The following is a 144179-nucleotide window of genomic DNA, read 5'->3' on the forward strand; positions in this document are numbered from 1 at the left end:
CAGTTTCGTGCAAGGACTAACAGTAAGCATGGCCCTGGGCCCTGGGAGATGCACAGCTCCTTGGAGTTAACTGCTCTCCTGTACTTATCTAGCACAAGAGGGTACCACCTAGAACATTTCTTAAATGTAAATGAGAAAATCACCCCCTTGGTGCTCTGAAGCATTAATTCCTCTTCCTGGGAAAACCATTTGACCCACAAAACTGCATTTAGGTTTCTTTTCTGTGGATATAGAAAACCAAGATCTGTGAAGTATAGGTTTTTCTTACCTAGTCCCTGTATTTTCCAAACTGCTTCACGTTTCTGGTTATGTATGAAAATTTGAGGTTGACCATCGTAACTGCTGAGCTTAAGAGGCAAAATCCTTATAAGAGACTTCACTAGACACTTAAGTGAATTATCTAATAGGACTTCAAACATATTTCTTGAGTTTTTGGAACTACGTCATATAAAGATTTGGAACTAGTCATATAAAGATCATTTCTAAGTATGAGGTATGAGTAGAAGAGTAAGGGGAAACATGTTAATTATAAAGATTTTTTTAAGATTATTTTATTCAAACAAGATTTGCTGAAAACAGCTTTTCTATTAGGAAATTTATTTAATATGACTGAAATTTCCAGGAGTTAATTTTCATCCCAGGTTTTTGCTATAATAACACTGCAGATTTTCTTTATGCCACAAAGAAGCATCTTTACGTTATAAAAAAATAACATGTTTTTCATGCAATGTATAAACTTTATTATGCATTTTTTTAATTCCCTTTGCCAGATTCTAATATAATTTCAGAAGAAAATTCCTATTGAAGTTGACTGAATTCCAATGTAATTTGAAAGCAGTTAAAGTTTATCAAAGGAATTTTGCAGTAGAGTCATTCTGGAAATGAATCCAGCCCAAAAGGGAATAACACAAGCTTATATAGGTCTTTGGAGCAGTGCTAAGAAATTCCTTAATTTCCTAAAACTACAGTGTTGCATTGGATGGTGGCCATGTAAAAGCCTTACAAGGTCAGTCATTCATGCAGATTCATTGAAGTTTTAGAAATTGAAAAGTTTCTTAAAACTCAACAGCATCATCCCCAAATGAGTATTCCTGTATAACCAGAAGTAGAAAATTTCTAGTGTACTTTATTAAAGTGTAATCTAAGTCAAACACAACATAAAGTTTCCAATAAAACTTTTTCTTCTATGTTGTTATCATTTAAAAAAAGAAAAACCCACGTGAAGGGTCATGTGTCAGTTGCCAGGGTCACACAGACGTGGCACAGGAGCAACGTCCTGCTGGTCCAGTGGCTAGGACTTCACCTTCCAAGGCAGGGGATGTGCTTCCATTCCTGCTCAGGGAACCAACATCCCACATCTAACCCTAACTAACTGGAGAATAACGCTGCAGGGCAACTAGAACCGTGTGCCCCAACTAGAGAAGACTCTGAGCACTGTAATGAAGACCCAGCACAGCCAAAAGTTAAAAAAAAGAGTAGCAGAAGAAAACACCTCTAAACAAAGGAAGGGAACATAGCAAGAGAAACAAATGTTTCTGTGAGCCTCTCTTTAGGGATTGTGTTACGTCATTGATGTACAATGCCTCATCTTTTACATAATACTCTATACTATGATGCAAATAATATTCTGTATGAAAGTAAATAGAGGTTGCTTTTTATCATATCAATATCTGCTCTATTAATATACTCTAACAGAAGTGCATGGATTCTAAGGAAAATGAGATTTCTGGGGTGCCTCTTCATGCACATGCTATCTTGAGGCACAGTCTTGTAGAGGTCTGACTTGAAAGTCATTAATCAGCACATACTAATTAATTGCTCTTAAATAGAAAAATAAAATGGAGAAAATTTCAGAGTAAGTAATAAACACAGTAGGTTAATGACTATTATTGTTATGTCAGCTTCACTTTCAGGAAACGTTAAGGTATCCAAAAGCATGAGTCTACCCTCAATCACAATGATGGTATTTGACACACAGTTTTGCTTACTCAAGTGAAAATTCCAAAAGGAACTTGACAGCCTAACCTTTTGAGTAACGTACCATCTTAGATGACAGAGCATTACAGCCAGAATGGCCACATGAGAAGCTCCACAGACTTGCTTCCTAGTGATATAACCATACCTGACAGAATTTCTTTTAAAAGTGAGGGGAGAACTTCCCTGGTGGTCCAGTGACCAAGATTTTGCCTTCCAATGCAGGAGGTGCAGGTTCAATCCCTGGTCAGGAAGCTAAGATCCCACATGCCTCATGTGCAAAAAATGAAAACATTAAAAAAAAAAAAGAAACAATATTGTAACAAATCCAGTAGAAACTTCAAAAATGGTCCAGAAGAAAAACTTTAATTAAAAAAAAAGATGAAGAAATGCAAAGTGTCCATAAATTTTCTTAAGGACATGTAACAAATGGAGAAAAATGTATTCAAGAAAACTCTCCTGAATCTCAGTAAAAATATTTGGAATCTGAGCCATAAACACACTCATTCCAGTTTAGTAGGATTAAATATCCATTTTAGGTGGGTATGGCCAGGAAGATGAGGTTCCTTCTTCCCTCAAACCTCAATCAAGGGATCCTTAAAAGGTTTACAGAGGCTAAATTTCAAGAGCCCCTAAGCCCCCTTCCTCCACCCAACCCCCACTCACAGAGCAGAGGTTTTCCACCCAGAGGCAGACTGAGAATACCAAGACCTTGCTCACCTTAACCTCAGCTTATTCATAGGGTGGAAGTTTCATGCTGGGCAAGACAAGCCACAAAACCAAAAAACCAGAGGCTTCGCCCCGACCCAGGACACTGCTTGCAAAGCAGGAGAGTCAATTCACAAGAAGCAAACCACTGTCCCCACCCACAGCCCCAGAGATATGACTCCGACTGCCCAAGTGTCTACCACGAGCCATCTTGGCTTCCATTTTCAGGGATAGTTGGTGTGATTTTTTTTTAATTTGCATTTAATGCTTTTCATTATTACAACCTCCACCCAACACATCTAAAATTTCTCAACACATACTACCTAACTGCATCTGTATTATTTCTAACTTTGATATTTCGTATCATGAAATCCCTCAAAATTGGGTCTATGTTACTGAAGTCATTAGTTTTACAAGAATAATTATAACGACGACTAATAACATGTACTAAGTACTAGCTTTGTGCCAGCCACTCTACTGCTTTACATAAATTATCTCGTTCTGCCACATCTAATTGCATCTAAGCATATGCTTAAATTAGCCAGTAGCACTTAATATTAATTAAAATAAATATATTGATCATCTTCAAAAGAAATATCTCAATATACTGATGTGAAGCCTATAGAACAAAATATTTTAAAGACTTACACAATGTACACCACTTAATTATTATGCCATACTATTAAATTTATGTTTCTATTATGGAAAATAAAGCTATAAAACAAAAATAAAGTATCTGCTTTTTATCCTATTTATTTCTTACACCTTTCTCAAATTTCTAGAAACCACAGCTTCTCATATGTCAAATAAATATGATTAGATTCGTATATTCAATTAAATTGTCTAACTAAGAAAATAATATATAAAGTAAGTATTATGTTCTTGCATTAACTCCCAAATTATGTTTTATAACAAATCACCCTGACATTAATCATGGTATGACGATTGAAAAGTAACACAGGATAAGATTTTTACTAATCCTTCACATTCCATTTTGAAGCTGTATGCTGCTCTTGATCAGAACTCTCAATTTATTATCAAGAATTACATTATTCTCCGAATGAGTGAATTTTCTGTTGGAGACAGGAAATGAAGGACTGCAAATGCTGGAAATGTATTTTTCCTGTCTCAGTGTTAATACATGATATATATGCATTCATATTAACAATAACTCTGAAAACTAGTTTCATTTCCTCTACACATAAGCAATAAACAGTAAGTGCAAAAATGTGAATACTAGCAGCAGTGATGTGGATACAGAATATGGGGCTCCATTTGAATGTACAGCCATTTCTAATATTTCATTAGAGCTCGTGTACAGGCAACTGTCGCAGATGTCCATCACAGTTGGATTAGACAAAGAAAACAATGCAGGCTTTGAGGATAAACCGAAGCTGCAGCTCAAAGTTTCCGTTTCTTATCCAAGGACACCATAGGACCATTGTCTTCCTCCTTCAAGGCAAAAAAGGAGTCAATTATGTTACTGGTATTCTTCCACAGCAAACAGAAAAGTCTTTTCTACAACCCAACAAGAGACAGCAACAATGAGAAATTTTGTAAGAAAACGTGGAAATTTCAAAAGTATCTTCATGCTTATGTTTGGCATCTCTGAAATTTTTCTACAAAGTCTACCATAACTTTATTTCTTTGACAGAATCTATTAAAGCAAAATTTCATAGAAACATATATTTTCAAGCCAAATAAATGAATGCTTGAACTGTTTTCTAAACAAAGAATTTGTATGTCATGCAAAATAATAAAGCTTTTAGTAGCTGTCATTAATTTCCTGTGTAATAATTGCAGGTGGTAACTAAGCACAAAGACCACTTCTTCCTAGTCCCCAAATTCTATTAAATAAATGAAGAAATAATAAATACAGAATAATATAGGAAACAAGCATACATTTTGAGATAACTAAGAGTCTTCTCATTTAGAAAACAATATCAGCTAAGATTTTCATTCAATACATCTACTCATGTTACAACAGATGGGCTGGGGAAACTCACAACTGGTTCATACAGTTGCTAAACATAAACTAGTCCAGTTTTTTGGGCAACAAGTATCTATCAAAATTATGCATGTACTTTTCCCCCAAAATTACACTTCTTGGAACTTATGATAGAGATACAATCACCTAATTATATAAAAATTTTATGTGTAAGAATATTCACTGCAGAAAAAAAAAACTAGAGAAAAACCAAGCAATTTCCTTCTTTAATAAACTATGATACAATAGAATACTTTTTAAGTTGTTCATACATGATACATGTATGGATTTCCTTGTACATATGTACACACACATGACCACACATGTATGTATATATTCACATCAGTTCAGTTCACTTCAGTCACTCAGTCATGTCCGACTCTTTGTGACCCCATGAACCTCAGCAAGCCAGGCCTCCCTGTCCATCACCAACTCCCGAAGTTCACTCAAACCCATGTCCATTGAGTTGGTGATGCCATCCAACCACCTCATCCTCTGTTGTCCCCTTCTCCTCCTGCCCTTAATCCCTCCCAGCACCAGGGTCTTTTCAAATCAATCAGCTCTTCACATCAGGTGGCCCAAGTATTGGAGTTTCCAGCTTCAATATCAGTCCTACCAATGAACACCCAGGACTGATCTCTTTTAAGATGGACTGGTTGGATCTCCTTGCAGTCCAAGGGACTCTCAAGAGTCTTCTCCCACATCATAGTTCAAAAGCATCAATTCTTCAGCACTCAGCTTTCTTTATATTCCAACTCTCACATCCATACATGACCACTGTAAAAACCAGTCTTGACTAGATGGACCTTTGTTGACAAAGTAATATCTCTGCTTTTTAATATGCTGTCTAGGTTGGTCATAACTTTCCTTCCAAGGAGTAAGCGTCTTTTAATTTCATGGCTGCAATCACCATCTGCATCAATCTTGGAGCCCAGAAAAATAAAGTCAGCCACTGTTTCCACTGTTTCCCCACCTATTTGCCATGAAGTGATGGGACCGGACGCCATGATCTTTGTTTTCTGAATGTTGAGCTTTAAGCCAACTTTTTCACTCTCTTTCACTTTCATCAAGAGGCTTTTTAGCGCCTCTTCACTTTCTACCATAAGGGTGGTGTCATCTGCATATCTGAGGTTATTGATATTTCTCCCGGCAATCTTGATTCCAGCTTGTGCTTCTTTCAGCCCAGCGTTTCTCATGATGTACTCTGCATAGAAGTTAAATAAGCAGGGTGACAATATACAGCCTTGACGTACTCGTTTTCCTATTTGGAACCAGTCTGTTGTTCCATGTCCAGCTCTAACTGTTGCTTGCATATAGGTTTCTCAAGAGGCAGGTCAGGTGGGCTGGTATTCCCTATATGGAACAACTTATTAGAAAACATTAATAATGCTAGGGTATATATTTCCAAACTAAATTTCAAATAAGATAATGAGCCATAATCAAATATTTTAAGATTATGCCTCAAAGATATGATTTTGAAGGTAAAATAGGATGCTGTTTATATATGCATTTGACAACTATAACCCAACAAATTATAAATCAAAGTGACTGACATAAAACTAACTGATGATCCACATTGTCAAGCCTCAGAATTTTAGAGCTTTTTAAAGGAAGCCTAAAGGTCAGCCTGCATGAATTTTTTGAAAAAGGAAAATAAACTGGAGGCCCCCCTGCCACTTGCTCAAATATGTTCCACATAACTCTGGAGGTTAGGTGGAAAAAATGGATCTATAGTCAAAAAAACAGTGAAAACTCTGATCAAATTGAGTAAAACATGATTCTTTCACACTAAATCATTTGTCTCCAATACGCTAATGTGCATTGTTAATCTCCAAAAGGAAAATATTATATTCAGGATTTCCCAATGTATGGGAACAGTCACCTCTTAATCAAGCAAACATCTCGAGGGAACACTGCTCTGCAGAACACAGTTGGGAAAGGGTGTTCTAGAGACAGAGATTCCAAGTTTATGAAAGTAATTCAATTTCATTTTAAGAATATATCCAATTATTCTAAAAATTAAGCTGTGTGCACTGTGCTTAATCACTCAGTCATGTCCAGCTCTTTGCAATTCCATGGACCATAGTTCACCAGGCTCCTTTGTCCATGGGGATTCTCCAGGCAAGAATAATGGGCTGGATTGCCGTTCCTTCCCCCAAGGGATCTTCCCAACTCAGAGATCGAACCTGGGTTTGCTGCATTGCAGGCAGATTCTTTACCACCTGAGCCATGAGGGAAGCAAAAAATTAAGCTACCATGGCCAAAACATCAATTAGACAAAAGACAGATAGATAGATCCTGTTTTCCTTCTCTCAGCCACCACCACTCTACACACACACACAGACACACACACATCACACACTGTAAACCCTTCCCTTCCATGTCCCAATACAGTATAGAGTAATTTTGGTGGGATCAATATTCAATTTCTTTTATTGTGATGATGTAAATATTATCTGGCTTCCCAGGTGGTGTTATGCTAAATAACCTACCTGAGAATGCAGGAGACATAAAAGATGCAGGTTTGATCCCTGGGTTGGGAAAATCCTCCGGAGGAGGGAATTCAAACCCACTCCAGTTTACAGAGGAGTCTGGTGGGCTACAGTCCATAGGGTTGCAAAGAGTCGGATACCACTGAAGTAACTTAGCAAAAATAGAAATATTATTCAGAGCTGAACTACCTATATTAATATATCATTCATTTTCCTTTCTTGCACAACTTTCTGTTTTCTCTGGAATGAACTGTTATCTCAAGCTTTCCCCACCTAGGTACTCAATCCCAAATTGCCTACAATTGTCCGACTCTCCTCTCAAGAAGTTAAGACATATCACGCAGTCTATCAACTTTGTATTTCTGGAGGAAGCTGTTCTAGAACCTTCTCGCCTGCTAATATCCAGACTCACACCCTCCACGCTGGCCACCTCACTTCACCATCACTCTGGGGATCTCCTTTGCCTTTCCCCTTTGTCAGATCTCCTGTTTCCTGGATCCCACACCTGTTTCCTTGGATTACTTTGGTCAAGCACATCTGCCATTTGAGTAGAGGTCTTCCTGCCAGGGTATTGACGGATGAGTGGGGGAGGAGGTGCACCGTAAAGATGTTATTTAATCGCCCTGTCTTCAGAAAGGTTTCCCAACCCTCAATCGAGCCTATGTGCTCTAAGAGGAACTCTGCCTTCATCACAGCATAAGGACTTCCAGGGCTCCACCACAGATTAGGAGGGCTCTTGAAGATGTAACTGCTTCTCCAACAGCTATTAACAAGTCCAGATGATTTGAGCCTCCTTCAACTTCTAGACACATCCATTGCCACCAATTCCTGGGACTTTGAGAGATACCGTCATTAAACAACCTTGTTCCTCGTGTGTGATAAATCTATTCCCGCACAACCACCTGCTTCCAAAATACTGTTCCTGCCTTCTCTTCGTTTTCTCTAATCTTTTAAGTTTTCATACTTAAAAAAAAAAAAAAAACTCTTTCCTGTTATTTTAACACACTTCATGGTGGAAACAAAACTAAAAGCCTTTCTGTTTAATGGATTAGCATGATTTGATACACAAGCTCCTTTTTACGCATTTGTATATTTTCTAAACTTTCTCTAATAAGTCTATCATTTGGTAATCAGAACATAAATTTACTTGCAGGGAAGGAAAGGTGACACAGATATACAGAATGGACTTGTGGACACAGTGGGGAAGGGAGAGAGTGGGACAAATGGAGAAAATAGCATCAATATATATATGCTATTGTGTGTAAAGTGGATAGCTGGTGAGAAGTTGCTGTAAAACACAGGGAGCTTAGCTCTGTGCTCTGTGATCACCTAGAGAGCTGGGATCTGGGGAGAAGAGGGAGGCTGAACTGGGAAGGGGATATATATATATATATATAATTATGGCTGATTCACGTTGTTGTATGGCAGAAACCAACACAATACTGTAAAAACTTTTTTTTAAATTTACCTGCTATAATAATCTGAAGAAATAACATTTGAAATATACAAAGGTAATCAGGCTGACTTTCTCCCTTGTTAGGACTTCCTCCAAATACTCATTTATCTATATATAAATAATAAGAAAGTTTAACTATAAAAGGAAATTTTCTATTACCCAATGATCATTGTTCATAATGAGACCTTGAAGTAAGGCCATAATCTTAACAAGTCTTCTAAATCATCAGCTATTTCAATATAATTATAACAGATGCTATCTTTCATGTGACTATTTCTGAACCTTAAATTATCTTCTATGAAGACACCCTAGGGAATGAGCGCAAATCAAATTACCACTGAAGAACTTCCTGAAAAGCTCTCAAAAATAAAAAAGCACATGTGCACACGAGTCCTTCTTAGAAGTTGCAGAGTTGCTTGGCTGACCTTTGTTTCAGGGAGTTTGGTTCAGCTAATTGATAACCCACTGCTGTGTCCCTCTTTAAGTAAGATAATTCGGTAAAAAAATCTCCAAAAGCAGAGTCTTCATACTACAATAAAAAATATTAAAGAATTTTTTAAAATAGAAAGAAAGAGACTCAGAGATATTAGTAACTTTGTCAAGGCCACACAGATAACTGGTGGTGGAGTCAGAATGGAGCCCAAGCCATCCATCTGCCGCTGAGCCACAGGGGCCTCCACATTCAACCCAGTGCTCATCACTGACAGGAGGGTTTGAGAGACACTTGTTGCTTCATTCTATCATGTATTATTTGAATTTTCTGCTGCGAGCATGTGTTCTATTTAGAGACACAGGGAAAAAGAACAGAAAGAAAATCAAAGAGTGACTCTTGCCACAGAAATTTCAATAGGTAAATGGAGATGAACACATTTCAAGACAGCGAGGAGTAAAAAAGGAGATGAGAAAGAGGTGAAAAGCATAAAGTGACCGATTTTTAAAAGGGCAAAAACACCTTGAACCCATGATGCAAGCATAAATTAGCCTAACACTTAGAGGATATTGGGCCTTCCCAGGTGGCGCTATTGGTAAAGAATCAGCTTGCCAATTCAGGAGACACAAGAGACATGGGTTCAGTCCTTGGGTTGGGAAGATTCCCTAGAGAAGAGAACGGCAATCCACTCTAATATTCTTGCCTGGGAAATCCCATGGACAGAGGAGCCTGGCTGCCTACAGTCCATGGGGTCACAAAGAGTCAGACACGACTGAGTGACTGAGCAGCAACTGGGGATATTAGCAATGTGATACCAAAAGTGAAAACTTGGATGTCCTTTTTCCCTAGAAATCTCAATCCTAAGAACCTATCTAAAGAGATAAGGAAGGACTTCCCTGGTGGTCCAGTGCTTAAGACTCTACTTTCTAATGCATAGAGAGCACAGGTTCAATCCCTGGTTGACAAGCTAAGATCCCACATGCTTTGTGGTGCAGCCAATAAATAAATAAATATTTTTTTAAAAAAAAGAGAGATAAGGAGGCAAAGATATGCAAGGACTTCATAATTATATGCCCTTTGTTATTTGAAATGTGCAGTGAAAAGAGCTCAGGGTTTGCAATGAAACCTGCCTGGGTGTGAACCTTGGGTTTGCAGTGTACTGTCTGTGACCTGAGCAAGTTATTCAACCCCTCTCAGACTTAGGGTCTTTATTTCTAAAATGAAAATAAAAGAACATGCCTCACGAGATCAAGGTGAGGATTAAATGAGATAAAATTTAGCCCAGGGTCTGAAACACAAAACAGCGTTCGTTCTTTCCTGTCATCGCTCACTAGAATGTGCCACTTAGAATGAAGGTGTAGGGTTTCTCTGGTGATTCATGGTAAAGAATCTGCCTGCCAGTGCAGGGGACATGGGTTCCATCCCCAGTCCAGGAAGATCCCACGTGCTGCAGAGCGACTCCGCCTGTGTGCCACAACTGCTAAGCCTGTGCTCCAGCGACTGGGAGCCACAATTACTGATGCCCACACACCTATAGACCATGCTCCGCAACATGAGAAGCTGGCACAAGGGGAAGCCTGTAAACTGCAACAAAGACCCAGCACAGTCAAAATAAAATAATAAAGTAAACACATTTTCAAACTGTAACCAAAACTCAAGAACACATCAGGTTGCTTTGTATATTGCATACATGTTGTTATTGTTTAACTGCTAAGTCATATCCAATGCTTCTGCACCAAAGTATCATAAACCGCTAAATTTAGCTTTTAAAGTTCTTCCCAAGCAAATCTACCTTATGCTATTTTGACACTTTCTCAATCTCAATTAGCACTAAACTCATTAACAGAACTGTTTTATACACAACAGTGAGTCACATTTTTCTTCCTTCTTCCCTAATCCCAAGTGTGTTGTAAGGGTGATTGAGTATCTAATTACTTCTTAATTGAATGCACATATTACACATTTTTCACTAGGTTCAAGTTTAATGCTTTCAGTCCAGGAATCAAAGTCAATGAAATTAAGTTGAATTGGGATTTGAGCAACTATTTTAAGGAGCAGATCTGTATTATGTCTAATTATAAGTAAATGTGGATTTTAGCATTATTTCCTATGGAAATATTTCAGGTCAAGAAATGTGCCATAAATGACTAATTTAGATGATTAATAACACTGTTATTCTTATTTACAATCTTTTATTCCTCATTACAGTGATTTTATTGCTGGGACCCACTAAACATAATCATTCTTGAAATAAAAGATACCATTAGAGAACCATTGGTTGTACCTCGACTAAAATTAAAATCAACATTCATTCATGTTTGTGAAAAATTACATGAGCTTCTCTGTACCATAAAGGTTACTGGAAATCTCACATGCTGCTAACACAAGAAAAACATAAATCTTGGAATACATTCATCAAAAATATTCATTTATGGTAAACCATAAAAAATATTACTATCAAAATGGTGCTCCAATTCAGTTCATACTTTACCAGGAGACTATTTCTTGAGGTTTTTTTGTTTTTATTTTTCCTTTTGCATTATGCAAGAGTTAAAATAAAAAACCTCTGAAGTAGGTATCTCATACAATGAAGGTTTGTTTGCTATTCCTAGATATGGAAATCAACCATCTGTAATAATTTAGTTGAAGGCCTCTTCAGGCAGAAGACTAGATTAAATAACTTTCTGAGATCCAATTCAACTCCACGCTTCTAAGATGTCTTTGAAAATATATTCTACAGACAAGCCATCAAAACTTGTGAGTTTCTAACCACTAAAAGTATAAGAATTTAGAAATTGCGCAGGCATTTAAAGAAGCAATGTGATAGAAAATTTGTTGTTTTTCAGTCGATAAGTCGTGTCTAACTGTTTGCAACCCCATGGACTGCAGCACACCAGGTTTCCCTGTCTGTCACCATCTCCCAGAGTTTATTCAAACTCATGCCCATTGAGTCTGTGATGCCATCCAAGCATCTCATCCTCCGTCATTCCCTTCTCCTCCTGTTTTCAATCTTTCCCAGCATCAGAGTCTTTTCCAAAGAGTTGGCTCTTTGCATTAGGTGACCAAAGTATTGGAGCTTCAGCTTCAGCATCAGTTCTTCCAATAAATATTCAGGGTTGATTTCCTTTAGGATTGACTGGTTTGATCTCCTTGCAGTCCAAGGGACTTTCAAGAGTCTTCTCCAGAGCCACAGTTCAAAAGCATCAATTGTTCAGCACTCACCTTGCTTTATGGTCCAACTCTCACATCTGTAAATGACTACTGGAAAATCACAGCTTTGACTATACAGACATGATAGAAAACAGACTCATCCAAAACCAACATGGTTTTACTGTTTTAACAATTAATTTATTCTGAGAATGGTATTGCTGTGCTTTATCGCTCAGTCGTGTCCAACTCTTTGGACCTGATGGACTGTAGCCTGTCAGGATTCTCTGTCCATGGGGATTCCTGGGCAAGAATACTAGAATAAGTTGCCATGCCGTCCTCCAGATCTTCCCAACCCAGGGATCAAACCCAGGTCTCCCGCATTGCAGGCAGATTCTTAACCATCTGAGCCACCAGGGAAGCCCATTAATATTGAAGTAGGTAGCCTATCCCTTCTCCAGGGGATCTTACCAACACAGGGATTGAACCAGGGTCCCCTGCAATGCAGACAGTTTCTTTATCAGCTGAGCTACCAGGGAAGCCTGAAAATGATATTACATAGTGTCAAATCTCTTGATAGGAGAAACCTCCATATTCAGTTCAGTTCAGCTGCTCAGCTGTGTCCAACTCTGTGACCCCACGAATCGCAGCACACCAGGCCTCCCTGTCCATCACCAACTCCCGGAGTTCACTCAGACTCACATCCATCGAGTCCGTGATGCCATCCAGCCATCTCATCCTCTGTTGTCCCCTTCTCCTCCTGCCCGCAATCCCTCCCAGCATCAGAGTCTTTTCCAAGGAGTCAACTCTTCACATGAGGTGGCCAAAGTACTGGAGTTTCAGCTTCAGCAACATTCCCTGCAAAGAAATCCCAGGGCTGATCTCCTTCAGAATGGACTGGTTGGATCTCCTTGCAGTCCAAGGGACTCTCAAGAGCCTTCTCCAACACCACAGTTCAAAAGCATCAATTCTTCGGCACTCAGCTTTCTTCACAGTCCAACTCTCACATCCATACATGACCACTGGAAAAACCATAGCCTTGACTAGACGGACCTTTGTTGCCAAAGTAATGTCTCTGCTTTTAAATATGCTATCTAGGTTATTATCCAACAAATATTTCAGATTCTGTATAAGATATTGGACATTGTCTAGACTATTTTAGCATTGTATGCTACCAAAACCAGTTTTAACTGGCCTGTTTGTTTAATTAAAACTGAAGGATCAGAATGATCAGAATGGCCATCATAAAAGGACTACAAGCAGGAAATAAGGAAGGAGTGTGAAGAAAAAGGTACCCTCCTGCACTGTTGGTGGGAATGTAGATTGGTACAGCCACTACGGAGAATATACGAAGGTTCCTTAAAAGACTAAAAATAGAGTTACCATCAGTTCAGTTTAGTTCAGCTCGGTCACTCAGTCATGTCTGATTCTTTGTGACCCCATGAACCTCAGCAAGCCAGGCCTCCCTGTCCATCACCAACTCCCGGAGCCTGCCCAAACCCATGTCCATCAAGTTAGAGATGCCATCCAGCCATCTCATCCTCTATCGTTCCCTTCTCCTCCTGCCTTCGATCTTTCCCAGCATCACAGTCTTTTCAAATGAGTCAGCTCTTCACATCAGGTGACCAAAGTATTGGAGTTTCAGCTTCAAAATCAGTCTTTCCAATGAACACGCAGGACTGATCTCCTTTAGGATGGACTGGTTGGATCTCCTTGCAGTCCAAGGGACTCTCAAGAGTCTTCTCCAATATCACAGTTCAAAAGCATCAATTCTTCAGTGCTCAGCTTTCTTTATAGTTCAACTCTCATATCCATACATGACCAATGGAAAAACCATAGCCTTGACTAGACGGACCTTTGTTGGCAAAGTAATGTCTCTGCTTTTGAATATGCTATCTAGGTTGGTCATAACTTTTCTTCCAAGGAGTAAGCGTCTTTTAATTTCATGGCTGCAGTCACCATCTGCAGTGATTTTGGAGCCCCAAAAAATAAAGTCTGACACTGTTTACACTGTTTCCCCATCTATTTCCCATGAAGTGATGGGACCAGATGCCATGATCTTCATTTTCTGAATGTTGAGCTTTAAGCCAACTTTTTCACTCTCCTCTTTCACCTTCATCAAGAGGCTCTTTAGTTCCTCTTCACTTTCTGCCATAAGGGTGGTGTCATCTGCATATCTGAGGTTATTGATATTTATCCCGGCAATCTTGATTCCAGCTTGTGCTTCCTCCAGCCCAGCGTTTCTCATGATGTACTCTGCATGTAAGTTAAATAAGCAGAGTAACAACATACAGCCTTGACGTACTCCTTTTCCTATTTGGAACCAGTCTGTTATTCCATGTCCAGTTCTAACTGTTGCTTCTTGACCTGCATACAGGTTTCTCCAGAGGCAAGTCAGGTGATCTGGTATTCCCATCTCTTGAAGAATTTTCCAGTTTCTTGTGATCCACACAGTCAAAGGCTTTGGCATAGTCAATAAAGCAGAAATAGATGTTTTTCTGGAACTCTCTTGCTTTTTCCATGATCCAGCAGATGTTGGCAATTTGATCTCTGGTTCCTCTGCCTTTTCTAAATCCAGCTTGAACATCTGGAAGTTCACAGTTCATGTATTGCTGAAGCCTGGCCTGGAGAATTTTAAGCATTACTTTACTAGCCTGTGAGATGAGTACAATTGTGCGGTAGTTTGAGCATTCTTTGGCATTGCCTTTTCTTTGGGACTGGAATGAAAACTGACCTTTTCCAGTCCTGTGGCCACTGCTGAGTTTTCCATATGAGTTACCATATGACCCAGCAATCCCACTCTTGGGCATATACTGAGAGATAGTTCAAAAAGATACATACATATATAATTTAAAAAGATGCATGCACCCCAGTTTTCACTGCCACACTATTTATAATAGCCAGGATGTGGAAGCATTCTAAATGTCCATCAACAGAGGAATGGAAAAGGAAGATGTATTACATATACACAATGGAATATTATTCGGCCATAAAAAGAATGAGATAATGTCATTTGCAGCACTATGGATGGACCATGAGAAAACTGGAAGGCTAGTCTGCAAAGGATGATCGTGGCACTTCCCTGGTGGCCCAGTGACTAGACTCCATCCTCCCAATGCAGGGGGCCTGGGCTGCATCCCTGGGCGGGAGACTAGATCCCACCTGCTGCAACTAAAAAGAGATCCCATGTGTTGCAACTAATCCCTGGTGCAGTCAAATAAATAAATAAAAATCAATATTTTTTGAAAAAACACACAAAAGTAACCAAGTGGATCTGAACAGAAACAAAAGAATTTTTTTCAAAAAAAACTAAGATCATAAATTCAATCTTTTATATACTGAGTCTGAAACTCAGTATATAGGTCTTTGGCACATGCAGAAGACAAGTCATGCAAACAGTTGGGCATCCAATTCCAGAGCTTAACAGGGAGGCCTGGTGCAGGCATATGAATGAGGGTTATCTGCATTTGGTGGTAACAGAGGCTGTGGGTGTAGGTGATTCACCTACAAAGAGAGGAGGCCCGCTAGGCTGAACCATGAGGACTCCAACAGCAAGCGTCCTCTGGCAAGGCCCTTTTATGTGCTGGGTTTTCACAGTTCCCTGGGTCTATGACAAACATGCTTTCCTAAGTTTTGATGACAGAGGGGACGACAGAAGATGAGATGGTTGGATGGCATCACCAATTCAATGGACATGAATTCGAGCAAGTTCCAGGAGATCGTGAAGGACAGGGAAGCCTGGTGTGCTGCAGTCCATGGGGTTGCAAAGAGTCAGACATGACTGAGCAAGTGAAGTTCTATGAACTTCATCATGGAAAGGAAGAGCTGGAAAGAACTGACAGTGAATGAGGTGGAAAATGAAATGAATGCTTCTTTGTGAACAATCTTTTCTTAATAAGCCCCAAACTGGAAAAATTAAAATTGAGTTGAGGAAATACTAATAATGAGCATCCATGAGGAAAGAGACACAATACAACATGTTTAGGTGAGATGACCCTGGTCTCAGTGTCTTTCTTATAGAAAATATATGAAGTTTAAAATGATGAAATCTACTATACTTAAGGTGTCCTAATATATTAATGTTCAACATAAAAGCTGACCCATGACTGCAAAATGTTTTCTTTTCTTCCTCCCAAATACAATTTTGTTTAAATTCAAGTGAAGGGGGAAGGATAAATCATTCAGCAATCTTATCCTCAATAAATTATTAACATTTCAACACACACAAAAAAAGAGACAGATATGGAAGGAAGGTTTATTTTCCTTCTTCGGTCATCTTGAAGAAATGTCTATACAATTTTGATATTTTTCATTCTTGGGTTAATAACAACTTTTATATCATACAATAAACACATAATAGATGGGTTGAGCACCCTTGGTATTTTTGGCCTTTTCTTGAAATCATTTTGAAGTCCTTTAGGAAATTCATTCATTTTTGGACAATTCTATATGATATAGTAAATAGAAAACAGCTATATCCATTGAGCTCTCATTTCTCACCCTAATGCTGTATATCATATTAAATTATTAGAGTGAGTCAAGTCCAAGTTCTACTGACTAAAAATATGGCTCTGAGCTTTCCATTTATCCTGGAAGGATAATAGCTTTTGCCTCCTTGGTCATTCAGAGTTGACATTATCCCTTCCCCACAAAGCCCCTCCTTTTCCATAATGGCTTGTCCTTTTCTAACCTCCAACTTTGTCAGGTTATAAAAGAAAACTGATAAGATATTGATGCTAGCTATAGCATTTACTAAACTTAAGAAGACAACATGATTAACTGCAAAAGTATACACAGGGAAGAATTCAGTACAGTCTGAATGTAACTTCAAAGACCCAGAAAGGGTCTCTGCCCAAATATGAGGGTAAGTTTGACACAAGAATCATTCAGAGATACTTACTTATCTTTTATCATCTTCCTTTTTTCTGTTTTTTGTTTTTTCTAATCTATTTGGAGCACACTTATAGTTTCCCCTTAATTAGAGTTCTGCAGCATTGGTTTTTATAGAAAATAGTTATAACTATAGTTACTGTAAACATGTGTGCTGCTTAACAATTAAACTGAGTCACAGGGGAAACAGGCACATTTTTAAACAGAATAGCTTTCTAATAATTGGCTAATATTTAATGAAAAAAAAGCAGGCAAGTAATTATTTCATTCCAAGGCTAGTATCAATATTATGATAGAGCCTGAAGTCATATTCAGACTGTACTGAACTCTTCCCCATGTGTACTTTTGCAACTTATAACATCATCTTCTTAGATGTAATAAATGTCACAGGTAGCGTCAAATACAATAATACTAACCTTCCAATGAAATAATTACTTGCCTGTTTGTTTCATTAAATATGAGTCAATTTTTAGAAAGCTATTCTGACTGTTCATATATTAGCCTGAATCCCCTGTGACTCAAATATTGTTAAAGTACACACATGTTTGCAGTAACTATAGCTAATCATAATTGTTTTCTGTAAAAACCAATGTCAAAAAATTCTAGATAATCTCCTTTCCCTCCCTTAAAAGGGGAAATGATCAGTGTGCTCCCAATAGATTAGGAAACAAAAAAAAAAATGGAATAAAAAGAAAGTAAGTATTTCTGAAAGATCCCTGTGTCAAATTTACCCTCATATTTGGGTAGAGACCCTTTCTGGGTCTTTGAAGTCACATTATTATGCCAAGGGCAGTAAAGAAACTGGCTAGAAAGCTTGGTCTTATTTCTGGTTTGTTGCTACTAAGGTTTGGTTCTCCTACATCCATAAAGTTCGATGGGTAAATTGGCTCCCAGAAATCTGAACTAGCCTTGTATCTGGATGAGTTATATGTGAACTCTTTAAATAAGTACAAAACCATAGTTCATACTTCTTAAATGGTAATATAAAAAGTCCCAGGTGATTCATGGGAATAATAAGTCTTGGTTATCAAAACCCTCCAGATGTCTAGACATGTCATGTAAAAATGAATGTCATTTTAAATCCCCAAACTAAAGTTATTTTAGTAAAGCACAGCTAAAATAAATCTGAATTATTTTGAACATTTTTTTAGAAAGCCATCAGAAAAAAACTTTTTTTCCTTCTCAGTTCTAAGAGCTTAAATGAAACATTCATGCATTAAATTCAAAGTCTGACTGTCAAATCATTTCACTTTAATAAAAATTTGAATTACCTGCCTTAGGGCATTATTAAATATCAAATAAAAAGCACACATCCATAAGTCTGATTTCCCAATATAATTTTTATGTAGAAGTATGACTAGATTTGTATTACACATTTCAAGATAAAAGGATCAAAAATGTATTCATGAAAGGATACAGTCAGAAGTGAACACCTCTTTGAGAGAATTTCTACACCATTCTTAGGAATCTGGGGAAAAATGACCCCCTTTCAAGAATCTCAGCCACCAAGACAAGGATAGCAATCCATCCTCTCTCTTAAAATATCAATACTGTAATTAACTGAAAACTTTGAGAATTACACATTGTCTTCCTATCATACAATGAATATGAAACATATGTATCTGAAATATATGCAATCTCCTCATAAACATGTAAGGGTATGTGTGTGTATGTGTGTGTAAGACAGAGATAACATGGGGATAATTATTTAGATATTTAGAGAGGCAATTTGCATGGAGGGCAAGATATGGATCAAAAACTCAAGCCAAGTGTCATTTATAGTTACTGATATTCACAGAAGAGTATACCAAACCTACACTGGATAAATTCATAAACTCAAGTTCACCAGCCTCACTGTGCCTCTCTGCCTGCCCTCCGATGAGTCCTGCCTGCACCCCTCTCCCCACCCTCTGCTCCCAACTTCTTCCAGCTTCCCTCCCTGACTCCCAGCTCTTCCCCAATCCCCCTTAAACGGTAAAGCAAGTCACAAAACGCTGTCTATAAACCACCACCTCCTTCCTTCCTCTGACTGCATGGAAAAGTGTCCATTCCCATAACAAAAGTCAGCCTACGCTTGTGCTTAGAATTCCATCCCTTGGCAACTTTTCACAGACTTCACTGCTAGGATTAGCCCCTCAAGAAACAGCATCTTCATCCTTGTCCACCTATTGGCTCATTCCCCACCCCTCATATAGAAAGTTCCAGAATTTCTTTTGTTTAAAAAAAAAAAGGCTTCATTTGGAACGAAATTGGGTCATCTGTAGAGAAATGGACAGACCAAGAGAAGGTCATACAGAGTGAAGTCAGAAGGAGAAAAATATATTAACGCATATATGGAATCTAGAAAAATGGTACAGCTTAATCTATTTCCAGGTCAGGAATAGAGACGCAGACTTAGAGGATGAAGGTGTGGACACAGCAAGGGGAAAGGAGGGAGCAGGATGAAGTGAGAGAGCAGTGCTGCTACATACACGCCGCTGCTGCTGCCGCCACCGCTGCTGCTGAGTCACTCTGTCGTGTCCGACTCTGTGTGACCCCATGCGCTGGAGCCCACGAGGCTTCTCTGTCCATGGCGTTCTCCAGGAAAGAATACTGGAGTGGGTACACTCCACTCCATACTGAATACTGTACGTATGAGAACACTGGAGGTGTGCCTTGCTCCAGAGGATCTTCCCGACCCAGGGACTGAAGGCGGGTCTCTTGCTACAGGTAGGTTCTTTCATGCTGAGCAGCCAGGGAGGCCCCATATATACACTACCATGAGCAAAAAAGATAGCTGGGGGAACCTGCCGCCATCACAAGGTGCCTCCACCTCCTCCCTTCAAACGCCACTTCTGCCCACTGCAACCTACATCCCTCACACTCCTGCTATCCCGAGGGCCCGAGTGTGGAGATGCTCCTGACCTCCGACCCTTAGTGCTTATGACAGAGGGCTCTGTCAGTCAGGCTGCCCGAGTCCAACTTCCACTTCCACTGCTCAGCAACTCTGGGTAAATGACCTAACTTCCCGGTGCTTTGGTTAACTTGTCATCAAGCAACCCATAAGGTTTTATGAACACATGAGGTCATCCCCATGTATTATTGGAACATAATATGTATGCACACGTGCAGACACACATAATCTATGCCCACAACTCCCACGTTCTGTTCAGACCTCTTTTCTGATCTCTACTCTTGAAATTCCAGCTTCCTTCATGAGGGGTCCACCCACTGTTGTGATTGACAAGCCACTCTCAGTCCTATCTCTGCATCTCAGACAGAATCCCCTCCAGCTTCCCCTGTTGTCACTCTGCCTACATAGTTCCTAAAGCGCCAAACCCCAGCTGTTATCACTGATAATTCCGTCTCCTCTTCCTCACATCCAACTTACCCCTAGATTTCACTTTCAAGGACTCTCTCCATCTGCACTGTTCCTAGTCTGGTACCCAAGCCTCCAGGCCTTGCACCTTGGTTACCCAATGGACTTCTAAAATACCTTTCTACTCCCCCAGGCTGGCCCACAGTCCATTCATTCTCCAGCCACTGTGATCTCCTAAGAATATACAGGGGTCAGGCCACTCCCCTGAGAACCCTTAGATGTCAACACATTGACAATGAGATAAAGACGTCTAACGCAGCTGACAGGGCCCCGCCTGGCCCTCCCTTTCATTTCCACACCCCAGACTCAGGGGGCTTCTTTCAGGCATCTCAGCGCATCAAAGTCTTACCATCTCCACAGGGAGGGGACCCTCGAGGGTCTTTGCAAAGATATTCCCTCTAGCCAAAATCTTCTCCACTCTACATTTTTGTTCTTCTCATTCATGGAATTTATTATAATTTGTAACTGTACTTTTGAAATGTTTTTACATTGTCCTGCTCACCACCTCAGGCTTAAGCTTTGTTTTTTAAAATAACTTTTGATGTGGACAATTTTTGAAGTCTTTATTGAATTTGTTACAATGTTGCCTCTGTTTTACACTTTGTTATTTTGGCCATGAGGAATATGGGATTTTAGCTCCCTGACCAGGATCAAATCCACACACTCTTCCAGGAAGGTAAGTCTTAACCACTGGACCACCAAGGAAGTCCCAGACTGTGAGCTCTTGGAGGCTAGAGATTTCAGTTCCTCTGTGACTCCCCCATCCACTGGACCACTGACATACAGTGAGAAGACATACTCCCAACGGACCACTAAACAGTCAGAGCTCTGTCCTGATTCCTAGGAAACTGTTCCAACAGGCACTTTCTTCTCACAGGAAGCAGCGGTTTCATAGCAACACACTGACCTAGGTATGTGACCCTGGTCAATCTACAAAGTGAAGAAGTAACCCAGTATGCAGGCATTTATATATATTTTATATTTTCCTTGTTTGTGATGTTTATTTTGTTAGCTCCTTAAGGGTAAGTAACACATACATTGAATCCAATACATTAAAATATATAGAGTATTAGATATCCCATCAGTAAAGAAACATGCTGCTTTTATATAATCACCAAGTGCTTCTTGATCTATTGAATAAAATCACTTCCATAGGGTTAAGTATTATCACTCTGGCCTGATCTACCCTCACTACCTACCCCAATAAGCAAGATGACCAAATCCGCACTGGACAAGTGGCCAGCTTTGAGGCTTCACAACTCCCCATCCGTTTCTTCATGCTCCCCATTCATCAGGAGATAACAGCTGCAGTTTCAAGCTACGACAACACAGCAAAGTACCAAAGAAGAAGGACTTGCGTGTCACCATTACCCTGCCTCAAGTGCCTTCCCTTATGAAAGCTGATATTAAAGCAAAACCTATCAATAGAATGAAAGGCTGCACTGCTGGAAAAACATAAGGAATGTAGATTTTTCCCTAATAGGGCATGAAATTTTTACAAACCACCTGACCTGTAATGAATGGGGCTTGAGAATGTGTCCTAAATTTCAATGAAGTGCATTCACACTGTTAAATTAACAGGTTCATCATGAGAGCTGCTTTCACATGCAGGTCCAACTGTGTGCCTGTTTCCTCACTTAATCCACACGTACCCAGATGCAGACACGTCAGCTCCTGTTTTCTTTGGCTACTGAAACGCAGCTCTAATGACTCTGTCACTGAGCGGCTGAGTGGGCCTAAAATTGTCTCCCAAAATCCCATCACAGCCCTCCACGAGCTCTGCCCCCTTCACGTGTGTCCTCAGCCTTCGAAATTCTTCAATCTGAAAATAAAAGCAGAACAAAACAGATTAATTGTCAACCGGCCATGAGCAAGATGGGAATCTCATCGATGACTTAAAATATGCATAAATTACAAGCATTTAAAAAGAGAAAATTAAACTTCAAAAAAGAGAAAAACTGAGTTCATTCTTCCACAGCTAAGACATTAGACGCAACCTCTACAAGAGGAAAGAAGACAACAGAAGCAGAGGTAGGAAGGCCTCCAGATAAACCCAAATAACCGTCAAAACCTGCTGGATCTGTTCATGCAGAAATGATATACACCTCTTTCAAATAGCTCTTATGGGGACATTTCTAGCAGTCCAGTGGTTAAAATTCAATACTTCCAATGCAGGGTTCACTGGTTCTATCTATGGTTGGTAGGGGAACTAAGATCCCCACATGCTGCTTGTTGCAGCCAAAATTTAAAAAGATAAAAATAAGAAGGAGATAATCTGTAATACCTAAAAAAAAAAAAACCTTCTATGTCTGCCGTAACATAATAAGAAAAAGTGAACAAATGAAGAAATGTTCTGAAATGCTTCCCAAGTATATCTCTATAATGAATCACAGTGTTACTGTATGCTAACACTGATTATATGTTAAATATATTAGATGGAGGCTTTTTCATCAAAAAACTCCCTTTGCTGCTTGTTGAGCCCTCCAAAGAGCAAAGAATGCCTCTGATTTTTCAAAAGTTTAAGCCCATCTTCCTGTGGCAACAGTGATTTTCAAGTTTATCTCCCTTCTCAGGAAGCCTCCCCAGATCCCGGGGTTTCCAGTTATGCACTATTGGTTGCCACAGTCCCAAGAGACCATTCCCATCAGCTCACTGCAGTCTCCCTAATTGGCCAAGTTGTACCTCCTGAGAACTCATAGTCTGCCAGACACCACCCACCGGAAGTGTCTGAGCAACAAGCAAACACATGATGAGCTTTTGCCAAGCTCACTGCCATCTAGCAGTTGATTTATCTTTGTCAAATTATCTGTTATTTCCTTTAAATGCCACATAACATCACACGAGACATTCTTCATTCTTTACACAAAAGGAGAAACTGAGGCCAGACAGGTTAAGGAAGATTCCAGATAATCTGGGTCTGACAATTCCAAGGCCATGTGTCCCCTTCCCAGTCCCACAGCCACCTCTTCAGAAATTCTAGTCATCAGTAGACCCTATAGCCAGCATATTACCCAGGACATTGAGCAAATGTGACCTGAATAGCATCAATCGACCAAAGCATCACTGTCTGTGAATCAGAGGCTTCTACCCACAAAGGTTCACACAACACCGACACAGACTTAACCCAATCATGAGGGGGAAACCCACAAGATAGTAACTAATTCAGGGTTCTAACAAAAATCTAGAAACCCCTAGACTTTAGAGGACTGATGGGACTCCTATAAAATTTCACTGGTGCATTCTCCTAAGATGAGGTTCCCTGACTGCAGAAGAGTCAAACCTCTAATTCAATCCATTCACATATGAATTGGAAATCAGAGCTGGGAAAAATTAAATGGCTTGCTAGATCAGAACCCAAGTTAAAAATTTGACTTCTAGGGTTTCCCTGGCGGCTCAGCAGTAAAGAATCTGCCTCCCGATGCAGGAGACACAGGTTCTATCCCTGGTCCAGGAAGATCCCACATGCCACAGAGCAACTAATCCCATGTGCCACAACTCTCGAGCCTGTGCGCTAGAGCTCGGAAACCGCAACTACTGATGCCAGCGCACCCGAGAGCCTGTGCTAGGCAGCAAGAGAAGCCACCACAATGAGAAGCCCTTGCACCTCAATGAAGAGCAGCCCTGCTTGCTCCAACTAGAGAAAAGCCTGCACAACAATGAAGACCCAACACAGCCATGAGTAAATAAATAGAATTATAAAAAGGAAAGAAATGTGACTTCTAAAGTTCTATCTTCCTATGTCTTCAAATGCTGTTTGATTTCCCTAAATGGGTTAACCCTGATCCTATTAGGATTGTCCTGTTTTTTTAAAATAACATCTACATGCTGTTTTTATATAGAAGTACCAGTCAGATAAGCCATGAGATTTTTTAATCTACATAATGGTTTCTCACTAGACCTTCTCACGGGTTTATAGGAGGGAATATGGCAGTACTCATATTGCTTGTTGCACCTGAAAAATGTCTAGAGCCAAGTCTTCATGAGAATCCCTTATAATTATTTGTGAGGTGCACTTTTCTTAGTTTTCCCTGAGATGGAGTAAAAGGGAACCTTCTTAGTCAGAGGAGCCTATGATTTTTCAAAAAGAAGATGAAGGTCAAGGACACAGACTGCATCCAAAGGCTGGTTCTTGTCCAGTCTCTGCTATCCAAGACCCAAACAACCCAACTGCTCTTCCTTTTCAAGCTCTGTTTCCATCTATGAATAACAGAGATGAAGGTGATAACAGTATTCCAGGGGTGATATGAGGTAAATAAGATCATTCATGAAAACACTCAGCACAGTTCCAAGCACACAGAGAATGTTCACAAATAACCACATGACTTCTGAAGTCCAAGCTTCAGCATTTGGAAATGATTATTTAGCTACAATTTTGTATGCAAACAAGGAGACAGAAATAATTATCCAGTTGACTGAGAAACAGAAGATTCTCTTTCCTCCCATTCCCTGTGTGTGATCACATTTAAGAGCTGCAATCAGAACCTATAAACCCAGGACAGGGTCACCAATGAGCACTGCGGACTCAAAACTTGACTGTCTCAAGGTATTTCAAAAAATACTCCATTTCTTATTGACTATGAAGCTTATTGCAAAGCTGAGTTAACTTTATATTTATGTATTCTGAACTGAAGCTAAATCTTTCAAGCCCCAGGCCTCAGCCTGAAATACCCTCTGTGAAAACGACTTCTTCTAAAAGAGATCTGAGTCAACAGCCGGCCAGTCTCCAATCACTGCCTTCTCAGAGAGAACTGCTTCACAAGAAATGTTTTTCTCTGATCAGAGTGATGCTTTGAAGACTTCAAACATCAACAAAGATGGGGGGAAAACACATCTCTCTGAAATGCCAATTTTTCTGAAGTAACCACCCCTCAGAACCCTTTAGTCACTTCAAATGGTTTCGAGTGCGCACTCTGTTATTGCACACCAAAATGAGACAGAGTGAGAAAGGAGCAGAATAATATTCAGAGATAAAAGTCTTCAACTAAATTCAAATGTCAGGGCCATACAGGGGCCATCATTATCAATCAGTACCTACGAGTTCATCGATTTTTAATGCTCCTCTACTTGAACATGGTATTTGTGTTCAGCCAATTTAAAAGAGAGAGATGGAGAGGAGAGAGATTTAACACTTGGGAGACATGTCCTCACCCGTGAAGGTAGAAAGCTGAGCAGCCACTGTTCCCTGAACCGAGTGGCACGCCCATTGGTCTAAGACGTTCATTCCAACCTTCACTGATGTCTGACTTTGATGACTCACTCAAAGTTCAGCTTTAAAACTGCTTTCTTCATGACAGCAGTTAACAGGCTAATTTCTAGGGTCTGAAGTTTGGCACACATTGCTTTTAGTAGTTCCAGGCATCCTACACACATTTTGTAATAGCCTTGTTTTGATTTACATCTCATATGTCATCACATTAAAAGAAAACTAACACATAAAAGTCTGTGTTCTCATCTTATTTTCCTTTATCACCAGGCAGTTCATAATAATACCTGAATTGCTGTCGTTGTTTACTCGCTAAGTCATGTCCGACTCTTGGCAACCCCGTGGACTATAGCCCACCAGGCTCCTCTGTCCATGGGATTCTCCAGGTAAGAGTACTGGAGTGGGTTGCCATTTCTTTCTCCAGAGGATCTTCCCAACCCAGGGATCGAACCCACGTCTCCTGCATTGTCATTGGCAGGCCAATGACAATAGTTACAGATCACTTTTTAAAATGTTTTAAATTACACTTATCCAAATCCATCCAATTGTGTGGGTTTCTCCCCATAGCATAGAGTCTGCTAACCAGAACAACATGAAAAAGTCAACCAACCAACCAGGGGCTCCCAGTCCCAGACACCAGGATTCTAGTGCTCAGGAAGATGTAAATGGTTCACAATGGGCTCAGCTGTCAATACCATACTATAGGTACCAACTCCGACTCCTGGACTAGCAGGCAGAGGATGGAACTCGCATCTCCTGCATTGGCAGGTAGATTCTAAGGTTGAGCCACCAGGGAAGCCCATAACACCCAGCTATTTAGTTACATATGTTACCCCTATAAGAGGACACATTATTTCTCCAATACAAAGCTTTGTTTCTCAAAAAAATCAACACAGTAGCCATCCACCTGTCATTTGCTATTCTCTTTGTTATTTTCTATATCAATCCTCTCTCCCTGCCTCTGACTGTTTATGCTTCTCTGCTCCTCTTCAAGTGCAACAAGGTGAGGCTCTTCAATTCTTGGTTTTGATTCTAGAATCACACCTTTGCCCTTTAGTTCCTCTCATTTTTACTGCCCTCTCTGGACCTTCTCTATTTTGGACTCTGCTTTCTCTGGAACTATATGAGCAGCAACAGTGGAACATTCAAATCAAGGACAGACTGATTCATTTTCTCCTAAGATTACAATTTTTTCCCCCTAAATCACTCTAAATTGCAATTTAATGTACATGTGAGTGTGTGTGTGTGTCCATTTCCACACTCCTGCTCTCTGAACAGATGCTGCAATGGAGCTCTGCACTAAGAGCACCTATATCTTCTTTTCTTGAAAAGAAACTGGAAAGTTATCCATTTCCAAGAGCAGTTGAAATTATTCCTTCAAATACGTGTTTCTTTGGCTTTGGCTCCCTTTGAGGAAGACACAGCTTAATTTCCAATAATTGCAGAGCACAACTTAAGTGATGTTAGGGTTAGACTTTGTCACTGGCCTCACTCAGGGGGATGGTACAAAGCAAGGCTCCCTTTGAAGCCTGCCAGACCAAAAGGCATGATGAGTTGTCTCTATGTTGTTGCATAATTTACTGGATGGCATGGAAGTAAATCATCACATTATAGACTATTGGTTAACATCCCCAGTACTCTGCTAGTGAGAGAATCCTTTGTGGAATTCTAAGTGGAATTGAGAATTTTCTGTGGCTCAGCCAGGTTCATTCAAACTGACTTTCAATAAATAGACATTTACTGTGGTTACAGAGGAAAACTTCATTTTTCGTTAAAGATTTGACCTATTTTTAGAAAATTGCCCCTAAACTGCTGAACAAATGTAACTGCAGACCCTGAGCTGCTTCTGCTTCCTCTGCCAATCTGACCCCTCCCCTGTGACTAACGCAGTTGAAACTCTTATCCTGGGTCCCTTTCAGCTCAATGATCCACAGAAACATCTCATTTCAGTTAATGATTCAGTTAACTGGCAATGACAGTCCTTGTTCATGAATCTTTTCTTGCATGACAGCAACTCTGAAAAGAGATGAAGGCTTTCTCCATGGCAAACTGGCTGGATGGGCTGGGGTGTGGACCTAGAGCAGCCAGACAGCATAAAGAAAGGGATGGTGGAGGAATGATACTGGAGAACATAAGCCAAAGCTCAGCAACAGAGAAGCACCAAGATCCAGCAGTGAACACACCGGGGCACAAAACAAGAGTCAAGGGTGAAGACTTCCCTGGCTGTGGATAAGAATCCGCCTGCCGATGCAGGGGACGTGGGTTTTATCCCTGGTCCAGGAAAATCCCACACGCTGAGAGGCAACTAAGTCCATGAGCCACAACTACGGTGCCTCAACTCTAGAGCCCAAGATCCAGAACTACTGGCTTCTTCTCCACACGCAGTAACTCCTGAGACCCGTGCGCCCTAGAGCCTGTGCTCAGCAACTAAAGGTGCCAGTGCAATGCAACCCTTGCTCGGCAACTAGAGAAAGCCCATCACAGACAGAAATAATGAAATGCATAAATGGAATTAACTTTAAAAACAGAGTGAAGAGTGAGAATCAAGCCGTGGCCCCCTGGGCATGTGTTTATAAGGCATAGTTACAGTAAGTTCCCTACATAGGAAAGAGCTCTGTTCCAAGAGCATGTTGGTAAGTCCAGTTTGTTTTTAAGTCCTACAAAGTTAGCCCAGATACCCAACTTATACAACTGGCTATATGGTACTGCTCTATAACAGGTTTATACTTTTCACAGAAATAATACATAAACAAACACAAAAAGAAAACATTTCTAACCTTACAGTACAGTACCTTGAAAAGTACAGTAGCACACTGCAACTGCTGGCATACAGGGGCACGTTCGCATCCTGAAAGTTTACAACTTGAAGCTTTGTATGTAGGGGACTTCCTGTATTTTCTACCTGGATGAGCTGCACGCATCTTATTTAGATTCTCTGTAGTATTTGTCACTGTTTACCTCCCTTCTCCACAACTTGGAAATCCTCTCTCCTGTCCCAGATCCCAGGACATCACTCCCTCCTGGCTGACCCCAAGGCCCGTGGGCAAGCCCTTGACTCCCTGTCCCCTCCACCTGCACTGTTTTGCATTCAGCTGGGCTCTCTTGTCTTTCTCAACTTGACCTGAACAGATCGTCAAATCCGTTTCTTTTTCCTGGACATGAAGCTAGAATTCACTTCTCAGCTTCCCCTACAACCAGGTGTGGCCATGTGCTAAGTTCCCAATAGAATGGAAGCATAAATGGCGTTCTCCATTTCTCAATCTAGTCTTTAGAAAGCAGTCTCCCTTCAGATCCTCCACCCACTTTCCCCTCCTGCTCACTATATGCCCACACCTAAGAGAAGAGAGGTATTAAAGATGGCAGAGTGTCTTGCAACCCCGTTTCCTGAGTGGCTACACAGAGAAAAGCCTTGACTGTGAAGGAAAAATACATCTGTTGGATTTTATGAATGTTAAAAAAAAAATAAATTCTTACTGTGATAAGTCATTGAAAAATTTTTAAGATTTTTGTGATGTGGACCATTTTTTAAATCTTCATTGAATTTATTACAATATTGCTTCTGCTTTATGCTTTGGTTTTTTGGGCCCTGAAACATGTGGGATCTTAGCTCTCCAACCAGGGAGAGAATCGACATCCCCTGCACTGGAAGGTGACGTCCTGACCACTGGACCACCAGGGAAGCCCCCAGCCACTGAAGTTTTGGGGTACATCTGTTACAGCAGCTACCATCTTTGCTGTTAAATTTCATCTATATCTCATTAGTCCAAACCTCTATTCTTAACATTCAACTCAAATTTCTAATTGCTACCCTCTCCTTTAATAGACCAACTCCTATTATTTTTCAGGAGTTATCCCCTGGACCTTCCAGTCTGAACTGGGCTTTGGTCCTATGTGTTCCCAGAGCTCCTTACTTATGACACGACATAGTTGCCTGTATGAACATCTGCCTCCTCAACTCCACAGTGAACTTTTTAAGAATAAACACTGTGTTTTAACCTCCGAATCCTCTGTGTCTGGTTGGTACTCAGGAATAGTTTCTTATAAGAAAAAAAAAAAAATGACTGAATAGATAAAGGAATCGAGATTTGTCATATTAAAAACAAGAAGGCCCAAAGGTGGTGTGATCAAAGTTTCTAAAATAATGAAACAATGAAGATGCTGAATGGGTATCTTTTTAAATGAATCCTCAGAAAAAGAGAAATAAGAAACTGTTCAGAGCTGAAAGAGGTGTTTTAAAGATTTAAGGACAAACAAAAGAAAGCTTTTCTGAATAGTGAATAAACTTGAACTTGTTATAAAATATAAGGGGTATAATAGTTTGTAAAGAATTTCTAAAGGAAACTTGGCTTATTTATTTAGCATATTGCCTAAGTCTTTCGAGACTGATCATTAATAATGCTGTCTTCTTAGCGTTAACAAATGTTACAGTTAGTATCAAATATTATGATACTAATAACATCAAAATCAATGTTTAAATGCATTGTAGTGACCTTGCATCCTGCCCCACCAGTAACATCCCAGGGACAATTCACCTTGGTGCCTCACACGCTGCATTAGCATCTAGAGCACCTATGCTGCACCCAAGGTGGGAGACAGCAGACCAAAAGTGGGCTAGAGAACAATCCAGAACTTTACAGGGCATTCTTTCTAGGTCCCCCACCCTCTCCATACAGATTTTCCTGTACAAGCCAAGGAAGAGCTATTACAAAGACCGAATGTGAGTTACAGAAATAACTTTCTCCTCGCCAATACCTGAGAAATCCCACATGAAGCAGTAACTAGACTAAGGAACAGTTTGGGTACTTCACTGGCTTCTATTTACTCTATAAAAACTGACTTTTAAAGTACAGATGGTAAATGGGAGCTGGATTTTGTTCATCCTTGACCTTTCAACTGCTTTCACTGGCTCAAGACATTTAACTTTATCTGAAGAGATGTGACTGATCTAATTGAGCAGAAAGGAGCAAGAACATGAAACAGACATTTCCCTTTTACAGAGAGAAAATTTACCCTTTAATGCAAAACTTCGTCCTGGGAGGTTAAAGCCCTCCTCTCACCTGTAGCTGGGATATCGTCAGAGGGTATCGGAATAATATCCAGGTCACACCTTCGCTGCAGGGTGGGATGGTGAGAGAGCCTTCATAGACCCAGTAATCACGCAGCAAGGGGTCTGTGCCACCGCATGGACCAATCATGGAAAGGTGAGTTAATGAAAAAGAATTTGGAAAAGTCCAACAAACATTTTCAAACTTACAAACTGTCCAGATAACATGTCTCAGACAGATGTCATTTTTAAACTGGAGCTCCACATATATATTTTTAAACTAATCATATGAAGAAAACAATCAATATAGAACATGATGTATCCTCTATTATTTATAGTGATTTTGTATCAATGAATTCCTATATATATTTAAATATGGTTATATAAACTAGATATAGAAACACTTGATATACTATACCAGATGTGTGTGTGTGTGTGAGTGTGCTCAATTGTGTCCAGCTCTTTACGACCTCATGGACTGTAGCCCACCAGGCTCCTCTGTCCATGGAATTCTCCAGGCAAGAATACTGGAGTGGGTGGCCATCCCCTTCTCCAGGGGCTCTTTCTGACTCAAGGATCAAACCTTCATCTTCTGCACTGCAGGTGGACTCTTTACTGTCTGAGCCACGAAGGAAGCTCAGTGGTAAAATGTTTATTATCTCAAAAAGTTTACTCCCAAGTTTAGAACAATCTGAAACTGGTAACAATTACAAAGACTATTAATTATAAAGAAAGCTTACTAATTCATAAGATACAGTTGTGTATATTCTGAGAAAAAACAATGCAGTCACAGCCACAGTTAAAATTCACCCTGTGCAACGAAATAAATGCTTACCTGGTAATAAAGTGTTAGGATTAAAGCAGGGTATTGTTTTGGACTTCCCCTGAAAAAAAGAAAACAATGTACCCCACATTAACACAAAATCTTAGAATAAGAACATTATAAGCACTAAAAATCAAGGTTGATGTCTTTTCTTTTTGCCCACACTGCACATTTGGGATATTACTTCCCTGACCAGAGATCAAACCCATGCCCCTTGCAGTGGAAACATGGATCCTTAACCGTTGAACCCCCCCAGGGAAAGCCCTGAAGTCTTTTCTGAATGCCAGACCCCACAGGTTTGTGGGTGTGTCGATCTGTCTTCTCACTGGAGTGACAGGGCTTGGTTCCAGCAAGACGTTCCTGCTCTGAGTCTGTAACTATTTTTGCTTTGGCCACAGCTCAGGAATTTCCCTATAATTCCTGGTGTGCAACTTAAAACTGCCTGCCCAATGTCTGTCGGCCCCTCGTCACTGCCTTTCCTGCTCCTGGCGGAGAGATGTGGGCTTTGACCCAGGGAGTCTTTAGAAATGACTTTCCTCCTGGAACTCTGCTCTCAGTCTCTACCTTCTCGGCGGCACAGTATGCAAATGCTCAGTTGCTTAGTCGTGTTCGACTCTGCAGCCCCATGGACTCCAGGATACTGGAGTGGGTCGCCGTTTCCTTCTCCAGATTCTCCTGACCCAGGATCGAACCTGGGTCTCCTGGGTCTCCTGTACTGTGGACTCCTTACCTGCTGAGCCACTGGGGCAACTTAACCTAAGTCACCTTCTCAGGGAGGTATCATCTTATGACCTATGTGAGTCATGTTGCTTTTCTTTTCATATAAATACTCTGAAGTGTGGTTGCCACAATTTTTATTTCTTTCATTTATACTACCTTCCTATATCCAGAGGGCAGAAAGAGGTACTCAGGAGGCCTGGGTTGCTCAAAGCCTAAACAACCCCCTCAAAAAGTCCTATCTTCAAGCCTAGCCCTTTGCTGCCTCCTGGGAGATCGTCTCTGAGTCCTTGGAATAAGCCGCCTGATAAGAGTGGCTCTGTGTGCCTGAGGCCTTGGGCAGGCTGTACCAGTTGGACCAGATAAGTTTATCCCAACAAAGTAATTTATGGTGGAAGCCTGGTTTTGCTCAGGGTGGGGGTGGGAGGGCTGGCGTCAGCATAGCTGAAGTCAGTCCCTGAGGCACTGCCCAGGCATAACTGACCCCCAATAAAACCCCTGGACATCAAGGCTCCGGTAAAGTTCCCTGGCTAGCAGCGCTTCACAAGTGCTGTGACACCACTGCTGGGAGAGTCAGCTGTGCCCCAGGCAACTCCACTGGGAGGGGACGTCTGAGAGCTTTACCTGGCTTCTCCAGGACTGTGCCCCATCCACCTTTTCACTGTGCTGACTTTTGATCTGTATCCCTCCACTGGAATAAACCACAACCAGGGGACTAACAGCTTGTCTGAGTCCTTTTAGGGAATCTCCAAGCCTAAGGATAGACATGGAAGGCTCTTACCTAACCAGTATTTTTATTTTCTTTTAGAGAATGACTTACCTTATACTGAATATCCTGGAGGATTTCAGTCACAGCCTTCAGGCCCACGTGCTCTTTTCCGATCTGCAATGTATAAAGTATAAACCATAGCTACTAAGCATTTAAATACGTAAGTAAAATAACCAACTGAAGTGAAGTTCAAGTTCACCTGAAAGTCCTTCTTGGGAATACAAGACTTACTTCTTAATAAATAGGTCAACATCTACTAAAGGCAATTAAAGTACAAGAAAGTATTAGATATGTTCCTGGGCATTTCCAAGAATCTATTCTCAATTTACCTTGCTAGGTATAGATTTTACCCACTGTGCTACATATTTATATTTATATATTTATAAACATATTTATGTTTATATATATATATATATATAAATCTAATCACATAACACTGTAATATAAAAGTTTCAAGGATATTTCTAAATTAGAATTATTCACACATGCCCAAAGCCTGGCACCCCACTCCAGTACTCTTGCCTAGAAAATTCCATGGATGGAGGAGCCTGGTAGGCTGTAGTCCATGGGGTCACTAAGAATTGGACACGACTGAATGACTTTACTTTCACTTTTCCCTTTCCTGCATTGGAGAAGGAAACGGCAACCCACTCCAGTGTTCTTGCCTGGAGAATCCTAGGGACGGGAGAGCCTGGTGGGCTTACGTCTATGGGGTCGCACGGAGTCGGACACGACTGAAGCGACTTAGCAGCAGCAGCAGCAGCAGCCCAAAGCCTTCTATTTTTGCTTTTAGCATTTCTAGATCATTACTATAAAGACTGTATTCATGTTGAAAAATTTTTATTAACTCCAAAAGATAAGTATGTGATTTCATATGCTAAAGTCAGTGAAATCAAGACCCTTACTGATTATCATTGGACATAACTCTATAATCACCTATTTATTCTTAAATAAATAAGAATATGCTGTTTGTAGCTTTCTATTTTAAAGCATTGTATATCATTACATATTTTCAGTGCATAAAATGTCCCAAGGAACTTGAGATTTAAAAAAAAATATGATGTGAGGTATTCTTGACTCTAACTTTAAAAATTATAAGTATAATCTCATTTCTACTTTTCAGTCAAGTTTCAACAGTTTCCGTCCACGCTAATGGAAGGCAGTCACAACAGAGACCATTTATAAGGTCAGATAAACAATCCTTGTTATGGTTTGCTTTTTCTTCCGCACATAAATTTTTGGAGAATGATCCACAAGGACCTGCAACAGCTGTCACCATGCTCACATGCCCTGTTTCTCTCCATTGTGAACCAACTTGGAAAAACACTAGGTCAAAGGGGATCAAAGGAAAGAGGTGCCACAGGAAACTCATACAACCTAAGACAGGCCAGTCAGTTCCAAATAATCAAGATTATATTTTCCAAGTGTTTGCAATTCCTGAGATAGGCTCTAGAAATGGAAAATGAATTCTCTTAAGTTACTCTCTGTGTCTGTGTGTGTGTTTGTATCTTAGGCAAAATGTACTCCTTGGTGTCAAAGTGTGGACCTGTAGGCAGATGCCTGCACCACACCTTCAGGGAAAAACAGACTCCTTTGTTGTATTGGTGGCTCAGACAGTAAAGAATCTGCCTGCATTGCGAGAGACCCAGGTTCAATCCCTAGATCAGGAAGATCACCTAGAGAAGGAAATGCCTACCCACTCCAGTACTCTTGCCTGGAAAATTCCATGGACAGAGGAGCCTGGCAGGCTACAGTCCATGAGGTCACAAGGAGTCAGACATGACTGAGCAACTAACACTTCCACTTTCTGTTGTACTGGTTTAAGCAGAATGTAGTATTTGGATGCTTACACCCACAGGTGGGCTCTGTCGTCACTTCATGCATCTCTGGTCAGAGCATAATTCTTTGAACAGCCCACATCTGAACACCGTGAGGCCACACAGTTCAGTGGCCCAGGAACAAGGTCACTTGCGTTGGATGCTAGTTTCCGACCTTGACTCACTTTTCAGTCTTGAGCAAGTTTACCTAACCTCTCTGTCCTTCAGCTTTCTCCTCTATTACAGCAGGGAGGATAAAAGCCATGGAGTTGAAAATCAGACTCAGTCAAACAAAAACCTTAGAATAGGGCACGGTGCATCGAAACTCAGTGATTATTACCCAGATCACTCTTACTCAGAATGCTACACAGCATCAAACACAGCACTTAATAACTATTACTGCCTCTTTCTATCTATAAAGGTTCTATATTTTGTGGACATTACTATATTTTGCAACCAACTCCAGCTATCGCTCCATCTTGTTCCTTCCTTTCTTTGTCAAAGCCCTGCCTGAAGAGGTTACAGCCACCAAAAAGAAAACACAGATGATGCTCTGCACAGCCCAGTCCCTAAAATCCTTCAACAGTGTGGTTGTGACAACGCAACCTGGGGCCAAGAGTCCACCCGCACCTAGGTAACTTCTGACCTCTGCCCTTTGCCATCTTTCACCATCGCCCAGAATGCCAGCCCTCTGGTCAGTCTCCTCTCCAGAACCTCAGCCCTGCAAAGCCCTGAATTTTTCAACTTCTACGGCTAATCCCCTCACTTCCCACCACATCCTCTGAAATGCGATCATGCCACATCCTTGACAAGCTCCCTGACACCTCCTGGTCTCTGTGAACCCCTTGGATCTGCTCAAGGTCTTCACTCCAAGCCTTCTGAGTGGACACTGTTCAGCCTCCCTCCAAGATGAGATTAAGAGCTCTGGCCAGTGCCTGGCTATTACCTTCTGATGGGTCTTCTGCTCCACAAGCCCAAGGCCAGCCCCCTGTGAGTGGACTGCCCTCCTCGCATGCTATCCCGCTCCACTATCACTCACTGATCCACTGGTCACAACCAATGGTCGTTCCCTCCTCACCTCAGAGGACTTCAGCACCCCTGGGTGTGACCTATGCCCTCCCTGGCCTCTCTCTTGACCTCTCACTCCATGTCCCTCAGCTCCATCCCACCTCTGTCAAGCAATCCTGAGAATGTACCCTGGATTTGTTTTCACTCTGACGCCCACAACTCCACAGACCATCCCCTCTGACCATAACTGCCCACCCATCCACCCCTCTCCTCTCTTCTCTCTCTTCCTATTCACTGATCACAAGGACTCAAGCCCTGGGGTCCCTCTTGGCTCTGTCTCTTTCCTTTCCTGCCTACCCTGGAAGACATCTCTCCATCCTCTAGTCCCTCTGCCCTCCTAAGTCAACTGCTCTGCAACCCATCGATGCCACAATTAATTTGCTAGAATTCTCTGCTCCTTGGGGTGGATGGAGAGACTAGCCCACTGTCCACTGTCCTAGACTGTCTGTGATGTCCAATGTCAAGTCGGTCTCCCACCCTGACAGTGAAGTCTGTTGTCATTCACCTCCTGAGAATTTCAAAACTCAATCCTACACCCGTGTTTCCTCTGCTCTATAAATAATTTTGCTGTGCATGTCTGGGAGATAATACAGGTCATCAGGCATGAACTCCCCTAATTTCCTGTCTTTCTTCACCTAAACGTGCTTGCCATTGGTGCCCACCCTTTCCTCCTAGCCCTCTGTTTTGGAGAAAGGGTGGGGCCCCTCCTGTCCGGGGTCAGTGCATCCACATAAACTCTTATCCGACACCCCCCGCTTCCTCTGGGGCTCTTCTATATCAATCATCTCCTTTCCTGCAGTATTTTCAAACTATATCTGCACTAGTTTTTTTTTTTAATGTATAATTATTTATTTGGTTACACTGGATCTTAGTTGGGATAGGAAGGATCTTCAATCTTCCTATCCTTTTTTTTCCAGGAAGCAAACTCTCAATTGCAGCATGCGGTATCTAGTTGCCCAACCTGGGATCAAACGTGGACCCCTGCACTGGGAGTGCAGAGTCTTAGTCACTGGACCACCGGGGAAGTACTGCACTAGCTCTTTTTGCTCAGAATAAGAACACAGGCCCATCTCAGATCTCAAAATGAAACAAACTGAACCTTGCTGGGCACATCATCACTAGTTATCGCCCCTTCTGTCTGTGAGTCAAGTTTCTTGAAAGGGAAGTCCATCCTCACTGCCTGGACCCCCTCCCCTCCACTTTCCCAGCCTCTGACCTAAGTGCAAGGCCCCAGATGTGGTCCTTTCCTCTCTGCCTTGGCTGACACTTAGGATCAGCCCTTCCTTCCTCTGTGAACACCTGTGCTCAGTTTCTGTGATATTGCTCTTTCTTGAGAAAGGCATCGTCACATAGATTAATATGGATCTTCCTTCATGCCCTGCATTGGCAGGAGGATTCTTTACCACTGAGCCTCCTGGGAACCCCCTCCAGGGTATGTTTTAGCTCTAAATCTTTTCTTGCATCAGAAGATGATAAGACAAAAAAAGAAGATGATAAGACAAAGTTTAAAAGAGTCACCTGAAAAACTAAATTAAAATCTTACCTTTGAAAGTATACGGTCCAAATTGTACATTTTACTGTGTGTTAGATGCTCAGTTGTGTCCAACTCTTTGCGACACCATGGACTGCAGCCCACCAGGCTCCTCTGTCCATGGGATTCTCCAGACAAGAATACTGGAGTGGGCTGCCATTTCCTCCTCCAGGAGTATATTTCACTCAATGCATATGATGTTCTTTGCCCACCAAAGAGCTCATATCTAAACTCTATATCCACCAAGGTTTTTGCCAGTCTTATTTCATCCATGTTTTTCTACAAGGCTCTTCCAATTATCTTAGAAGAAAAATCACTCATAACAAATAACTAAAGGAATCTACTGCACGATTACACTATTGACTTTTCTTAGATTTTGCAGTGAGGAAGGGTCCAAAAACATTTCCTAAAATCCTTTTTCATTAATAAAATGAACTCTGCCTTTAGGAGACCTTTTCTAATTCATTTCTCCAATGACTCTGAATGCTGTTCTGAAGAAAATTTCTGATAATACAGTGAACCATTTTCTACCAATGAATATGGCTGAACTTGATCCACAGAGAGCACATTTTCTTTTTCTTTTTTTTAAATTTCATTTCTTTATTTTTGGCTGTGCTGGGTCTTTGTTGCTACACACAAGATTTCGCTAGTTACTCTGAGTAGGGGCTACCCTCAAGTTGTGGCCCCCAGGCCTCTCACTGTCATGGCTTCTCTTATAGAGCACAGGCTATAAGGCCCTCGGGCTTCAGTAGTTGCAGCACATGGGCTGAATAGTTGCTGTTTCCAGGCCCTAGAGCATAGGCTCAACAGTTGTGGCACACGGGCTTAGTTGGTCCGAGGCATATGGGATCTTCCGGGACCAGGGATTGACCCATATCTCCTGTATTGGGAAGCAAATGCTTTACCATTGAGCTACCAGGGAAGCCCCAAGTTTTCCGTTTTTAAACTATCAATGTTCTCTGTATAAGCACTTAATGTCCCTTCTAAGTAGTAAAACTGAGAGAGAACAAAAAACCTTCTGCAAAATGAATTAGAAAAGAAGCATCTCTGAACAATGTAATAATCTTAACAGGAGACCGTTTACCTGGACAAACAAAGCGATGATAGCGATTCCATGGGGCTTCCCCACAGCCTCATCAATACTGCCAAACAAGGTAGAGTTCCAGTGGATCAGGTGGAGCTGGAGGAGCAATAACAGAGAGGCGGCCTCGTTACTAAAGGTCCTTCTGCTCAGGAAGACAGAGATATATCACCTTCTCCTTGACCCTATCCATACGGTATGGTATGCAGCAAGAGTATCACAGACAGACCCAGAGAGATGACTGGTTGAATCCCAGTTCTCTGTGTGAATTCCTTACTTATTTCTCAACAGAAGTAGGGCTCAGTGCCTCTCAAGTTCTGCTTCTTTCCTGATCAGGAGCACATCAGAGGGGACTTGCAGATTTCAAATTGATTTCGTTGCCTTCCTTAGACAACATCCCCTCTGGCTCTCACTGAAATGAAACTCCAAGTCTGGTCACAAACTTGAGAACTCATTGAAAGGATTAGTACCTACACACTCCAGTACGTGTCACCCACCATCTCCATCAAGAATGACACAAAGCCAGTCTCACATTCTGTAAATTAGTTCAACTTTCTAAGAATATGTAGAGATTAGCATCCTACGAAAAACACTGCATCTTTTTCTAAAGCATGGTAAAATAATGAATGCCAGTGTGGAGCTCTTTTTCAAAAAAGGCCCTTTCCTGCACAGCAGATAAAACTTTATCTGTGAAGGAATGACAAACAGTGCTCTAGAGGACTCTCTCACTCTTAGCCCTGTAGAGCTCTGTGGTTTTCAAGTTTATCTAGAATACGCACTTGCTTCTACAGGGCTGATAAAACACTTGCAAGGAGCCAAATTCAATTCCCTGGTTAAAATCAAATGGCCGCTGAGGTTCTCAGTATAACAGTACTTAGGTAAACCTTCTGCCGAGAATACTAATCATCGCTTTACATTTTAATCAAGTTATAATTACTTACCTTCTGAAAACACTGCCTCATTTAAGAATTAATCCAAAAAGACACACTAAAATTCAGACACCTTGTCCTTTTAGCATCCATATGAAAATATCAAGGAAGATCGCTGTAAGTTTGAAGCTTCTCTTGCTGTTTTCCCAACTAGAATTCAAAATTATAAAGCTGACCACTAGAGGGAAGTAATGAGGACCTCTGTCTATGATATTATAGAAATAATAACCCAGGACAAGACTTTCCAGAGTTTCTTGGACTGCAAGATCAAACCAGTCAATCTTAAAGGAAATCAACCCTAACTATTCATTGGAAGGACTCATGCTGAAGGTGAAGCTCCAATATTTTGTCCACTTGATGTGAAGAGTCCATTCATTGGAAAAGACCCTGATGTTGGCAAAGACTGGAGGCAGGAGACGGCAGCGGCAGAGGATGAGATGGTTAGATAGCATCACGGACTCAGTGGACATGAGTCTGAGCAAACTCCGGGAGATAATGGAGGACAGAGGAGAAAGATATGTTGCAGTCCATGGGGTCGAAAAGAGTCAGACACGATTCGGTGATTGAACAACAAAAACAACAACCCAGGACAGGTCAGGCTATGAAGAGCTCTCATGAACTTGGTTGTTGTTCAGTCGCTCAGTCGTGTTTAACTCTCTACAACCCCACGGACTGCAGCACGCCAGGCTTCCCTGTCCTTCACCATCTCCAAGAGCTTGCTCAAACTCATGTCCATAGAGTCTGTGATGCCATCCAACCAACTCATCCTCTGTTGTCCCCTCTGTTGTCCCCTTCTTCTCCCACCTTCAATCTTCCCCAGCATCAGGGTTTTTCCTAATGAGTCAGCTCTTCACAACAGGCCAAAGTATAGCAGCTTCAGCTTCAGCATCAGTCCTTTCAACGAACACTCAGGACTGATCTCCTTTAGGATGGACTGGTTGGATCTCCTCGCAGTCCAAGGCATTCTCACGAGTTTTTTTCCAATACTAGTTCAAAAGCATCAATTCTTTGGCGCTCAGTCTTCTTTGCGGTCCAACTCTCACATCCATACATGACCACTGGAAAAACCATATCCTTGACTAGATGGACCTTTGTTGACAAAGTAATGTCTTTGCTTTTTATGTTTATGCTGTCTAGGTTGGTCATTAACTTTCCTTCCAAGGAGTAAGCGTCTTTTAATTACATGGCTGCAGTCACCATCTGCAGTGATTTTGGAACTCAAGAAAATAAAGTCTGTCACTGTTTCCACTGTTTCCTTATCTATTTGCCATGAAGTGATGGGACCAGATGCCATGATCTCAGTTTTCTGAATGCTGAGTTTTAAGCCAGCTTTTTCACTCTCCTTTCACCTTCATCAGGAGGCTCTTTAGTTCTTCTTCACTTTCTGCCACAAGGGTGGTGTCATCTGCGTATCTGAGGTTATTGATATTTCTCCCAGCAATCTTGATTCCAGCGTGTGCTTCATCCAGCCTGGCATTTCACAAGATGTACTCTGCATAGAAGGTAAATAAGTAGGGCGACAATATACAGTCTTGACATACTCCTTGACATACTCCTGGTTCCTTTTGGAACCAGCCTGTTGATCCATGTCCAGTTCTAATCGTTGCTTCTTGACCTGCATACGAGTTTCTCAGGAGGCAGGTGAGATGGTCTGGTATTCCCATCACTTTAAGAAATTTCCATAGTTTGTTGTGATCCACATAGTCAAAGGCTTTAGCGTAGTCAATGAAGCAGAAGTAGATGTTTTTTTCTGGAACTGTCTTGCTTTTTCTATGATCCAATGAATGTTGGCAATTTGATCTCTGGTTCCTCTGCCTTTTCTAAATCCAGCTTGAACATCTGGAAGTCCTCAGCTCACGTACTATTAAAGCCTAGCTTGAAGAATTTTGAGCATTACTTTGCTAGCATGTGAAATGAGTGCAACTGTGTGGTAGTTTGAACATTCTTTGGCATTGCCTTTCTTTGGGATTGGAATGAAAACATCTTTTCCAGTCCTGTGGCCACTGCTGAGTTTTTCAAATTTGTTGGCATATTGAGTGAAGCACTTTAACAGCATCATCTTTTAGGATTTGAAATAGCTCAGCTGGAATTCCATCACCTCTACTAGTTTTGTTCATAGTGATGCTTCCTAAGGCCCACTTGACTTTGCACTCCAGGATGTCTGGCTCTAGGTGAGTGATCACACAGTTGGGCTTATCTGGGTCATTAAGATCTTTTTTTGTATAGTTATTCTGTGTATTCTTGCTACCTCTTCTTAATATATTCTGCTTCTGTTAGGTCCACATTGTTTCTGTCCTTTATTGTACCCATCTTTGCATGAAATGCTCTACCCATCTTTGCATGAAATGCTCCCTTGGTATCTCTAATTTTCTTGAAGCGATCTCTAGTCTTTCTCATTCTATTGTTTTCCTCTATTTCTTTGCGTTGAACTTGGACTGCCCAGTAAATGTAACTGTCAAGGTGCTGCCTTTAAGAAAGCAATGTTCTATAACTCTTCAATTAATAAGGAAAGACAGACCAATTTAATCTTTCCATTTCTGGCTGCAACAGTAGCTTTGGCGTCCCAGTGGTACAGATAAGTGTACAGTGGAACAGATAAGAGCTGTTTGCCGTAATTAAAATCAACAAGAAAAAAAGGCCAAGGTTGAAATTTATCTTGATTTCACAAATTACAAAGTTCAAATAAATGATTTTCTTACTTCTCATAGTAACAGTAAGGAGTATTTTTTTTCTGAAACAAACTAAAAATGCATGTTTTGAGGTTGGCTGCTTTCAGTTTTTTTGTTTTCCTTTTTGTTCCTTTGCCACTCCTGCTAATTCAGTAACATGCCATCACTCACACCTGTTCTTCCAAAGCTACTTCACATGCTTTTGTGTTTAAAAAACGCAGGGTCCCCACTCCTTCAGTGTGTGCTGCTCATGGTGATTTTGTTTCAAAGAGTATGGTACAGGATACCAGACAGTGGAGAAACACGGCCAATGACACCCGGGCCAGTGAACAGACAGTGGAGAAACACGGCCAATGTCACCCAGGCCAGGTGAGCAGACAGTGGAGAAACATGGCCAATGGCACCTGGAGCAGGTGAGCAGACAGTGAAGAAACACGGCCAATGGCACCTGGGCCAGGTGACCAGACCAACATGAGCAGTCATCAGATATGTTGATACAGGCACCCTGGACATGATATGATGGACACAACTTTTTATCTCTATGTTCTTCCTTCCAGTAACCCATAATCCCAGTGTAACCATGAAGAAAACATCAGACAAATCTTAACGGAGGGATATTCTCCAAAATATCTGGCCATTATGTCTCAAAACTGTCAAGGTCATCAAAGGCGAAAAAAAAAAAAAAAAAGCCTGAGAAAATGTCACAGCCAAGAGGAATCCAGGGAAACTGGAGAACTAAATGTAATGTGGTGTTACCAATGCGATCTTGGAACAGAAAAGGGACTTTAGGTGAAAACAAAGGAAACAATAAAACAAGGACTAAGCATATCAAGATTGGACAACTAATTATGACCAACGTACCATACACCACGATGTTAAAAACACGGGAAACTGGGTCTGAGTTAGATGTGAACATTCTGTCGCTCAGTCACGTGCCCAACTCTTTGCAACCCCATAGACTGTAGCCTCCCAGACTCCTCTGTCCATGGGATTTCCCAGGCAAGAATACTGGAGTGGGCTGCCATTTCCTTCGCCAGGGATCTTCCCGACCCAGGACTGAACCCGCACCTCTTATGTCTCCTGCACTGGCACTCTTTCACCACCAGCGCCACCTGGGAAGCCCAATTTTATAGAATTTTCTGTACTATTTTCATAATTTTCCTGTAAATCTAAAACTGTTCTTAAAAAAATACAGTCTATTATAGAAAGAGGGAACTTCCTAGCAGTTCAGTGGTTAGAACTCCACACTTTCACTGCCAAGGGGTGGGCTCAATCCCTGGTCAGGGAACTAAGATACTCCAAGCTGCAGAGTACAGAAAAAAGAAGAAAGGAAGAGAAAGAAAGAAAAGAAAAATTAAGGGAAATGCTGGCACTTCCACCAACGCAAGCTAAGAAGGCTGACAGAAGACTGCAATGACTTTCATGTGATTAGTAAAATAACAGAGAACAAAAACAGCAAGAGAATCTCTACCACCTGGCTTTCATCCTACCATCTGGATCTTAAATAATTACTGGAGACGGGATGGCAGTTAAGGAGCAAAAGAGAGTCTTCCCTTACAGTCCACAAGGAACCCAAGCTTTAGAACCAAAGCTCTGGTCTGGGAATTATGAGAAACTCTCTTCTCGTGGAGGTACTTTCTCTTGTTGTTTAGTTGCTCAGCCGTGTCTGATTCTTTGTGACTCCATGGGCCATACCCACCAGGCTCCCCCGTCCATGGGATTTTCCAGGCAAGAATACTGGAGGAGGTTACCATTTCCTTCTCCAGAGTATCTTCCCAACCCGGGGATTGAAGCAGCATCTCCTGCATTGGCAGGTGGACTCTTTACAGCTTTGCCTCATTAAGACCAAACAAAACATAATCAGAGATCCCCTTTCTACAAAACTAGAAGATAGTTAATTCAAGTACCAGGAAAATTTCCAGCACATTCTGAAAACCAGTTATAACTATTACTGCTGACTTAAATGCTCAGTCCGCATCCATCACATACTCTACATTTTTGCCTCCTCTCGGCTTTAGCTCCCTCTGTGTTCCCTGAGCCCTGCCTCACTCCAATCTGTATAAGCTTGCTGCCATAACAAAGGACCGCAGACTAAGTGGCTTAAAGCACAGAAATCTATTTTCTCAAAGTTCTGGAGGCTTGATGTCCGAGCTCACGGTATGGGCAGGGTTGGTTTCTCCTGAAGCCTCTCTCCTTGGTCTTGCAAACACCCACCTTCCCCTGTGACCACACATGGTCTTTCCTCTGTGTATGTCTGTGGCCAGATTCCCTCTTCTTGTAACGACACCAATTACACTGGACTAGGGCCTGCCCCAGTGACCTCATTTTAGTCTAATAACCTCCGTAGAGATACTGTCTGCATGTACAATCACACTCTGCAATATCAGGAGCTAAGATTTGAACACATGAACTGGTTGGCAAGGGATGGAGGGATGGAGGGTGGGCAGGGAAGATCCAATTCTGCCCCTACACGGCCTATTTTCCCCTTTCCTTCCTCCCCAGCTTAATGAAGTTTCTCCAGATCTGAAAACTTTGAACTACTCTCATCAACTCATTGTCTCCCAGGGTCCCTTCTCCATTCCTATCCTCTTGTTGTTGCTGTTCAGTCGTTCAGTTGCGTCCAACTCTTTGTGACCCCGTGAACTGCAGCACACCAGGCCTCTCTGTCCCTCACCATCTCCCAGAGTTTGCCCAAGTTCATATCCATTGAATCGGTGATGTCATCTAGCCATCTCATCCTCTGTCATCCCCTGCTCCCCCTGCCCTCAATCTTGTCCAGCATCAGCGTCTTTTCCAATTAGTCAGCTCTTCACATCAGGTGGCCAAAGCACTGGAGCTTCAGCTTCAGCATCAGTCCTTCCAATGAGTATTCAGGGTTGGTAAGTATTCATCTTCTATTCTGCCTTATATTAGTGTTGGTTCAGTTTCACAGAGCAAAGTCACTGTGCTTCAGTGCCTGTGATGAACTGAGAGCACTTTGAGGGTAATGGGGCTAGAAAGTTAGAGGGCCTCAGATAGCACAGAGGTTTAAAGGTTAATCAAAACTGTGCTTTGGGAAATGTTAAAGCAATATATTATTGCAGTGAATATGATTATTACTTATGCTGCTTAGAACCAAACTTCCCCACACGGATATCTTTCCTTCAAAGGTCTTCTTAGCAGAATAGGGATAGATGAAAGTATTTGGCATGGGAGATGGGAAGATAAGCTAGGTGGCTACGACAAAAGTTCCAACAGAAAATTATTCTAAGGGTGCATCCTTTGTGCTAAGTCGCTTTAGCTGTGTCTGACTCTTTGTGACCCCATGGGCTATAGCCAGCCAGGGTCCTCTCTCCATGGGATTCTCCAGGCAAGAATACTGGAGTGGGTTGCCATGCCCTCCTCCAGGGGATCTTCCCAACCCAGGGACTGAACCCATATCTCTTATGTCTCCTGCATCAGTGCTCTTTTACCACTAGGATCACCTGGGAAGCCCTTTCTAAGGGCATCTGATGGTTAACTCCATGGCTCTGGTGCCCAGTTGCTTGGTCAAGCACCAGTCTAGATGTAGCTATGAAGGCATTCAATATTTTTAGCTCTTCAATTCAGTTCAGTCGCTCAGTCGTGTCTGACTCTTTGCGAACCCATGAATCGCAGCACCCCAGGCCTCCCTGTCCATCCAACTCCTGGAGTTCACTCAGACTCATATCCATCGAGTCAGTGATGCCATCCAGCCATCTCATCCTCTGTCATCCCCTTCTCCTCCTACCCCCAATCCCTCCCAGCATCAGAGTCTTTTCCAATGAGTCAACTCTTCGCATGAGGTGGCCAAAGTACTGGAGTTTCAGCTTTAGCATCATTCCTTCCAAAGAAATCCCAAGGCTGATCTCCTTCAGAATGGACTGGCTGGATCTCCTTGCAGTCCAAGGGACTCTCAAGAGTCTTCTCCAACACCACAGTTCAAAAGCATCAGTTCTTCCGTGCTCAGCCTTCTTCACAGTCCAACTCTCACATCCATATATGACCACTGGAAAAATCATAGCCTTGACTAGATGGACCTTAGTCAGCAAAGTAATTTCTCTGCTTTTGAATATGCTATCTAGGGTGGTCATAACTTTTCTTCCAAGGAGTAAGCATCTTTTAATTTCATGGCTGCAGTCACCATCTGCAGTGATTTTGGAGCCCCCCAAAATAAATTTTGACACTGTTTCCACTGTTTCCCCATCTATTTCCCATGAAGTGATGGGACTAGATTCCATGATCTTCATTTTCTGAATGTTGAGCTTTAAGCCAACTTTTTCACTCTCCTCTTTCACTTTCATCAAGAGGCTTTTTAGTTCCTCTTCACTTTCTGCCATAAGGGGGGTGTCATCTGCATATCTGAGGTTATTGATATTTTTCCCGGCAATCTTGATCCCAGCTTGTGTTTCTCCCAGTCCAGCATTTCTCATGATGTACTCTGCATAGAAGTTAAATAAGCAGGGTGACAATATACAGCCTTGACGTACTCCTTTTCCTATTTGGAACCAGTCTGTTGTTCCATGTCCAGTTCTAACTGTTGCTTCCTGACCTGCATACAGATTTCTCAAGAGGCAGGTCAGGTGGTCTGGTATTCCCATCTTTTTCAGAATTTTCCACAGTTTATTGTGATCCACACAGTCAAAGGCTTTAGCATAGTCAATAAAGCAGAAATAGACGTTTTTCTGGAACTCTCTGGCTTTTTTGATGATCCAGCAGATGTTGGCAATTTGATCTCTGATTCCTCTGCCTTTTCTAAAACCAGCTTGAACATCTGGAAGTTCACGGTTCATGTATTGCTGAAGCCTGGCTTGGAGAATTTTGAGCATTACTTTACTAGCCTGTGAGATGAGTGCAATTGTGCGGTAGTTTGAGCATTCTTTGGCATTGCCTTTCTTTGGGATTGGAATGAAAACTGACTTTTCCAGTCCTGTGGCCACTGCTGAGTTTTCCAAATTTGCTGGCATGTTGAGTGCAGCACTTTCACAGCATCATCTTCCAGGATTTGAAATAGCTTAACTGGAATTCCATCTAGCTTTGTTCACAGTGATGCTTTCTAAGGTCCACTTGACTTCACATTCCAGGATGTCTGGCTCTAGATGAGTGATCACACCATCGTGATTCTCTTATTAGGTTTAAATCAGTCAACTGAGGGACTTCCCTAGTGGTCAAGTGGTTAAGAACTCCCCTTCCAAATGTAGGGACACAGGTCTGATCCCTGAGCGGGGAACTAAGATCCCAAATGCAACTACATTCATGCTCCACAACTAGAGGCCCACATGCTGCAACTGGAGAAAGCCCACAAGGAAAGGGCCAGCACAGCCAAAAAAAAAAAAAAAAAAAAAAGACTAAGTCCCATTGTTATTTTCTCAGCATCATGACCCTTATTCCTTCCTATTTAAAAAATCTGACCTAGGATGAAAACTGTAAAGCATCATTTAACTGTTTTAGAGGAACTCTCTGCTCTTCTGCTAAAGGGCTCACAAATTCCAATTTTCTGCATTGATGATGCCGCTAGGCCATTAGAACCTGTGAAATGTTCATCTTAATGTACTTAACTCACAGCGATGGATAAATTTGTCCAAAGTTATGAAACTGTGACAAGCCATAGCCTTATCATCATTTATTTGTCACTGAGAAAAATAAGTTTGAAGAGTTCGTGGCAGCCTAACAGAAAGCTATCTTCAAGATAAATGAGGTTTATTATTAACATAAATAACACGCCAGCATTAAAGTACAAAAGAGTGAATCATGAGGAATGGAAAAAGCAGTAAAAACTGAAAAGGCAATTATGACTCACACGTTCCTCTCCTGGCCCTGCATTCATACAGGTTCACGTCTTCTACCTCCAAATGCCTGATGCACTTTTCCTTTCCAATGGCTCCGTGTCTCCTCAAGCTGAGCATTTCCAAAACTGACATCCAGAGCTCCCAACGCCCACGGACCTCTACTGTTTTGTCTTCAACTCACCAGGGCTCTCTTGACCCCTAATGCAAATCCATTTCAAAGCTCAACCGGCACAGCCAAACAAATAGATTGAAATATTGTAAGTGAATATTTTTAAAAAATTTTGACCAATCTCTGACACCACTCTCATCGTATTCTCTGTTCAAAATCTCTAATTTCCTCATTTCCTACCCAAGAACGTGTAAGTGTGAAAGTGTTAGTTATTCAGTTGTGTACGATTCTTTGTGACCCGATGGACTGTAGCCAGCCAGGGTCCTCTGTCCATGGGATTCTCCAGGCAAGAAAACTAGAGTGGGTTGCCATTCCTTTCTCCAGGGGATCTTCCCAACCCAAGGATTGAACCCAGGTCTCCTATATCACAGGCAGATTCTTTACGATGTGAACGACCAGGGAAGCCTGCCCATACAGGATTTAATTTCTCTAACCCCATCCTTCCCCATCCTATTATAACTATCCTCCAAGTATTCAAATCAAGCGTGACTCCTAATCCCTCATGACACCCTCCCCATTCCACTTCTGTTCCGCTCACTTGGAATGCTGGCCTCACTGTCATGCCACTTATCCAAAATCTGCCCCTACTGCCTGACAGGCATCTGGTAGACAGACAGATCAGAGATAGGGATGATGGAGATGAAGACAAATATGAATCACTAGACACAAAGGGGAAGGGAAAACTGGAGCTCCCACCCTAAACCACTGCCCAAAGAAGGATGAGTCTAGATTTAGGGAAGAAGTGAAAGTTACATCTTTAGTCAAACTGGTTCCCATCAACTTCCCTTGGTGGTCCACTGGCTAAGACTCCACACTCCCAATGGAGGGTGCCCAGGTTCAGTCCCTTGTCAGAGACTAGACCGCACATGCCAAAACGAAGACCTGGCGCAGCTAAATAAGTAAATATAAGTATTTTTGAAATTTGGAATTTTAATAAAGAAAGAAGACAAAGTGAAATGTCTGGATAACAAAATGAGAGCTTTGAATAACTGAAAAACAGCAAAGAAAGCACCTCTTCTCTCCAGAGCCACTCCTAATTATACGGTGCAGTCATCCATCTGTAGATAAATTGAGATTTAGTGTATATTATTTTCAGGTGTGCTGGCACTTAAGATGTCGTTGTCAATATATTACAGGGTTATTATTCAGAGAAGGACATTCAAGGTGTAGACAGAACAGTGACAAAGCACGTAAAGCAAGAAATGGAAAATAAATTATTTGAAATTCTATCTCTGTCACCTACTTGTTATGTTTGCCTAAATTTAATTATATACTTTCTGATATCATTAAAAGAGAAATAGCCTGTGTTGGAACATTTCAGAGCAAATTCATCTATTAATATATTAATTGGAGAAGGCAATGGCATCCCACTCCAGCACTCTTGCCTGGAAAATCCCATGGACGGAGGAGCCTGGTAGGCTGCAGTCCATGGGGTTGCTAAGGGTCAGACACGACTGAGCGACTTCACTTTCACTTTTCACTTTCATGCATTGGAGAAGGAAATGGCAGCCCACTCCAGTGTTCTTGCCTGGAGAACCCCAGGGACAGGGGAGCCTCATGGCTGCCATCTATGGGGTTGCACAGAGTCGGACACGACTGAAGTGACTTAACAGCAGCAGCAGCAGCAGCAGCAATATATTAATACCAAAAGCTATTTATATGTTCTTAGGGTTCAGAATCCTCAGTCTGAAATGGCACTCGTAAATCAACTATATTTCAATTATTTTAACGTTAAAAAAAGAAAAGCATTAGTTCCACGCAATTTATGAAAAGATTTTTTCCAAAGCATAAGAATGATTTCCTCTTTGAATGCTTATCTCCTTTTGTTTACTTTGATTTGGCTGCCCTCTTAGGAGCATGGCATTGGAGTGTGGTGGTTGTTGCTGTTCAGTTGCTATGTTGTGTCTGACCCCTTGCAACCCCATGGGCTGCAGCACGCCAGTCTTCCCTGTTCTTCACCATCTCCTGGAGTTGGTTCAAACTTAAGTCTATTGAGTCTGTGATGCCATCCAACAATTTCATCCTCTTTCACCTCCTTCTCCTCCTGCCCTCAATCCTTCCCAGCATCAGGGTCTTATTTCCAATGAGTCAGTTCTTCAAAAACACGGTCAAAGTACTGGAGCTTCAGCTTCAGGAATAGTCCTTCCAATGAATATTTAGGGTTGATTTCATTTAGAATTGGCTGGTTTGATCTCCTTGCAGTCCAAGGGACTCTCAAGAGTCTTCTCCAACATCACAATTTGAAAGTATCAATTCTTCGGTGCTCAGCCTACTTTGTCATCCAACTCTTATTTCTGTACATGACTACTGGAAAAACTATAGCTTTGATTGGTTACGACTCTTTTCCCCCCAAAAAAGAAGCTAACTTTAAGCAACTCACTGTGAAAGGTTGGGAAAGGCTCACTGGAGCAGTCATGCGAATCAAAGAAAAAAATACATCATTTTGAAATATTTTATATTTAATGTAAGATCAGAAGCAATTAACATGATTCATTGACATTGGTTTCTTGGTTTTCCAAGAAATATCCTCTGTCTTATTTTCAAGTTATAGCTGCAATTAAGCTGCTGTAACTTAAATTCTCTGCATTTCATGTCATTCTATAAAGCAAAGAATGTAAAGAGACCATGTCAAAGGGTCTTGGCTTATAGAATGTAAGTCATGTAGAGACTGCATCTGTCATCCGAGCCCCTCTGCCCCCAAATGAGAACCACATTTGACAACAGAGCTCTGAAATAACCGTGGCATTTATTAAAACATTTACTGAGCACCAGTAACATCAAGGATTTTCGTGTACTCTGCTTTCAACATTGGAAATACAAAGACCTCAAATAGTTTTATAAAAGAAGCCAGAATGTGAATAAATAAAACTATGATATTGATAGCTCATCAGAAGAAAAAGATGAGCAGAAAGGGTGCCTGTGCCCTGTAAGTGGCAGAGGATGCTCTGAGGATATGTATTTATTGAATGGGACTTCCCAGGTGGCTCAGTGGTAAAGAACCCACCTGCCAATGCAGGAGATGCAAGAGAATTGGGTTTGATCCCTAAGTCAGGAAGATCTCATGGAGAAGGAAATGGCAACCCACTCCAGTATTCCTGCCTGGGAAATCCCAGGGACAGAACAGCCTGGCAGGCTACAGTCCATGGGGTCCAAAGAGTCAGACACGATTTAGCAACTAAACAACAACAACAGTTTATTTAATGAGCACTGGTGCTAACTGCTCCGCTAGGCACCTTCCTTACAAACATCACCTTGCTCAGCCCCCATGATCATCTCCATCATTGCTGTTGTTCAGTCACTCAGTCGTGTCCGACCCCTTGCAATCTCATGGACTACAGCACCCCAGGCTTCCCTGTCCTTCAACATCTCCCGGAGCTTGCTCAAACTCATGTCCACCAAGCTCAAACTCATGTCCACTAAGTCGGTGATTCCATCCAACCATCTCGTCCTCTGTCATCCCCTTTCCCAGCATCAGAATCTTTTCCAGTGAATCAGTTTTTCACATCAGGTGGCCAAAGTAATGAAGCTTCAGCTTCAGCATCAGTCCTTCCAATGAATATTCAGTGTGGATTTCCTTTAGGATTGACTGGTTTGATCTCTTTGCTGTCCAAGGGACTCTCAAGAGTCTTCTCCAACACCACAGTTCGAAAGCATCAATTCTTTGGTGCTCAGCCTTCCTTATGGTCCAAGGCTCACATTCATACATGACTACTGGAAAAACCATAGCTTTGACTGTACTGACCTTTGTCAGCAAAGCAATGTTTCTGCTTTTTATCTCACCATGGTAGATGCTATGACTGCTGCCAACGCCACACCTTAATGAGAAGGGAATGGAGGCACAGAAGAGGGAGTAGCCTGCCCAGGGCTGCACAGCTGACAAGTGACAGTGCCAAAGCCTGGCCCAGGAGGTTTGGCTCCACCACCTCTATGCCAGCTCTTTCCTCCAAAAAGAAGACTGATCAGAGTGGAACTCAGAGCATGATTATTCACAAGACACATGGAGGAACGGCAAACAATGTTCTCTGTAGAGACAAGAGAAACCAGGAAGGAAGAATGGAGAGTATAGTACCCAGGAAACAGCTAGAATCCAGCCAGGCTGTGCCCGATGCCAAGGACACAAGGTCCCAAGTGCACACTCAGTATGAATGAACACTCTTTCTCACTATGAGCTCCTGCAAAAATTACCTGAGCCCTGGGTTCTCAGCTGTAAAAGAGGGATCAGACCACCTCACGTATAAAGCCATTACAGGAACAAGGGACCTCCTTTGGAAAGTTGCCTGTGAGTATCAGGTGAGTGCTGGAGAGAGCCAATTAGTTGGGGGAGAGGCAGGAGGTGCCAGTGGAAAGGTGGGCAGGGCTGTGTTTAAACAGCTCAGTCTTTGAAAACGAAGATGTGCTTATCTACCTTCCGTTTGGTTATTTTCTCATTATACTGCCTGAACTCACTATTTACTTTCTTAAGGTTTAACAATAATTAATAATGCTTTATAGAAAAGCAGGTCACCAAAGTCAGTCAGCAATTCAAAGGCCTCCAGGAAGCAGGCTGATAAATGGGGAAAAAATGGAATGGAGCAGGGAGGAGGGAACTATGAAAAAACGGAAACTCGGCATCCTGCCCAAATGTGCTTAAATTCCCAAATTTCAAAACCATGGCACCAAGGGGTATTCAGCCCTACATCCAGCCCCAAAGGCCACCGGTCTGCATCCACCTCCCGCCCCCCACCCCCCCGTGAGCACTATTAATATTCAAACACCAAAGTCTCCAGCCTGGAAGTGAAAACTAAATCATCCGAAAGGAGCCGTCTCTCCTTCCTGCCTCCCTCCTGCCTCCGCATCTCTCTCCACCCGCCTCTCCACCCTGTCTCCTTCTTCCGGTCTCATGGCCTAGTCAACATCTGCCTCTGCTCCGTCTTTCCCGCCCCCTCCATGGACCTTGAGTCTTTGGCCCGAAGCCTCCCTGTCTATTAGCTCCTTTGTCATCATCACTTAAATATGTGCAGATTTTTCTCATCTTAAAAAAAAAACAAAAAACACTTCCTTGACCTCACATCCCTTCCTACTACTTTCTCTTCACAGCAGATATTCTCAAAAGATTCTCTATTCTCCCCATCGCCACTTCCTCCAGGCCATTTCCTCCATGATCCACCGAAATCCATCTCTCATCCTGTCACTTTAGTGCCACTGCTCTCCCTGAGTCCACGGGGACCTTCTTCTACCTCACACATCGGGCTTGGGCTGACCTGACTGCCCCAGAGCATCTGAGACCCTCCTGATCTTCTCGAATCGCCACTTCCTATGTACTCGGTGCATCACACCCTGCAGGTGTCCTGCTCCTCAACACCAGTTTCATCTTGGGTTTCTTTCCTGGTTTCCTTCTCCTGACACCCCTCCCCACCACCCCGAGGGGTGACACTATTAGGGCTCCATCCTTTCACCTCTTCTCTTCTCACTGAGCATATTCTTGCTGGGTGACCCTATGGCTTCACTTGTCATCTAGATGCCCATGATTTCAAGGTCAACATCTTTAACCAAAATCTCCACCCCAAGTCTAGATCCTGCTCCTTAACTGCCTACTGAGATACTTTATAGTCAGCATTTCATAATTGAAGTTCCTCCACCACCCCTCAGACCTCTGTCTTCCTCTGCTCCCAACTCAGTTAACAGACTCAAGTCAGAAAACTCTTCTGTCCATCTCTTGCCTTACAAACAACCAAGAATTATGTCCGGACATTTTCCATCTCCTTACAGTCTCCCAGATCCAACCACCCAGCTTCTTCCCAGGAGCAACTCCATGTTGCTATCCATGTCTATCCATGACCATTGCTAGAATTATGGTCCAGGTCTCTTAACTAGCTTGCCTCTTTGCCTCTGAAGCTGGCTTTTCAAATTCACTAAAGACTTCACCTTGCAGTTCTGTCATGTTGCCTGAGTAGGAAAGTTCATCCAAGGGTTTCCCTGTCTAATATGTCTTTCTGTAATCTTGGAAAGTGTGGCAAATTTGGTTTATCATGTATTAACTGTTTCAGGTGAGTTGATGATAAAAATTACAGAAATAAGCTCTTTTTAGTAGTAAGAATGCATAAAAAGTGATTTTAATTGGAATTAAAATTTGGAACTATTTCATTTCTTTGTGAAATACCATTGCCAATTTTCACCTGCCAACTTTACATACCCCAGTCCACTGCCTGATAATCTAATTTTCAAGAACCTTTTCTTTAATCCTTACAATGTTCAAAAGATTACAATTTATAATAAAATGCATTTATCTGAAAATGTTAAAGAAAATCCATTTTACTCCTCACTGTACCTGAAAAGGTACTCATCTGTGAACACAGCATACTCAGAGGCTTTCACTTTCTGAATGGCAATTATCTAGAGCAAAAATCAGGACCATCTCATTAGAAATATGAGAAGGCACAGACTGTAGACAGAAAACAACGGTAGTTGGCCCAGGGCTCAGCCATTCCCAGTGTAACCTTGGGCAACTTATTTAATGCCTCTTGACCTGATTATTCAGCTAAAACACAGACATAACATCTACCTCTAAGGGATGTTTTAATGATTAAATAAGATATGGCATGTGCCTAGCACATGGACAGCCTTCAAAAGCATTAACACCGTCCCCACAATTTCCTGAGGACTGCAGTAAACTGAATCTTGCATTAACTCCATGGCTATGAGATAACGCAGAAGACATAAAACTGCAACAATATGAAGAGTGAAAGTGAAGGTCACTCAGTCGTGTCCGACTCTGAGATCCCATGGACTGTACAGTCCACGGAGTTCTCCAGTCCAGAATACTGGAATGGGTAGCCTTTCCCTTCTCCAGGGGATCTTCCCAACCCAGGGATCAAACCCAGGTTTCCCACATGGCAGGCGGATTCTTTACCAGCTGAGCCACAAGAGAAGAAGCATCCTGTATCTTCGAATTATGGTGAGAAGAGTGAACTTTGACAAGCTACACAAATAAATGTATACATAGAGATATATGTAACAAAATATTACCAAAACCATTCCCCAAGAAACGGTGGAATTCTCCCCACCCACCCACAACTAGATGAGGACACAGAAAGGCTACCCTAATCTCATGGACAAAAAAGCTCTGTAAATATCAACACCTATGCTAGTCCCACAAAGTGCTTCCTTATTTATATAAGTCTTGTTATTTACTTTAAAATCTTAACAAATTGATCCAACTCACTCGTTGCTCAAGAGAGTTGCACAAAGGACCATTCTTTGGCAAACTCACCCTAAACCACATCATTTCTCAGGGCTCATTAAAGGGGACCGTGCTTCCCAGGTAAGTCTTCAGCATAAGACTCTGATGCCAACATGGGAGCAGGGCTCTAGAGAACCAACCATGGATCAAATCATTTTCAAGGACATTCTAGAAAGCTGGATTTTGACTTACTACTGACCTAAAACACAGAGTCCAAGTTCCTTTTCAATGCCATGATAAGGTGAAGTATCAACTTCCTTGATTGAGGTAGAACTTGGACCAAAACAGCCTAGGTCAAAAAAGGTCAACTAGGAACAGGAAAGACATCAATGGGTGTGAACCAGAAAAAGCACAATTCAGATAGGAAACTTCACCTACGTTTACACGGCAATGCACTGCAATTTCATGCAGCTCATATTGACACAGGGGAAAAGGATTTCCAAAACAAGATGATAACGTGTTGCACATATTCCAAAATGTATAATTAGCAAAGCTGAAATGCTTTAAAGGGTAAGAGGGCAGATGTGGGAGACCAATTAGGAATTGAGGATTTTTGCCCCTGGGCTAGCTTCTCCAGGACCTGCTAGAGTCTCTACTTTAAAACACTCCCAATTGACTGGTCTGTGTAGTCACTGATGTCTAAACTAGTATATACTTTTTACTACTCCAAGCCCTTAGCATCTTGGCCATCCAACTAATTCTCTAAAAACCTATAGAAATTCAAATAATACAAACAAAAATGTTCCCTAAAAGTATATATTACAGATAGCATATATGTTTCAGAGAAATGAAATATGCTAATAAACAAAATATTTTTATATATCTATGTTCTCACTGAGATGCTTCCTAGGAGGCTCTGTGGTAAAGAATTCGCCTGCTAATGCAAGAGACCTGAGTTCAATCCCTGGGTCAGGAAGATCCCCTGGAGGAGGAAATGGCAAACCAATCCAGTATTCTTGCCTGGAGAACCCCATGGGCAGAGGAACCTGACAGGTTACAGTCCATGGTGTCGCAAAGAGTCGGACAAGACTGAAGCAACTTAGCACACGTGCATAGCTGATCTTGACATCTTCCCCCCATTCTCTCTCCCTCCTGGTATCCCCACATCATTTAACAACACCCAGTGCTGCCTAAGCCTCTCATTCAAAATCTCCATTCATTTTTGACAAGAATAATACTATGTACACGTTCACTGAATATTATCCACCTGCCCCCCCCCAACCTCCCCGCAAAATTATAGTAGCTGGTCATCCCCATTTTGCACCTACTATCTTTCCCAAGCTTCTAAAAACAAGGTCAGAGAGAGAAAGGCAGAGTCATCTCCATTCTCTCAAATCTTTGTCCCCGCAGGGCTCAATATTTATTCAGTTAAGAGATGCTACCTACATGTTTCTGACATTAGACTCAAACAAGAATAATTTTTCCTACCAACAGGGCTCGCATTTAACTAGAATCAAGAAGCAAAAAGTCTAGTTCTCCAGAGGTTTTTAGCTCATCTGGATCAGTAACAAAAGTAAGACAAATTCTAATCATCCAAAGAAAACTTTCATGGTGTTTGTGCAAATATGGTTCCCCCCCATAAATTTTGAAATGAAGTCTTTGTTTAAATTGAGATGGATGTAAGTATAAATAGCCACATAATCGGAAGCATCTTCATTTGTTTCTTTCAAAGTCAATATCTTTCTTACTTCTTCCACTTCTTTTAATTTTTAAAATACAGAAACTTAAGAAAACACATGCTAGTACAGTAATGCTCAAAATTCTCCAAGCCAGGTTTCAACAACCATAAACAGTGAACTTCCAGATGGTCAAGCTGGTTTTAGAAAAGGCAGAGGAACCAGAGATCAAATTACCAACATCCGCTGGATCATCAAAAACAAGAGAGTTCCAGAAAAACATTTATTTCTGCTTTATTGACCATGCCAAAGCCTTTGACTGTGTGGATCACAAGAAACTGTGGAAAATTCTGAAAGAGATGGGAATACCAGACCACCTGACCCACCTCTTGAGAAATCTGTATGCAGGTCAGGAAGCAACAGTTAGAACTGGACATGGAACAACAGACTGGTTTCAAATAGGAAAAGGAGTATGTCAAGGCTGTATATTGTCACCCTGCTTTAACTTCTATGCAGAGTACATTGTGAGAAACACTGGGCTGGAAGAAGCACAAGCTGGAATCAAGATTGCTGGGAGAAATATCAATCACCTCAGATATGCAGATGACACCACCCTTATGGCAGAAAGTGAAGAGGAACTAAAAAGCCTCTTGATGAAAGTGAAAGAGGAGAGTGAAAAAGTTGGCTTAAAGCTCAACATTCAGAAAACGAAGATCATGGCATCTGGTCCCATCACTTCATGGCAAATAGATGGAGAAACAATGGAAACAGTGGCTGACTTTATTTTGGGGGGTTCCAAAATCACTGCAGATGGTGACTGCAGCCATGAAATTTAAAGACGCTTACTCCTTGGAAGGAAAGTTATGACCAACCTAGGCAGCATATTAAAAAGCAGAGATATTACTTTGCAAACAAAGGTCCATCTGGTCAAGGCTATGGTTTTTCCAGTAGTCATGTATGGATGTGAGAGTTGGGCCATAAAGAAGACTGAGTGCTGAAGAACTGATGCTTTTGAACTGTGGTGTTGGAGAAGACTCTTGAGAGTCCCTTGGACTGCGAGGAGATCCAACCAGTCCATCCTAAAGAAGATCAGTCCTGAGTGTTTATTGGAAGGACTGATGTTGAAGCTGAAAATCCAATACTTTGGCCACCTGATACGAAGAGCTAACTCATTGGAAAAGACTCCGATGCTGGGAAAGATTGAAGGCGGGAGGAGAATGGGACAATACAGAATGAGATGGTTGGATGGCATTACCAACTCAATGGACATGAGTTTGTGTAAACTCCAGGAGCTGGTGATGGACAGGGAGGCCTGCCCATCTATGGACTGCAGTCCATGGGGTTGCAAAGAATCAGACATGACTGAGCGACTGAACTGAACTGCACTGAACTGAAGTGAACTGAAGAGAGCCATCAGGCACACTGATGGGATATAGACATCAATGTTGAAAAGTGATACCAAGGAAAGGGTGTGTGATACCAAGGAAGAGAAAGACTCTGGAACCAGCAACTCACAACAGCAACGTGCAGCAATTCCAAGGAGCTTAAACATCAAGGAAAATGGGGGACTCCCCTGGTGGTTCAGTGGTTAAGAATCTGCCTTCCAATGCAGGGGACGCAGGTTCGATTCCTGGTCAGGAAACTAAGATCCCACAGACCGAGGAGCAGCTAAGTCCTTGTACCACAACCAGAGAGTCAGAGCACCGCAATGAAGATCCTGTGCACCCCAACTAAGATCCAACACAGTCAAATAAATATTTTTAAAAAACACCAGAGTGGAGAGGTTCTGGTGGGTGCTACCCAGAAAACCCAGACAGAAATGCAAACAACCCTGTGAAAATCAACACATTCAGACCATCAGACTACAGAGAAGGAATGGAAAGTCCAACACTGAAAATGTTCTCCCTCGAGAACACAAATCAATTCCAATTAACAAGTAAAAACTGAAATCTAGTCATCTTTAGTTTAACTCATTCTTCCACTGTGTGGAGAAATATTAGCTCTAATTAAGACTCAAATTACACAAGGTTTAATGCAGCTTCAAACATTTTCCTCTTCACCCTACCTTCAGCAAAGGGCATCGTCACAATTTTTTAAGGAACCGTGACCCCAACTACTCCTGTTCTTTACTTAATTTGAAAGCATGCTGGGATGAAAAGCACTGGAGGTAGTAAGAGGATAAAACGGCACTTGCTAAAATAATGTCATTTAGTAATCCGATTTTATTAGCTTCTCCCCAGCATGGTCCCTCACTTGCTGACTCCCTCTCTTTCCTATTAATTGTGCCGTCACTATTTCAATTACTTGAGTTCCATTTCACGGCATCATGCTGGCCATTCTAATCACTCCTCAAGCCCCAGCCCATGTCCTCTCCTACATCTTTACACCCACCTCTTTTTTTTTCCATCCGTGTCATTTTTATCCAACAAACTCCTACCCAGCCATCAAAGCCCAGTTCCAATATTCACCCCTTCCCACAGTTTTCTCTGAGGGCAGCAAAAATCCATTATTCCATGATGTGTGTCCCCACTTACATTTTATCCCTTAAAGCTATTTTCCTATATAACAGGTATTTTTAATAGGTCACATCTTCTTAGAAATAGCAAGTTCTTCTAGACCTAGATTATTTCTTATGTATTATCCTATATCAGCACCAACCACAGCAGCAAACATGAAGCAATTGCTTCCTATGAGTATCATGAACTGTTTTTCATTGTTGTATAACCTTCCTGAAAGTGAAAGTCGCTCAGTCGTGTCTGACTCTTTGAGACCCCATGGACTATACAGTCCATGGAATTCTCTAGGCCAGAATACTGTAGTGGACAGCCTTTCCCTTCTTCAGGGTATCTCCCCAACCCAGGGATCGAACCCATATCTCCCACGTTGCAGGTGGATTCTTTACCAGCTGAGCCCCAAGGGAAGCCCATAACCTTTCTACAGTTATCAGCTTACATGCGGTCCCTGCGTGCACATGTGCTCAGCTGTGTCAGACTCATTATGACCCCATGGACTCTAGCCCGCCAGGCTCCTCTGTCCATGGAACTTTCCTGGCAAGAATAGTGGAGTGATTGCCATTTCCTCCTCCGGGGGATCTTCCCGACCCAGGGATTGAGCCCTCGTCCTCTGTGCCTCCTTCACTGCAGGAGGATGATTTATCACTGAGCCACGGGGGAAGCTCATCATTTCACATGTTTCTATCTTAATTCTGCCTCTTCCAACCAGACAACAAAATCATTAAAAACAAATCCTATCTAGGAAAACAAAGGCAGAACACTCTGACAGAAATCACAGCAATACCTAAAACCAAAAATAAACAAACTGGACCTAATTAACTTAAAAGCTTCTGCACAGCAGAGGAAACTATAAACAAAATGAAAAGAAAACCCACATAATGGGAGAAAATATTTGCAAATGAAACAACTGACAAAGGATTAACCTCCAAAATATACAATGAGCTCATACAGCTCTATGTCAAAAAAACAAACAACTCAATCAAAAAATGGGCAGAAGATCTAAATAGTTCTCCAAAGAAGAACATACAGAAAGCACATGAAAAGATGCTTAACATTGCTATCAGGGAAACGCCAATCAAAACTACAATGAGGAATCACCTCACACCAGTCAGAACGGACATCATCAAAAAAACTACAAACAATGAATGGTGGCGAGAAGGTGTGGAGAAAAGGGAACCCTTCTACACTGTTGGTAGGAATGTAAATTGCTGAAGCCACCATAAAAACAGTAAGGAGGTTTCTTGAAAAACTAAAAATAGAACTACCATACGATCCAGCAATCCCACTCCTGGGCATATATCCATAGAAAACCATAATCCAAAGGCATACATGCACCCCAGTGTTCACTGCGGTACTACTTACAATAGCCAAGACATGGAAGCAACCTAAACGTCCAACCAGATGAAGGGATAAAGATGTGGTATACGTATACAATGGGGTATCACTCAGCCATAAGAATGAAACAATGCTATTTGTAGCAACAGGGGTAGTCTTAGGCATTATCATACTAAATGAAATCAGATGAAGACAAATGTCATGCATCACTCATACACGAGATCTAATTTTTTTTTAAAGATACAGATGAACTTTTTTACAAAGCAGAAACAGACTTACAGATATTTAGAACAGACTTATGGTTATCAAAGGGGAAACGTGGGCAAGAGAGAGAAATCTGGAGCTTGGGATGAGCACACACACACCGCTATATATGCAGGGTAGATAACCAACAAGGACGTACTATGTAGCACAGGGAACTCTACTCAATATTCTGTGATAACCTCTATGAGAAAAGAATCTGAAAAAGAAGGAATGCATGTATAATTGAATCACTTTGCCGTACACCTGAAACTAACTAACAACACTGTAAATCAACTATACTTCAATAAAATTAAAATATAAACAACAAAGGCTGTCTTCTTACCTTTTATATTTCTCACAGAAAAGTGAGTTAGTCTCTCAGTCATGTCTGACTCTTTGTGACCCCCAGGGACTGTGGCCCACCAGGCTCCTCTGTCCATGGGATTTCCCAGGCAAGAATACTGGAGTGGGTTGCCATTCCTGTCTCCAGGGGATCTTCGCAAACCAGGGATTTTTTTTACCTGGGTCTGCCTGGCTTTAAATACAGACACTTAACCAATGTCTGCTAACTGAATGGTATACATCAACTCTACCATTTTGCCTTCCTAGCAGACTCAAAAGTTAGCAATATCTTTCTTTTCACTTGCTTGCGAGCAACAAAGTAACCCACTGAGCTCAGCTGAGGAGAGGGCAGCAAGATCACTACAGCCTTTATCCCCACTATGACCCAAGCCACTGACCAAACACAGTCAAGCTCTTTAATACAGTTAAGTTCTACATCAGCTAGAAAACAGCAAGGTTAGCAACACAGTTAAAGCACGTCAGGGCTGGTAAGTACATTAGCAACAATGCCCACTGATAAAAATCTATAATATTTGTTCTCCATAACAAGGTGAACACGTGATATTTGGGTTTAAAAATTATTGAAAAATATTTCCGGAGCCATACAATGCAAATTTGGAACAGGATTAATGATTTAAGTCCTGGGCATGGGTCACAAGTTTTGAAAAGTGAAGCATCTGTAAACTGTCCTCATCTCTTTGGCTTAAAAGCTGGTCCAAGCTGAGATAGTGAATTGGGCAAAAATCCACCCAAGTAAATTATAAAGAAAAATAAATAAATAAGTCCTGTACATGTTTCAAAATCCTTGATCACTCCAAGCCTCAACTCCTTCTACAAAGAAGAAAAATGTGGGACTAAACTAGGCATAATGGAGCACAGGCAGGAAGGGATGTGGTCCCAGATGGTTAAGTGAACAAACTTTCAGTAAAAGGAAGCCGGACTTCCTTCACTGACCACCAGATGCAGCTGGTCTCTTGCTTGGTCTAATGTCAGAACTGTAAAGGCTACTTGGGAGAATTTTGAAGAGTTAGTCTTATTAACAGGAAATACTTCTTCCCTGTTCCTTGTTCCCATAAAGAGAGATTTTTCCCTAAACAAAGCTGGCCTGCCTTCCACCCCTTCAACTAACTCCTCCCTTCTCTTTATTCCTCTCATGAAATTTGAGCTACTCTTAGAAAGCAGGCTAATAAAGCCAACCTAGAACCTCTCCCCCACAATCCCCACCTCCTTACCCACCTTCTTTCCCTCCCTTCTCACTTCCCCCCTCCCCACTGGCTATAACTGAGTAGGCCAACCCTTCCCTCTCTCACACAACGCTATGTCTCCAACGTCCTTGATCTGCAACAAAGGTGATGCTTTATTCTCCATTATCTGATGATTCTAATGATGCCTACTTCCTATTTGCTCAGAGCTCAGGCTGGGGAGAAGCGATCTCTTTATGGGATCTCCCGGGAGAACTCACCAATTTATAGACCCACCAAGGAATATCCATGAGATGTACATTAACTCTGAAGGCAAATAAATTGGTTCCACTGAATAAACTCCCTCATTCAGAATTCTAAGTGATTTGGCAAGCTGGGTTTAGAAAATTCACTTGCCTTAGGGTTCCCAAGTGAAAACATTAATTGATTAAAGTCCATCTTTCATTTGCCAGGTCTAAAAATTACAAATGTTTTCCTTTTATACTTAATGTTTAAAATCTGGATTTCTTTTTATCTACTCATTTCAAGGTTTTACTTAGGGGAAAAAAAACCTGTACCATCCCAAGTTACAACATTTGCATCCAACAGAGCTAACTGTGCCCTTACAATGCTTTTAGGAAACACTTTAATACCAGATTTTGTAATTAAAAACAATTGAGAAATGAAATACTTCCTGCCATATCAGTAAACAAGGACATCACAGCCATCAGCGATTGCGCCACCCCAGGGATGATGAACTGGTGAGCCCTGAGGGGACTCAAGAAGGAAAGAATACCTGCCCTCTAGCAGCCACCAGACTGCAGCAACTCCCTAAGGTGAGCCCTGAGGAAACTCAGGATGTGAAACACCAGACACTGGCCCCAGAGAGCTGAGGTGCAAATCTAAGGAATAATTTCAGTGAGCTCAGACTCTTACATCTTCCCATACATAGAAAAACACTGAATTCCTTAACTTGGGATATCTGCTTTTCTTTTAATTAACAATCATCTTTTGATATTCAGGCTATCTGTTCTTTGTTCCTAAACTTCTATATAACCTGGCTCCTCCCTTCATTTCCTTGGGACAGTTCTCTCAGGGTCACTTGAGATGCTGCCTCCTGAGTTTGAAGTCCTAAAAATTCCCACCAAATAAAACAAAACTCTCAACTTTTAGGTTGTGAATACTTTTTTTAAGTTGACACAATGTTTTCCACCACCATATTCAGTGAATTGTGCTTCCAATATTACAGCATTAATTTTTACAGCCTCTCACTAAGTTTCATAAGGGTGAGGAAAACTCCATCACCCTTATGTACCAATGAAAGAACTGAGGTTAAACACCCATAGAGAAGTCTGACAGCCAGCACCATGGTGAATGGAATGAGAGTGCAGCCCTCCTTGACTGACAATCCTTGTCACTGTGAAGGAGGAAACAGAACAGGATCTGTCTTGAAAGCAGGACTCCATCTTGGGCCAGACTGTGCACTTTGAGCTGTATGCCCAGTATCTATGGAAACCACACACCAAATGGAAAACCAGGCCCCGAAAGGAAGAGCCCCAGGGCTCTCCATCACCTAAAAGAATACCCTAATTATCTGTGTAACCAAATAGAATCATACATTCTATTATGCTTATTGGGGTATGACCACGGGCCTATTGATAATTGTCCACTGTTAACTACCTAGGCTTAAGGCATATGAATCACAGGTTAACTTTGATTGTATATTTCTTTTTCCTTTGTTCAGACTAGTTTCAGGGAATTTGGGGAGGTGGGTTTGGGCATGTACGCATAGGGTATATAAGATTTTCACAAAACGTGGCCGGGATCCAAGGCTGAGAGGAGACTCTGCCTTGGGCCCGCCGGTGTAATAAACTGCATTCCACTATCTGCATTGTCCTTCTGAGTGAGTTTGTTTCCCGAAACGCGTGACTACAACCAGAGCAGGCTTCCTGCTAGAGAACAACAGAATCAAAAAGTCAAGTTTCCCATAGGATTGATGGTACATTGCTCCAGAATTCCATAGTGAGTTTCTGTTGTGTGTAGCCTTAAGAAGCTAAAAGAAAAAAAAAAAAAAAAGTGTATTCAAGCCCAGCAAAGTAGTGGCCAGGACAAAATTATCTTACTAATAACTTTACTGTGTCATTTTGATCTATCGCTCTTACATCCAAAAAGAAAAGCAACTACAAAAATGTAGGCAGTTTTTATACTGATTATTCAATCTCTTAGCATCCTTCTATTCAATTAGAAGTTTTATCACACTGTTACAACTATTTTATGCAGGAAATGATTACTTGATTTTCACTACAAAAGAAGCCAGTAATATAAATTCTAGTGCATATGCACATAGAGCAAACATAAAGAGATCTGTCAGGAAAAATGACCAGGAAATGTCCTACTGACTGGACTCGTGGAAGATGATATATTCAGGGGAGGCACTGAAGGAGGAAACAGAACAGACTCTATCTTGAAAGCAGGACTCCATCTTGGGCCGGACTGTGGACTTTGAGCAATATGCCTAGTATCTATGGAAACGACATACCAACTGGAAAACCAGGCCCCTGGAAGGAAGAGCCCCAGGGCTCTCCATTGCTAAAAGAATACCCTAATTATCTGTGTAACTGAATAGAATCATACATTCTATTATGCTTACTGGGGTATGACCACAGGCCTATTGATAATTGTCCACTGTTAACTACCTAGGCTTAAGGCATATGAATCCTGGGTTAACTTTGATTGTATCTTTCTTTTTCCTTTGTTCAGACTAGTTTCAGGGAATTTGGAGAGGTGGGTTTGGGCAGTACACTTAGGGTATGTTAGGTTTTCACAAAACCTGGTCGGGGTCCTTGGCTAAGAGGAGACTCTGCCTTGGGCCCTCCAGTGTAGTAATCTGCACTCCACTGTCTGCATTGTCCTTCTGAGTGAGCTTGTTTCCTGGGACGCGTGGCTACAACAGCACTGGTGGTAAAGAATCTGCCTGCCAATGCAGGAGATGTAAGAGATGTGGGTCTGATCCCTGGGTCAGGAAGATCCCCTGGAGTAGGGCATGGCAACCCACTTAAGTATTTTTGCCTGGAGAATCCCATGGAGAGAGAGAAGCCTGGCAGGCTACAGTCCATGGCACTTAGCATGCACACAGGGGTTTTAAAAGAAAAAAAAAATAAAAAAGACTTCAAACTTTTTTCTCCATTCATAGTCTCTGCATTTCTTATCCGTAGGAACAAAAACAAGGCTTTCGGTTTTGCCCTCACAGTATTTTTCACTAGATTTTTATCATCACAGGCCCCCATCTCTTCCTAATGATAGGAAATATGTACTGAAGGGTTTACTGTTTGCCAGCCTCTGATCTTAGGCTTCCCTGGTGGCTCAGATAGTGAAGAATCCGCCTGCCGTGTGAGAGACCTGGGTTCAATCCCTGGGTCAGGAAGATCCCCTGGAGGGAGGACATGGCAACCCACTCCAGTATTCTTGCCTGGAGAATTCCCATGGACAGAGGTTCCTGGCAGGCTACAGTCCATGGGGTTGCAAAGAGTCAGACACGACTAAACTACTAAGCACAGCACAGCCCCTGATCTAGTTTCAAGCCCCTTCTAAGGACAGAACATCAAGGCTTTATGCAGTTTACTAGCTTGCTCAAGGCTGCAGGCCTGGATTTTGATCCTAGTTTTCTGACCTCCAGCTACAGCATCCTGACCCCTCCAGCGAGGTTCCACTGTTACTGGAGGCAGCAGCACAGGTATCAGGTTTTCCGGTTGCTTTCCTGAACAAAAACCTTTCCCAACTCTTCCCCACTATCAAAACTCTCCTGTCCTGTCTCTCACTGATCCTAATGTTGCCAGGTTAACCTCGTTACGCTAGCCTACGGCTACCTGTAACAGGGTTGTACCTAGCACGGTGCCTTCTGCATACTAGCTGATAAACATTTCATCTGGCTGATGAGCAATTACATCTTAACATATCAGCTTTCTAATACATGCCTTCAAAAGTTTTCCTCTAGATATATCCAGAGAAAACTATAATCTGAAAGGATACATGCACCCCAGTGTTCACTGCAGCACTATCTACAGAAGCCAGGACATGGAAGCAGCCTAAACGTCTATCAACAAAGGAATGGATAAAGCAGGTGTGGTACACATACGGTGAAATATTACTCAGCCGTAAAAAAGAACAAAGCAAAGCCATGTGCAGTGACATGGAAGGACTTAGAGGTTGTTACACTGAGAGAAGTTAAGCCAGACAAGGAAAGGTACATATCACATTGCTCACACGTGGAATCTAAAAAAATGGTACAAATAAACTTATTTACAAAATAGAAGTAGACTCACAGACATAGAAAATAAACTCATGATTACCAATGGGGAAGAGGGGAGAGGGATAAATTGGGAAATTGGGGTTGATATATAAACATAAGAAGGCTGAGCACCAATGAACTGATGCTTTCAAACCGTGGTGCCGGAGAAGACTCTTGAGAGTCCCTTGGACAGTAAGGAGATCAAACCAGTCAATCCTAAAGGAAATCAACTCCGAATATTCACTGGAAGGACTTATGGTGAAGATGAAGCTCCAACTCTTTGGCCACTTGATGCAAAGAGCTAACCCATGGGAAAAGACTCTGATGCTGGGAAAGATTGAGGGCAGGAGGAGAAGAGGGTGACAGAGAATGAGATGGTTGGGTGGCATCACCAACTCAATGGACATGAGTTTGAGCAAACAAGAGTGTATTTTTTATTGGAAGGCCAATTAAGAGGATATGTGTTTTACTAGAGGATTTAGATCTATTGCTGCTGCTGCTAAGACACTTTAGTCGTGTCCAACTCTGTGCGACCCCATAGACAGCAGCCCACCAGGCTCTCCCGTCCCTGGGACTCTGCAGGCAATAATACTGGAGTGGGTTGCCATTTCCTTCTCCAATGCATGAAAATGAAAAGTGAAAGCGAAGTCGTATCCAACTCTTAGCGACCCCATGGACTGTAGCCTACCAGGCTCCTCCGTCCATGGGATTCTCCAGACAAAAATACTGGAGTGGGTTGTCATTACCTTCTCCATTAGATCTGTTAGGACCCAATTTTAAATATTTCTAGGGACTTTCTTGTGGCCCAGTGGTTAGGAATCCACCTGCCAATTCAGGGGACACGGGTTCGATCCCTCATCTAAGATCCCACATGCCTCGGGGCAACTAAACCCTTGAGCCACAACTACTGAGTCCTCCTGCTGCAGTTGCTGAAGCCCACACACCTAGAGCCCATGCTCTGCAACAAGAGAAGCCACCACAGTGAGAAGCCCACGCACCACACCTAGAGGGTAGCCCCTGCTCACCCCAACCAGAGAAAATCTCCGCTCAGCAATGAAGAGCCCATGTGCCGCAAGGAAGACCCAGCCCAGCCCCCTCCAAAAAGGATAGTTTCTGTATTAAAAAAAAATAATTAACATCTTTTTAAAATGTCTACATGCAGCAAGTCTATAGCCACCTATAAATTCATTATATATCATATTCATTTATAGGAACTAATTTTTTATTTTGCACAAATTTGCCTTTACATGGTAAAACCAGCTACAATACTAATACTTCTTTCAGTTAGTTCAGCAAGAAAAAACTCCCATACATTCTTAAACAATGATAATGAATAATCTACTACAAGAAATCCTTATAAAATTGAAGGTCGGTTCAAAGTAACTACTTAAAGGTCAAGTTAGCCTTATACAATTCTGTTTCAAAGAGGAAACGGCAAACTGCCATATCATGTGGTACAGCTAAAAGAACATTTCTGTTTGTTCAGCACTATAATTTATTTTCTACTCAGTAAACGATGAGATTTCTGCTCTAAATACATTTTAATAAATGAAAAAAAAAAATAAACATGCTGAACCAAAGCAGGAGGTATGATTTTTATGGACTAAAAAGGCAAGTGTTCATTAGAATTCAGAAAACACAAAATCTGTTTTTATTTTTCTTTACCCAAATGTGAGAGGGAGTTCCCCAATTAAGACCACTGAAGAGGCCACAGCACAAGGTTCTAATTTTTCCATCTGACTATCCAAGAGGCTCAATCTACTAGTCCTGTGGATAATTCCTGGATACCCAAATGGTCATAATCACTACAGTTGAGAGGACTTTTTCTGGTCAAAACGATAACACCACCCAGAGAGGCTGAACATTCAAATGTGAAACTGCTTCCTTTAGTGTCAGTCTTAACTCTTCTTATTGGCAAGATTCCCTTTGTTTTCCATAAAGCAACCACAATCCCAAGTATTAACTATGATGGCAAATAAACTGCTCTCAAACTAGAGCTTCTTTTCCTAGTAAGACTTGGCTTTGGAAGGTGAAAAAATAAAAAAAGCATCTCTCAGAATAGAAGTCAATTCACAGATCCTGAGGGTCCTTTGCCATTTCCTGCAATAGCCACTTCCTCTCCAGATCTTTGGGAGCATCTCAGAAGGGGTGGGGGGAGTTGATGGTCCATTAAATCCACCCCAATTCTCAGGAGGTTGTAAGGTTGCTCCTTGAAGACCCCTGTACCTTCACAAAGGCCCCTCTGAGTTTTGTCTTCATAGCCTGTAAGGCCCAGGCACAAGGTCACAGTTTCACTAGAACCCCTCAGAGTAAGGTTAAAACAAGCCCACCCGGACATCCCTGGCAGTCCAGTGGTTAGGAATCCACCTTCCAGTGCTGGGGATGCAGGTTCAATCCCTGGTCTGGGAACTAAGATCCCACATGCCTTGGAGCACAGCCAAAAAAAAAAAAGCAAAAACATGCCCACATCTAAATGTGGGTGCATGCAGACATAAATGCCCCTTCCAGGGGCAGTGGAGAGGGAGACATAGACTCCAGTGTTGTCTCCTCCCATCTAAATCACCAAAGACAAGACCAGTAGTAAAGGATAATTCTTAAATGGAGCATTTAATTAACCAAAGGACACGCTTCTACATCATAGTTTTCTGTAAAGTGCTCTGTGACCCTCAAACTTTGGGAGCCTCAGACTTCTCTGAGGCTAATAAGAGTTTAGAAAGTTCCTTCAATATAACTTTCATAGATGATCTCTAAAGTTCTTCTTACAAATAAAATATTTGACCACTTGCCTTGTATGTCTAATCCTCATCATGGTCAAACTCACTGAAGTTGTCCTGTTATACTTCCTTGGAAAGTCAATGGAAGTCTCTATTTTGGAAGAGGTTCACAAACTTAAAGCTCAACTTGGGCCGCCTGTGGAAATCAAATAACTGGAAAAGATCATCAACTTACTATTAACCAATGAAACTTTTCTTGCTATCTCCTCAGGAAATGAATAAAAATCAACATCTTTCTGTCAAATAAATAAGACAGTGAGTTAAAAGAGAACAACCCAAAGGTCAGGAGTTATTTACTCAAAGAACACTTAAATGGTAGACACTACTATTTGCCTGAAAACAACAGAAGAAATGTGGGATATCTGGAGACCTGGGGCATTGAAGGGACTGGGTATCATATTCAAGATTGGCATTTTATTATAAGATACATTCTTCATAGTGTTTTCTTGGCCTATTGTGCAGCCAAGGTCTGACTCTTCACAATTGAAGACTTCTGCTCAGGACTTCGCTAGTGATCCAGTAGTTAAGACTCCTTGCTTCCAATGCAAGGGGCACTACTTCAATCCCTGGTTGGGAAACTAAGATCCCACATGCCACACCATGTGGCCAAACAGGTTTTTCATTATTATTATTATTATTTTAAAAAAGGACTCCTGCTTCACAAAACAGAACTTTATATTATGCACTCAACTTTCCATAGACAGCTGGTATGTAGCTCAGTTCTCACTGAGCCCTTCAGAGTACACAGAGCAAGAGCTTCTCTTTGACTACAACGTAAATAAAGATAAGAGTCGGCCTTACAATAACTGTGTCTCTGTCTGGATAATTCACTCTCAAAGGGTAAACCTTTAGGCCCAAAGGGGATGAAAGTCAAACCCGAGCTCCGATCTCCTGCTGGCGTGTGGGCAGGATCGGTGCCCATTCTGATAAAACCACCATTCATCCGTAGTGAAATGAGGCTAATGGAAATAATCCAGGGAGTTTTCTTTAAAGTTCAGTAGACAGATAGCTGGTGAGAAGTTGTGGTATAACACAGGGAGCCCAGCTAGGTACTCTGTGATGATCTAGGCAGGTGGGATAGGGGGAAGGGAGGGAGGCTTATGAGGGAGGGAATATACGTATAATTACAACAAAGGTCCGTCTAGTCAACGTTATGGTTTTTCCGGTGGTCATGTATGGATGTGAGAATTGGACTATGAAGAAAGCTGAGCGCCAAAGAATTGATGCTTTTGAACTGTGGTGTTGGAGAAGACTCTTGAGAGTCCCTTGGACTGCAAGGAGATCCAACCAGTCCATCCTAAAGGAGACCAGTCCTGAGTGTTCATTGGAAGGACTGATGCTGAGGCTGAAACTCCAGTACTTTGGCCACCTCATGCAAAGAGTTGACTCATTGGAGAAGACCCTGATGCTGGGAGGGATTGGGGGCAAGAGGAGAAAGGGACGACAGAGGATGAGATGGCTGGATGGCATCACTGACTCGATACACATGGGTTTGGGTGGACTCTGGGAGTTGGTGATGGACATGGAGGCCTGGTGTGCTGCGATTTATGGGGTTGCAAAGAGTCAGACATGACTGAGCGACTGAACTGAACTGAACAGCTGATTTGCCTTGTTGTATGGCAGAGATCAACACACACTGTAAAACATGTACCGACAATTCTACACGCAGGGCAGCAAAGGTGACACAGACGTGAAGGACAGACTTTTGGACTCAGTGGGAGAAGGAGAGGGTGGGACGATTTGAGAGAATTGCACTGAAACATATGCACTACCATAGGTAAAGCAGATAGCCAGTGCGAGTTTGATGTGTGATGCAAGGAACCCAAAGCCAGTGCTCTGTGACAGCCTGGAGGGATGGAGCAGGGAGGGAGGTGTGAGGTGCGGGTCAAGATAGAGGGGACACATGTATACCTATGGCCGATTCATACTGATATAAAGCAAAAACCATCACGTTATTATAAAGTAATTATCCTCCAATTCAAATAAATTTTTAAAAGAAACTTTTAATGTGAAATCAAAATAAATAAATAAAAGTTCAGTCTATTCAACATATAGGCTGGTGTTTATCCTGAGACCATACTCTCCCTACATTTAGTTATTAAATTAGAGATCCTCTCTTTGCAAAATGATAGGGAGAACAGAGAGCTAATATTATATTATTTGAAGGGGAAAAAAAAACTTGGCTATACTATTGATTTCTCCATCCCCCAGATTTTTTTCTTAATTTTGCTGCTCTGGCACAAAACCTGAATGCCTAAAAAGTACTCTCCCATAGAAGTATGAGTGTAGTGATCCCTGGGTGAAGATTAATTGCAATTTACCAGGAGTTAAACGTTAGACTCGGAGAAGGCAATGGCAACCCACTCCAGTACTCTTGCCTGGAAAATCCCATGGACTGAGGAGCCTGGGAGGCTGCAGTCCATGGGGTCGCTAAGAGGCGGGCACAACTGAGCAACTTCACTTTCACTTTTCACTTTCATGCATTGGAGAAGGAAATAGCAACCCACTCCAGTATTCTTGCCTGGAGAATCCCAGGGACGGGGGAGCCTGATGGGCTGCCATCTATGGGGTTGCACGGAGTCGGACACGACTGAAGCGACTTAGCAGCAGCAGCAGCAAACGTTAGACTACCTTGAAGTAGCAAAGAACATGACAGTCTCCACGTACAAAATGACTAAAACACAACTCGTGTCCTGAAAGTTAAATTTGAACTTAAATATCTGGAAGTTCCTCCATTAATTGGATTTGAAAATTAATATGAATACAATAAATAATTCTAGTGATATGGTGGATGCACAAAGGATAAAGCTAATCACAAAATTCACAGAGTATTAAAGTTGAACATCAAGAGCTAAGACATCCAATGACATCCAAAGAAAATATGAAGCTTCTATAGCCACCAGAAGGACAAACAGACAGGAATTAATTTGACTAGATCCCATACTTGTCTTAAATCAACAACCTTCTACTCACATTTGCTGTCTTGATTAAATATCATGACGCAAAATATCCACACGGTAAGAATTCAAGCTGGTAGACATTACCCAGACACTTGTAAAAATAGTTAATACATGCAAACCCATTATGTTTTAGGTAACAGGAAGAAAAATGCAGCACAATTTTCTTATCTCTTGTTAAGGCACTGTCATTTAAGCAGAAATCTGGAGTCTTCATGATGGAATTTGGTTTACAAGATGAAAACATGGCAAGAAATGTCAGGCAGCCGTGAAAGCATGCGTGTTTCTGAAAACTTCAAATCTCAAGTAGGAAAAGCAGAAAGGACATGCTGATTCATCTTGCTGAGCACAAGAGCTGCAGTTTAAATTGTCTAATGTCACAAATTGCGTTAATTTTTGAAGTGATGTGGCTGACTACTAGTAGTATCAAACACATTCAGAACTGCTTTTAGGCCTATATTTATAACTTTAAAAGGGCTTCCCAGGTGGCGCAGTGGTAAAGAATCCTCCTGCCTATGCAGGAGACGCAAGAGATGAGGGTTCAATTCCTTAGTGGGGAAGATCCCCTGGAGTAGGAAATGACAGCCCACTCCAGTATTCTTGCCGGGAAAACTCCATGGACAGAGGAGCCCAGTGGGCTACAGTCCAGGAGGTCACAAACAGCTGGACAGGATTGAGCACACACACACATAATTTTTAAAAGTCAACAGCAAACTTGATGAATTTCTGTTAAAATCTATCCTCATGTTATATGCAACAGACAAGGTAAATATTTGTTTACAACGTTTGTTGAATAAACCATCCATTTAAGTTTAAGTAAAATAAACAAAAAGGAAATATGTATTGAAATATCTTTTGAAGATTAAAGTCAGTCTTAAACTGTAAATAAGATACCAAAAGTGTCCTAGAAAAAATTTTTTTACATTATATACCCCAAACAGTACCTGGTCCCCTCACTCTCCACTGTTGCTTTGGTTATATTATGCTCCAAATAGATGGCAGTTCAGGACAGGGGGATGGTGGCAATTTATCTACCTGTCTCCACTCAGGCATCGCATTCCCTCCTCAACTATTCTACATGGAGTCCTTCTCTCTTTCACAGAGTCAGCCCTTTCTGCCTGAAAACCCAGCTTACCCTTCACCACCTCCATTAAAACAAAACAAACACCTGACTCACAGTTACCTCCCTCTAACTCTGTGCACCCACGGCACTGATGCACTCATCAGGACCCAGCACTACAAACCAACATCAGATGACCAATAGATCATTTCTCTAGGACTGGATCAGAGATAATCTGGGATAACACAGAATTCAAATATTATTCATCATCTATTTTTGGAAAAAGTACAGTCAGTAATTCCATCATTCAAAACATAAAAATATTTCTGCAGAAACAAAACCAGAATTTAATCTCCACTCAGCACAAACCATTACCTGTGCTTAATGGACCAGGACAGTTAGACCTTCATCAAGTAGTAGGACCAGTCTGAACACTTGATCCAGAAGTTCTTTTTGACTTTGGCGAGAAAAGCACATATCTCTGACTCACTTAAGCGAATAAAACTCCCCAAGGCCATAAGTTTTGTGTGTCACAAGCAAAGTCACTGAATCTTCATCCAGAAGTTGGTGCTTTCCCAAGGACTCCCATCTCTCCTTAAATTTTTGATTAGACCAATATATCTTTGAAGGCTGGTTGAAATGGAGGAGCTTTTCAAACACAAAGAGGGCAGGATGACAGCCCAGTGTTTTTCTGTCCCTCCAAAGCCCTCGACTACTCTGCAGATTTATTTATTTGGAATTGTCTTTGGTCCTCTCTCTTCTTTCATATGTTCTGGCATGAACTCTTCCTTTTCACGTTGGATGGGGATAGGGCAGCAGCAAGAGGTGACACAGAGATGGGGTGGAACCGTTTCAAGGCACTAGAAGTGAGAGGATGTCTGTGGGCATTGAGTAAAAAAGCCCCTAGAAAGGTAACATTTGAAGCCCCAATGTCGCCCATCAAGGCCTTAAAGAAGTATCTCCTGTTATTGTCCTCAGTATCACATACCACTTAGGACTTCCCCGGTGGCTCAGATGGTAAACATCTGTCTACAATGCAGGAGACCCAGGTTCGATCCCACGGTCGGGAAGATCTCCTGGAGAAGGAAATGGCAATCTACCCCAGTACTATTGCCTGGAAAATCCCATGGACAGAGGAGCCTGGTAGGCTACAGTCCACAGGGTAGCAAAGAGTCGGACACGACTGAGCAATTTCACTTCACTTCACATACCACACATACTATTCAACACACTGCAACTGTTTTTTTCCCTCCATCCTCAAAACACATAATATTTTTTTCATTTAATATTTCTTTTAAGATCCTGAGTATTTTTTTAAGGAAGGGATATTTTGAGCTTTCAAAAGAAAACTTCTTTAATGATTATTCAAGCAACATTGAGAAATATTTTCTCTGATTTCATTCTTTAAGGTACATGTATCACTTATATAAACAGCAGTGATTTCCAGGCAATGAGGTAGATATGAATGTGGCCTCTGGTCATGAGCAATTCCATGCTGCAGTACATGCAGCTGGGAATGACAGAGAGGAAGACTGGCATTTTGATGGCCCCTCAAATATACCATTACTTGTCACTGATGGGCTATTTCCCAGGAGAGAACTCTGGTCCTTACAGAAAGAAATATGAACAACAGAGGCATCCTGTCAATTGCACCAACATGGGTTGTCTCAATGATCCTGGCCCTGGACTCAATGTTGGAAGGAACACAGAGAGTGAGAGGGAGGCTGTCTTAGCTTGGGCTGTGATAACAAATTACCATAGACTGGTAGCTTAAACAATAGAATTCATTTCTCACGGCTCTGGAGGCTGGAAGTCCACAATCAGGGAACCTGGTGAGAGCCTGTTTCCTGGCTTGGAGATGGTCCTGTGTCCATCACCCAGCAGTGAGCAAGGAGAAGCAAGCTCCCTCTGGAGTCCATGAGGGCACGAATTCCATTCATGAGGACCCCACCCTCATGACCTCTTCTAATCCTAATCACCTTCCAAAGGCTCCACCCCCTAATATCATCACATGAAGGGGTAGAGTTCCCAGCATATGAATTGAGCAGGGAAGGGGGGATGGAGCGGGGGGGGGGGGTGGGGTGGGGTGGGGGGGGGTGGTAAATCACAAATACTTCAATCCATAACAAGAGCCCACAGTTAGTGAGAAGGACTCTTTAAACAATAAAGGTTACAAATGCATGAGATCAGTGCCTCAGCAGCCATCTATCAAGGAAACTGGGAGCACAGAAGAGGGAGAAATTAATTCTGCTTTGGGAAGGAACTCAGAAAGAGTATCATGAAGAAATGACATGCTAACTAGATATTGAAGAAGAGCAGGAGTTAACTAAGAAGGGTAGTAGGAGAGTGACTTCTTCAGACAAAGCAACTCTCTAAAAATCTCTCTCTCCCCCCTAATTGCTTGAGATGAATAAATCAACTTACCAATTTTAATCAGAGCTAAACTAGACTTTTAATTACCATTGAGGTTTCTCCAAAGTTATTTTCTGCTTATCGTCTTTCATAGCATCCACAAAAGTGACCTGCTGAATCTGCAGAATTTTTACAATAATAATAATAATACTATGATGAAACTTAATAGCATAGATTACCTTTATAACCACCAGCCCATGCGCATTCTCCAGGCCCACTAAGGCTAATGGGAAGTTTCTTCTGCTGCCAAAAGCTTATTGAGGACTTTTTTTATTTTAACATAAATTGAAAAAATTCAAGAACTACACAGCTACTTGGAAACTAAATCATTTTCAGTAAATCACCAAATACTCTACATGAACAACAAAGTTTTGGTGTTGTTCAAGCTGATTTGTTCTTCTTACCTCCATGGGAAAAGCTTTGAAATTAACTGTGTGCTCAGAACCACGCTGGTTTTCTCTTCCCCAGTGAAATCTAACTTCATACAGCTCAAATTCATGTCCTTGAGGCAATGGACCTCCTGATAGAACTGAAGAAAGAAAATAAGTTATATTTAATTACATCTCAAACACATTCATTAGCACAGCATTATAAACATTTGGGGATATTTTTTGCTAAGAGGTCTCATAAATTCTACAGATTAAATTCACATAGTCAAAATGAGGAGAGTATAACTACTGTGGGATGAATTCATACTATCATCTTGATACAGTAGACATTCAAAAATTCTAAAATACTTGAGAATGACATGTATATGTTAACTTCTTATATATTTTAGGCATAGGAACAGACAGGAAATAAACACAGCAGCTATCACAGTTTCCCCTGAGACAAACCTAGCATTGATCAGGAGACCAGAATATGACCTGAGTCTCAGACTGACCAATAATTTTCTATAGACTTATCACTAAATTAAACATTGTTTATAGATAATCCATTACACAAGAACACTTTCAATTGAGAGAACAGATGTTAGCTGGCATAATTACCCATGAAGCCAATTATTAAGCCAACTTGGTTTTTCAACAATGAAATTGCTATTTTTAAAAAGCTGTCTATCATCCAGTGTCACATAAATGCAAATAAAACTGTGATAAAATATTCACAATATTTAAAATATTGAATTTTAGTTCTATGGGGCCCTGTCTCTGTGTCTCACTTCCGGAGATAACCAAGAACTCTGTCCCAAACAAGGGTACTCTGAAGGATGATGGAAAATACATCTAGTCTTGAAGCAACAAAATACTGGGCAGGGAACTAAGATCCTACTTCAAGCCACTGATCACTGCTGCCTCCCTGAGATCGAATCAGTCTCTTGCTTGCTGCCCCCCAGCCTGCACCATTTGAAATGGAAACATCCTTCACCCTATGTGTCTATGACATGACCCAAGGCTTTGGGGCATTCATGGGGCTGGCGGGGAGAGGGGGAGAGGCACTATTCTAACACCGCACTCTTTAAAAAGAGCAGAAAATTATCTTGGATGAGGCTTAGCGAAAAGAAACGATAGGATTGTGAAACAAAGAGGATTAAAAATATCTTTCCCCAAAACGTTTTCATCAGGTACACACACACACACACACACACACACACACACAGAGAGTTTCTGAAACCTTTACAGAGCAGTTCACTAGTATTTTATTACAGCAGTGGATGAAGCTGATCCTGTTAGTGAGTTCAGGGGCAGAAAAGAAAGATCTGAGCTTCACCTGTACTAGGCTTCCATCTGCCTAGTGGCCAATATTTCTTCAGATTAAAACTTGGAAATTGAGATGATATTTTTAAATGCCCTGAAAATTCAAACTGCACAGATGTATGTTTTATCGAGGAGAAGTTCCGGGCCCACAGGGGTTTCACTGAAAAATACTTCAATGAATACTTTTTGATCACCAACACTGTAGCAGGTACATGGTGTTTAAGATATATGGATGTTATCAAAACAGACAAAACTCACTGGCTTCATGGATCTTACATCCTTCTGCAATGAAATGCAAATGTATATATTTATGAAGATCAGACTTTTACTGTGATATTTATTTGGTCATTACAGGGCTTCCCTGGTGGCTCAGACAGTAAAGAATCTGCCTGTAATGCCTGTAATGTGGGAGACTCAAGTTCTATTCCTGGGTGGAGAAGCTCCCCTGGAGAAGGGAACGGCAACCCACTCCAGTATTCTTGCCTAGAGAATCCCATGGACAGAGGAGCCTGGTGGGCTACACTCCATGGGGTTGCAGAGTCAGACACGACTGAACACCTAACACTTTCACTTTTGGTCATTACACGGTCCTCATGCTCAAGAAAATTCTAATGAAATCAGATCCTCAGGGTCTTACTTTCAATGGGGTTGAAAAGGAACACAAAGAAGGGAAGTGTTTTAACCAAGCCTGGTCCCCAGGGAGAGGTGATAAAGGGGAAGCTGTCAGCCAAGAATTGGTTCTGGTACCTTTCACTTCTGCTGCAGACAAATAATCCAAAGTTAAACCACACTAAAATCACAGGGCTGTGCAAAGCCATAAAAACTGACAATATCCTGAATTCAGAATTTTATGAGGTTCCAGGTAAAACCATTACCTGTTCATCTCCCACAAATGATTGTGTTTACAGACTACAAATAAATAGCAGCTCTATTTCACCCATCTGGCAGCATCCTCTCAAAGCATTATTCTTCCTTTGGACCATTTACTTGCTTTACAAGAAAACTAGTCATACCAAGAGAAGAACACTTATCCTGCATTTATGAATATCAACTTTGCTGAGTGATATTTTGTCACTCTATGGCAGGTTTATTAGTTGTGGTATCGCCATGTTCAATAAAATTACAATGAAACATGAAACTCACACTGATGATGTGCTGCATTTCCTGAGAATAACAAACTTGTGAAAAGGACACCGGATATACTGTTATCATTGCTACCACCTCCACTGTTGTGAACGCTTTTTCTCTGATAGGCATGGCCATTACGCTTATAGACATAAGAGTTCCTTTCAGAAGCTTCTGCAAAATTTGAGAATCCCATGGAGACATGGCACATATACACTCCCCTGAAACTATCTAAGCTTCTATAACCCTTTGCTGAAAACAGATTTGCCAGAGAGTTCAAAGGTTGAGTCCGCCTCATTTCATTCGAGTTTAACACACATGTTTTGAGATGGACTCCATGCCTGGCCATGTGCTGACCACTGAGTGTGTAAAAGGAAGGATATAGCCTTGTACTGGCAAAGCATTCTCAGTGCTGAAGGAACTAAAAGTGATTGCATTGGGGCAGAAGGGAAAGGGGCTTCCCAATGGCTCAGCAGGTAAAGAATCCACCTGCAATGCAGTGGATAGGAGTTCAGTCCTTGGGTCAGGAAGATCCCCTGGAGGAGGAAATAGCAACCCACTCCAGTATTCTTGCCCGGAGAATACTATGGACAGAGGAGCCTGGTGGGCTACAATCCAAAGGGTAGCAAACAATCAGACATGACTAAGGACAGAAGTAAAAAAGGAAAAAAAAAAAAAAAAGAGCAGAGGAAAATGCACAAGGCAGTTAGAACCCAGCAGGATCCAAGCCAAAACCAAAGGCAGGAATTGTGGGGGGAGGTGAGGAGTTAGAAAGTAAGTCAGGAAGACTTTACGGAGGAGGTAACAGCTAAGGAAGTCTTAAAGGGTAAGCTAAGTGCAGAAGTGAGAAACTGTACTTTAGAAGCAGAAAGAAGAGGCTCAGAAAGACTCAGAGGTGGGAAATGGCCAGAATGGATGCCAAGAGAATAAAGTCAGAGGTGTGCAATGACCAAAGGCAGACCTCAAGGTATGAAATTAGCCGGGTTGGAGTGGGCAGATGGCAGTCCATGCAGACAGGCTGGAGTTCATCTTGGAAAATCATCTCTAGTTTTTAAGCAGTGGGCTAATATTTTTGCATTTTAAAATACTACTTCCAAGTCTGGGACTTCCCTGGTGATCCTGTGGTTAAGACTCTCTGTTTCCATTGCAGGGGTGGGGGGCGGGGGGGGGGGGGTACCAGTTCCGTCCCTGGTCTGGAAACTAAGATCCTGTATGCCATGAGGCACAGCCAAAGAAACAATGGATTAAAATATTACTCCTAGGTCTGCATAGATGGTAGATCAGCAAAGGGCAAGCCCAACTGTTGAGAAACCTGCAGCCACAGCCAGGCAAAGACAGCATGACCAGGAGACAGAGTCTGATGGAGTCATGACCCCAGATTCAGGAAGACCAACACCAATGGCCCCTGATGCATCCCCCAAAGGATCAGAGGTCCCTAAAGTTCACTCTCTATATGTTTAATTTATTTTTTATTAAAGTATAACTGCTTCACAATGTTCTATTAGATTCTGCTGTAAACAACGTGAATCAACTCAAGTACACACATATCACCTCCCTCTGTAGCCTCCCTCCCACTCCCTTCCCATCCCTCTGGGTCATCAAAGAGCACCTCGCAATAGGTTTAAAGACCTTATGACCTCAGTTTAATTTTTAAGGAACCCCAAATGTATTCATAAAACATTCTAAAAAATAGTTATTAATCAGTTCTTTTAACATTTGAAGTCTTCAAAGCAACAATTAACATTTTTACCAGTCCTTAGCTTTTAACCTATAGCTTTATTTCACATTAAAGAATAAATATCATCAGCTCATAAATGCAGTGCTAACATCAAACAAGAGGGAGAGGAGGCCAGTTAAACAGGGTCTATAAGCAAAGCAAAGCAGATGAAGATGACAGTCCAGATAATTCAAGTTCCCCAGAGTCAGCTAATAATAAATATTATCATTAAGAAATTCAAGTTTTGCTCTCCTAGTTGTCCTCATTTACAAGAACTGCTCTAAGAAGAGATCAGATAATTTGTATTTCAGGTAGTAAATGATCAATAAATATGTATTAATGGAGGGAGGGCTATCATTTGAGGACCAGCTGAAGGAAATAATTATGTCTGGAAAGGGAAAATCGTAATTTCACGGTATGATGGTAGTAGTCAATATTTTAAAGAATGTCATGTGGAAGGACAATTGCAGGACCTCCCTGGTGGTCCAGTCTGCCTGCCAATGTAGGGACACATGTTCGATGCCAGGTCTAAATCCCACATGCTGCAGGGCAACTACACCCATGTGCCACAACTACTGAGCCCGCACACCCTACAGCCTGTGTGTGCTCTACAACGAGAAGCCCCCGCAATGAAAATCCCATGCGCCACAACTAGAGAGTAGCCCCCATCTGCCACAACCACAGAAAGGCTGCAAGCAGCAAGGAAGACCCAGTACAACCAAAAATAAATATTAAAATAAAATTTTAAAAATAAAAAAAAAGAAGAAAGTACAATTACATGTGTTCTGTATAGGTCCAGAATTTCACAATAGAAGCGATGACGGAGATCCCAGGACTTTTTGATGTGGTTTCACTAGAAAGCAAAATGGATCCTCTCTCAGTGAGGCATGGATATCTTTTCCTGAGCTGTTCAAGCTGAAGGAATGCAGCTACTGGCCAGAGGGTCTGAGATCAGGGGCTGGAATGGTGGCCTCCAGGGGCCAACCCATTCAGTGAATCTATGATTTGGTCACCTTCCTAATCTCATCTGCTGCCTTATTGTATCACCTACACAATCAGACTATTTTCTTCTCAAGAAGAGGGTCGAGGAAGAAGCTTTGAGAAATTCCATCAATTAAGGATAATGGGGGATGAAGAACCAGCAGAAGAAAGGTAGTCAAAATTAAGAAGAAACCTCCAGAGCTGGTGTGTCAGAGACCAACAGGAGAGTTTCCAAAAATTCCACTGCAAATGCAGCAGAATCAAAGTACTGTAAGGATTTTAAAGCGGTCCTTTGATCGTGGGATGAGGAGCTTACCAATGACCTTGGTTTGGGAACTTTCAGGAGGAGGTCTGGAGTGAAAGATTTGTGCTCATGACATCTCTCAAATTTAAAACCCCAGATAGAGTTATTAAGGGCTTCCCTCATAGCTCAGTCAGTAAAGAGTCTGCCTGCAGTGCAGGAGACCCAGGTTCGATTCCTGGGTCAGGAAGATCCCCTGGAGAAGGAAAGGGCAACCCACTCCAGTATTCTTGCCTGGAGAGTCCCATGGACAGAGGAGCCTGGCAGGCTACAGTCTACGCAGTCTCAAGAGTCGGACACGACTGAGCAACTAAGCACACTTATCTAAGGAAACTATACCATAGGGATTATGCTAGAAGCTTTCACTTAATAAGTAGAAGTATTTAAATTATACTACAGTTGTTGTAACTTCTTTTAGTAATTCTGTACTCTTTTTTAATACAAAATAAAAAAACATTTAAGACTTTTTATACAGACCCTTTTTAAAGTCTTTATTGAATTTGTTACAATACTGTTTCCATTTTATGTTTTGATTTTTTGCCCACAAGGTATGTGGGCTCTTAGCTTCCCAACCAGGGATCGAACCCACAACTCCCTGCATTGGAAGTGAAGGCTCAACCACTGGACCACCAGGGAAGTCCCCCTCAAAAATTTTTAATTGTGCTTATTCTACAAAATTTTTATTAAAAAAAAAAAACAGCATCCAAGGAAACTTCGATGCATTCCTACCAAGCAAAAGAAGGCAAGCAGAAACCTATAAAATGTACAATTCCAACCACATGACCTGAAAAACGCAAAACTATGGAGACAGTATAAGGATCGCCACAGTATTGTGATCACCAAGAGCTCGGGAGAGAGACAGAACAGAAGGAACACAGAGAATTTTTACGGCAGTGAAACCATTCTGTATGATATTACAATAGTGGACACATGTCATTAAACATTTGTTCAAGCTCAAAAACACCAAGAGCAAACCCTAATGTAAACTATGGACTCTGGGTTGATGAGGTGTCAATGTAGGTTCATTAACTATAATGGCTGTACCCTCTGGTTACACACTTTTTCACCTGCGACCAACAACCAGAATACGGACAGCCAGGTGTGAGCCATCACATGGCTTCCCCCAGAGAAATCCATACACCCACAAAGGCTCCTCCAACAACACAGCCTGCTCCTACATAACCATGTTACTGTGACAGCCACCAGACCTCAATCCCTGCCCACATGCAGAGCCTCTAACTCGACTTTTAGACCCATTACTAAACGTGAACAGAGAGCCAAAGATCACTGGACATTTGAGAAGATCCTCTGGCATAAAAGAGAGAGGCCAAAACAAACAGAAGAACCCCAAAATAAAACAGAAACCCAGGAGATCAGAAAAAATGATCCTGTATTCAAGAAATAAACACTGGTAGTTTTTTTTTTTTAATTTTTAAAATTCATAGAATAAGCACCATATTTTAGAAATTAAAAATTTAAGAGCAGATTAGAGATAAATATAAGACAATTAGACAAATACAAGAGAGTAGAAGTTTAATAGAAAGATAAAAGTTGAGGAAATCTAACAAAATAGAAGAAAAAAGACTAAAAAAAAGAGTTACTGGAAAAAGAGGGAAAAAAACAGAAAACTTCTCAATTAAATAATACAAGAAAGTTCCTGAGAAATAAAAGACAATTATCTTTTGATTTGGGGGCCCACCAAGCACCCAGCACACAGACCCACAAGGTATCTAAATATTTACTCTCATAAGCCCTTCTTCTCAGCAAATTACTAGGAGATGAACTGTGGGAGGGAATAAACCAAAAACTCTCTGAAAGGAGGGAACAGTCTCAAAAGAGGATCAGATCATCCAGCTAACATGGGATTGAACACACAGACAGTCGATGGACTTCCTAGGCCTGAGATCTAGCATACTGCAGACAATGACAGTCCCGGTGGGCTGGAGGAGAAGGGTGGATGTGAGGGACAGAAGGACTTCAAAGGGCTTGCTGAATGTCCTGGGAGAAGATGTGCCTGCCAGCCATCAGAGAGTGTAGAAATGAAACCATGATGGATAAACGAAAAATCAAATAAACAAAAATACACTAACGCCAGGGGTGGGGGCCCCCCACATTATTCAATGAAGGAAACAGAACATAGCCTCCGCTGGAAACAATAGTTGCCCAGTCATAATAATAAAAACACTGAATTTAAATAACAACTATAATTTAAGTATACAGGGATGATGGGGGGCAAAACTCCCCTGTGCTCAGTTGCTCAGTCATGTCCAACTCTTTGTGACCCCATAAGCTATACCCAACCAGGCTCCTCTGTCCATGGGATTCTCCAGGCAAGAATACTGGAGTGGGTTGCCATTTCCTCCTCCAGGAGATCTTCCCGATCCCAGGATGGAACCTGGGTAAATATAGACTGCTCCAGACACAGGTTTCTTGGTTACTTTTTTTTTTTTTAGTATGGAGAAATACTGAAAAGGGAGAAACAGTGAAGAAATGACTGTAGTGGCAGAAAGGAGACAGGCATCTGACGGAGCAAGGTCTCCAAAGAGGCTGGAGGAAGGGGTCAGAGTGTGTGCGCCAAAACAGGCCCAGACAGAAACACAGACAGCTCTTCCTCGGTGGTCAGGGGAGGACCGTGTGGGCAGACAGTCGAAACAATGCTTGATGGGCTCTGTTTGGGGGCGCAGTAGGGGGCCACAGAAAATTGTGAATGCTTGAGAAGGCACCAGAAAAAAAATGGCAAATTCAGTGTGATGGAGTAAATTTGATCTTCAAGCAGGAATGAACGCAAATTGTCTTAACTGACAGCATTTGGACTTGTTCATTCCTCTGTACTCTTGTGACACTTTCAGAACACCAGGTTGCATTTACACTGACACCATAGAGGACTGTGTTTTCATTAATAGGAATCTTCAAGAACCATCTTAGCCATCTGTATACAAACCAACATTCAATCACCACGGTCCCCTAATATGAAATGCATGCTAGTTGTATAGATACGTAAATGTTTATTTACAGAAATGAAACGGTATGTCGACATGAACCAATACAATTTACAGTGTAATACCAACATTACCTTAACATGTTTTTTATGTCAGGACAGTCAGCATTCAATAATTTTACTATGTATTTTAAAATTAATACATGATGTCCCATCATAGATAGCCCTCCCCCAAAAAAAACCTGACTTAAGTTTGAGTTTATATCTGACTCTGTCTCTTTGACTACACCTTAGATTCTATTTTGGGAAATATCCATACCTTGTCTAGACTCAGAGTAGCCGGGAAGACTCTAAGTTAAAGCTCAAGAATATTCACAATGAATAAAATAGTCATAGTTGGAAATCAACACCTGCCCTGTCTAACATTAAACCGAAAGATTTTATGGCTTGAAATATCAAATTTATCGATTCAGAATTAATTTGAGTACAGTTGATCTCTATTTATTAAATACTCCCAAATATTTCAACACATTCCTAATTTTACATTCTTCCCAAGAAGTATAGTTAGTATTCACTATGAAAAGCCAGAAATTAATGCTAATTTTAAAATATTCTGCTCTCCTCTCTCCCTATATTTAAGCAAAAAAGCAATTTCCTTGGTAATTATCCAATAGTTTTTCTAAAAAACATTTCAGATCCATCTCAAATAGGTTCAGAAGGGAGGGGGAGAGTTAGAAAAAATAAATAAAAGAGTTTTGTTTGCCATTTAAATCTTTCACTGAGTTTAGAGACTGATTTTGACTGCTATTAATTAAAATTCTTCTTGCCATATTAATTATATTAATATTACTACTAATTATATTATATATAATTATATATTAATATAGTAAATTTAATTTGAAAAGTCTATCTTGGATGCCAAATTATATCAATAAATGCTAATCTTCAGTTTTACAAAGCAGTAAGACGGAATTATAATTATCTAAATGATTTGAGCTAATCAACACGTTGGACAAAATGAAGATTCATATACTTGTGTATGTTGTTGCTCAGTCGCCCAGTCATGTCCAACTCTTTAAGATCCCATGGACTGCAGCACTCCAGGCCTCTCTCTTTCTCACCAGCTCCCAGAGTTTGACCAAGTTCATGTTCATTGCATCGGTGATGCTGTCCAGCTCTCTCATCCTCTAACACCCTCTTCTCTTTCTGCCCTCATTCTTTCCCAGCATCAGGGACTTTACCAATGAGTCGTCTGTTCGCATCAGATGACCAAACTACTGGAGCTTCAGCATCATACATTTGTATATACTTCTCTTCAAATTTCACAGAGCTGGAATTTGACCAACTAAGGTTGTTCCAATAACATCATATAACATGGGACAACCAACTGACACCTTCATAATTTCATCCTTTCAAAATGTTTCAGGAAATAATTCCCCCAAAATGCACGTTATGGTATATAAAGGTATCCTGACAAAAGAGCTAGGTTATTCCTACCATTAAGGTCATACAAGCTAAATTGGCTTGGCAATGACTTCTAGTTTAATAAGAAGCACACAGAAACATCTGAAATACCTGATTTCGACTTCAGGATAACCTGAATGGTATGCCCGTCATTGGCGACCTCACAGTCCCGGCAGACCACATAATTTGGGGAGAGGCGGATATCCAGCAGTGAGGGGTCATATCGAGCCTCTCTTGAATTCAAGTTAATGGGAGACTGGTACTCCCCATTAGCATCCGGAAACACCAAGCCCCACTCAACACCTACGGACAAAATGAAGCAAACTTAGAATGCATAGAAAAAATAAGTTACAGCAAAATTTAACATGCGAAAACTAGTTTAAACATTTTTTATGATCCTTGCCATTATTAAGAAGGTAATGATGACTGTCTCTTTATAGAAGACATGGTATTAATAAAGTGTGTGCATTTTTGCATTCATAGGTTGAATGATCTAATGTTATCAAATATCACATCCGGAGCCCCAGACTAACAAAATGTTCTATTTGCCTACATAGAGGTACTAATTTATGGCTCTAGGAAATTCAGGTCATCTTTAAGTGATTAGAAAAAGAAACAATACCACAAAAATTTCCTGTTCATTAGTTCAATTATGTTAAGTACTTGGAAAATTCCTGTAACTTTCAGTGGTCTTAGTGTGAGTCAAAAAACAAAAATCCAATGCTAGTGAGTAAAAATTTCATAAACAGTATTTTGAAGTGTGCATATTCATATATACAGGGCTTCCTGGGTGGCTCGGTGGTAAAGAATGTGCCTTCCAAGCAGGAGACATGCTAACCCTAGGTTCTGTCCCTAGGTTGGGAAGATCCCCTGGAGAAGGAAATGGAAACCCACTCTTGTATTCTTGCCTGGGAGATCTCATGGACAGAGAAGCCTGGCAGGCTATGGTCCATAAAGCTGCAGAGTCAGACATGACTTAGCAACCGAGCACACACACACATACTCCTATATACACATACCTATATATTATGCATATGTAGATAATACTCTTTCCATGTTTGCATAATACAAGTTATAAACTCTACATTTGTTGCAGATATGTAGTCAACATCAGTACCAGTTGTTAGCTCCATTAGGAGTTATCCTACATCTTCAGGGATACTTTTAGGAAACTAAACTTTTTATACAAGGTCAATCCCCATCTTGCCAGGCCCACTGATTCAGCTCAAAAACTTAGGACTTGTTCAGAAAAAGTAAAACGGTGTCAGCATCCTTCTAGAAAACTCAGTAGCTCAAATAGATACTTTCCCCCCGCAGGCAAGCAAGAAACAGTTTCACGTACGCGGTAAGAGACAAGAATCTGGAAAAGAGTGAATATATGCTTTTGTATAACTGGATGACTTTGCTGTACACCTGAAACTAACACAACGCTGTAAACCAAAGAATGTTTTTTTTCAAAGAAAGAAAATAAGAGTTTCAGTAACGCTGCATTCTCCAGCGTTAAGGCTGCTCTTCTCGCTACTAGCCAGACGGAACTGTCACCAACGCAGCCTTCGGGCTCGCCCACCGTACGGGGACAGATACCAACCGCTGCCCGGCACCAAGATCGGGCTCCCAGAGAAGCACGCGGGTGATGGGCACGCCTGCTCTGCCTGGAGCACCTGCTGCCCCTAAACTGGCCGGGGACCCACGTGGCAAAGAGGGGCGGCGGAGGCGCGGGGAGCGCGCCAGAGCAGCGGGACCCACCCCGCGGGCCAGCCTCCGGACACGCGGCGGGTTACCTTCCTCGTAGCCCCACTCCACACCTTCCTCCTCTTCCTCCTCATCCTCCTCCTTCTCCGGGAAGGCCACGGAATCTTCGATGAAGCTCAGGTCAGCCATGGGGAGGCCGTGGGTCCCCTTGGCGCTCTCGCCCGCGGTGCCTGCGCGCCCCTGCAGGGCGAGCGCTCAGGGCGCGAGTCGGGTGTAAGCGGGGAAGTGTGAGCGCGCGTTCCAGGGGGAGCACTCCCGTAAGTGTGAGCGCGCGTGTGTGAGAGGGTGATGAGTGTGAGCGGGGATGAGTGTGAGCGCGTGCGGTGAAGGGCAACGTGGATTCGGGCGGCGGGCCGGGAACTCGCAGCCTGATTCCAGCAGGAGCGCGAGCAGGCAGGTTATAAACCCGACCGGGGCGGGGCTGGCACGGGAGGGACCGCCCCTGCGCTCGGGCCGGGCCTGCGGTGGACCGCAGGGAAAGGCCGGGGCTCCGGGCTGAAGCCGTGGAAACGGCGGACCCCGCCCCACCCCCAACGACACACACACCGGAGCCTCCCGACACACACACCGGAGCCTCCCAACACACACACAGTCCGCTCCCGCGCCTTCCTTCCAGAACCCCGGGGTCCACCCTGAGCAGCCAGTGCGCAGACCCTTGGCCAGGGCTCCTTACCCTTCTGTATTGTCATCTGACTCCAGGAAATACCACAAAGAACGAAGAGGGTCGGGAGAAGAGAGATGAATTACCCCGATGACAGAGGGCTTGAAAACCCCTTACCAAAACCAAAAAACTTTCCCGCTCCGAATCTTTATCATTGAATATTCACTTTTTAATTTAATTCATCCTTAGAGACCAGTGGAAACGAGTACGGAAAATTTTCCAGGAAGCCTCTGGTTCCTCCAAATATTTAAGGGGAAAAAAAAATTGTTTTAATCTAGAGAAGTATTTTAGGGAAATTTTTCCATTTAAAAAAGGCATAAGGAGTGAAAGGCAATAAAAGAAGGCTGTTTAGTTTTATTTCAAGCCTGGGTTGCTGCTTCGGACGCAGCTGGCTGTGTACACAGCTCCCAATCGCCCGGGGAAATAGTGTAAATAATGAAACGCACACATTACATAACAAACAGGAACTTTCCTGCTCCAAAAAGTCATCTCTTGAATATGCTTCTCAATCCAGAGTGAATGACTTCAGCCTCCTGTTCCAGTCAATAACCTAGGGCAGGTTAACCTCGCATTTTTGAGACTGTGTGCCTAATACAACCCACTCCAATATTCTTGCCTGGGAAATCCCACGGACAGAAGAGCCTAGCGGGCTACAGTCCATAAGGTCACAAAGACTGGGACACGACTGAACATGCATGGGGGACGACGAGGGTGGGGGGTAGGGGGGCAGGACAGAGGGGAATGGAGGATAGATACAGCCTTTAAAAATAATGAGCACTGTCCCAAATATTAACCACTTTCTACTTAAGTTCTTCTAAAAAGAACATTTTATTTCTTTCTGTTTTTGTTTTTTTTTTATCTCAGTTTTATTTATTTATTTATTTTACTTTACAATATTGTATTGGTCTTGCCATACATTGACATGAATCCGCCATGGGTGTACATGTGTTCCCCATCCTGAACCCCCCTCCCACCTCCCTCTCCATCCCATCCCTCTGGGTCATCCCAGTACACCAGCCCCAAGCACCCTGTATCATGCATCAAAACTGGACTGGCGATTCGTTTCACATGTGATAATTTACGTGTGTTAATGCCATTCTCCCATATCATCCTGCCCTCTCCCTCTCCCACAGAGTCCAAAAGACGTCTATACATCGATGTCTCTTTTGCTGTCTTGCATACAGGGTTATCATTACCATCTTTCTAAATTCCATATATATGCGTTAGTATACTGTATTGGTGTTTTTCTTTCTGGCTTACTTCACTCTGTATAATAGGGTCCAATTTCATCCACCTCATTAAAACTGATTCAAATGTATTCTTTTTAATGGCTGAGTAATACTCCATTGTGTATATGTACCACAGCTTTCTTATCCATTCATCTGCTGATGGACATCTAGGTTGTTTCCATGTCCTGGCTATTGTAAACAGTGTTGCGATGAACACTGGGATGCACGTGTCTCTTTCAATTCTGGTTTCCTCGGTGTGTATGCCCAGCAGTGGGATTGCTAGGTCATACGGCAGTTCTATTTCCAGTTTTTTAAGGAATCTCCACACTGTTCTCCATAGTGGCTGAACTAGTTTGCATTCCCACCAACAGTGTAAGAGGATTCCCTTTTCCCTACACCCTCTCCAGCATTTATTGCTTGTAGACTTTTGGATAGCAGCCATTCCGACTGGCGTGAAATGGTACCTCATTGTGGTTTTGATTTGCATTTCTCTGATAATGAGTTTCACAGTCTTGAACATTTCAATCAAGTTTCTTTTTAGAAGTAGGTTCATAGGTTCATCAAATGCTGCAACTCACAGAACCCAGGAGGATCTTAATAAGATTGCTTAGAGACCTTGAGCTCATCAACAATGTCCATTCCCCTCTGCCCCCAAAATTGCATGGATGCTAGGTGGCAGCCATTGGGTGACCACCAATTTCATTTAAAGGAGCATGTGAGTTATAGAGATGTTTGCCAAACCAGAAGACAGCAAAATCTCCTGGAAAAGCTCGGTTTTCCATGAGTAAAAGGTATGCCATATGTCATATGCCATATCTCCCCACAGATAGGCTGAAAGATTGAATAGTTAATGCTGGATTTTGCTTCTCATAGACAAATTTGCATATAGCCCACAATGTATCACCATTTATAAATCTAGTTAACTACTAGACAAATGTATATTTACCCATATTTGTTCTCTGTGAATTTTTCAACTTCATGTGTATAATGTAACTGCTCTCTGCCAGCCTAGGGTACCCTGCCCAACAACATATGAACCATTCCACCGTGCCTCCACATATTCAATTAACAGCCTTAATTGCTTTGAGACTGTGTGCTTCAGATTTCTGCTAATTAATAGCACCTTAAGACCTCTTCTCAGATCCCCATACTGTATTATCACTAAAGATGGAATTTCTATTTCTAGTTATTATAAGGTATCTGTCACCATGAAAACCTAAACACATAGATCAAAGATATAGGCCAATTCTTTGATTTACAAAATAGAACAAGCACACCTAAATCTAATATCAGAAAGTCTAAAAATATTCATGCTCTATATTATGAACATAAGTACTCTACAGAGCCCTCTGTATAATTTTAATGCATTTCAGCCTAATATCGTATTTAAGTCCTTAAATTAACTGTATATTGCTCTCTTCCAGTGTTTGCATAACTGAGATCAAACCACATCCTAAAACTATTTATTGAAACTAAGACCCATGTAACTAATTACTATTTTATACTAAGAAAAGGAAAATAGAAACACCTAAAAGGAACAAAATAATCTAGATGGCGCAAGAACAAAGGGATACTGGTATTGTTTCACAGAACTTCACACTTACACAACCCTCTGCTCCCAGTCTTTTCTCCCCCTTTGCCTATCTTACCAAGGCTTTCTTATTGTACTGGTGAGTTTGAGCCCTAGAATTGTCATTAACAATCATTACCTTCTTCTTTTATGCACGTGTGCTCTGGAAACACCTCAAGAATGGAGCTAGCATTTGCCTGTCAAGAGGCTTCGAACCAGATCCTCAATTTCTGAACTTCAACAACCATGAATTGTGTTCCTTTGTGTGCACTTCTTTGTACTAGGCACTATGGGAGACCCTAAGATGTATAACATCCTGTTTCTGCCCTCAAGGAATTCACAGTTGTCCTGGGGGTGAGGAGGTAGAAGTAAATAATTAACTATAATAAAGGCAATATATTAAATAGAGACACAAGTACCATCACATCTAAGGAAGGTGCAGTTCATACACAAAGGAGCGATCAAGGGAAGTTTCTGGGAAAAGACAGCATCGGAGGTAAAGCAAAAAGGCTGAGTGGAGCTTTTGGTGGCCACTAAGCGACAGAAGCATTGCCAGCGCTACTGGTGATGCTGATCACGGGCTTGTTTCAGATCCATTTTCTCCTCTAACTGCCTTGTGTGACCTGCCAAAACCCATCCATGATCCTCAAAACAGGTGGGCTTCAGTGGGCTTGTGTCTGAAGTAAGACACTTCTCTGGTTGTTTTCCTTGCCAGTCTGATTTTTGGTTTGTAGGTAAAGATGTCAAAATTTTCCTCACTATATACATTTTTTATTTCTGAAGTTTTTAAGCTTTGTTTTTTAGGCAAGTTCTGATTCTTTTGGTGGGGGGGAGTTCGGTTTTCATTGCAGCGCTTGGGCTTTCTCTAGCTGCCGAGCACAGGCTCTAGAGCATGTGGCCTCAGTAGCTGGGCTGAGCAGGCTTAGTTGCCCTGAAGATTGTGGGATCTTAGTTCCCCAGCCGTGGAGAGAACCCAAGTCCCCTGCATTGAGAGACAGATTCTTAACCACTGGACCACCAGGGAAATCCTTGATTTTTTCATATTTCTTTCTTCAGCAGATTACTCATATTTCTCCCGCTTCAAGTCACACTTGTCAATCTAATTTGTATGACATGTTCTTGGTCTCTTGTCTTCAGAACCATCAGCTTTTAATCTTAGGGTTCTGTGTAGCTGTGGTAAATTGTGTAAATTATATTCCTGTCGTTTTCTGGTCCCTTCTGCGAGATTGTACCTCATTGCTTTGACCAATTAAATATGAGTGACATGCACATACCACCTCCCAATAGAAGCTTCAGGAGTTATTGTGTGGGTCCACCACCATGTTTGCCTCTCTGCCCCAAAATGACCCAGTCCAAGAAAAGCACTGCTCCTTCAGTCAGTCTGGATCCTGGAATGAAAAACATAGAGGTCAGAACCACAGCCATTCTGAAGTCAGCATGTAATGTCAACGAGAAATAAACCACTGAGATGGTGGGACTGTTACAGCAGCATAACCTGGCAAAGCTGACTGTTACAGTAGTCATTCAGGTAAGTACAAAGGGAATCTTCATTGGCTCAAATGCTTTTTTACATCTGTCTCTCTTTTCTTTTTTTCAGAGTAAAAGTACCTCTCTGACTTGTAAGGAAACCAAACAGCCTTAAACAATGCCCTTATCTCTTCCTTGCAAACTTTTTAGCAGCCCTGGCTCTACCTGGGATCCTCACAACTTCACCACACCATGAGAAAGTCCTTAGATATTGAAACCCTCCCATCTCTTACAGTAAATATGGGCCATTGCCCCCCTCACTTCTCTGAGATCACACCAATTACTCCTGGGACTCAAAGCTTCCTCCAACACCAAAATGACAGGGGCTGAAGTGGGGACGTCTGAGATCATTATACTGATGGCTCCATATCTGTCTTTATAGCAGGTAAAACTTTCTGCAGAGCAGTCTGCCAAATGATAGCCCCTACCGTGTTGTGTTGTGTGCGTGCTCTGTTGTGTCTGAGTGATCCCAGGCACTGTAGCCTCCTAAGCTCCTCTGTCCGTGGGATTTTCCAGGCAAGAATACTGGAGCAGGTCACCATTTCCTTCTCCAGGGCGTCTTCCTGACCCAGGGACCAAACCCGTGTCTCTTGGGGCTCCTGCATTGGCAGGCAGGTTCTTTACCACTGTGCCACCTGATATCCCCTACTCAAGTGGTTAAAGTGTGTCCATAACAACCCTGTGTATATCTCTAGCCCTGAAATGAAGATCATGTTTGAAATTAATATTGTATAACTGCCCCAATAGACAATGAGCTCCCCAATGGCAAGAGGTTCGTCTCATTTCTCTCTGTATCCCCTCATGGTAGGACTCGGAAATGAGCCTCCATGCTCCCTCTGATTAACCTTTATCAATATGTTAGTGCAATAAAAGTTATGCTTGCCACAGTGGAAGCTTTCAGGGTGCAGTGGAGCCACAAGAAGGGAGTGACCAAGTTTACTTGGTGGCAGGTGTGTCAATAGGGGCTTCATAAAGGAAATGACATGCGAGCTGGGTTTTAGAAGATAAATAAGTGTTCTTTTACCCACAGAAGGGAGGAGGAAGCCAGGCAAGAAGGGCACTCCAGTGTAAAGGAAAAACAAACAGCAAAAACTCGAATATAGAAGCCAGCCTGGGCTTACTTTTCAATCAGGTTTATTTTTCTTTTTCTGAGGTGTTAATAGAAGGTTTTCTGTGCTGTCAGTGAAAAGGTAAAATGATACCTTTAATGGTATGTCTCTGTTTTAGTGACTTTTTAAAAAAGACTCTCAAAGTAGTCTCATGACATGAAATAAAATACAAAATAGTTGATAGGTGGGTACACACTGTTGGCAGAACAATAATACTAAGCATGTATTGAGGGGACTTCCCTGGCGGTTCAGTGGTTAGGAGGCAGCACTTTCACTGCTGGGACGCAGGTTCAATCCCTGACTGGGGAACTAAGATCCTGCAAGCCACAAGGCACAGCCAAAATTATATAAATAAAATTAAACATAAATAGAATAAAATAAAAATGTATTGAGCCCTCTTGACATGAAGGGATGAAGCAGCGGCTAGGTTAGAGTAGCCTGCTGGCCACACTCGTACTTCCGTTCCCTCAAGGAAAGGACACCTCCCTCTGCCTTACAACATGCTGTTGGCAGTAGGAGATGCAGCTATGCTTGTCATATGAAATGACAGGGCAACTCACAGGAGAATATGTGAGCACTGCAATCATCTCCAGCAGTGGCTGCTGTCATTCCTGTCCTGAGGCACATGAGAGCTGACTCCTGTTACCCTTCCCCCAACTCAAGGCTGGCTGTGTGACTTGCTTTGTCCAGGAGACTGTGGTGGCATGACCCTGGGCAAGTTTAGGACTTAGCCTCCGAGAGGACTGGCCAATTCCAATTTTGCTCTTAGGAACCAGTCATCATGGAAGAAACACTACCATCTTGAGCCAGCTTTGCTGTCAGGAAGCCCAAGCTAGCCACATGACAACACCGAGGCACAGGTGAGCAGGACCTTCCAGCCCCTAGCAGCCCCAGCCAAGTACAGCCAGGTGAGTGGCCCCAGCTGACAATATGGGGAGCAGAAAAAGTGCCCGTCTGAGTCCTGCTGGAATTCCTAACCCACAGAGTTGTGAGAAATCATAAATCATTGTTTAAAGCCACTAAGCTTCAGGGTGGTTTATTATGCAGCATAAAGAACTGAAACAGCAGTAACGGTGTACCGGACGCTATGCCAAGCATTTCTCATAGATTGTTTCCTTTAATTCTCATAAGAGTTTCAATAATATCATCCCACATTCAGATGAGAAACGAAAGGCTCAGATGGTCTGTGGTCACAGACAGAGGAGGTGGGTGACCTAAGGTCTGTCTCTCTCTAGAACCTATGCTCAGAATGGCCAAACCGCCTGCCTGCAGAGCTGGTGAACCCAGCCCCCATGCTCTGTCTCCACAACCAGGAGAACATGGGTTGTAGAAGAGTCAGAAGCCAGACAACTTAAATTCGCATGCCAGCTCTATTGCATCCTGTCTCTGGGCAAACTGCAGGATCCTCTCTCATGCGCTGATGATTTGCTCATCGTATGTTATGTATGGAGCTTCAGTTGGTAAAGAGTCTACCTGCAATGTGGGAGACCGGGTTCAATCCCCTAGAGAAGGAAATGGCGACCCACTGCAGTTTCTTGCCTGGAGAATTCCATGGACAGAGGAACCCGATGGGCTACAGACAATGGGGTCACAAAGAGCTGGACATGACGGAGTAACTAAGGCTTATTATGTGCGTGTAATGTGATTTCGATGATTAATTCATAGTAATACAACAAAAGGTGTTTTTTAGTAGATGAAGAAGCTGAAACTCAGAAAATTAAGTGCTAGACCAGTCTTGGCAGCCAGAGTCAAGAGTATCAAAAATAGAAGGATCAAGCAAGCTAAGGAAGGAAGCTTGGGAAAAGAGCCGTGCAAAATTAAAACTTTTTTTAATTAATAGACTTTATTTTCTGAGCAGTTTTTGTTCCAAAACAATTAAGCAGAAAGTACAGACAGTTGCCACCTGCCCCCTCACGTCAGCCTGGTTTCCCCTATTATTAGCATCTTGTATTCATTGGTACATTGGTTTCAATTGATGAGCCAATAATATCATACGTTATTATTAGCTAAAGTCCATAGCTTACATTAGGATTCGCTCTATGTGTTGTGCATTCTGTATATAACTTTAAGACTCTGATTAGGTGTAAGTTATTCTGCGACCATGCATGAGTCCATCTCTGTTGCTCCTCTGACCTCTCCCCTGTCTGTTCTTGTATTTCTTAGCCTCTGCTCCAACCTCAGGCTTGCCCTGCTGACTGATTTGATTTCTTCTGATGGACTTCAGGGTCGTCTCTCATTAGCTGGTGATTTGCTAATCACCTTTTACGTATTATATGTGTAATGTGATTTGCTCATTAATTCATAATGATATGACAAAAGGTATTTTTTTATTGATGAGGAAACTGAAACTCAGAGAATTAAGTGCTTTGCCTGTTCACACAGCTAACAAGTGCAGGAGTTAACCAAGTATAACCATCTCTATAGCCAAGACTTATTCCGTACCCATTTCCTACCTGTTACCTTAGAGTCAGTTTTTAGCCATTGTTTTACCAAAATCCCATTCAGAATGTCATTAGTTATTCATCCATTTATATTTGCAACCATCTCTCAATGGGATATAAATTAAGTGCTTCCTTAGTTGATCTAACAGGGGCTTCCCGAGTGGCAAGTGGTAAAGAATCTGCCTGCTAAAGCGGGAGAATCACAAAACTCAGGTTTGATCCCTGGGTTGGGAAGATCCCCTGGAGTAGGAAATGGCAACCCACTCCAGTATTTTTGCCTGGGAAATCCCATGGACAGAGGAGCCTGGCGGGCTACAGTCCACAGGGTTGCAAAGAGTTGGACGCGACTAAGCACGCACGTGCACACACTCTTGAAAACTCTGATGGAGACACGTATCTTATTAAATAGATTATTATCCTGAGCAGAATGGATCAGTAGGACATTGGAAGGTGGGACAGTATAATGACTGTGTTGTGTAACAAGCTTTGATCTTGATCAAGTCATTTAAGCTCTCTTTGCCTCAGTTTCCTCATCAGTAAAATGAAGACAATAATAGTACCAAACCAAAGCGGGTATGGAGAGGATCACCTAAGTTTAAATAGGTAACGGACTTAAACTAAAACAGTCAGTCCTCCTGTTAATAGGATGCCTGTTGTGAAAATGCAGATTTGTTCCGATGGAATTGATATATTAGGGAACAATTTGAGCATGCCAAGACTTCCCTGTTTGGTCAGGCCACTTTCTTTTCTGTGAGAAACAGGAGACAAAAGCGGAAAAAAACTGCACCCAGTTGACCTGAGTCTTGTAGGGAGCATATACGCTCACACTCAGACATCAGCCAGCTACATCTGACCTGACAGCTCTCCGTCAGACTTAAGGTGACCTTCTTTTCACCCCTTCGAAGTAAGTCATATGCTGCAAACACTTCCACAAGAAAAGCATCAGGTCTTTTCCAAGTTAAAATGTCACACTTATTTTTAGCGTTTCTGCATTTCTTAACCTTAAACAAGTGTTAAAAATCTCCTTCCATTTTATTCAGTTCCTTTGGTTTTTTTCAGTATGTCCCTGATGAGGGGTTTGAATATTGTACCCCAACTTCATGTTCCCCAGAAGTCTTGTGACTATTTTTGCCAATTTTGCAGAGCACAGTGTTTTTTAGGAACACATGTATCACATTATATGGCAAAACAGACTGTATCTGCCACTGATAAGCACTCAAATAGTGTAATTATTATGGTTGTAAAGATAAGAAACTGACATTTGGTGTACATTACCTGGCTATTTTTGTACATCATGTTATCTTTTGAGTTGATTATTGCCATGATTAGTTTGATTATTGTCCATCTTTCTGTTGTTATTATTGTTGTACTCATATTCAGGAATGTCTCTATGATTTACATATTTGTGAGACTGCCCAACATTCTAAATGTTATCTGTTTATTTTTTCATTGGAAAATAATTGCTTTGTAATGTTGTGTAGTGTAGTTTCTATCATACAATGTAAATCAGCTGTATGTATTCATATATCCCTCCCTCCTGAACCTCCTTTCCATTCCCCTCCTATCCCCCTGCTCTAGGTCATCACAGAGCGCAGAGTTGAGCCCTCTGTGCTGGACAACAACTTCCCACTAGCTTTCTATTTTACACAGGTAGTGCTATATATAGGGCTTCCCTTGTGGCTCAGCTGGTAAGGAATCCACCAGCAATGCGGGAGACCTGGGTTTGATCCCTGGGTGGGGAAGACCCCCTGGAGAAGGAAAAGGCTACCCGCTCCAGTATTCTTGCCTGGAGAATCCCATGGACTCTATAGTTCATGGGGTTGTGTTATATCTGTGTGTTATGTATATTGGTGCTTCCCTGGTGGCTCAGGGGTAAAGAACCCACCTGACAACGCAGAAGGTATGAGTTTGATCTGGTCCAGGAGGATCACCTGGAGAAGGAAATGGCAACCCACTCGAGTATTCATGCCTGAAAAAACACCATGGAGCCTGGTGGGCTACGATCGATGGCATCACAAAAAGTTGGACACAATAGAGCAACTGAATAACAGAAACAACAGCAAAGTTTATACCTGTCAGTGCTACTCTCCTTCTCCCCCCACCACTGTGCCCACACGTCCGTTCTCTATGTCTGTGTTTCTATTTCTGCCCTGCAAATAGGCTCATTAGTTCCATTTTTCTAGACTCTACGTATATTCATTGATATGTATTTGTTTTTCTCTTTCTGACTCACTTTGCTCTGTATGACAGACCATAGGCTCATCCACTACAAAGGACTCAATTTCATTCATTTTTATAGCTAACTATTACTTTAAAAAATGCAATCAATGTTAATCCTATAAGCAGACATGGGAAAACCACACTTCACACCAAAGCAGGGCGGGAAATAGGCAGTGTGGACAAGTATGAGTCAAATACTGTTGAACTTACTTACTCATGTAATCCTCATGACAACTCTGTGATGTCATTACCACTATTTGACAGGTAAAGAAACTGAGGCTCAGAGAGTTTGTGTAACTTCTCCCAAAATAGCAGAAACAATAATTGTGAAATTAGGATACACGCACAGTCTGCTAGCTTCAGAGATTGTATAGCTCCCATTATGCCCATAAGAGAAGGTTGTGAGTCAGGAAACAGGCTGGACAACCAGTAAATACCTACTGACTGATCACTGAGGCGGAGAAGGCAATGGCACCCTACTCCAGTACTCTTGCCTGAAAAGTCCCATGGACGGAGGAGCCTGGTGGGCTGTAGTCCATGGGGTCACGAAGAGTCAGACACGACTGAGCGACTTCCTTTCACTTTTCACTTTCATGCATTGGAGAAGGAAATGGCAACCCACTCCAGTGTTCTTGCCTGGAGAATCGCAGGGACGGGGGAGCCTGGTCGGCTGCCATCTATGGGGTCGCACAGAGTCGGACACGACTGAAGCGACATAGCAGCAGCAGCAACAGACCACTGAGGAGCTACAGTCTGTCTTTCAGAAAGTCATTTGACTTTCAAAATGTATTAGATTCCTACCAATATACACCATATAGTGTCGAGATGTTAGCTAATTAGACCTCACTGTTTCTCACGCTGACTACTGCAGTTGCCTATTAACTGCCCACTCTTCCCCACTCTATCCCCCACCACCACTCTAAAGTCTATTGGGTTGGCCAAAAAGTCCATTCAGGTTTTTCCATAAAAGAGTACAGAACAAACAGAATGAACTTTTCAGCCAACCCCGTATCTTGACTGTTCTATGCTCTCAAACTCCCGTGTGTGCACTCCACACAGAATCTATCTCGGCTAGGTTGAATCAGCGTTGCTCTTCTGTAACTTCTCCAACTGTCCATATTTTTCACGCTGCCTGTGGTGTTTCCCCCTCCAAATGGAGAACCTGTCTGGCTCATCTTCCTGTTCCCCCTCCTCACCATCTACAGAACCCTGCTCTAATTATTCCTTGCTGGTGGTTAAGACTCTGTGCTTCCAGTGTAGGGGGTGCAGGTTCAATCCTTGGTCAAAGAAGAAAGATCCCACATGCCCATGCCGTGTGACCTGGCCAAAAAATGGACAAAACAAATTCTTTCTCTCTAGGAAGCCTTCCCCCACCTCCCACAGTTTTCCAAAGAAGGTGCTATTCTTGAAGCATTTGTACCAGCATCATTGCTTCCATGTCTTTCTCCAGCACTTGAGTATAAGCTCCCAAAAGATAATGTCTACATTGTATTCATCTTGGAATCTCCCAGACTTAGTAAGAGTCAGGTACTCAAACTAAATGCTTGTTAACTGACTCACATGACCAGATTTTCGTCGTTTTAAAAATAAACCAGAACAAATGTTTTGGAAAGTCCATAATTTGACTCTAAAATGAAAAATTTTGGCTCTGCTAAGAATGGTTCGGAACCCTTCCAAGCAAACATAACTGAATTGTATTGTTTCATGTATTACAGACTTTGAAGGTCAAAGTCCTATTCTTATATGGAGTCTCTGAGCCACAGTACAATTCAATCAGTTCTTTTTTATAGAACACTTCATAAAATTTTATTATATTTTGAAAGTCTTTACATTTGTATCTTTTAAAACCACTGAAGTTTTGCCCTCCTTGGGAATTGCCCCAGCTTGGATAAGCTTTTCTCTGTAACAGAAGCCTGATAGGAACCTGCTGTTCCAACCAGGGAGCACATCCAAGCCCATTTATGTTTCGAGTTAATGGAAACCTTGTGCATTTGTGATGACTAAGAGAAAATGACCCTGCTGCCTGTCAGAACTTAGGAAGGAGAAGAAACTATTTGTTTCTTCATAAGGGTCTGTGTTTCTTTGTATCTTCTAAGAAACTTTGGTCTTCTTGGCTACCAAGACTACCCAGACCTGTCTCCTTTTCCAAAAGACTGAAATGCAGCTCCCCTTTCCCTTTTCTCCCTTTTCATAACTGCTTTGATATCAACTGATGATTTTTGAGGGGGCAAACCAAAAAACTTGTGCAAGAAATATAGGTTTTGATAGCATAAGTTAAAAGAGGATATGGGTGGATTAAGTCATTGGATAAGACCAGTGGGCAAAACCCTTACTGAGGTTCCCAAGGAGAAATCAGATAATTTCCAGTTGGAAAATGATTTAGTGTCAGTACATGAGATGCAGTTTGTTATTTGCCAATATCTGGAATAATAAAATTAAGAAAGCTCCTCTTAGAGATTAAAAGATTTTTAGGAAACATTAAAAGGCCTATTTTACACAGTTAATAAGTTTTGAAAAATTATGATATAATTTTTAAAATCTGTAGCTTCAAGAAAGATTTAGATACATTCAGGGGTTCAACAGCCAATGGATATGTTGCAAAAAAAAAAAAAAGTAGGGCTGTTTATGCTTCCCGGGCCTCACACATTGGAAAGTTGTGTCCCATCACTGAATGCCCTTTATAAGGATGTAACAATATAAAAGTGCACTTTTGACTTAGTCTTATGTTAATGTTTGCTTAGTCTCATTGAAATCTGTAACCGGCTGTTGAAAGTCAAATGCAAATAAAACACTAGGTGCTGAAGAACGAGATAATGATATAACAGAGGAAACTTCAACAGATTTTGAGACAGGCAGAACCCTTTGGAGTCCCATCTTGAAAGTCTTAATTTTACTGAACAAAGAGTCAGACCGAACTTAACAACTAAACAACAACAAGGCTGAAGCTTGAGAATGTAAATCTCTATGACTCCAAAATATTATTTTAAGTGAATTTTAATTAATGAGTTAAATAAAATCAAATATTTGACACACACTCGTTTTACTTTTGTGGTTTTACTGTTCTGAAAATTATGCTGTAACACTCCTGAAATGGGACTCCTAGCACGCAGGAAGACACGCTGGATGCTGTCTAAGCACCATGGCCTCCTCTGCTTGCCTGCTTACTCCATCTCTCCTAACTCCAGAACATTCTAGTGACCTCATTAGCACTGCTGAATCAAAGCACTTCATTCTTTTCTTCACAGACGATACTCTGAGTTTCCGCTACCCAGTACCTTTAATTTTATAGCTTAAATGCTAGATTTTTTTTTTTACATCTATGCCCTTCAGTTTTAATGTTGAGAATTTGAGTACATTATTCCAGCCTGAAGAAACGACTGTCATATCATTTATGTCTTTATCAAAGTGTAACTACATGCTCAATCACTTCAGTCCTGTCCAACGCCTTGTGACCTTATGGACCATAGCCCACCAGGCTCCTCTGTCCATAGAGTTCCCCAGGCAAGAATACTGGCCTCCTCCAGTGGATCTTCCTGACCCAGGGATCGAACTCACACCTCTTATGTCTCCTGCATTGGCAGGCAGGTTATTTACCACTAGAGCTACCTGGGAAGCCTATCAAGGTGTAAACGGGATATTAGAAGTCACTCATAACTCAGTCAGAACTCAGGGAGGCATTTGTTGAGCAAAGTCTGCTTCCACAGGTTGGATGAGAGGCAGGAGGAGGGAAAGGATTCCTCGCTATAAATGAGGTCAAGCAGAGACTGCTGCGGTGAGGTAGGGCTGAAACTTACAGTCTGCTCTTTAGGAAGGACAATGCAGAACTGTCTGCTATTAATGCCCTTATGTAATATTATACTTCAACAAAATGACCCTCCTCAAAAGTATATAAAATTAAGACTATAAAATTACTAGAGCCCCTTCAAGGGCCTTGCCAGGGACCCATGAAAGTGAGGGGCACTGAGCCGAGCTTCTTTGGCTTGCCCGTGAATCTGCTCCGCATTTGCCAACTGGCTGGCACAGAGCAGGTCCTCAGTACCTGGTGGGGCTGATTTATATACAGTCACAGTTTTTATGTCATTTGTTTCTGTGACTCCCAACCTCTTAAGAAAGGTATGTATAAGACTCTGTGCATCTGGTTTTTAGGTTTATTTCAAAGTTATCCTGAGCTTATTCTGTTTTCTCTTTTAGATATCTCATCCACAGCTATTTTCAAGTGCCTGAAGTTGTTATTATTCAGTTGCTAAGTCTTGTCCGACTCTCTGCGACCCATGGTAGCTCACCAGGCTCCTTTGTCCATGCCATTTTGCAGGCAAGAACACTGGAGTGGATTGCCATACCCTCCTCCAGGGAATCTTTCTGACCTAGAATCAAATCTGAGTCTCTTGAGTCTCCTGCATTGCAGACAGATTCTTTACAACTAGTACCACCTGGGAAGCCCTACATAGCTTTAGAACAATATACTTAAACAATATTTATATGGCACCGAATCGCGATATGCCATTCTAAGCATTCTGCAATTGTTAATTCAATTAACAATCCAATTGGGTAGTCCTGTTATTCCCATTTTCCAGATGAGAAAACTGAGTCTCTGAGAAGTTAAAAAATCTGTGTGATTCAGACTGTAAGTGATGGAGACAGGATTTGGACTGTCTCGCTTCAGTTTCCACACTTTTACTGCTGTGCCAGGCCACCATAAGAACCTGAGTTTAACCTGATATGTTTGTCAGGAAATGCTTCTAAAACTTTAATGGGCATACACACCTCTGAGGATCTTGTTGAAAAGCAGATTCAGGTTAAGTTGGTCTGGTTTGAAGTCTGATATTCTACATTTCTGACAAGCTCCCAAGTAATGCCAATGTTGATGGTCCAAGGACCACACTTTGAGTTCAAGGGTCTAGAATCTGCTGCAGTTTTTTTTTTTTAATATACACATTCATAGATCTTTTTTTCCATGTCTCCTCCTGCGCTGTGAGGAAATTCTCTACAGACTTTATGTACGGCAAGTCCCTTGCATACAAATGAGTTCTGTTCCAAGCTTGTTCGTAAGTCCAGTTTGTTCATTAAGTTGAACAAAGTTAGCCTAGGTACTCAACTAACAGTCGGCTGTATAGTCCTGTACTGTAATAGGTTTATAATACTTTTCACACAAATAATCCACAAAAAAACAAACAGAAAATAAAGAAAGCATTTTTAATCTTACAGTACAGTGTACAGTACAGTCATGCAGCACAGCAGCTGGCACACAGGGACTGGCATCAAGTGAGCAGACAAGAAGAGTTACTGACGGGAGGCGGGAGAGGAGGTGGGAGATGGCAGAGCTGAAGGATCATCAGCAACAGGAGACAGCGGGCGAGCTGAGCTTGACTCACGCCTGATGTTGATGGCACAGGTGCAGCCTCCTTGCTGGAACTAAAGGCGTATTAGCATCTTTGAAAGTTCACAACTTGAAGGTCTGTATGTAGAAGAATTATTGTATCATCACCACCTTGAATACTTGTGGCTCCAGTCAAAACCATCCAGCACTGGCATATCCCAAGTGGAGCGAAGAGGTGGTCAGAAGTCAGGAGAGAAGCAGAACCAGGGAAGCAGGAAGAAAGAAAGTCCGGGTGCAGCTACACCCAAGCTTCTTGTGGAAGTTATGATGCATGCGTGTGTGTTGTATGTATGTGTATAAACCCCCTCTGGATTTTAAAAAAATCCAGATAATGCATTTCCAGGCCTTATAAATCATGCATTCTATACATATATGTCCTTGGTCCACTGAAGAGATGAGGTTATTGCAAATATCTGCATCATCACTGGGTCCAGATTCATCCCCTCAATCAAAAATAATGAAACTTAAATCACCTTCTCCTTTGACTGACTTTTCCAGACTGCCTAGTTTATTTTACAAACTATACGGTTCCTCAAAGGTTCAATGAACTCTGTAGTGTCGTCTTTTGACCCATTAAATAGGCAATTTCCTTTTTCTTAAAGGAATTCAGGACTTTACCCCCAACTCTTTTGAATGCAGATGACTTCCAAAGGCTTTGCAGTTTTGCTTTTTTTTTTTTATTAAGAGTGTGTTCAGTCCTGTCGGACTCCTTGTGACCCCATGGACTGTAGCCTGCCAGGTTCCTCTGTCCATGGGATTTCCCAGGCAAGAACACTGGAGTGGGTTGCCATTTCCTCCTCCAGGGGATCTCCCAGACACAGAGGGAGGAGTTATTTCTTTTGAGGCCCCTGAGTCATGACCCGCTCTCTAAAAATCCAGCCTATGTCAGCGGGTTATTTCACAATTCACGTCAAATTCCAAAAATTTAGATGGGAAATTGGAGGCAGTAGTCCAAGCTCAAGAAAGTGTTTTATTTAAACACGATCGCTTTATATTCGTGCCAAATGATACTGTGACAATAGTGGCTGAGGTACACAGAGTATTCTCTGGAAGCCAGGTGCTCCTGTAAGCACAAGCTAACATCGTTATGCCTGAGCACCCTGCAGGACGGTTCTCTTGTAGTTCCGATGGCTCTGCGTTCTAAAATAGCTAGCCATTTCTAGTTCTTATACACAAGAGGAACACAGTCATCTGTGCCCAGTATTACTATCATCCAGTGGTTTTTGGTTGTTTTTTTCCTGTTAGATTGTGTGTGTGACCATTTTTAAAGTCTTTATTGAATTTGTTACAATACTGCTTCTGCTTCACGTTTTGGTTTATTGGCCAAGAGGCATGTGGCATCTTAGTTCCCTGATTAGGGATCAAACCTGCACCCCCTGCATTGGAAGGCAAAGCTTTAACCACTGGACCACCAGAGAAGCCCCTACCGAATGTTCGTTTGAGTTCACAGGTGCACAGAGAGGTGAAGCAGATTGCCCAAGGTCACACAGCTCCATGTGCTGGGCCTTGGCCTCCACCCCAGATGAAAGGGACGAGAAGGGTCAGGGTCTTGGGTGGAAAGCCTGGCTTCAGGTCCCATAGCTGAAGGGCAGCTCCTAAGAAGGAGAAGGTGGCTTGATGTGAGGGGTTGAAAAGGAGTCCTCACATAAATAAGGTAAATCGTAAGAGGCATTGGACATGGGCACGGTGAGAGTGGGCACATTCATCAGAATGACGTTTCCCCTGCATACATACCCCTCTCACTGTGGCCATTTCCCTCAGAAACTCTTGACTCCCTGACGTTCTACTAAGCAGCGGACACTTGATTAATATTGTTCAGTGACAGGGATTTCCCTGGTGGTCCGGTGGTTAAGACTTTGCCTTCCAATACAGGGGGTGTGGGTTCAATCTCTGATCAGGGAGTAAGATCCCACGTGCCTTGGGGCCAAAGAAACACCAAAACATAAAAAGTAGCAATATTGTGACAAATTCAATTAAGATTTTAAAATAAAGTCCACATCAAAAAAAATTATTTAAAAAAAAATGTTGTTCAATGATAGCCAGTTGTGGGATTTGCTTTAATCAGATGTGGTTGGTAGGAAGTTAATCCATGGACCCTGCAAGGGGACAAAAATGGTGCTCATCTAAGTTTTATCAATTGCTGCATAATAAATTATTCCAAAATGTGAGGTTAAGAAACATCATCTCATGGTTTCAGTGTGTCAAGACTCTAGGCTTGGCTTGGGTGCCAACCTCTGCCCCTCACGAGGCTGTGGTCAGGCTGTGGGCTGGGGCTGCTGTCATCGTGGGGCTCGACTGGGGCAAGGTCTGCTTCCATGCTCACTCACGTGGCCGTGGGCACTCTCTGTCCCTGGTAACTGGTGGCTGGAGATGTCAGTTCCTTTCCACGCGAGCCTCTCCAGATGGCAGCTCAGGACGTGACTGCTGGTTTGAGAGAGAGAGACAACCAGGTGAATCCAGAGTTTTTTTTATAATTTAACCTGGAAGAAGTAATCCATCGCCTGCCCATGCCCCATTCTATCTAATAGAAGCAAGTCCCCAGACCCAGCCTACACTCAGGGGGGGGAGGAAATAACACAAGGTGTGAGTGCCCTGAGGGCTGTCTCAGCAGCAAAAGGAAGATAAGAGATAGTGTGAGAGGTTTGATGATGGAAAAGTCTTATCGAATCTTAAGATTATAACGTTTGATATAAAAACACTTCTCCACACAGCTAAGCTGCAAGAAGCCTATCAGTCAAATCATAGAAATATACAAGAAAAAAGCAGTGATATTTTCTTTTTGTACAAATGATCTCCAAATCCTTAGCAGTTTTCCTTTCCTAGCTGCACCACTTGACCCTTTCAAGTCCCAGGACTGTCATCACTGATGAAGCCAGCATTTGGGGCGTGTATCTAGGGTAACAATTTGTCATTCATAGTTGATACTTTTAGAGTGAAGGGACACTATTTCTGATTATACAAGGACAACAGGCAAACCAGGAAGTCTGAGCAGTTACCTCTGCAACCTCGTCTGTGCTTTACTGAGAGCTTTTCTCCCCTCTCTCATTCTCTCTCATCCGCCCGCTCACTTCTGTCCTTTCCTCCCATCACTGTCCACACTCTCTGTATCACTGCTGTTAAAAGTGAGTTGGAGGACTTCCCTGGCCCGAGGAATCAGAATTCTTACTGCCCAGGGCATAAGAATCCACCTTGCGATGCAGGGGACACCAGTTCCATCCTTGGTCCGGGAGGATCCTACATCCCGCGGGGCAGCTGAGCCCATGGGCCACAACTATTGTGCCTGTGCTCTAAAGCCTGGGAGCCGCAACTACTGAAGCCCACACACCCCGGAGCCTGTGCTCCACAATGAGAAGTCCACATACCACAAGGAAGTGTGGCCCCGCTCACCACAACTAGAGAAAGCCTGTGCAAAGCAATGAAGGATCAGCACAGCCAAAAATAAATACAATTTTTTTAAAGGGAGCTGGAAACAGAGGGGTCACCCTGGAGCAGCCTGCTAACGATGCTCCGTGGTTCACACCCTGAGTTGTCCTCCCCGCCTCCTGGGTACCTTTTTCTGCAGCTGCCTTCAGAGATGAAGCAGCACACACGTGTGCTCCCTGCCATGACTCGGGTTCCCAGCCCCACCCAGCAGTGCCACTGCAGCCACTGAAGGGTGTGTCCTCTGTCCCCATCATCCACAACTCAAGAGGCATGTACGTGTCATGTGTGTGTGTGTGTGTGTGCGTGTGTGCGCGTGTGTGGCATACTCCCGGATAGGATATTGGGAAGAATTAAGAGAAGTACAAGAGTATGGGTGGGTTGGGTTTTGTTCCTTTTGAGAAAATATTTATTTACTTATTTATTTATTTGGCTGTGCTGGTTCTTATTTGCAGCACACAGGATCTTCCATCTGTATTGCAGCATTAAGGATCTCTTTAGTTACAGCATGCAAACTCCTAGTTGTGACATGTGGGATCGAATGACCAGTTCCATGACCAGGGATCGAATCAGGGTCCTCTGCACAGGAAGTGCAAAGTCTGAGCCGCTGGACCACCAGGGAAGTCCCAAGGTTTGTTCTTAAAAAGCATCTCTTAAGCTAATGTACCATCACTTTGTGGTATTTGTTTAATTATGCATTTACAAGTTAACACATCATTAAAAATATGTACTCTGGTGTTTGCCCCAACTCAGAAATAGGAATTTTGTTACTAAAATTGAATATAACGATGAGGAACCATTGCCCTCACTAACCAACTATCTCCAAGCCTGGTCTTTCTCTAAGAAACAGATTTTTACAGCCTCTTTTAGCTATCGCCCATGGATAGGCATTAGTCCAATTGTTGTTACAGAGGTGAAATTTAGGAAACTACATCCATGAACTGAGTTATTCATTACAGTGATGCTGCTTTCCATTATTCAGTTACTCTCCTGTCTTTCTTAATAGACATCCTTTAATTCATCCTAAGAAAGCATGTATGTGAACTGAAGAATATTTTCTGAAAACTGAAAAAGAAATTTCTTACCATCTTAATAGCAATGATTTCTGGATCATAAACACAAGAGCAATTCACACTGAAATTAACAGCTATAGTTTCTAATGATCTGGAGAAGCCATATGTCTTTTTAACTGCTCAGTCACTCAAGACAGATGAACATAAAAGTGAGTTTTCTTCTTTTTCTCACCTCAAGCAAACTAAATTGGCAACAAATAGGAAATCATTTGTCAGAGCTGTTGCAGTGAGCATGTACAGTGTTATCAAGTATAGTCTAGACTGCTATTAGTTTTGCAGCAAAGAAATATTTCTATCATATGTTCCTTATCAAGAGAATTAGCTAGAAGGATTGATAACTGGTAGGTAATATTCTCTCATGAGCTGGCTTTTAAATGGATCACATTGTTCTCCATTTCATTGGAAACTGAAAATAGATGCTATATCAGTAATGTTTGTGAAAAATAGCACATTATCTGGAACTGACGGGTGAAGGGGGGTGTATATTTCTTTATAAATTAACCCTCTAGGAAACCATAACATTTTAAAATCTGACACAGGCTTCCTAGCTCATCTATTCCCAGCCCCTCGTTTTTTTAATCTGAAGAAGCAGATACCCAGAAATATTAAAGGACCAAAGTAAAAGAACTATTTAGTACAAGTATTATGATTTCAACTGTAAAAATCTGTTTCAACATAAGCACACTGCATGCAATTATTTTCTGAATAGAGTGGAGAAAAGCATAATTTGTCCTTAGATTGTTGTTGTTCAGTCACTAAGTTGTGTCTAACTCTTTGTGACTCCATAGACTACCCCATGCTAGGCATTCCTGTCCTCCACTGTTTCCCAGAGTTTGCTCTAACTCATGTCCATTGGGTTGATCATGTCATCAAACCATCTCATTCTCTGTTGTCCCCTTCTCCTTCTGCCCTCAGTCTTTCCCAGCATCAGGGTCTCCTCCAATGAGTCAGCTCTTCATATCAGGTGGCCAAAGTATTGGAGCTTCAGCATCAGATAAGTCCTTCCAGTGAATATTCAGGCTTGATTTCCTTTAAGACTGACTGGTTTGATCTCCTTGCAGTCCAAAGGACTCTCAAAAGTCTTCTCCAGCACCACAATTCAAAAGCATCAATTCTTCGGCACTCAGCCTTCTTTATGGTCCAACTCTCACATCCATACGTGACTACTGGAAAAACCATAGCTTTCACTAGACAGACCCTTGTCGGCAAAGTGATGTCTCTGCTTTTTAATATGCTGTCTAGGTTTTGTATTACTTTCTGTAATAAATATCCTTTCTGAGTCTATAGATTTTTACCCCTCAATGAGCTTTAATTATCATAAAAGTCAGCAAGTTGTAATAAAGAAAAAGAAGGCAGGGGAACAATTTCCACCACAAATAAAATGAAAGTAGCCTTTTTCTTTCCCCTCTCAGCAAACAGGATCTGGACCCTGCAGGTCTGAGCACTGAGTGTCATGTCTCCAGCCTGAAAACCACAGCGCAATTGTCCTTTTTGTATGTGGAGCCAAAGGATCTGCAGCCTCAGCTACAACCCCCTCAGGCTGGCTAGAGTCAGACATTAATAGAAAGGAGTCAGCAAAGGCTTGTCTCTCCCTGCTCCAGAGGGGCCACTATTAACCTCCCAGAGCCCAGGTGACAGTCAGGCACATCCATCTGAAGCCGGCCTGCAGGAGCCACTTCTAAACAGATCAGATCTTCCCTGGTGCCGGATCACCTCTGAACTCCGGCTGCTCACCCTGCACTAAGTAAGTTATGGGTTGCATTTCATGTATTTCAGGCTTGATGGGGCTGAAAGTGAAAGTTCTGTGTCCAGAAAACACTAAATCAAGTTCCCACTCAGAGCAACCTCTTTCCTGTCCTCTGCTTGCCACTAAAAGCCATTCTGAAAACCCAGAAGATGAACAGCTAGCAGGTTAAGCAATTGGTATTTTTTCCTCCCTATGTACTTGATCTTCTACATCGCAGCCAAGGACACACAGGGAGACACTGGGCTCTGCTAAATTAGTAGCTGATGGAAGTCCCTTGATAAATTAAAAAGAAATGAATTAATATCAGCGTTCAGTAAGGTGAGGCCTGAAGCACCTCTCGGGCAGAGATAACTTAGGATGACCCAGTTATGATTATAATGAAGGGCTGAATAGGATGATATTCCCACTAGAATTTGAAGAATTAGAAGATTGCGCAGTAATGTAACCCACATATAAACAGCAGCTACCATTCTCTGAGCTCTCACTCTATAGCAGACACTGCTAAGCTGGTGACAAACATTATCTCATTTATTATCATAACCGTGAGAGAGAGGTTCAGATGTTATCTCCATTTTAGAGATGGTGCCCAGAAGCTCAGAAAGGTTCAGTAACCAATCACAGGCCACACAGCCAGGAAACAGTAGTGTTAGGCTTTGAACCCATGGAGTTTGACTCCAGAATCCATACTTCACCGCTATTCCGTAATTATGATAAGGAAGAAATTTATCAAGTTAATTAAGCATTTTTAATATGCAAAAATTATTTAAAGATCAGAATCAAGGGACTTCCCTGGTAGTCTGATGGCTGGGACTCTGCTTCCAATGCAGGGGACATGGGTTCTATCCCTGGTTAGGGAACTAGGATCCCCTGAGCCACAGGGAGCAGCCAAAAATTTAGAAAAAAAAATCAAAGTCAAAAGAGTTATGATGGCTCCAACATTAAGTTCCATGATGGCTCCATTATTTGTGAACAAAGGTCTGCATAGCCAAAGCTATGGTTTTTCCAGTAGTTGTGTATGAATGTGAGAGTTGGACTATAAAGAAGGCTGAGCACTGAAGAACTGATACTTTTGAACTGTGATGTTGGAGAAGACTCTTGAGAGTCCCTTGGACTGCAAGATCTAACCAGTCAATGTTAAGGGAAATCAAGCTTGTATATTTATTGTAAGGACTGATGCTGAAGCTGAAGCTCCAATACTCTGACCACCGGATGCAATGAGCTGACTCACTGGAGAAGACCCTGATGCTGGGAAAGATTGAAGGCAGGAAGAGAAGGAGGCAACAGAAGACGAGATGGTTGGATGGTATCACTGACTCAGTGGACATGAGATTAAGCAAGCTACGGGAGTTGGTGATGGACAGGGAAGCCTGGTGTGCTGCAGTCCATGGGGTCACAAAGAGTCAGACATGACTGAGCGACTGAACAACAACAACAACGTTGAAAGGGGGAAGGTTTGCAAAAATGGACCAAGACATAGATATGAAAGTGGGAAAACCTGTACAAGCCAGGGAGGAGGATATTATTAACTGCTTAGAAGCGAAAGAAGCAAGTACAATACTCTGCATTTTCTCCTTCTCAGCAATAACAAAGAGTGAATTTTCCCCAAATGGCCCTAATTGCAAATAAGTAACAATAAAGAAATTCACATGAGTGGCTTTCATTCCTTTTCATCCTCATTGTTCTTCTCTTGGAAAACGGCAGAAGTGAGTAAGAAAGAACTGGTCCAGTGGCTAAGACTCCACACCCCCAACGCAGAGGGCTGAGGGTTCAATCCCTGGCTGAGGGCAACTAGGTCTCACATGCAGCAGTGAAAGATCTATGCCGCAAGATCCCATGTGATGCAGCTAAGACCTGGAGCAGCCAAATAAATTAATTAATTAAAAAAGAAGAAGGACTTGGAAAGGGGAGTGTGTGAGGCGCCCCCTGCAGAATTCAAAATATGGGTTTGGGCCTCAAAAATTTCCATTCTGCATCTGTATCTTTTTGTTACTAGTGTGAAGAAGTCTGGATCTTTGGTTTCTAAGAACATTCCAAAGATATTATACAGCTGGGAGAATGGGGAACAAAGAGCAATCCTAAAGGAAAATGAACCAAATTTTAACTCAGAAAACAGAAAATCCCTTATTTTATTCCCATGAAAAGGCCTATTTTAGAGAATGATAACAGCCTTGTCCCCAGTTTGTGTCATTCATGTTGTTTTATAACCTTGGATTTGCACATCTGAGAAGTTCTAAGATTTAATGTTATTTTATGTAAACGGTTTTTAAACTTGGGTAATAGGGTTTCTTTGTGGCCAAGAAGGTGGGACTTCCCACATTCATGCCATTCAGCTGAAGTTTTCCTAAGTTCCCTTTTCCTATGCAGAACAGCTAGTCAGTTGATACAGCAGTGTTTAGACTAAAACATTTTGCCAAGTCCTGTACCAAATCCCTGGACAGCTTTATTTCAATTTACAAAATTAGAAAACCACAGGTAGAAATTGTACCTATTTCTAATGTATTTCACTTAGCACATGATATTTTCCAGTTCCCTACAAGTCCTTATTTTTAAGTGTTGAGATATTATAGGAATACACATTGGATTACAAGTTGCTTCCAAAGATCCTTTTGTTCAAGGAAAAGTTACAACATTGGAAATATAAGCCGTATTCATTTGTGTACTTTCCATTGAATCCAACATTGTGGCTTTTGCTGATTTAAGAGAGGCCAAGTGCCTGCAGAAGTTGTATCAACAGTCTGCTAATCTTCCAAAGCATTTCTTAAGTCATTAATAACAGAGCCTGGCCTATGCTTTAGAGGAACCGAGCTGGGCTTAGACAACATCAATATTATTCCATTTCCAAAAGCACTTGACAGGTTGGAAAGACTTGTTAATTAATGCAGTTTGACCCGAATGAAAAAATATTTATTAATTTTATCTCACTGTGAAAGGAAGCGCAGAGGGATAAAGCAATGGCAAATGTGTGGTAAATGCCTTCTGTGGGTCGTAGACTCTTCATGTGATTGAGCGCTGGACACAATGACTCTCAAGAGACTTCTGGAACCACCATTCTCCTGTAGTTTACAGTCCTGCTTAAGGGTGGGTGGGGACAGCCATTTAAGGCCTCAGTGGCTGGGCTCTGTGTTAAGTGTCAGCATCCAAGTAGAGGTCTGCACAGGCTGTGTGCAGAGCAGGAGAGGGCAGGGGACTGAGACTGGTCCCAGTTGTAGGCATCAAAAGATTTCTTCAAGGGATATTTGAATTAGAACTTCAAGAATGAATAGGATACCAGGAGGCAGGGGTGATGGGAGGATTTCCAACAGAGCAAAAATTTGGAGGCAATAAGACACTGGGAGAATTCAGGGGACAGCAGGCAGCAGAGTGAGAGAGCAGAGACCTTAACTAAGACGTGGAACCGGGGAGGCAGGTGTACAAGACTTTCAGAAGGATGTCGGAACCCCAGGACATGCAAAGCTAAGTCTTTCCTAAAGCAAAGGTGTAAGTTCCTAATATGACTTTGCTCCGTGTTAAACTATTAATTTGACACGAGAAACACTGATTATTTTGCTTCCAGAATCTCTAAAAGCAGAGGTCTCCCACAGGCACAGCCTTTGGAGAAATGCCTGAGGCAATTCCTGTTCTCTTTCAAATCCCATTTGCCATTGGAGTATTTATCAGGCCTTCAGAGAGTTTGGCTCTGCAGTCTGGTTGCCTGGAGTGAAGGCATGTAGATGCCTCTTGCGCTGTCAGTTTAGGTTTACAGTTTTACACTTTGATCATTTTCTATCACTGAGAATCAGAGAACTTCTCTCCTGTGCTCTCGTGACACCACACCCCTAGAGTTTGTTGTAAAATTCTGTCCCTCTAAAGCAATATCATAAAGACTTTTTTTTTTTGCTGGTCACTTTGATAAAGTTCAAAAGACAAGGCAGGGCAAAGTTTGACAAATCTTTAAACCCCAGAGCAGGTTTATCCCAAATAAGCAGGCTTTATCTAGATGCTGAAATCCCAGATAATTGCTTAACTGGTTCACGGATTACTTTTGCCAGCTGAAATTGCTCTACTGTCAAGAATAGATTTCTTAAAAGCGGTTCAGAGGTTAAAGCGTCTGCCCGCAATGCAGGAGACCTGGGTTCGATCCCTGGGTCGGGAAGATTCCCCTGGAGAAGGAAATGGCAACCCACTCCAGTATTCTTGCCTGGAGAATACCACGAACGGAGGAACCTGGTGGGCTACAGTCCATGGGGTCGCAAAGAGTCGGACACGACTGAGCGACTTCACTTCAGACTTGTGTATATTCACATTTTGGCAGATTACAAATGTATTTTCTTTTGTTTTCCCAACTATGGGATTGGTCTTTTATCTGACCAATGGCTTCCATCAAGGATTACTTTTGTTTTTTCCCCTCTCAAACACAATTGGTCTTTTAAAGTACATTCTTTGAAATTTTAACCCTTTATGATTAGATATTGTGAATTAATGAAAGGTAATATGAATGCTTTTGAGTTTTCCTATGGTAATTGAGATACATTTTACTTAAAAGATGGGGGAAGTGGAATTTTAAAGAAAATCAACTTCTTATCCATGACCTTGGCATGAGGCCTCCACCTCTTCCAACATGAAATTTTTATGATGTTGTTTTAGTGCTATTAAAACTGATTTCTTCAATAAATGTCAATTTATTAACTGTGTAAAGATTACCTAAAGAGTTTTAACTCATCTTATTTCTACTAGGAATAAAACTGGGTCTTACAGAAGCACACTCACAGACATAGAAAACAGACTTGTGGTCACCAAGGGGGAGAGGGCAGGTGGGGGTTGGATGGATTGGGAGTTTGGGGTTAGCAAATAATCAGCCATGTCTGATTCTTTGCGACCCCATGGATTGTAGTCCACCAGGTTCTTCTGTCTATGGAATTTTCCAGGCAAGAATACTGGATTGGGTTGCCATGCCTTTCTCCAGGGGATCTTCTCAACTCAGGGATCAAACTCACATCTCTTGCATCTCCTGCATTGACAGGCAGACTCTTTACCGCTGCGCCACCTGGGAAGCTCAATACTATTGTATACAGAATGGATAAACAAGGTCCTATTGTATAGCACTGGGAACTGTTTGTAACATCCTGTCATAAACCACAATGGAAAAGGAAAATAGTAATAATAATAAAATTGGATCTGTCCAGTTTAGACACCTCAGGAAGTGAAAAGTCTTAAGAATTCTAAGTATGCCATGAACCAGCCACTGATGTACATATGTTCCCTGTCCCGAACCCCCCCTTCCCTCCCCCACAATATTGTAAAGTAATTAGCCTGCAATTAACAAACACCCTCTTCCAACAACACAAGAGAAGACTCTACACATGGACATCACCAGATGGTCAACACCAAAATCAGATTGATTATATTCTCTGCAGCAAAAGATGGAGAAGCTCTATACAGTCAACAAAAACAAGACCAGGAGCTGACTGTGGCTCAGATCATGAACTCCTTATTACCAAATTCAGACTTAAATTGAAGAAAGCAGGGAAAACCGCTAGACCATTCAGGTATGACGTAAATCAAATCCCTTATGATTATACAGTGAAAGTGAGAAATAGATTTAAGGGCCTAGATCTGATAGATAGAGTGCCTGATGAACTATGGAATGAGGTTTGTGACATTGTACAGGAGACAGGGATCAAGATCATCCCCATGGAAAAGAAATGCAAAAAAACAAAATTGGCTGTCTGGGGAAGCCTTACAAATAGCTGTGAAAAGAAGAGAAACGAAAAGCCAAGGAGAAAAGGAAAGATATAAGCATCTGAATGCAGAGTTCCAAAGAATAGCAAGAAGAGATAAGAAAGCCTTCTTCAGTGATCAATGCAAAGAAATAGAGGAAAAGAACAGAATGGGAAAGATTAGCGATCTCTTCAAGAAAATTAGAGATACCAAGGGAATATTTCATGGAAAGATGGGCTCGATAATGGTCAGAAATGGTATGGACCTAACAGAAGCAGAAGATATTAAGAAGAGATGGCAAGAATACACAGAAGAACTGTACAAAAAAGATCTTCACGACCCGGATAATCACGATGGTGTGATCACTCATCTAGAGCCAGACATCCTGAAATGTGAACTCAAGTGGACCTTAGAAAGCATCACTACGAACAAAGCTAGTGGAGGTGATGGAATTCCAGTAGAGCTATTTCAAATCCTGAAAGATGATGCTGTGAAAGTGCTGCACTCAATATGCCAGCAAATTTGGAAAACTCAGCAGTGGCCACAGGATTGGAAAAGGTCAGTTTTCATTCCAATCCCAAAGAAAGGCAATGCCAAAGAATGCTCAAACGACTGCACAATTGCACTCATCCCACATGCTAGTAAAGTAATGCTCAAAATTCTCCAAGCCAGGCTTCAGCAATACATGAACTATGAACTTCCTGATGTTCAAGCTGGTTTTAGAAAAGGCAGAGGAACCAGAGATCAAATTGCCAACATCCGATGGATCGTGGAAAAAGCAAGAGAGTTCCAGAAAAACATCTATTTCTGCTTTCTTGACTATGCCAAAGCCTTTGACTGTGTGGATCACAAGAAACTGGAAAATTCTTAAAGAGATGGGAATACCAGACCACCTGACCTGCCTCTTGAGAAATCTGTATGCAGGTCAGGAAGCAACAGTTAGAACTGAACATGGAACAACAGACTGGTTCCAAATAGGAAAAGGAGTACATCAAGGCTGTATATTGTCATTCTGCTTATTTAACTTCTATGCAGAGTACATCATGAGAAACGCTGGGCTGGAAGAAGCACAAGCTGGAATCAAGATTGCTGGGAGAAATATCAATAACCTCAGATATGCAGATGACACCACCCTTATGTCAGAAAGTGAAGAGGCGCTAAAAAGCCTCTTGATGAAAGTGAAAGTGGAGAGTGAAAAAGCTGGCTTAAAGCTCGACATTCAGAAAACGAAGATCATGGCATCCGGTCCCGTCACTTCATGAGAAATAGATAGGGAAACAGGGGAAACAGTGTCGGACTTTATTTTGGGGGGCTCCATAATCACTGCATATGGTGATTGCAGCCCTGAAATTAAAAGACGCTTACTCCTTGGAAGAAAAGTTATGAGCAACCTAGAAAGCATATTCAAAAGCAGAGACATTACTTTGCCAACTAAGGTCCATCTAGTCAAGGCTATGGTTTTTCCAGTAGTCATGTATGGATGTGAGAGTTGGACTGTGAAGAAGGCTGAGCATCGAAGAATTGATGCTTTTGAACTGTGGTGTTGGAGAAGATTCTTGAGAGTCCCTTGGATGGCAAGGAGATCCAACCAGTCCATTCTGAAGGAGATCAGCCCTGGGATTTCTTTGGAAGGGATGATGCTAAAGCTGAAACTCCAGTACTTTGGCCACCTCATGCAAAGAGTTGACTCATTGGAAAAGACCCTGATGCTGGGAGGGATTGTGGGCAGGAAGAGAAGGGGACGACAGAGGATGAGATGGCTGGATGGACTCGATGGATGTGAGTCTGAGTGAACTCCGGGAGTTGGTGATAGACAGGGAGGCCTGGCGTGCTGCAATTCATGCGGTCGCAGAGTCGGACATGACTGAGTGACTGAACTGAACTGAAGTGAACTGAAAATAAATAAATTTTTAAAAATAATATAAAAGAATTCTAAGTATGATGTTAAGATTTCCAAAGTGAACCATCTCTCAGATTTTTCAAGAAGCTATTCTAAGAATGAATCTCAGGCCCCTTTGGAACAGATCAGAAGTGATCCAGGGCTGGGCTGTAGAGAAGAGGGAAGCCCTCAGACTTCTTGGAGCTGGTGGTTTAGATGCCCTATAGCAACCACGGCCAGACAGGTCTTGGTGGGACTGAGTTCGTGCTGTTGGCCCAGGCATAGTCACCACGGCGCTTGCATTCAGGTGCTGTTCCCATCAGCACTAGGGTGACCAATAACATCAACTTTTTAAAAAATGCACAACATGAAAGTTGCAAGCTAAGGTTTAATTTGGGTCCAAATAAGGACTGCAGCCCTGGAGACACTGCTCAGATAGCTCTGAGAAACTCCTTCAAATAGGCAGGGGGAGGGTCATTATATTTGTGATTTTGGTGAAGGGGGAATACATGCGATCAGGCACCTTTTTTCAGAAGGCTTCTCCTAGTCTTATGAAGCTTTCTGCTAGTCATGAGAAACAGTTGTCACCATGAAGGATTTTAGTGCTTTTCTGGGTATGAGGAGATATAAGAACTGGGCTCATAAAATCAGGCCCTGAGAATATCTAACTACCTGAAAACTCGTCCTGCCAGTTTTTCCCAGAGTGCAGAACACCTCGTTTCTGCTCTACACCCTGAACTCCTTTCAGAGGGTGTTGAAGGTCAGCAGCTGCAACAGCTCATAATTTACTCCTTGCAGAGATAGATGGCAGGCAACCATGGCAAGTACCAACTTGTAGTTGACAATAATGAGGCTGGGGTGTTTTGTCTGCTCCGTGTTTAGTGCCTCTTCTGAGTGAGAGGATACTCACTCTCGTATGAACATGTGATATGGTGGTCGTCAGGCCCCGCCAAGTGTCTGTCCACATACACCCATGGTCTTCCAATCTTTTTCCTTCTTCCACACCATTCACTATGTCCCAGGAATCCCATGATTTTCTAACTCTGGGCCACTTCTCTTTCATTATAAAGTGGGAGACTAGGCGCACTGCCCACAGGAAGGGTTTTCTCTCACCATTCTCTAGCAAGGTCAACTTGCAGGGAGCTGGCAGCATGGTGGCCATCCACTTGGTATTTGCACCCACCTAGCAAGCTCATGCTCTGTAAGCAAATGTGAGCTTTTTCTTCCTCCGGTGGAATCCCCTGTCTGGCTATGTGTGTAAGCCACAGAACAGCAGACATAGTGCTCTGGGAGCTGGACTGCTGTACATGTCTGGACTGCAGTACATGTCTTCCACTCTGCCCACTAGTGCTGCTTGGGCTCAGTGCTGGACTACCTGTTTCATCTCATGGTGGACTGTTGCTAGGCCAGCCTGACTTGATGATTGAGTAGTCTGCCCTGCTCATGAGGGACAGATCCAGTTGAGTGGTCAATGGGTCCCCCAAGGCCCAGTAACACCCCAAAAGATGCTTTTCAAAAAAGCGTGTCATTCCATGCTCCTCTGAAATGGCTTGACGGCAGAAGGCTGGGGGCCTGCTTTGTGATTTTCCCCCTTGGGCTTGACACACATTACACACAGCTTCTGCTCCCCCTGCCAGTACCTCCAATACCTGCTGGAGGGACCCGGATGACACCCAGTCACATTCAGAGCTGATAGGTAGCCTTTTGGTCCATTTAGCATTGGGGCTGGAGCAGTATTTCCAACCTTAGAATCTGCTGCTTCTACAACCCACGGAGGCCAGACAGGCATTGTGAGTCTGCTTTGTGGAAGGAAAGGCAAGATGCAGTACTTTCGAGGAGATGTCCTGGCACAGCCCTGACCACTGGCAAAATTTTACTAATACGGCAGCCACTCGGTCTACCATAAATTCACTCCTGCTGCTATGCATGCGCTCAGTCATGCCCAACTCTTTTCAACCCATGGACCATAGTCTGCCAGCTTCTCTGTCCATATGTGATTTCCCAAGCAAGAATACTGGAGTGGATAGCTATTCCCTTTTCCAGGGGATCTTCCCTACCCAAGGATCAAGCCCATGTGTGCTGAGTCTCTTCCACTGCAGGCAGATCCTTTACCATCTGAGCCACCAGCGAACCCTGTATTCCCTGCAAGGCTGCCAGATCTCTGTGTTCCAACGTAAGACTGACTCTTTCTAGAAAAAATCTAGAAATTCTTGTCTTTCCCCCATTTCAGTGGTTCTCACACTATGGTGTACACAAGAATATACTTGAAAGCTTGCCAAGATGTAAATGATCCGGCCCCACCCACAGAGATTCTGATTCTAAATAAAGTTACATGAGTCCAGGAATCTGCACTTTGAAAGAATGTCCCACCCCCGTGCTTCTGAAGGCCTTTGAGAAGCTCTGCTTTATGTCTTTGAATATGCTGCTCACTGTGTCTCTGACCCCTTCCTTTTTTCCAATTTTTAAATTATATATTTATATATTTATTTGGCTGCACTGGGTGTTAGCCTCAGCAAATGGGATCTTTAAAAGCATGAGAACACTTTGTTGGGGCATGCGGGATCTAGTTCCCCGATCAGGGATCGAACCTGGGCCCCCTGCATTGGGAGCATGGAGCCTTAGGCATCGGACCACCAGAGAGGTTCCATGATGGCTTCCCTCCTTCTTCCCTCTTCAACTCCTACACATTCTTCAAGAGTCCGCTTCAATCAATGTCACCTCTTTTGTGAAGCTTTTCCTAACTCTCTGCAAGTTGGAGTTAGTCCATCAAGATGTCACAGCAATTTTCACACCTTCTTTAATTTCTATAGTTATTTCTGTGAAGTCTTGTCTTCTTCCAAGGCTATAAACTTCTGAAAAATGGAAATTTTCATTCACCTTTTATCTCCAACAGTTATCCCATTGCCAAGCACGTGGCAGGCACTCACTGTACACTTCATGATAACTGCATGAATCCTGGATATCTAAGCGTGAAATTGTAACTGTGAATTGGTTGAGTTCCACAGGATAAAAAGGTAATATATCAACATTTAGTCCTTTGATTTTCTCTCTAAGTGAATCACATATTCTTGCTCCAGAAATCTCATCATATACTTTTCTTAATCCCTTTGTGGAGTTATAAGATAAGACCCTAATCCCAAAAAGACTGACATTTGATCAGGACTTAAAGGTTTTTTTAAAGAGAGGATAACTTTTTACTTACGGTAAGAAAAAGGAAATTTTTCCAGGAATGATTTTCTAAGAGTTTCCTGTCCATTTCAATGGTGAACTTCTTTTGCTAATGAAATATTAATTTGCTTGACCTGACCCATTTTTGTAGTTCTTCAAGTTCAGTCCTCTGTGGATCCATGTGTTTAATAAAGCACAGTGGGTTTCCCTGGTGGTCCAGCGGTTAAGAAACCACCTGTCAATACTGGTGACACAGGTTTGATCCCTGATCTGGGAAGATTCTACGTGTCATGGGGCAACGAAGCCCAGGCACCACAACTGCTGAGTCCTAGTGCTCAAACTACAGAGCCCTCATGCCCTAGAGCCGGTGCTCCGCAACAAGAGAAGCCGCCTCAGTAAGTCTGAGCACCACAACAAAGAGTAGCCTCTGCTTGCTGCAAGTGGAGAAAACCCGCTTGCAGCAATGAAGACCCAGCACAGTTATAAATAAATAAACTTTCTTTAAAAGCACAGCATGACAGAGACAGACGTCTTTACCTTCGCCCTGTGAAGTCCCACAAAGATGAATTTACTTCAAGCCAAGCCAGAGGCAGGTTGTTGATGTTGGTGGCAGTGCTGGTCCCGGCAGTGGGAACGCCCTTTCTTCAATGCTGTGATCCGTTTTAGAACAGAGCAGAGTATCAGTGTGCTAATGGAGCTGCATACGGTCAATGTTACTGGTATTTGGAAAGAACGAATCAAAGGAATTAAAACGTCAGAGCAACATTTGTTGCAACTTGAAAATATCTTCTGTAGAAACAACCGAAGAAATGAAGAGTTTCTCTTTTTTTCAATATTTGTTTATTTATTTAGCTGTACTGGTTCTTAGTTATACCTCGTGGAATCTGCATTGAGGCATGCATGAACTCAGCTGTGCAGCATGTGGGATCTAGTTCCCTGACCACCAATTGAACTCAGGGTCCCGGTACTCAGGGTGCTCAGAGTCTTAGCCACTGGACCACCAGCAAAGTCCCAAAACAAAGAATTTCTGACCAGAATCTTGGTCTTCTTGTGAGATGTTTATTACCTTTACCTAGATTTTAGCTGCTAAATGGTGCTAGATTAACTCAACAAATTTACAAGGCACATTCTCTTCTGTGGCTCTGAGCTATTTTCTCACACTGATGAAGAAATCTTGTAGCTTGATCCTCCCAAAGAGGAGCTCGTGGTACTTTAGTACACTGAAATGAAGTCATTAAAAGTTGAGTAATAAATACAATGAAAATATATAAAGGTTTTTCCATACAATACTTGGCAATAGCTATCTTAAAAGACCAAAAAAAAAAAAAAAACAACTTTTCTTTTTAGAGTTTATGCATCTGAACAAAATTAAAGGCAAAAATACATAGATTCTAACGTATACTCTTTATTACCAAAAAGATAAAGTAAAATTTTCTTCTTAATAAAATCACATAAAATAATTTAAAAGATATATGCCATGAAATCACACTAGAAAAGCACCTGTTTATTTGCATAGTCTCTTTGATCTTTCTTTGCCTTTCATGAATAGATATTTATACCTTAAAAAAAGTTTTGAATTCTAAAAGAACAGGAAGCGCTGGAGTATAAATATAGGACCAAATGCATTTATCACTTATAAAACCCTATGTGTTCCACTAGTGACTAGGAATTGTAGCAAATTTTTCTCCTAGTTCAAAAAGAAAACAATAAAATATGCAAATATTTCCAGAATAATCATGAAGAAATTTGCTGAAACAAACCATGGAGGGTTTTTTTTTTAACAATGCAAGAAAATAGTGATTTTCATGCTAATCAAATCACTGAGAGCTTCTAAATTCTGCTCCCGTAACAGTAGGAGAATGGAAGGAGTGTGCAGAACTGTAAACAAAAAAGGAACTTCCACCAACCAAATGGCTGTTTACGTTGACAAACTGTCAGGTTGAGCAACAATCCTTGAGCCAAATAAAAACAACTGCAGTACAAAGCTATATTCCTCTATGATTTATTGTGACATTTCTCGCCCTCTTACCACAAAATAAATATATATCTCCATAAACAGGTACATGGGCTTCCCTGATGGCTCAGTGATAAGGAATCTGTCTGCCAATGCAGGAGACACAGGTTCAATTCCTGAAGATCCCCTGGGGGAAGATCCCCTGGGGAAAGAAATGACAATTCACCGCAGTATTCTTGCCTGGGAAATCCCATGGACAGAGGAACCTGGCATGCTACGGTCCATGGTGTCACAACAGTCAGACAGGACTTAGTGACTAAAAAACAACAACAAACAGGTACATACACGTGGAAATGGCAGTGAAGTACGCATTGGGAATTAATTACTTTTTTGTAAAGGATATCCTCCTTCTTGTGAACCTACTTTGAAATATTTCTAGAAGAAGTAACATGCGTTATTACCAATTTACTGAAAATTTGTTTATCAGATCTTTCTTCTCTGCAACCCAGGCTACAAGAGAGGAAGTGGGAAAGACAGAAAGTGAAGAAAATGTACAAAACAGGGAGGTACTAACCTCAAAAACAAACAACCTACCACAGGCTTGGCAGCCCTGACAGCCAGCACTGAAATTGCTTGCCAACACATAGGTGACTTTAGTGCAAGCAGAGTTCCCAGCATAAAACCATTCATTTCCACCACTAGCTATTCAGAAGACCAAGGAAACACTGAATTCTTGTCTCTGTGACAAATTTGGGCAGGCATAAAAGGAAACTAGGCACAATGAAGGTTTTCTGGGTGAAAAGGAAAATGCTGTTGCTCTCTACCATCTGATTTGTTCAGACCTCAAAAAGAAATTTTGATCTGACATATAAACCGTGGGTAATGTTCTACGTAATCACAGAAAACTAGCCAATCTGATCACACGGACCACAGCCTTGTCTAACTCAATGCCGTGTGGGGCCACCCAAGACGGGAGGGTCATGGTAGAGAGGTCTGACAGAATGTGGTCCACTGGAGAAGGGAATGGCAAACCACTTCTGTTTTCTTGCCTTGAGAACCCCATGAACAGTATGAAAAGGCAAAATGATAGGACACTGAAAGATGAACTCCCCGGGTCGGTAGATGCCCAGTATGCTACTAGAGAACAGTGGAGAAATAACTCCAGAAAGAATGAAGGGATGGAGCCAAAGCAAAAACAACACCCAGTTGTGGATGTGACTGGTGATAGAAGCAAAGTCCCATGCTGTAAAGAGCAATATTGCACAGGAACCTGGAATGTCAGGTCCATGAATCAAGGCAAATTAGACGTGGTCAAATAGGAGATGATAAGAGTGAACATTGACATTCTAGGAATCAGCGAACTAAAATGGACTGAAATGGGTGAATTTAACTCAGATGACCGTTATATCTACTACTGTGGACAAGAATCCCTTAGAAGAAATGGAGTAGCCATCATGGTCAACAAAAGAGTCCGAAATGCAGTACTTGGATGCAATCTCAAAAATGACAGGATGATCTCCGTTCATTTCCAAGGCAAACCATTCAATATTATGGTAATCCAAGCCTATGCCCCAACCACTAACACTTAAGAAGCTGAAGTTGAACGGTTCTATGAAGACCTACAAGACCTTTTAGAACTAACACCTAAAAAAGAGGTCCTGTTCATTATAGGGGACTGGAATGGAAAGGTAGGAAGTCAAGAAACACCTGGAGTAATGGGCAAATTTGGCCTTGGAGTATGGAATGAAGCAGGGCAAAGGCTAATACAGTTTTGCCAAGAAAATGCACTGGTCATAGCAAACACCCTCTTCCAACAACACAAGAGAAGACTCTACACAGGGACATCACCAGATGGTCAACACCAAAATCAGATTGATTATATTCTTTGCAGCCAAAGATGGAGAAGCTCTATACAGTCAGCAAAAACAAGACTGGGAGCTGACTGTGGCTCAGATCATGAACTCCTTATTGCCAAGTTCAGACTTAAACTGAAGAAACTGGGGAAAACCATTAGACTATTCAGGTATGACCTAAATCACATCCCTTATGATTATACAGTGGAAGTGAGAAATAGATTTAAGGGACAAGATCCGATAGACAGATTGCCTGATGAATTATAGACGGAGGTTCATGATGTTGTACAGGAGACAAGGATCAAGACCATCCCCATGGGAAAGAAATGCAAAGAAAGCAAAATGGCTGTCTGAGGAGGCCTTACAATTAGCTGTGAAAAGAAGAGAATCGAAACGCCAAGGAGAAAAGGAAAGAGATAAGCATCTGAATGAGGAGTTCTGAAGAATAGCAAGCAGAGATAAGAAAGGCTTCCTCAGCAATCAGTGCAAAGAAATAGAGGAAAACAACAAAATGGGAAAGACTAGAGACCTCTTCAAGAAAATTGGAGATACCAAGGGAACATTTCATGGAAAGATGGGCTCAAAAATGGACAGAAATGATATGGACCTAACAGAAGCAGAAGATATTAAGAAGAGATGGCAAGAATACACAGAAGAACTGTACAAAAAGATCTTCACCACCCGGATAATCACAATGGTGTGATCACTCACCTAGAGCCAGACATCCTGGAATGCGAAGTCAAGTGGGCCTTAGAAAGCATCACTACAAACAAAGCTAGTGGAGGTGATGGAATTCCAGTTGAGCTATTTCAAATCTTGAAAGATGATACTGTGAAAGTGCTGCACTCAATATGTCAGCAAATTTGGAAAACTCAGCAGTGGCCACAGGACTGGAAAAGGTCAGTTTTCATTCCAGTCCCAAAGAAAGGCAATGCCAAAGAATGCTCAAACTACCACACAATTGCACTCATCTAACATGCTAGTAAAGTAATGCTCAAAATTCTCCAAGTTAGGCTTCAGCAATACGTGAACTGTGAACTTCCAGCTGTTCAAGCTGGATTTAGAAAAGGCAGAGGAACCAGAGATCAAATTGCCAACATCCGCTGGATCATGGAAAAAGCAAGAGAGTTCCAGAAAAACATCTATTTCTGCTTTCTTGACTATGCCAAAGCCTTTGACTGTGTGGATCACAATAATCTTGGAAAATTCTGAAAGAAATGGGAATACCAGACCACCTGACCTGCCTCTTGAGAAATCTGTATGCAGGTCAAGAAGCAACAGTTAGAACTGGACATGGAACAACAGACTGGTTCCAAATAGGAAAAGGAGTACGTCAAGGCTGTATATTGTCACCCTGCTTTTTTAACTTCTATACAGAGTACATCATGAGATGTACTCATGCTGGACTGGAAGAAGCACAAGCTGGAATCAAGATTGCCGGGAGAAATATCAATAACCTCAGATATGCAGATGACACCACCCTTATGGCAGAAAGTGAAGAGGAACTAAAAAGCCTCTTGATGAAAGTGAAGAGGAAAGTGGAAAATTTGGCTTAAAGCTCAACATTCAGAAAACGAAGATCACGGCATCTGGTCCCATCACTTCATGGAAAATAGATGGGGAAACAGTGGAAACAGTGTCAGGGCTGTTTTGGGGGGCTCGAAAATCACTGCATATGGTGATTGCAGTCATGAAATTAAAAGATGCTTACTCCTTGGAAGGAAAATTATGACCAACCTAGATAGCATATTCAAAAGCAAAGATATTATTTAGCTAACAAAGGTCCATCTAGGCAAGGCTATGGTTTTTCCAGTAGTCATGTATGGATGTGAGAGCTGGACTGTGAGGAAGGCTGAGCACCGAAGAATTGATGCTTTTGAACTGTGGTGTTGGAGAAGACTCTTGAGAGTCCCTTGGACTGCAAGGAGATCCAACCAGTCCATCCTAAAGGAGATCAGTCCTGGGTGTTCATTGGAAGGACTGATGGTGAAGCTGAAACTCCAGTACTTTGGCCATCTCATGCAAAAGGTTGACTCACTGGAAAAGACCCTGATGCTGGGAGGGATTGCGGGCAGGAGGAGAAGGGGACGACAGAGGATGAGATGGCTGGATGGCATCACTGACTCGATGGACGTGAATCTGAGTGAACTCTGGGAGTTGGTGATGGACAGGGAGGCCTGGCATGCTGTAATCATGGCATCGCAAAGAGTCGGACACGACTGAGTGACTGAACTGAACTGAACTGTACTGAACTGAGTGTTCTACTGGATCTAATTAAGTTCACATTCACATTATGGCAAGCAGTGATAATTTATTTTCTTTTTCTTTTTTTAGGGATAACTTCTTCATTGCTAAATGTAAGCAATAGGGACTTGCCTGGTGGTCCAGTGGCTGGGATTCCATGCTCGCAATACAGAGGGTATGGGTTCAATCATTGGTCAGAGAACTAAGATCCCCCATGCTGCAGGATGCAGCCATAAAAAATAAAATAAATAATAAATAAATGTGTTAAATGTAAGCAACACATATCCTGTCCTAAGAACGGATCATCAGTTCCTCTAGGCAGAAAGACTGATGTAGTGGTGATGGTGGTGGTGGTTTCTCTGGACATCGTGGCCGCCAGTTTGCCATTGACATTGGAGAAGGAAATGGCAACCCATTCCAGTATTCTTGCCTGGGAATTCCCATGGACAGAGGAGCCTGGTGGGCTACAGTCCATGGGGTTGCAAAAGAGTCAGACATGACTGAGTGAGTAAACCACCACACTGTCATACACAGATGGCACAATGGCTGTCTTTCCAGGAGATGAAAATAGATTCACACAGCTGCAGATACAGATATTCTGTTGTAAATGATTCTATTTCATCACTATGAAGGACTTAACCCAAATGGAGCTATACTCTGCAGCAACTACACCTGCAAAAGTTACTTTATTTTCAAGTATTCCAAGCTCTAGATGAGTATTTTTGGGGAATTTCACCAGTGAAAGGAGAGGTGGCATGTTCCAAGTGTAAGGTGTTGAAAAGTCGTGAGTGCTCGCATTGTTGCGCAGCAGAAACCAACACAACATTAAAAAGCAATGATCCTCCAATTAAAAGTTGAAAAAAAAAGTCATGATCACATTACAGCAATTATTAGAGACAAGGTCAAGTATACATCCTAAGTCAGGATGGTCTGGATCTTGCTATGAGGAAAAAGTGGACCCCTTATGACAGCTACCAGAGACACCAGCACTCACATTCAATCTGGTTCTAGCTTACCAGTATCCTTCTGCTATCAATACTTGGAAGATTTAAGAGGTAATGATTTTTATTCCAAAACATTTGTCCTTGAAGTTTATGCCTGTCCACCATACCGCTAATGTTTGCTAGCATGCAGGAAATCCAGCTAAGGGGTAAAATAGTTTTGGATGCTAACCAATATTTACACTGCCACTGGATGCAAGGCTTTCAAAGGCCCCCAAAATGTGCATACTGTTGACCTACCAAATTTCATTTCTAACAATTTTTCCAAAGAAAATAACTAGAGATTTGTGCAAGGACTGAGCTACAAGGATTCTCTATGTTGAATCGTTTTATACTATAAAAAAAAAATAAGCAAACCACCTGAATAGACAGCTATATAAAATCTGAAAAATAACTTGTGGTATAAAATAGTTTGCTATCATTTAATAGTAATAACGATCTCTAAATGAATAGAAAAATATTTATAGAGTCATATTCATGGAAAAAGCTTGGAATGCAACATTTTATACTGTATAAACTGTAAGAAAAAAACTGAAGAACACCCCAATTCTAAGAGGAATTGTATGTGAGTGATAGAATTAGCAACTGCCTTGTATGGTCTTCTCTCTGCTTTTCTGTATTTTCTAAATAATCTACAATAAATATGTATTTGTTTTATATTCAGAAAAAAGTAACTTCCAGAACAATAAATTTGGGAGCACAAGTGTCATCATGGGAAGTTCTGAGCTCTTTGAGAGCAAAGGTTTGCAGATTAAGGTGTGTGTTGCCTTCTATTAGGTTAAGCCAAAATGCGTGCTGTTGCAACTTTTGTGTTCACAAATGATGATACTTCAACTGCCTTAAATGGTTGAAGACAGATATGTTTTTCAGGAAGTTTTGGATGAGCATTTAATGTGGCTGATGGGTTGAAGCAAACAGCAAAAGGATAAAATGCCAGCCAAGAAGTTGTGCGTAGGCAATAACACTTTCCTGCAGGTGCTGTGCTCAGAATTCCTGGGCATAAGAATATGTGTGAGCGCTAAGTCACTTCAGTCGTGTCCAACTCTTTGCGGCCCTGTGGACGGTAGCCGGCCAGTCTCCTTTGTCCATGGGATTTCCCAGGAAAGAATAGTGGAGTGAGTTGCCGTTCCTCCTCTAGGGGATCTTCCTGACCCAGGGGATGGAACCCATGTCTCTTGCATCTCCTGCATTGGCAGGCAGATTCTTTACCACTGAGCCACCTGGGAAGCCCCAAAACAGGACTATGTAGAACCCTAAAAGGGGCATTTATTTGGTATGAGGCTGAGACTATACTTTCAGGGATCATTTCTCCAGTTTGTTACAGTGTGAAGCTGAAACAAGAGGGTAGAGTGTGGCCTTGTTGTACCTTGCCAAGAAACAGGGGCATCAAGCAACTCAAATTTTTCCCTGTTCTGCACAGGTGTGTGTCCACGAATTACCACAAAAGTTCAGCAAGCATCCCTATGGGGTTACAAGTTTAGCAAGGGAGTGAATTTGCAAAAATAGAAGCTTTAAATTATAAAGATCAGTGGTGGTAATAGTACCTATTTCTGCAAGTTGTTGTAGAGATTTGTGAAATAATTCAAGTCAAGCATTTGACTCAGCAAGTGGTGGCACACATATGGGCTCCCCAGGTGGCGCTAGTGGTAAAGAACCCGCCTGCCAATGAAGGGGATGTAAGAGACAAGAGCTCGGTCAATGGGTAGGGAAGATCCCCTGGAGGAGGGTACGGCAACCCACTCCAGTATTCTTGCCTGGGAAATCCCATGGACAGAGGAGGCCGGCTGGCTACAATCCATAGTGTCACAAAGAGACACAACTGAAGAGACTTAGCATGCATGCCTTGGAACATATATACCAAATATGTGTTGGGGAAAAAACTGCTTTTGTGAATATTCGAAGCCCCTGTTAAGTTTAGGTATATAACGATACTCATATACTCCAAATAAATACTCTAGAAAGAGGATTACAGAAACAACCTAATGTTAACATAACCTGATAAACTGGTACAGTTTTTCACCAAGATTTTTTTCAGATGAACTTAAACACTTCAAACCATCTGTATATTTTCTGTAGAAGGTTTGTTGAATTATAGGCAAGACCTTTGGGAGACTGGGACCTGGGGGGTGCAAATAAAATGTTGTTATAAACACTACCCGGATAGAGATAATTAACCCTTACTTAGAAGCAAATAGCGCTGTTTCCTCAATAAAATATTAATAGTACTCAGTAAAGAATACTTCAGTGTATTTTTTTTAACGTTAAGAACTACGTTGTTTGGCATCTATTTTTGCTTAGCTGTGACAGTAAACACAAGGGATCCTCTTTATGGGGCACCGAAATCCCTGCCAGAAAGTAAATATTGAACGATTACATAAGGAGCTATAAACACAATTTCCTGAGAGATTTTCTAGGAAGACATTTACCCGCCTGAGCCAAATGGATTGAGATGATTAAAACCTAACCTTCCTTCCAAATGGGACAAGGTGAGCATTTTCTCCTAAATCGTTCTTCACAACTCTCTGCAGCACTTGAAACCTCTCCTTCTCTTTAGAGTTTGGGGTCCAAAACTTTGCCAAACTGTTATTGTTGTTGTTATCTAAGATAAATGTAAGGCTTCACCTGCATTGTCTGCAACGTCCTTCTCAGGTGTCTCAGCTCCCAAGCTTACCCTTCCTGCGGTTTGTTGTTGCTGTTCAGTCGCTCAGTCATGTCCAGCTCTTTGCGACCCCGTGGACTGCAGCACACCAGGCTTCCCTGTCCTTCACTATCTCCCAGAGTTTGCTCAAACTCTTGTTCTTTGAGTTAATGATGCCATCCAACCATCTTATCCTTTATCACCCTCTTCTCCTCCTGCCCTCCATCTTTCCCAGCAGCAGAGTCTTTTCCAATGAGTCAGCTCTTTGCATTAGGTGGCAAAGTATTGGAGCTTCAGCTTCAGCATCAGTCCTTCCAATGAATATTCAGGTTGATTTCCTGGTTTGATCTCCTTACTGTCCAAGGGCCTCTCAAGAGTCTTGTCCAGCCCCACAATTTTAAAGCATCAGTTCTTTGGCACTCAGCCTTCTTGGTGGTCCAACTCTCACATCCATATGGGTGACATATGACTACCGGAAAAACCATAGCTTTGCCTATACAGACCTTTGTCAGCAAAGTGGTGTCTCTGCTTTTTAATACACTGTCTAGGTTTGTCATAGCTTTTCTTCTAAGGAGCAAGCTATTTAATTTCATGGCTGCAGTCTATCTGCAGTGATTTGGGAACCCAAGAAAATAAAATCTGTCATTGCTTCCACTTTCCCCCTTCTATTTGCCATGAAGTGATGGCAACAGATGCTGTGACTTAAGTTTTTTGAATGTTGAGTTTTAAGCCAGCTTTTTCACTTTCCTCTTTCACTTTCATCAAGAGGCTTTTTAATTCCTCTTCGCTTTCTGCCATTAGAGAAATCTACATCATCTACATATCTAATGTTTCAGGGACCCAGTAAATAATTCAGGGGAACTCTGCAGTTCCCTGGCTAATGCTGAACCTGTGGTTCACTGAGCAGTTATTCTGTGAGACAGACTTAATGCAGACCGCATTGGGAAGAAAATGATGGGGGAATAGAGACAAGTTTTTTGTAATGTTGATAGAATCTGTGCTAATGCACCAAAGGGCATGAAGGATAAGACAAAAGGAGGGTTGGAGGAAATTCCCTGGTGGTCCATTGGTTAAGATGTCTTGATTTCATTGCCAAAGGTGCAGATTTGATTCCTGGTTGAGGAACTAAGATCCCTTAAGCTGAATGACACAGTAAAATAGTTTAAAAAGTAAAAAGGACAATAGGAAAACAAGCTTCAGTCAAGAAATGATTAAAGTATGGAGGGAGAATAAATATCACACACAGCACTCCAGGCTCTGAGCTGCCAAATGACTCAATGGACGGCGGAGCCCGTTGCTTAAACAGAGTCTAAAACTGCCTACTGCTGTTCGATACCAAAGGTTCAACCTACTATCACAAAATCTAGACAGTTTATCTGATCTTTCTGTTTGGCTAGAATTCTGAGAAGCCAAAAATAGTTTAAAATAAATGGCCCATCAGCCCAAAGTTGAGAATTTTGATGTATATATTGGAATCATAATGGCCAGAAAAACTGGAAAGAAACTCAAAGATTTCCCAATAAATCAAAATTGCATAGAGTATTAACAAAACCATTTCAACTGTTTTTGAGAACTGTGACCCAACGAGAAAAAATAACTTTCTTCAATGTCACATACAAAATGTTGTACGTTGCATATGCAAAGAGCCAACTCATGAGAAAAATTCTGATGCTGAGAAAGATTGAGGGCAGGAGGAGAAGGGGGTGACAGAGGGTGAGATGACCAGATGGCATCACTGACTCAATGGACATGAGTCTGAGCAAACTCCGAGGGGATGGTGAAGAACAGGGAAGCCTGCCATGCTGCAGTCCATGGGGTCACAAATACTCAGATACAACTTAGCCACTGAGCAACAAATGCACATTTTAATTTTCCCAATAACCCAATGTGATAAATATTAATCTCCCATTTTAGAGGCCCCAGAAGAGCTGAATAAACTTGCCAAGGTCTAACTAAGTGTGGGAGTTTGAATTCAGATCTACAATTAGCCACCTCGAATGTTTGAATTAGTAACTACTGTGCTGTAATGTCTCCCAAATAATTAATCACAGAACAAGTATTTGAATCAGAGGAAAGATAAGTTTACCACAAAATTGAATTTTGTGTATGGAAACAATTAGGGAACATTTCTCTTTTCTACACAGTCACACAAAGGAGCTCTGTGGCCTTGATGGGCTAATGCTATGAGGTTAGCCAAGGTCAATGCCCACCCAGGATATCCCAGGCACGAGATGAATCAGAGAGATAAGGAAGGTGGAGGGGAAGAAACTCCTTGCTCAGTAGATTTCATCATTGCCTTCCTAAAACTAACACTCAAAGTTTAAAGTAGTAAAAGCTTTAAAAAGAGGACACAGAAAGTTCAGGCCTCTAGTAGCAAGCCTCCACCAGCCTGTTACTAGAAATAACAGAGGCTAAGAAGCTTAGAGGTAAAAATACTCTCTGATACTGTGTGTTGTTATGGTGTCTGATGTTGTGTCCGTTATTGTTATTGTTGTTTGGTTGTTTTTCTTATTGTTTTTAAAACTCTACATGTGATAAAACTGTAGACAAAAGGAAACTCATCAATTTCTATTTTTAAAATATTGCTTCTATCCCAAATGAGGTTTTGGTACAATTCTTTGAAGAGTACTGTGAATGCCCTTGAGAAGCATAAGTCAGAAGAAGCGGATGTTTTTGTCAACCCCTGAGTGTCTGAATTCCAACAACGAACTATTTGGATGTGAATTCAAAGGAAGTCTATAATGTCGAGAGAAAATAATTCTTCAGTAATACAAGAGAACCCTGAAAACCTGTTTCCCAGAGGATTTATCTCCCTTTTGATGCAAGGTTAAATGAGAAGTTGATCAAATTCTATGACTCAGGACACTGAAAATAAAAAAATTCACACTGGACAGTTCTCCCCATTTCCTTCTAAACTAAATAAACTACTCTTTCGGGTTTTTTTTTTTTTTTTTTTAGTTCTAGAATTAAAAAAAAAAAAATTGTATATAGTAAACGCAAAGACTTTAGGTAGTTCTCTTTTTTCCATGCTGATTTGATGAGTTTTAAATCTTTTTATTTTCAGTCACTGCTCTGAATTTAGACATTCCATCCAACTTAACTAGATTGCAAATTCTCCAAGATGCAAGAGTAGAAAAATAGTAAATTTTGCCCCTGACTCAAAATCCTTTTTCAAAAGTGATATTAAGAATACTGAATCAGTTGCTAAGTATAAATGAAATGCAATAGCTTCCATTGCCTGCAAAATGTGGTATACTGATAGAAAATGAAAGTGTAACTGGCCTGACTCTTGCATTCACTTGAAAATACTGCAGACAGCCTACTTCAGTTCTCCATTACCCCATCACAAGGCTAAATCAATACGATATCTTCATTTTAATGCTAAATACAGAAAAGTTTGGAGCGGGGGCGGGGGGCGACGCGGGCGCGGGAAGGACCTATTTATTTGAGAGTTTGGACAAAGGAACAAAGAGAAATTGCCCTTCCTCTAATCTCCTTATGGGCTTCCCTGGTGGCTCAGGCAATAATCTGCCTGCAATGCAGGAGACCTGAGTTCGATCCCTGGGTTGGGAAGATCGCCTGGAGAAAGGAATGGCTACCCTCTCCAGTAATCTTGCCTGGAGAATTCCAGGGACAGAGGAGCCAGGAGGGCTACAGTCCATGGGGTCACAAAGAGTAAGATGCAACTGAGTGACTAACCACACAATCTCCTCAATACTGGTCTTCAAATGGAAGTTTCATGACCTGAGTTTTCTTCCTGGATACAGAAAGGACTAAAAGTATGTGAGAAGTTAAGTTATTTGTTCTCTCTTCGGGAGTTTGTGCCTGACAAGGGAGGCATAGTTTCTTGGCTTGTTTTTCGGAGGAAGTTTTAGCACCTAATTGGATCTCAATGTACAAGAAAGAAGCCCCAGCTCCTGGCTACTCTTATAAATCTTCTCACAGTGTATGACCCTCCATCTCTGTCACACTTAAACCCCTGTCCATCAGAGAAAGACGAGCTTTCTAGTCTGCTGGTCTTTGTCCCCTAAGGCAGAAAGCTTTCCAGTACATTTGGGAAGACAAGATTTGGCAGTAGAGGAAATCAAAATATTTCTCTAGCCAGTACAGAAGTATCTGTAATCCATTATATCCTTCTAAGCCAAAGCACACTTGCTTAGTAAGCCCTGTGTTTCTCTTTCACTTTGTGGAGGAGAAAATACAACAACATTTTACACCAGAAAAGTCCATCCACGGTCTGACAATCGCTGCATCCTTTTCTTCCCAGCTCCAAGCTCATATAATTATTAAAGAATCTCTACATCTATTTGTCTCTAATGTTTGCAAGCTACGTCATGATCCCCTAGTTATTTATTAATCAATGTATAACTCAAGATACACCTTCAATGTGCCCAAGACATTTTGTATTTATAACACCATATAAAGTTTCTTTTAAGTCTACTAGCTTTTATTTGTCTCCAAGAGACAGCCATCCTATTTATTTCTTATTAATGCAAGCACACTAACATAAGAAATGAGGTATATTAACCAGAATGCTTTCTATTATCCCCAAACGGAGAGGGAAGTGTGAAGGTTTTCAGTACCATAATAAGAAGGCATAGGGATTTCCCTGGCAGTCCAGTAGTTAAGATTTTACTCTTCCAATGCAGGGGGAATGGCTTCAATCCCTGGTCAGGGAACTAAGATCTCACATGTTGTGCGGCATGGCCAATAAGTAAATAAATAAGCTAGATAAAGTTACGTAAATGTTGCCCCTTTAATCTACATCTCAGTCTTGTGGCAAAAGCAAATAAACCATGATAAGGTAAGACCACACTATCCACAACAGTTGATACGAGAAAGTAGGGAGAGTTGAAGTAGGGGTGAATTTTAGAATAAAATGTGGGAATGGATGGGGGATATGTAAGCAATGTCATTTGTCACCAGTATGTTGTCAACCTTGGGGGAAAGTCAACAAGGTGATGCTTTCCAAGTCACACTTGGAATTTGGACATCTCTCCATTTGACTGAGTATGAATATGCCTTTTTGAACCCTTGATTTCTTAACCGACATTGAACAGCCCGTTCTTCTCTCTATGGCTGCTTGGGAAACTTTTGCTAACTACTTCCCTTCACAAACTGACAGTTAAACAATACGTGTTGAAAGCTCTGTGAGAAATCAAGACCACATTGTTCTTGGTCCCTCATTTCCGCCCCCTTCTTATCTCTTCCCTGGCCCATTCACTTCTCTTTTTCATTTGATTGCCCTGTTCTGGTCAATCATGCAGAGACTGTCTGTTTTATGCTTTAATTCATGTCCATGCGTTAATCCTATCTCTGAAAATTAAATAAGTCAATGAAAGAAGAAAAATCACAACCTGAACAATACAGAGATCCAAACAAGGAAAAGAAGTGACTAAAACATGGAGTCACTTTTGAGAATTTTCTTTTGCTAATCTAATCCTGAGAGGAAAATCCGTTCACCTTTGTGTGAAAAAAAAAAAAAAAGGCCTTGTTGTATTTATGTGTGTCTCTGTTTTTAGAGTCGTAGTAGACAGAATCCTGTACCTAGTATACACCACTGACAATGAAAATATCTCGGGGAAGGGGAGGGACAGGAGTCTTGTTCTCCCATTCAAGAGATGAGCAGACTAAGGTGGTGCAGGTCACGATTCTGCCAGGGTCACTTCTGATTATACATCCCAGGTTCTTCTCACTAGACTACACAGCCCCTAAGGAGTGGTTATTCATCACCAATTTCCTTGTATCTACCAATTTCCAATATCTACTTTTAAACGCAGTTGGTTGTGGAGAAACGCATGAAGATTGGCCTCGGCATCTGAAGTAAAGACAAGGGGTTGGTAGCTGACTTAGCTCACGCTGCTGTAACAAAATACATAGATCAGGTGACATAAACGTTTAACAGACGTTTATTTTCTCACAGCTCTGGAGGATGGGTAGTCCAAGGTCAAGGTCTGGCAGTGTTCAGTTCCAGGTGGGAGCTCTCTTCTTAGCTGTCACATTTTGTCAAACTTCTCAATAATTCCATCTGTCACAAAACATTTCTGTAGGCTCAGGATTAAATCAAGATCATGAATTGCATTCAGTTGTCAACTCTTTAGAGTCCTGGAAGTTACAACACTCTTATCTTTCTTTGCCTTCTTTGGACTTAGTGTTTCTTGGTAAGTGAAAAACAGTTATTTTGCCTAATATTGCTTAATTTTGACTAATATGATGAAAAATTTATTTTTAATTAACAACAGAAATAAACTTTTAACTGATGTAAGTTAATTAGCACTCTATATCCTGTATCTCAAGGAGAAAGATGAAGAAAGAACATTCTTATGAAAGAAGGAAGGTGAAAGAAAATGAAATCAATAAGAAAAAATTCAAAACAGAAATTATGTTCCTATAGCACTTTATTTAAATCATAAAAATCTCATAAATATTAAATCCTAGGTATAATTCAGTAGAAATAACCAGTTGTTGTTGAGTCACTAAGTCGTGTCCAACTCTTTGCAACCCTGCGGACTATAGCTGGCTGGGCTCAGCTGTCCATGGGATTCTCCAGGCAAGAATACTGGAGTGGGTAGCCATTTCCTTCTCCACGGGATCTTCCCAATCCAGGGATCGAACCTGTGTCTCCTGAATTACAGGAAGATTTATTACCACTGAGCCTATGTAAACCAGTATCTACATGTGAATAGGTCACTCTAGTAATAGTTTGATATATCCAAGTATCTAAGATCTCTCTCAGGCTTGAAATTCTGGCTTCATCATTGTACTTTGCATAGCCTGAGGCTTTTGTAAAAGCAAGCTATAAATGTCTGTCGCCCACTTTCCCCATAAAAATGTTTTTATCCATTTCAGTTCAGTTCAGTTCAGTCGCTCAGTCGTGTCCAACTCTTTGCAACCCCATGAATCGCAGCACGCCAGGCCTCCCTGTCCATCACCAACTCCTGGAGTTCACTCAGACTCACGTCCATTGAGTCAGTGATGCCATCCAGCCATCTCATCCTCGGTCGTCCCCTTCTCCTTCTGCCCCCAATCCCTCCCAGCATCAGAGTCTTTTCCAATGAGTCAACTCTTTGCATGAGGTGGCCAAAGTACTGGAGTTTCAGCTTTAGCATCATCCCTTCCAAAGAAATCCCAGGGCTGATCTCCTTCAGAATGGACTGGTTGGATCTCCTTGCAGTCCAAGGGACTCTCAAGAGTCTTCTCCAACACCACAGTTCAAAAGCATCAACTCTTTGGCACTCAGCCTTCTTCACAGTCCAACTCTTATATCCATACATGACTACTGGAAAAACCATAGCCTTGACTAGACGGACCTTAGTCGGCAAAGTAATGTCTCTGCTTTTGAATATGCTATCTAGGTTGGTCTTAACTTTTCTTCCAAGGAGTAAGCGTCTTTTAATTTCATGACTGCAGTCACCATCTGCAGTGATTTTGGAGCCCAAAAAAATAAAGTCTGACACTGTTTCCACTGTTTCTCCATCTATTTCCCCATCTATTTCGCATGGAGTGATGGGACCGGATGCCATGATCTTCCTTTTCTGAATGTCGAGCTTTAAGCCAACTTTTTCACTCTCCTCTTTCACTTTCATCAAGAGGCTCTTTAGTTCCTCTTCACTTTCTGCCATAAGGGTGGTGTCATCTGCATATCTGAGGTTATTGATATTTCTCCCGGCAATCTTGATTCCAGCTTATGCTTCTTCCAGCCCAGCGTTTCTCATGATGTTCCCTGCACAGAAGTTCAATAAGCAGGCTGACAATATGCAGCCTTGACGTACTCCTTTTCCTATTTGAAACCAGTCTGTTGGTCCATGTCCTGTTCTAATTGTTGCTTCCTGGCCTGCATACAGATTTCTCAAGAGGCAGGTCAGGTGGTCTGGTATTCCCATCTTTTTCAGAATTGTCCACAGGTTATTGTGATCCACACAGTCAAAGGCTTTGGCATAGTCAAGAAAGCAGAAATAGATGTTTTTCTGGAACTCTCTTGCTTTTTCCATGATCCAGCAGATGTTGGCAATTTGATCTCTGGTTCCTCTGCCTTTTCTAAATCCAGCTTGAACATCAGGAAGTTCATGGTTCACATATTGCTGAAGCCTGGCTTGGCGAATTTTGAGCATTACTGTACTAGCGTGTGAGATGAGTGCAATTGTGTGGTCGTTTGAGCATTCTTTGGCATTGCCTTTCTTTGGGATTGGAATGAAAACTGACCTTTTCCAGTCCTGTGGCCACTGCTGAGTTTTCCAAATTTGCTGGTATATTGAGTGCAGCACTTTCACAGCATCATCTTTCAGGATTTGAAATAGCTCAACTGGAATTCCATCACCTCCACTAGCTTTGTTCGTAGTGACAATTTATCCAATTAGGACCCATCATTTTTCCTTCTTCATTGTCTGCTTTCTAGCTGGTAGTCTTAGCAGTTTAACTAAGCCTCAGTTGGGCATCTCAGTTATTTCATGACTGTAGTGTCATTCTGTTATCATTTCTTTTGCTAATTCTCAGTGTAATTCAGTCAAAAAGTAAACTTTTCTTCCATGAAAACATTTGACATTCATATTCATAAACATTATTTGGGGGAGGAAATTTTCCATTTTATAATGGTAGCATCATACTACAAATCTCTCAGAACTGTATACACAATCTAAGAATGCATTTGCAGTGATAACCTCATCAAGGTTAATATTTTATTATTTCTAAAATTATTCAGTGATTTGATCAACATGGCAACAATGCATTAGGCTTCTATTTCCTCCATGAATCCGGTAACTTGTGATGCATTACTCTCTAGTTCAGTTCACCAAGATTTTGCAAAAATGTTTAAAGTACTAGCTCTGAATCAGATGGATCTTTTATAAGTCAGAAAAATATGTTAATTAACTTAAAGGATATATAGGTTAATTCTTTTGGATTTCACTTGTAACTCATGTGTATTTTCTTTTTCCTATATAGATTCATCACACAGCTCCATATGCCAAAGAGATGGAATAATATAGTAGGCGAGAATTTTTAATGTAGTTTTACTCAACACTCTCATTTGGAAGGCAATTGAGAAGGGTGCAAAGAAACTAAGCCTCCAGGATTCCTGACATCAGTTCTACCATTATGCACAAAGGGACTTGCAGTATTCATGAAAATGATGTCTTATGCGAAAGAAAAAAGAAAAAAAGACACTGGCACAGACTCCATTCCGTATATCCTTGACACAACACAGGAACATCCTCTATTTGGGAAGGCATTATGAATGTAGTTTGGGGACAACCAAGACCACAGCCTATTATTAATACTCATCACAGCCAGACCAACCTTTCCACAGGTGTGATAATCTTCTATAGCCTCAGTTTTAACTATTTAACAAGTATTTCATGAATATTCATTTGAAGGGAGAAGGGGATGACAGAGGAGAGGTGGTTGGGTGGCATCACTGACTCAGTGGACATGAGTTTGAGCCAACTCCAGGAGAGAGTGAAAGACAGGGAAGCCTAGCATGCTGCAGCCCACGGGGTCGCAAAGAGTCAGACACGACTGAGAGGCTGAACAACATCCACTCGAAGGGACAGTGACCAGTAGTCCTCAGGTCTCCGTCCAGCTCTGCAATATTTGAGACCACTGCCTGTACCAGGAAGCAAAAATAGAATTATGATGTAACTTTACCCAGCCATTTAATAAATTCCCATCAGGCTTTCTTCCATAGATTTGTGTCACATAAACAAATGTAATGAATTTTTTTTTAATTTTCCGAGAATTTTAAAGGCATGGAAAAGGAGTGGGAAGCCAAACAGACTAGGGATATAAATATAACAGAAGAACTGATGGATTTTGCCTTTGCTGATCTGGTAGTAATAGATTATTTCTTCTTGTGTGCTATGGACATGATATATGAGGAAAGCAAAGTCATAATTTACATATAGTAAGAGTGACATCAACATTATGGTGGCATAAGATGCCCTTTATTTCTCCCCTCCCAACAGTAACAGAAGTTCAGCATTCATCCATGAATAAAGGTGCCTTGGAGGGACCTGTTGGATCCAGTACCAGACACCAAGGGACCCAGGAGACATCTCACCCAACTGTGCATCAGGTAATAGGTAAACAGACCTTAATCCTGACTGTAGATACTGCAGTGACTCATTAGCCCTCTGGGATGTGGTCCTGGAGCAAAAAGGTAAGAGTTTGAATACATTAGAGCGGGCAGTTAGTAAAGATTGGAGGATGTGGCTGCTATTTCAAATATGAAGACAGCCATGTAATATTCAAGGAACATGAAAAAATCAAGCTCACATGATATCACCAAAGGATCACAATAATCTTCCTGTCTGCCTGCCAGTGCAGGAGGTGTGGGTTCAGTCCCTGGGTTGGGAAGAAGCCCTGGAGAAGGGAATGGCAACCCACTCCAGTATTCTTGACTGGAAAATCTCATGGAGAGGAGTCTAGCAGGCTACAGTCCATGGGGTCACGACTGTATAATCCAAAGAGTTGGACACGACTGAGTAACTAGACAACCACCACCACTCCATAGCCCCATGTAATATAGCTACAATAATTTGCTAATGTATATACAGTATTAAAAGAGGTGAATTGTGACATCAAAAACACAAAAAGGTGGATGTAGAAGGGTAGAGGTTTTGTAGGCAAAATTAAGTTGTTACCAGTGTAAAATATAACTATGTCTACAAGATATTTCAGATAAATCTCATGGTAAAAATAAGTCAAAAACCTATAGCAGATTCACAGAAGATAAAAAGAGGGAATCCAAGAATATCACTATGGAAAGAAAGGCAGCAGGAGCGAAAGGAAAGAATTACAAAACAGTTAGAAAATAATACAACAGCAATATTTAGTCCTTCAGTTCAGTTCAGTTCAGTCGCTCAGTCATGTCCAACTCTTTGCGACCCCATGAATCGCAGCACGCCAGGCCTCCCTGTCCGTCACCAACTCCCGGAGTTCACTCAGACTCACATCCATCAAGTCAGTGATGCCATCCAGCCATCTCATCCTCTGTCGTCCCCTTCTCCTCCTGTCCCCAATCCCTCCCAGCATCAGAGTCTTTTCCAATGAGTCAACTCTTCGCATCAGGTAGCCAAAGTACTGGAGTTTCAGCCTCAGCACTAGTCCTTCCAATGAACACCCACACTGACTCCTTTAGGATGGACTGGTTGGATCTCCTTGCAGTCCAAGGGACTCTCAAGAGTCTTCTCCAACACCACAGTTCAAAAGCATCAATTCTTTGGCACTCAGCTTTCTTCACAGTCCAACTCTCACATCCATATATGACCACTGAAAAAACTGTAGCCTTGACTAGATGGAACTTTGTTAGCAAAATGATATCTCTGCTTTTCTATATGCTATCCAGGTTGGTCATAACTTTCCTTCCAAGGAATAAGCATCTTTTAATTTCATCACCATCTGCAGTGATTTTGGAGCCCAAAAAGATAAAGTCTGACACTGTTTCCACTGTTTCCCCATCTATTTCCCATGAAGTGATGGGACCAGATGCCATGATCTTCCTTTTCTGAATGTCGAGCTTTAAGCCAACTTTTTCACTCCCCTCTTTCACTTTCATCAAGAGGCTTTTTAGTTCCTCTTCACTTTCTGCCTTAAGGGTGGTGTCATCTGCATATCTGAGGTTATTGTTATTTCTCCCGGCAATCTTGATTCCACCTTATGCTTTTTCCAGCCCAGCATTTCTCATGATGTACTCTGCATAGAAGTTAAATAAGCAGGCTGACAATATACAGCCTTGACATACTCCTTTTCCTATTTGGAACCAGTCTGTTGGTCCATGTCCACTTCTAATTGTTGCTTCCTGACCTTCGTACAAATTTCTCAAGAGGCAGGTCAGGTGGTCTGGTATTCCCATTTCTTTCAGAATTTTCCATAGTTTATTGTGATCCACACAGTCAAAGGCTTTGGCATAGTCAAGAAAGCAGAAATAGATGTTTTTCTGGAACTCTCTTGCTTTTTCTATGATCCAGCGGATATTGGCAATTTGATCTCTGATTCCTCTGCCTTTTCTAAAACCAGCTTGAACATCTGGAAGTTCATGGTTCATGTATTGCTGAAGCCTGGCTTGGAGAATTTTGAGCATTACTTTACTAGTGTGTGAGATGAGTGCAACTGTGTGTTAGTTTGAGCATTCTTTGGCATTGCCTTTCTTTGGGATTGGAATGAAAACTGACCTTTTCCAGTCCTGTGGCCACTGCTGAGTTTTCCAAATTTGCTGGTATATTGAGTGCAGCACTTTCACAGCATCATCTTTCAGGATTTGAAATAGCTCAACTGGAATTCCATCACCTCCTCTAGCTTCATTTGTAGTGATGCTTTCTAAGGTCCACTTGACTTCACATTCCAGGATGTCTGGCTCTAAATGAGTGATCACACCATCCTAACTATTCGGGTCGTGAAGATATTTTTTGTACAGTTCTTCTGTGTATTCTCGCCACCTCTTCTTAATATCTTCTGCTTCTGTTAGGTCCATACTATTTCTGTCCTTTATCAAGCCCATCTTTCCATAAAATGTTCCCTTGGTATCTCTTATTTTCTTGAAGAGATCTCTAGTCTTTCCCATTCTGTTGTTTTCCTCAATTTTTTTGCATTGATCGCTGAGGAAGGCTTTCTTATCTTTCCTTGCTAGTCTTTGGAATTCTGCATTCAGATGCTTATATCTTTCCTTTTCTCCTTTGCTTTTCACTTCTCTTCTTTTCACAGCTATTTGTAAGGCCTTCTCAGTCAGCCATTTTGCTTTTTGCATTTTTTTTCCACGGGGATGTTCTTGATCCCTGTCTCCTGTACAATGTCACGAACCTCATTCCATAATTCATCAGGCACTCTGTCTATCAGATCTAGTCCTTAAATCTGTTTCTCACTTCAACTGTATAATCATAAGGGATTTGATTTAGGTCATACCTGAACTACTGAATGTTAATGGGTTACTTCATATGAGCACTCAGCCAAGTCCTTTCACTTTTGTGATCTTATTTAATCCCCATAGTTATTTAAATAAATAGAATTTCTAGTATATGAGCAAATCATTGCACTAACTGCTGCAGAATTTAGGATTTAGGGGTAAGAGGAGGATGAAAGATGAAAAACATGCGCCCTCATGTACCTTTGCACTGGTGATCTATTTATTGGCACAAGACAAATTCACTTAAAACTCAGTGACTTATGGAACTTCCCTGGTAGTCCAGTGTCTAGGACTCCATGTTTTCTAATGCAGCAGGCCCAGATTGGATCCCCATCAAGGAACTAGATCCCACATGCCAAAACTATAAAGATCTCACGTGTAGCGATAAAGACCCAGCACAGCCAAATAAATAAAAAGAGCAAGTTTCGTAAGTGCATATATTAAAAAGAACACAGTGACTTAATAGCAATATTGCTTTATCATCTTGCACAGTGTCTGTGCATCCAGAAACCAGGC

The 144179-nt window shown here is 41.8% G+C and overlaps 1 protein-coding gene across 1 annotated transcript; it reads right to left on the minus strand.

The window, feature by feature from the left end:
- Positions 1–1106: 1106 nt before the first annotated feature.
- On the minus strand, positions 1107–88657 carry CA8 (carbonic anhydrase 8). The gene is made up of 9 exons (XM_069601029.1): positions 87990–88657; positions 86320–86511; positions 76393–76517; positions 38499–38594; positions 33050–33112; positions 31525–31573; positions 30703–30815; positions 22095–22264; positions 1107–4134 (listed from the first exon to the last, which is right to left on the minus strand). Exons 1-8 carry the CDS (start codon positions 88087–88089, stop codon positions 22130–22132), a joined length of 873 nt encoding a protein of 290 aa, XP_069457130.1. The 5' UTR covers positions 88090–88657; the 3' UTR covers positions 1107–4134; positions 22095–22129.
- Between the last annotated feature and the right edge of the window lie 55522 nt (positions 88658–144179).

This window comes from Ovis canadensis, chromosome 9, assembly GCF_042477335.2.
Source record: "Ovis canadensis isolate MfBH-ARS-UI-01 breed Bighorn chromosome 9, ARS-UI_OviCan_v2, whole genome shotgun sequence".
NCBI classification, from domain to species: Eukaryota; Metazoa; Chordata; class Mammalia; order Artiodactyla; family Bovidae; genus Ovis; species Ovis canadensis.

Coding starts and splice junctions, on each gene's coding strand:
- CA8 (XM_069601029.1), bottom strand. CDS start 88,089: ATGGCTGACCTGAGCTTCATCGAAGATTCCGTGGCCTTCCCGGAGAAG. Junction 38,595..76,392: donor TCAAAGCTTTTCCCATGGAG/GTAAGAAGAACA, acceptor TTGCTCCTCCAG/CTCCACCTGATCCACTGGAA. Junction 31,574..33,049: donor TCCAGGATATTCAGTATAAG/GTAAGTCATTCT, acceptor TCTTTTTTTCAG/GGGAAGTCCAAAACAATACC.